This window comes from Scaptodrosophila lebanonensis, unplaced genomic scaffold (genome assembly GCF_003285725.1).
Source record: "Scaptodrosophila lebanonensis strain 11010-0011.00,11010-0021.00 unplaced genomic scaffold, SlebRS2 tig00000053-arrow-pilon, whole genome shotgun sequence".
Taxonomy (NCBI): domain Eukaryota; kingdom Metazoa; phylum Arthropoda; class Insecta; order Diptera; family Drosophilidae; genus Scaptodrosophila; species Scaptodrosophila lebanonensis.
In genome coordinates this window covers 348,328-483,988 of record NW_022060548.1, presented here as the reverse complement: position 1 = coordinate 483,988, position 135,661 = coordinate 348,328, and the positions used below count along the sequence as shown (strand labels likewise).

At 38.1% G+C, this 135,661-nt stretch overlaps 12 protein-coding genes across 17 annotated transcripts; 5 read left to right on the top strand and 7 right to left on the bottom strand.

Moving 5' to 3' along the window:
• The first annotated feature begins 31,031 nt into the window (after positions 1-31,031).
• On the top strand, positions 31,032-39,631 carry LOC115623759. Its single transcript, XM_030518294.1, has 5 exons — positions 31,032-31,547; positions 31,831-32,761; positions 34,120-34,359; positions 38,686-38,823; positions 38,894-39,631. Exons 1-5 carry the CDS (start codon positions 31,032-31,034, stop codon positions 39,172-39,174), a joined length of 2,106 nt encoding a protein of 701 aa, XP_030374154.1. The 3' UTR covers positions 39,175-39,631.
• On the bottom strand, positions 34,427-42,154 carry LOC115623372 (protein NASP homolog). Its single transcript, XM_030517663.1, has 5 exons — positions 42,014-42,154; positions 36,118-36,489; positions 35,438-36,054; positions 35,090-35,370; positions 34,427-35,026 (listed from the first exon to the last, which is right to left on the bottom strand). The coding sequence occupies exons 2-5, from the start codon at positions 36,477-36,479 to the stop codon at positions 34,724-34,726; spliced, it is 1,563 nt and encodes a 520-aa protein (XP_030373523.1). The 5' UTR covers positions 36,480-36,489; positions 42,014-42,154; the 3' UTR covers positions 34,427-34,723.
• Positions 42,155-42,337: 183 nt separating this feature from the next.
• Positions 42,338-63,449, top strand: LOC115623427 (PP2C-like domain-containing protein CG9801). Of its 4 annotated transcripts, none has more exons than XM_030517755.1 (3): positions 42,338-42,686; positions 60,052-60,488; positions 60,994-63,449. In XM_030517755.1, the coding sequence occupies exons 2-3, from the start codon at positions 60,340-60,342 to the stop codon at positions 63,182-63,184; spliced, it is 2,340 nt and encodes a 779-aa protein (XP_030373615.1). In that variant the 5' UTR covers positions 42,338-42,686; positions 60,052-60,339; the 3' UTR covers positions 63,185-63,449. The 4 variants fall into 4 exon arrangements, with proteins under 4 accessions (XP_030373615.1, XP_030373614.1, XP_030373616.1 ...); XM_030517754.1 differs by having other exon boundaries at positions 60,049-60,488; XM_030517756.1 differs by having other exon boundaries at positions 42,338-42,690.
• Positions 63,450-63,929: 480 nt separating this feature from the next.
• LOC115623700 (VPS35 endosomal protein sorting factor-like) lies at positions 63,930-67,905 on the bottom strand. Its single transcript, XM_030518176.1, has 12 exons — positions 67,881-67,905; positions 67,724-67,814; positions 67,483-67,665; positions 67,270-67,429; positions 66,567-67,216; positions 66,341-66,507; positions 66,002-66,284; positions 65,627-65,937; positions 65,216-65,568; positions 64,638-64,943; positions 64,314-64,582; positions 63,930-64,251 (listed from the first exon to the last, which is right to left on the bottom strand). The coding sequence occupies exons 1-12, from the start codon at positions 67,895-67,897 to the stop codon at positions 64,144-64,146; spliced, it is 2,898 nt and encodes a 965-aa protein (XP_030374036.1). The 5' UTR covers positions 67,898-67,905; the 3' UTR covers positions 63,930-64,143.
• A 272-nt stretch (positions 67,906-68,177) lies between these two features.
• On the top strand, positions 68,178-71,790 carry LOC115623756 (oocyte zinc finger protein XlCOF8.4-like). Its single transcript, XM_030518291.1, has 8 exons — positions 68,178-68,360; positions 68,425-69,131; positions 69,185-69,430; positions 69,695-69,842; positions 70,427-70,549; positions 70,613-71,247; positions 71,344-71,589; positions 71,652-71,790. Exons 1-8 carry the CDS (start codon positions 68,232-68,234, stop codon positions 71,773-71,775), a joined length of 2,358 nt encoding a protein of 785 aa, XP_030374151.1. The 5' UTR covers positions 68,178-68,231; the 3' UTR covers positions 71,776-71,790.
• Positions 71,791-72,493: 703 nt separating this feature from the next.
• On the bottom strand, positions 72,494-74,324 carry LOC115623943 (transcription factor Ouib-like). The gene is made up of 5 exons (XM_030518505.1): positions 73,896-74,324; positions 73,204-73,832; positions 72,926-73,107; positions 72,794-72,857; positions 72,494-72,738 (listed from the first exon to the last, which is right to left on the bottom strand). The coding sequence occupies exons 1-5, from the start codon at positions 74,013-74,015 to the stop codon at positions 72,537-72,539; spliced, it is 1,197 nt and encodes a 398-aa protein (XP_030374365.1). The 5' UTR covers positions 74,016-74,324; the 3' UTR covers positions 72,494-72,536.
• Positions 74,325-74,885: 561 nt separating this feature from the next.
• LOC115624048 (probable basic-leucine zipper transcription factor N) lies at positions 74,886-76,392 on the bottom strand. Of its 2 annotated transcripts, XM_030518628.1 has the most exons (3): positions 76,230-76,392; positions 75,041-76,169; positions 74,886-74,982 (listed from the first exon to the last, which is right to left on the bottom strand). In XM_030518628.1, exons 1-3 carry the CDS (start codon positions 76,258-76,260, stop codon positions 74,928-74,930), a joined length of 1,215 nt encoding a protein of 404 aa, XP_030374488.1. In that variant the 5' UTR covers positions 76,261-76,392; the 3' UTR covers positions 74,886-74,927. The 2 variants fall into 2 exon arrangements, with proteins under 2 accessions (XP_030374488.1, XP_030374489.1); XM_030518629.1 differs by having other exon boundaries at positions 74,886-76,169; positions 76,230-76,386.
• A 319-nt stretch (positions 76,393-76,711) lies between these two features.
• On the bottom strand, positions 76,712-79,410 carry LOC115623351 (transmembrane protein 216). Of its 2 annotated transcripts, none has more exons than XM_030517635.1 (2): positions 79,033-79,410; positions 76,712-78,906 (listed from the first exon to the last, which is right to left on the bottom strand). In XM_030517635.1, exons 1-2 carry the CDS (start codon positions 79,286-79,288, stop codon positions 78,713-78,715), a joined length of 450 nt encoding a protein of 149 aa, XP_030373495.1. In that variant the 5' UTR covers positions 79,289-79,410; the 3' UTR covers positions 76,712-78,712. The 2 variants fall into 2 exon arrangements, 1 of the variants encoding a protein (XP_030373495.1); XR_003995405.1 differs by having other exon boundaries at positions 78,820-78,906; positions 79,226-79,338.
• Positions 79,411-80,346: 936 nt separating this feature from the next.
• Positions 80,347-84,201, top strand: LOC115623354 (cyclin-dependent kinases regulatory subunit). The gene is made up of 3 exons (XM_030517637.1): positions 80,347-80,425; positions 83,294-83,575; positions 83,661-84,201. The coding sequence occupies exons 2-3, from the start codon at positions 83,517-83,519 to the stop codon at positions 83,929-83,931; spliced, it is 330 nt and encodes a 109-aa protein (XP_030373497.1). The 5' UTR covers positions 80,347-80,425; positions 83,294-83,516; the 3' UTR covers positions 83,932-84,201.
• LOC115623353 lies at positions 80,405-83,299 on the bottom strand. The gene is made up of 2 exons (XM_030517636.1): positions 82,184-83,299; positions 80,405-81,056 (listed from the first exon to the last, which is right to left on the bottom strand). Exons 1-2 carry the CDS (start codon positions 82,398-82,400, stop codon positions 80,863-80,865), a joined length of 411 nt encoding a protein of 136 aa, XP_030373496.1. The 5' UTR covers positions 82,401-83,299; the 3' UTR covers positions 80,405-80,862.
• Positions 84,202-84,246: 45 nt separating the features above from the next.
• LOC115623350 (sterol O-acyltransferase 1) lies at positions 84,247-86,527 on the bottom strand. The gene is made up of 3 exons (XM_030517634.1): positions 86,136-86,527; positions 85,451-86,071; positions 84,247-85,390 (listed from the first exon to the last, which is right to left on the bottom strand). The coding sequence occupies exons 1-3, from the start codon at positions 86,194-86,196 to the stop codon at positions 84,375-84,377; spliced, it is 1,698 nt and encodes a 565-aa protein (XP_030373494.1). The 5' UTR covers positions 86,197-86,527; the 3' UTR covers positions 84,247-84,374.
• A 20,107-nt stretch (positions 86,528-106,634) lies between these two features.
• Positions 106,635-117,395, top strand: LOC115624026 (protein hunchback). Its single transcript, XM_030518603.1, has 2 exons — positions 106,635-107,177; positions 114,229-117,395. Exon 2 carries the CDS (start codon positions 114,254-114,256, stop codon positions 116,801-116,803), a length of 2,550 nt encoding a protein of 849 aa, XP_030374463.1. The 5' UTR covers positions 106,635-107,177; positions 114,229-114,253; the 3' UTR covers positions 116,804-117,395.
• Positions 117,396-135,661: the final 18,266 nt, after the last annotated feature.

Genomic DNA, 135,661 nt, shown 5'->3' with positions numbered 1-135,661 from the left:
GAAAATAAGCGAGCAGTGTTGCCAACTTCTAAAGCACCAACAAAAGGCTAAAATATATAGCGAAAGTAAAACTGGCACAACAACTGCTGATAGTTTTAGGATCGTGATAATATTTCAGGCTCATTTACTTACTTACTATTTATTTTAATGTATTAGTTACAATCATTTTAATTCGCTTTTGTAAATTTACTTTCGTACAGCTCAGTAAAGAGTGGGAATAAGTTGAGTTGGAATATAAACAAGAAAATCAAATGAGTGAAATCCAGCAGTGCTGCCAACTTCTAAAGGACAAAAAAAGCTAAAGAACATGAGTGATGGAAAGAAATGTTACAGTAAATAGTAATGTTTTTCATCACCTTTTATGTTCAACTTGAACATTTGAGCGATTATTAGTTTTTGATTTATTATTAATATTCATCTAATTAGCGTAAAACCAGCTGTGTAAGCAACACTGTGCACGAGTGGAAGTCAACTCAGTGCCGAGACACTTTGTAGCTGCCTGCTGGCTGGCTGCCTGTTTAGTCCGTCCTCAGCTTTCGTGGAGAACAGACGCGAACGCGCTCGGCAAAGCAGTACAATTTGTCAAGCAGTTGAGTGAAATTGTGAACAGAAGCAGTAGCGGCGGCAACAACAATATATTAGCGAGCAGCAGCAGCAGATAGTTGTTGGCTTGAAATTAGCCAAGTCAAAAGCCAATGGCAACAAACACGACGATGAGGATGACGAGGACGACTCGTCGCTAGCATGCCTTTGTAGAGTGCTCGGTCGGTCTCATTGTCAGTGTTTTGGTTTTAGTTTCAGTTTCAGTTTTAGTTTCCGCCTCGACTAGCGGCGACGGTGGTGGACGGCAGTGGAAGAAAGTGAAATTGCGAAGCGAAGTGAGGTTCGTTTCAGTGTTGTGTAATCGCTTTTGCAATTGCAGTGCCGAATACAAATTCCTGATCGTGTGTGGCAGGCTTTTTCTTTGAATGTCTTTGAAGTTGAAGCTTTGAAGTGACACGCGCTTACGTACTTATATTGTCTTGCATTAGTCGCCCGCTTCTCCTGCTCTGCTCGGCGAGAGTGTATGTGTGCGTGTGTGTGTGTGTGTGTGTGTGTGACACACTTTGTTGTTATTGAGCCGTTGTTATTGTTGTTGCCGTCTGTTCGTGTGTGCGCCTTATTTAATGTCCTTGATGCCGTCGCTGTGTCTGATTGCCCGTTACCATTTCCTGAACACTCGCGTAACGCTGTCCGTTTAAAAATCGACAGCAACAACTATAACAAAAACCAAAACAACAACAACAACAAAAGCTTCAAGTTGTTGGTCAATGAGAGAACATGTAGCCTGCTTTTAGGCAACTTTCAATTACTCATTTATTTCAAATGTCGACTTTATTTGTTTCAGTGAACCTTCGAGCAAATCAAATATAAAAATATAATGAAAACAACAGCAACATCAACATAAATAATACATCAAAAAGAATTACAATTAAGCAAATTAAACTTCAACTTCAACGCCTGGGCAACTCTTTGGCAGCTTTTGCTTGCGGTTCGTAATAAAAACAGAAGAAAAAAAAAACACTGATATAAAGGAGGAGTCTGAATATAATACAACTTTTACTTTTGGGTTTACGTCATTTTTGCTTGCGCTTAGTTCCTTAGACTTCTCCACAAGCTGTGGGGGAGCCTTCCTTCTTATGCTACATACTATACATATATGAATTCATGTGTCGTCGTTGCGTGTTTCTCCATCGCCTGTGCCTGTGACTGTGCCTGAGTTCGTGTTCATGTTCGTTTTGCGTCCATGTCCATCCCATTTGTCTGACAAGCCGCGGACTTAAATGCATGCTCGAGCAGATGAGACATACATACCTGTGTATACTATATACATGTATAGTATATACTACTCATATGTTTACATTGTCCAGCTGAGTAACTTACATATATATTTTAATATTAACTAATCCAGCCGCTTGTGAAATTATACGTAAGTGTTCCGTTCAGTTGAGCTCATAAATATTTCATACCCATTACATACATATAAAAAATATAGAAATATAGCATGTACAGACACACTTACTACATATTTCTTCATCAAACACATTCCAGACACGTCAGCTTTTGTGTAAGAATTCGCTTGACTTTTACAAATGATTGCATGGAACATAGAAAGTTTGTTTACTACAAAATAATAATTTCATAAGCCAAGAGTTCGTAAAAATGCCACAACATAATAATTCTTTGCTGTTTCTTTTGAGTGAATTTCAACTTAAACATTGTACTTTAAAGTGCATATATCTTTGAGCGATTAGAAATTCAAGTCATTTATTTAACTAAATAGTGCATGTTATTCCAATTATTTTTTATTTTTTAAGCTTTTATAATAATATCTTTACTAAAAATGGATGTTTTTCAACGTTCATGTTTCTCAGTGCACTAGTCTCATTAATTAGTTTAATTAAATTGTCAATTTAAGCTTTTCTTTTAAGTAGAAAAGTCTGGCAGTAAATATATATTAGCTTTCTTTGGATCATTTAATATTCACAAAAATTAGATTTAATATAAAATTGGTAGAGAGCACAGCGTTCTTCAAATCATGTCATAAATGAACTAAATTGCACCAAACATATATTTTCTTTCTACTTTAAACATATTATAAATAAATGTATAATCAGTGGGAGAGCTAACCACTATAATCTATGCTCTTTACTTAAATGACAACTGACTAATTATTTAAAAATTTGTGTATTTGTATACAACACGGAAAGTGGCGAAAATTAAATATTATGCTTGCTGAAAAACATGTATGTTAATACTAATTCTTTTAGAGATATTTTCCATTTTCGTCTTTTTTAAATTCAGCCCGAAACTATAACTAACTATAACTGATAGTTTCCCTTCCTTCTATAACGGTTTGTGATTTCTCTTTCGTACGATTAGATCAGCCCTGTCTGTTTTTTAATAAGTTTAATTTTGATTTCATAAATTGTTTGGCTATCTGTTCAAGAAACAAACCAACATTTTTGTTAAAAGTATTCTATAAGTACATATGTATGTATATTCGTCAGCATTATAGGTAGTATAGTACCAATCACATTAGTTTCTTTCTTGATCTATCATTAAACACTTATAATTTAGCTTATAAATCTATTCTTCCACATTATCCTTATAAAGTGTGCTGTTAATTTTTGTTGAAATGTGTGTAAAACGATTATAACAAAACGAACTGTAAAGTTTTGCAAATAATCCTGATTGTTGCCTTCCAATAATTGTCATACTTGTATTTGGTGCAGCCCCTAGCAGTAAACTTGAAGGCCTTCCACTTGGACACACACTCAATCAAATTTCGGAGTGCTTCCCATTAACAACATCATAACCAATTGTCACTCTTCAGTCTCGTCCTCTGACATTAGTCCACAATTGCCGTCAACTTTATAAATAAACGAGAAGACTGAGAGGCGAAAATAAAAGAAAAGAAAAGAAATAACAACAGTCATCAGTCCAACTAAAGCATGACATTTCGTTGCTTGACAACGACATTATCATGCATGATGCACACACACACACACACACACACACACACACACCCACACGCACATGCATATACAAGAGAACACAAACACACACACAGACGTCTGAGTGTGTTTGTATGAGGGATTACGCATACGTCGTTTAATATGAAAATATAATTTTCTTTTTGTTACTGCCATGTCACTTTCTCTCACTCATTCTCTCTCTCCCCACCGCTCCATGCTATCTTTAAGTGTGTGTGTGTGGTTGTAATTGGGTGTGTGTATGAGTTTATGTATGTGGAAGTGTGTGTGTGTGGCTGAAAGATATGCAAACTAGCGACCACAATGAGCTAAGCAAGCGTGTCAACTGCATGCATTGTCCGTGTTGGTGGCTGGAAGGATATCATTCCACAGTTAAACTATGTTGACAGTTAATGTTGGCATGAATACGTGTGTATATATATATAGATATATATTTATATATGTTGTCCATGTATACATACATACATGCTTCATAATTTTTATAGCTTAGAGCATATTAGTGGGCGCCCAAAGAAATCCACACACTCAACAATTTAAATTTTGGCGCTTTGTTTGTACTTTAAATTATATGCTATGAATTTACTTTATTTATATTATTATGCAGTTTTACTAATAGTTGACAAATTCGACTTAATGTTAGGGAGTAACCTTACCATTTATTTCTTTGTGCCAGAAATTTGGAATTACGTAGGTGGTTGTGGAACCTGAAGTGGCGTCTCTGCAGGCATTTAATAGTCAAGATGGTCCGTGCAGTGACAGTAGCCAGATTTACAGAGAATAGTTTGAAAGATATAACGAATTCATTTGTATATCCTTTCGCAAAGTGCCTACAAAGGCAAAAGATAACCAAATGTGTTGAAAGAAACACAGAAAAACTTTTTGTAGGAAAAACTTTTTGCTTAAAAATAGTGAAGCTCGTTAAACAGTGTTATCGGCTAAAAGTTCAGAGCACATTTTTAGAAGAGAAACTCAACCAAAAAGCATATCAGTATCAGCAGTCCTTGTTCCCCATTGGAAAAGCCTGTCAATCAGGCAGGCGACATCAATGGGCGACACATGTGCCCCGCACACTAGAAGTGTTGTAAGAGTTTTTGCTGAATTAGAAAAAAAGCAAGAACCTAAGGTCGCATGAGTTCGTTTCTTGTATACCCTGTACACGGCTTAAATTGTTTCGTAGTGCTTCAACTTAAATAAACGAAATGAAATGCCGATTTTTTGATGAAGCATTAGATTATGAAAAAACTAAAAAACTGATGGTTCCAGTGTCAGATCTAAGATGATAAATCTTTGAAACATAATGAGACATTAAATATGAAAATATTCCGAGTTAACTATGAACAATAAAAACTTATATAATCTAGTTGGAATGTTTCTTGTATTAATAGTTACTGCTGGGAGTTGGGGCATAGCTTGCCGGACTGGTATTTAAATTTTCCCCCACCGGGTTGGAGATTTCCCTCTTTCTCTTTTCGTCTCTCTCTTTCCACCTTTCTCTTGCTGTTTCTCAATCTCTCATTCCATCTTTCTTTTTCTCTTTTCCTCTTTCTCTTTCTACATCTTACTTTTTCTAATTAGTTCTTAAATAGAATTAATTTTCCTCCTCTACTTACCTTTTGTATAGGTTTTTAGGTCTACAATGTCTCTGACCAACTGGCACATTTTATTTTTATTTTTTATTTTAATATATATAAATAATATATTAAAATATATTTTAATTATTATAATCGACCGAACTATTGTTGATGTACCAAAAAAAATATATAATAAAAAATATATGGCAGCTACTCGTATATGATAAAGTTAATTGATTTCAATCATACTTTAACTAATGCTGAGACATTATATAAAACTTTTAAATACCAAATTTTCTAAGCCAAAACCGTATCCTAATGAGAGGGGCTTAGAACTGATCGTTTCTTTGGCAGCTATATAAAATAACGAGGCTATTATAAAAACTTGTCCTGCAAATGAATAAGACAGGTCTACATACCTCTCTAAATCGATTCGACTCTTCATACTGATAATTTACGCGGTAAAACAACCATGGGGTCTGTTGCACTTCATGCTTCATCATGCTTCATGCTACATCCGGACTATTCAGTATACGCTTTTATCCTTTGAGTGAAGGGTATAAAAAAAAGTTAAAAATCGAAGCGTGTGACATGTGGCCGTCATGCCATGGAGTTCAGGTTTCTTTTGTTCATATATTCATATAAACGTATGCAAAAGTGTGTGTGTGTGTGTGTGTGTGTGTGCAACATGTTCCACCTCCAGTGTTTAGTGCAACACACACCCTCGATGTATAAATGTAAATATGTACGTGCTATACATATGTGCGGCACAGATTGCAAGTTTCGCTCCCTAGGAACGTTTTCATGGTTTTTGCAATCTTTTGTGCAGCCTACTTTAACATTTAGGCGTGCCTTTGTTGAAGTTTTGTGCACGACACGCGCTAAATTGTAGAGTATATGTATATATTCTATATATGTACTTGTATATATACATATACTATACATCTACAGTATGGCGCCACTCGCTGTCATTGTGTGACGACAAAGACGATGGCGATGGTGACGGTGATGTTTATGTAGATGGGAACAACGACTGCGCCTTTGTATGAAATGTTTTTGTTTGTTATACTTGTTATTGTTTAACTTGTTGGCCTTGTGCTTCATTTCCACACACACACATAACTACAAGTATGTGTGTAGTGAGTTGTCTAGTGGTATGCAGAATAGTTTCTTGCACGCACACATGCAAAGCTCATAAAGTAATGGCTACTTTTTTATTATTCTTCTAATTGTAAGCGTATCTTTATAGTCGGCACAACGCCTTCAATTGCCTCACATTGACATTCAACGTTCTAGGCGCGGCTCAAGAATTTCCAAAAATTTGAGGCATTGTCTGGCATTTAATTACAAAAACAAATAATAATGAAAATCAACAACACGTTCTGCAAACGCCAAAATTTATGAGCAGCGTTTAGCTCAACAGCAAACAATGCAGAGGATTTAAATAGGTACACCTAAAGCCTATTCTAGGAAAGGTTTGGATTGAAGCAAAAATGTAATTTATGATGTGAAGGCCGACAAATTATTTGTTTGTAGCCACCATCGAATTTAAGCTGTAGATTAATAATTAATTTAACAAAATAAGTGAAGTGAATAAAGATAAACATTCTGGCCATATCTTTTGATTTATTGCGCGTTGTTGGCACATCACTAAACACGGCAACAACAAGAAAAAAAAAGAATGCAAACAAAAACATGTCTAAATTGTTGTGGCAAGCCATGGCCTTGACAAAAATACAAAAACATTTGCTCCCCACCTACACATTACACAAATTATTAAAAATTGTTGCAAGAATTTGTCGGCATTGACCACCCAAGCCCCTGTCCCTGCCGCTGTCCCTGCCGCTGTCCCGGCCCCTGCACCTGCTCCCAACCAAAGTCGTGTCGCTAAGTCTAACGGCATTTCAGTTTAATTTGAAAGCATTTGGCCAAAATGTGCTGAAAAGCAGCAGCAATAACAACAAGCTGAAATGAAAACAACAGCAAAAATAACAATAACAAGCAACACGAGCTGAACTTTTCTAACTTTTCATTATGCAAAGTGTGCTCGAGTACTCGGCTCGCTTATATTTGGGGGCATTAATAATTCAGGCTCAGTCGGCGAAAACATACACACATACAGATCGCAAAAATGATGGACGAACGTAAAAGCCTCAATATGTAAAGAAACAAAAATATTTGCGACATAATAAGCCTCATTAAATGCATGTCCGCGTACTTCGCACTGGTGGGCGAGAAAGAAGAATAACTTTTGTATAAGAAGAAATTATAAAACAAATTAAAAGGCCAGAGGAGCAGACGACTGTTTTGTTAACCTGTTGCATGGTGGATTTGAAAGAAAGCAGGCTTATTAGGGACTCTGTAAGTAGCTGTGATTATGAACCCTTGAACAACAAATTTAATTGAAGAACTGAAATCGACGCAAAGAATTGTACTTAAGTAAAATATTTGTTGAGCTAAAACAGCTGATAGTATGGTAACACTATTTGATTCTGTTGAAATGTATCAAACCATATGTATCGACTCATCTGTCCATCACTAACAAAGTTAGTCTCTCTAAGAATGTAGATCGAAGCAGACGCATTCGCTGCAGCTATATTGTATCACACACAACACATCATATATTCATACATATCAATAAACATCAAACTTATTACATTAAAAACAACAACAGGTTATGGGCCCAGCAAGCTTCCACTGCACTCATATACCTTAGTGAAACCTAATAAATAAAAGTTTTGGTGATGCCGAATTCATTGTGAAATAATCAATGCAATAGACGCATAATTGTATGTAAATGTGTGTATGTGGTAGACGTACATACGTACATGTGTATGTGCAAAAATCTTGTGTGTATTGGTGACTGACGCCAACAAAGTGGTCGTTTAAATTTGAAATCCACAAATCAGTGTTAAGCACATAAAGCGTGTGAAAAATCAAAGTGTTGAAAAAGTACACGGTGAAACTATCGAATAATCGATCAACGAAAACACGAAACGTAAACAAACGCAAAAAAAAAAAAAAAAGTAAGAAGAAGTGTGTTAGAAAAACAAAAGTACAGTATTAATCGCTGAAAAAGTGCGACAATATGAGTTATGCAAATATTAAAATTGATCCCCTCGGAAGGGACAATTATGATACCTGGAAAATACAGATACAAGCGTTATTAATAAAAAACGATGTTTGGAAATATGTAAGTGGCCAGAACGTGCTGCCAACTAATAGTTCTGCTGAAAAAGTTGCAGAATGGGAATTGAATGATTCTAAAGCAAAATCCGACTTAATTTTGTCAATCTCTACGACAGAATTGAGACAAGTGAAAAACTGTGAGACATCCAAGGAATTATGGGACAAATTAAAAAGTGTATACCAATCAAAAGGTCCCGCGCGCAAAGCTCATTTGCTGAAATCGCTTATTTTGTTGAAAATGCAAAATGGTGGGGACATGCATACCCATTTGCAAAATTTCTTTGACACGGTAGACAAAATTCGCGAAATGGACATGGAAATCATGGATGATCTTGTAACAATATTACTATTGTATAGTGTGCCAGACGAATACGAACAGTTTAGAGTCGCGATCGAAACGCAAGACAAACTACCCGATCCGGAATCGTTAAAAACGAAAATGCTCGAAGAATACGAAGCGCGAAAACGCAACAATGTCGAGTCCAGTGACGCATTGTTTGCACGAAAAAGTTATATTAAAGTGAAAAGTAGCAAACCTACTGAAAAGTTTAAATTAGCTTGCTACAATTGTGGAAAAATAGGCCATAAAGCCAGAGAATGCCGATCGAGGCCGAAAAATCAATTCGAAAACAATAACAAAAACAAAGAAAAGCGTGAAAGACCTGAAAACGCAAGTAATACCGCTATTGCTTTTCAAATATGTGGTGAAAAAGGAATGTGGTGTCTAGACTCTGGAGCCACATCGCACATGTGTTCTCAAAAGGACAAATTTCAAAATATTGTCAGAAATAGTGAAAACCAAAAACTGAAGCTCGCAAATAACATGTCTGCTAAAATAGCAGGGTGCGGAGAAGTTTTATTAGAGACCTCAAAAAGAACTGCAAGTTTGGGGGAAACGTTATATGTACCAGACTTAAGATCAAATTTAATGTCTGTTTCTAAGATTACAGATAAAGGCTTCGAGGTCATCTTTCGTCGTAACGGAGCAGTAGTACTAAATCCCAAAACAGGCGAGAAAATAGTCACAGCATTGCGAAAATCAAATCTGTACTACATAAATGAGCCGCCATCGCGCAGCAACGTCGCTCAAGCAACTGAGCAAAAGAAGGATCTTCAAGAATGGCACGAAATACTCGGGCATCTCAACGAGGCCGATTTGAAAGGTATGATCAAAACTGAAAAAGTGGTAGGCATCCAGGCCGATGTCAAACAGAATTTGCAGCAGTGTGAGGTCTGCATTCAGGGGAAGCAAACACAAAATCGCTTTCCGAACTCCGAATCAAAGTCAAATGAACTCCTTGAACTAGTACATTCCGACGTCTGTGGACCAATGCGCACCCAGTCCAATGGTCACTCGAAGTATTTTGTCACATTCATTGACGACAAATCAAAGTGGTGTGAAGTATACTTTGTCAAACAAAAGAACGAAGTATTAAGTAAGTTCACACAATACAAAAGCATGGTCGAGAATAGTACAGGAAAGAAAATCAAAACGTTGCGTACTGATAATGGTAAAGAGTATGTAAACTCTGAATTTTCTCGGCTGCTGAAAGAAGCTGGTATAAAGCATGAATTAACTGTTGAATATACTCCACAGCAAAATGGAGTAGCCGAGCGGAAAAACAGAACTCTAATCGATATGGCGCGCTGCATGTTACTTCAAAGTGGACTTGCAGCAAGTTTCTGGGCTGAAGCGATCATCACGGCGAATCACATCAGAAACCGGTGTCCATCACGAAGTCTAAATGGTGAAATACCCTACACTCTATGGACCGGCAAAAAGGCAAACGTTAACTATTTGCGGAAATTTGGCACAATCGCCTACATGCTAGAAAAGAAACCTGGAAAAGGAAAATTCGAGCCAAAATCAAAACGATGTATTTTTATTGGATACGAAAACCAGTCTAAAGCGTATAGACTATGGAGTCCAGATGAGAGAAAAATCTTCAAGAGCCGAGATGTAAAATTTACAGATCATTTTGAAGGAAATTCCGAATATGACGAATTCATCGACGCAAAGCAGCTTATCACGGGAAACCATGAAATAGTGGTCGAAATCTTAAATAAACCAACCAATGCCGTGAATATGAAAAATGAAGTTGAAGATGCGAAGGATCATGGAATCATAAGTACCCCAGTCACCACCAAGCCGAAAAGGGGAAGACCACCCAAGCCAAGGCGTATAATTGAAGAAGCAGAAACACGTAACACCTCTAAACAAAAAGGCCACGTTGAAGAGACGGACCCGCAAACCGCTGAAGAAGCACTCGCTCGTCCCGAAGGTGAAGAATGGAAAGCAGCCTTACTAGAAGAATACCAGGCACTGAAGAAAAATAACACGTGGGAGTTGGTAGATCGTCCGCCCAACACCAAGGTCATCGAAACGAAATGGGTATTACGAACCAAACGAAATGCGGATGGATCAATCCAGAGACGAAAGGCAAGACTCGTCGCTAAAGGTTTTGCACAAACACCAGGTGTAAATTATACAGAAACATTTGCTCCTGTTGCACGAATGAGCTCCATACGTATGCTCATGGCATTATCCGTTGAATTGGAAATGGAAATTCAACAACTCGATTTCGTAAGCGCATATCTAAATGGTGAAATTACCGAAGACATCTATGTGGAAATACCTGAAGAACTAAAGCATATTCTCAGTGGTCACGAACAAGAGGCCTACAAGTCAGACAAAGTGTGCAAAATTCAAAAGGCACTTTACGGTCTAAAGCAATCAGGACGTCAATGGTACAAGAAGCTCGACGAGAAGCTGCAAGAGCTTGGTTTGGAACCTTGCAGCGCAGACCCTTGTGTATACACCAAGCGAAGTGAGAATATACTTACAGTTGTTCTTATATATGTTGATGACCTCATGGTAGCATCAAACAACAAAGAAGCAACCGACGACCTTAAGAAGGAACTTGCAAAAACCTTCGACATGAAAGATATGGGACCCCTAAGATACTGTTTAGGCATCGAATTCGAGCAGAACGCAGAAACAAACCAGATAAAGATTCACCAACGAAAGTACACAAATGAAGTCGTCAATCGATTCCACATGCAAGATGCGAAAGCCATATCCACCCCAATGTTACCAGGTGAAAAATTATCAAAAACAATGTCACCAAGTACACCGGCAGAAGAAGCGAATATGAAGAACGTCCCATATCAAAGTCTTATAGGCTCGCTAATGTATCTAGCAGTTTGCACTCGTCCAGACATAGCCCACGCAGTAAGCGTATTAAGTCAGTATAACTCATGCTTTGGCCGAAAGCACTGGGAAGCAGCGAAAAGAGTCCTCAGATATCTCAAAGGCACCGCAGAAGAAGGACTCATTTTCAAAAGAACAGGCAAGGACCTATTCGGCTACACCGACGCCGATTGGGGTTCAAATGTCGACGACCGAAAATCGTACACAGGTTACGCTTTCATGTATGCTAACGCAGCCGTCAGTTGGGAATCCCGTAAACAACGCACAGTTTCATTATCCACAACCGAAGCTGAGTACATGGCGATTTCCGACGCAGCAAAAGAAGCAATTCATCTGAAATTGTTCATAGAAGAAGTTTTGGGCAAGAAAGGCGCTATCGTTATCTTCAACGACAACCAGGGTGCCGGCGAACTTACTAGAAATCCTGTATTTCACAGCCGAACGAAGCACATTGATATCCGTCACCATTTTATTCGAGAGCTAGTGGAGAAAGACGAAATCATCATCGAATACATCCCCACAGAAGAGATGCGAGCCGACGCCTTAACTAAAAACCTAACGAGAAAGAAGCACATCGAATGCATGATGGGTTTGGGTATACGTTAAGTATATAAAATTTTGAATTACTAACAAAATGTTAAATGAAATTCTTGAACATATGATTTGAGGGGAAGTGTTGAAATGTATCAAACCATATGTATCGACTCATCTGTCCATCACTAACAAAGTTAGTCTCTCTAAGAATGTAGATCGAAGCAGACGCATTCGCTGCAGCTATATTGTATCACACACAACACATCATATATTCATACATATCAATAAACATCAAACTTATTACATTAAAAACAACAACAGATTCAAACCGCTAGTGTTGGGAAATTACTTACATCGCCTTTGCAGAAACTGCTGCCTAATTGTTTTTTGCAATCACAGCACAGCACTGTTTTAAATTAACAGTTACTTACCAGAATGCACAGTCAAGCACAATTTTAAGCCAAGCTTATGTCACTAGAACTTGGCAAGAATTAAAACAAATATTATTGAATTTGTACTTATTACAATGTGCAGTTTTGAGATAAAATGTTTTAAAGATGCCAGTTCCAATAAGTTTATGTTTACAATTTCTTTGTTTACTTTAAATATACAACTTACTTGTATACATATCTATTAATTTAACATTATTATATTCTTACATTTTGGCTTTTTAAGTTAATATTAGTACTAAGCAGAAGGTGTGTTTTAAGCTAGTGCTTAAAGTGCATTTCATTGCTTATTAATCAACTGTTAGTGCCTCAGGAAATAAGCCGCACTTTCAAGTTCGTTAGAACGCATGTAGTAAATTCTAATTGATTAAATAATTATGATTCACAAAAGGATTAGCCCTAGCACTATTATTGTTCAACATCTTCAGTGATCAAGTGAAGTTTCTCTATTGTGCTTTTTGCAGGTTATCCTAACTCTCTTCTCATTTGTGGTAATTGCTCAAGTACTCCAGAAATATCTAACATTTTGGTCATTTTTATACCCTAGGGCAAATATTCAGTTAAGAATCCGTAATGTAAGGGTTCCGCTTTTCAATTTAATTTGTTCATCTATTTTCTCTGTATTCATTTTATTCTATTAAGATGCTCACACGGAAACTCGCTACAAACTTTTATCTTAATACACTTGAAAACTTGATCCAATCCAATTTTAGTTTACCTTCTCATGCACTTTACACTTTTCTATAGAGTTACGTAGGAACTCAGTCAAGCATATTCCAAACAAAACTTTAAACACCACCCACACTCAAGGCTCGAAATGTTGTGAAACGTGGACTATGGCTTTGTTTTTGTTAACTAGTGCTATGTTCAAGGTCTTCTTTGGCGAAAAATATATAAACTATAGTTGTTTGTGTCTGAAAGTTGTGCACAATAAGTCAGTTGAAATGTTCATTTCAAAATTGGCAGAACAAAACTGCCTGGAAATGGGAATTCAATATAGAAGTCGTAACTAACTGGCAGTTTATGTGTCCAGTCCTGAAAGATGGAAAGCAACTCTTGAAAAATGGGCAAAAGTTGTGGTGAGGAATGAATGGGGAGAAGAAGACGGACATAGCAAAAGTATTAAGCGGCATTGGGCAGTGACTGGTCGTGATAAATGGTGCGATTTGCACTTTTGTGTAAACACGGAATACACACACACACACATACAATTCCCGACACAGACACCCACAAATACGCACGCAGCCAGATAAGTAAACAAAAGGCTGGCACTTACTCGAATGCTACAAGTGAGTTGGCAATTGATTGAAATCATTAAATCCATTGATTGGCTCAAGCTTTGTTATTCTCTTGGCAACGCATGATCGAGCAGCCCAAACGTGCTGAATTATGCATGCAACACACATGCAAAATCGCATCTATTATCAGTTGAAAATCCACATTATTCACACTGCGCATTAAAAATGTAATTAAAATAGTTTGTATACAAGGTACAAGTGAACTACAAATTGCTTCACAGAGGCAGCAATGGGTGGCGCAAAAAAGTAGGCAACACATAAATTCTGCATTTAAATGCACCATGAATATTGTTATGAATATTTACATAAATAACTATGGATGAGAAACACTATTATTTGTCACATTGTGTACCACAGCATATCAATTTCAGCATCAGTTTTTTTTAATTTGTTAAATACATAAAATTAAAACCTGCGTTTAATTAAAATGCCAACTTAATGAAATGCATGAAATGATGCAAATAATTATAGACCCCAGGCTATTTCACTCTGATTTACTTCATATTTGTTATTTAAAAGTTGGTTTTTATGTTTGAGTTTTGTATCAATTAATCGTTTTTGGTTTGAAATAAAGACCCTTTTCTTATTGAAAAAACTGTCTACTATTTTTCCTCTTCTCAATTTCAAATGTCTCGTTTCCTTAATAAGACACAAATGTCTACTCGCACGTTTACTTATGACCACAGAAAATAATATAACAATTACTTTGAGACCCTTTTGCCTAAATTTGTTGCTTTTCAAGTATTATGTGCTATGTAGTGCAAAGGCATAGGAAGCTAATTGTAGTCATAACCTGTCAGTATTATTAGTCAAGCTAAATAATCATTACTTCAAAAAAGCTATAATATGCAAGCCAGTAGAATTAGTAAATATCAAAAGATCTCGATAAACACAAATTATTAAATGTGTCTCGCATTTACTTATAAAAATTACTATTTTTACTGATGTTAACAACAAATGGAAATAAGTAATTAATTATGTTATTAAATAATAATATTTATTTTGTGGATTACTGAAAGTTAAATGTTTCTCTTTAAATTTTAATAGTATGTATCGGTATTTTTATTACAAGCCCAATTTATTTGTGAAACTATTAAGTTAAATTTGTTTATATTCTTTACAAAAGGCTGCTCAAAAGTTAATAAGCTTAAATACTTAACGTTTAATAATTGTGGAAGCTAGAGTAAAAAAAAATCAATAAAACTAATAAAAAAGCGAGACTGGTTGTAACGAGATTTTCCTCTTAAAGCAGCTAAGCAACTAATCAGATTTTCATGAAAGTACTGCATAGCATGAGCAGCAATGTTTGGGTTTGGATTATCGGGATTATGTTATTATAATTATTTTTATTGAATATAAATTGCATACACAAATATGTCAAAAATAGTCAAATATTGCAGCTGGAAACTGTAGATGGCAGGCACTTTTTCTATTTTATTTATTTGCCGTTCAATGAGACGCACACACAAATTGAATTTTTCGCTAATAAATTCTGCTTTAATTGTGCAAATTTTGATTGACACTTAAAATGCTGTTAAAAACAAGCAATAAATATTCAACGTTATTGCTGTTTGAGTTTGGCGGAATATCAATTGAGTGACATGTCGCTATTGAATAATTAAAGTTTGACGTCAATACAATGCGGCAACTGACATCCACACACACCACACTCCACACATACACGCACACATTATATCGAAAACAATAAGGGAGAAACGCATGTCATATGAAAATAAAAATAGAAAATTCCATGCAACAAAAAAAAAACAGAAAACAGACACAGAAAACAAAATGCGTCACAGGTTTGACATTTTGCACGTAGTGGGGTACGAAATGAGAGTTCTTCGTAGGGCAGCCACACCCAGCGGAGCAATTGCATTTAAATTCCAGCGAGCACACTGCATTAAATCACTGAGCCTGACCTTGCCCCATACCCTCAACAAGTGCCAAGATTATACGAAATTAATGGCTCTCTAATCGTGAGTGGGTCTCAGAGTGCCTAAGCAGCCTAAAATTGCAGCCAGCTTTAATTCATGGCTTGGTGCCATTAGCCTCGCAGGGGCCAAGAACCAAGAGCCAAAAGTTGCCATGCGTTTTATCACGATTTTGTATAATCGATGGAAATTCTCGAACTCTTGGCATTTCGGGTTGCGGGCGCTTCAAATAACAGCTTTCGATTGTAGCTTCTGGCATTTGGGTTGCTTGTTCAAGCTCCTCCACAATGGATTTGTTTGCCTATGTAGAGCAGCTGCTACTTACGTGGCGTATACGTGATATTTTCTTTGCCAGCCAACGCAAATAAGCTCATCTATGCATGTGAGTGTGTGTATGTGTGTGTGTGTGTGTGTGTGTGTGTTGAGGCAAGAAACGTGTTGACGTTGTCTAATGAGAAATGAGCGAAGCCAATGCATAGTCGAATGCTGAAACAGTTGGCCAGCAAATGCAGCTCACTAGAAGGCCAGGAGAGCAAACGAAGTCAAGTCCAAATTGCCAAATGCTGACATACTTTGCAAAATACAATTTCATTTTACTGGCTGGCAGAAAGAAATTGCTTTTACGTCAGCCAAAAGGGGGAAAACTACATTGTTTTTTTTTTATATTTTTTTCAAATCCAAGTCGCAAATATACTAGAAAATCTGAAATCAGAAATCAACATGCATACTTTGGAAAATATTATTTCACTTGTTTTTCTGGCAGAAAAGTAAAATATAATTGTACTGTCATTCAAATCAAGGGTTTCTAAATCTGGTTTCAAAATTGGCAAACAGTCAGAAATTGAATGTCACGTTTGTTGCTGGAAAAGCCAAAAAGAAGACAACTTTTTTTTTATACTTAGTTTTAATTTATTTAAAAATAGCATTAGGTAGACAGATATGGAGATGCTTTTTCATGCACCTTTTATTTGTTGAGTAATATTATTTAAATGTATGGAATATATATTACACATTTTAAATTTAAGCTTTACAATAAATACAAGTTGGATTGAATCGAAACTTCCGCACTGTGTTTAAAAATATTTAAAGAGAGAAACAAAGCTAATAGGAAACTACTTAGTATACTCCATAGAAATTGCCTTGAGTCATGGAAGCAAAAACATAAATTCGAAATTGTGCTCTTATAAATATAAAAAATATATACAAGTAATATACTGATACTTTTTAGCGAAGACATTAAATAAAAGTAATGAATACAACAACAGCTTCAACTGCGTATGAAAACTCAGAGTAAATAAGCTGAATTTGATAAATATTGCTTTAATAAGAGGCTTTAACTGACATGAGTGTAGTTGCTGATAGTATTTACGATACGTAGGGAAACAAACATCTTTAAGAACAGACGCTAAATTTGAGTGTTCTGATCCAAACAGTTTATTTAAAGTGCAAGCGCGGCATTTTCATTTTGGGCACATCATTTAAATCTAATGCTCTAATCGCTTAGCATCCGGCAACCCATAAACAAGGCATGCTAAACACACATAAATTCATTGCTAAGCATCGCAAATTGTCAAAATTGCTGTCAAATGCAGGAAACGTACTAACGAGGACATACTGGATATTTCTATTTGTATGCAGAGCTTGCCACAAAATTCTGAATAGCTGAGCGAAAAAAATGTGATTTTGCAAATCACCAAGGTATTTAAATTCAAAAAATTCAAAAACCAGCAAGTTCCCTGAAAAAAAAAAACATCAATTATAGTTGAAGTCGAAAATGGGTTTTTTTTTAAAGGAGGATAAATAAAGTTTTAGTTAAAAGCTAAATGAAAAATGTATAAGCACCGTCTGCTCGGCTTTTGTTAAGCGAGCTAGCTTATTTAATATCACTTTTATTAAATGCTTCTGTTTGTGCAGCGCTGTTTGCGCAAGCTAACGTACGATTGCTGAAGCTGTGTGTAGCCGGAAACGAAGTGGAAATGTGTCCCCCAAAGCTATTGCAAGACATTTAAAAGCATTGCAAGACATTTAAAAGCATTTAGTGCAGTGCTGTTGTTCGAAATTGTACGCAATTGTTCCACAATCTAATCCCAATTATTTGCATTGCACTTAAAATTGAATTAACTTAATCAGATTACGCTTAAAATTTGGAACTTGTTGTTATATGTTAAAACGGAATTTGTTTTTGTTGCACTCCGAGCATGCAGAGATGTGTCCTTGTAATCAGCAGGCGTTGAGGCTAAACAGACAATGGATTATGCCTGTCCTGTCCTGTAAAAACAACGCAATAGAATATGAAAGTGATTATGATTTCAAATCGCTAGCTATACTTACCTGCTAAATATCTAGCAAAGCAATGCTTGCTATTAATGTTTGCTAAATAAAAATTGAAATACCTTAATCAGATTACGCTTAAAATTTGGAACTTGTTGTTATATGTTGAAACGGAATCTGTTTTTATGGCACTCCGAGCATGCAGAGAAGTGTCCTTGTAATCAGCAGGCGTTGAGGCTAAACAGACAATGGATTATGCCTGTCCTGTCCTGTAAAAACAACGCAATAGAATATGAAAGTGATTATGATTTCAAATCGCTAGCTATACTTACCTGCTAAATATCTAGCTTACATCATTCAAACCAATGCTTGCTATTAATGTTTGCTCACTAAAAACTGTCTACACGGCAAACGATTACAAGCCATAGTATATTACGAGTGAAGCAAACTTCTGTGATGTTTTTACGCTCCAACACCCACACACCCACACACACGCACTCATTGCCATGCATTTATGCAAATCAATGTTGGCGCCTGCCGCACATCAAGGTCATGGCATAATCAAGTAAAATGCAATTAAAATCGCAGTCGCCTTTCTGTCGCATCTGATCTGAGCTGAAGGGAAAAAATGCAAATTGAAAGTGAAAAAAAGTGAATATAGCTGCGAGAAGCTGTCAAACGCACGCACAAAATTGAACCCACATACTACACGCGAGTATATATAAATATAAATGTGAATAAAATAAATATGTGTGTGCGCATATGTGGGCGTCTGCAGATTTATATTTTAGGGCATTAGATCCTAAGTCAACTGTGAAGTTGCCTGAACGCCGTAAGCCGGCTAAAATATCACCAGCAGCCGTACTCGAAGGCACTTAAAATGTCTTCCAGCTTAAATATTTATATTCACTTTGACATTTTGCGAAACGAAAGCGAACTTTAATTTAAAGCGAGCTGCGACGGGGCCAGCATCTACTACACAAATAGTTCTCTGCCGACAGCATGCTGTGTAATCCAACAAAGAGTGCGAAGTCTTGTTCAAAGAACCAGTTGGGAAAGGGGTTGTGGGAGGGGGTTGGGGTTGGAGGATAGAGACATGCGATGCAATCTAGGCAGCAAAACCACAAGCAGAGAGGCGAAACAATGCAAGACACGAATACGAATTAAACTCAAACCCAACTAACTTATGCAGTCAGACCTTAATATGAAGAACCCACAATCGGGTTAACACAAATTCCATAAATGTTCACGGCTAACAAAATAGCATTACCGTTTAAAAACACTTTCAAAAATACTATACATAGCTTTAAAGCAGCCATTAAGTTTGCTAATTCACTTTCAAGTTTTACATTTTTAATAAAGCCCTAAAAGAATTTAGAATTTGGAGCAATACTATACAAGTTTCTGAAACTGTTCTGGAAATCAGAGTATGAAATAACCCCCATATTAAAGAATTCTCTGAATTTTTCATAAGTTTTCGTGATTGCGGAATTGATTCTCACATAATGCACAATATTCTTACTATTTCTTAGTGGAAACTGTTCAATTCACAAAGCATTTCACAATGCATTTAATTTTTATTTATTGGTCTTCTTCAGCTTCAGCTTGATTAGTTTTTTCTCTGATTTCATAATTAATTTCACAATTATTATGAGGTTTATTTAAGACTTCCTCTGTTGAACTAACGGGGTCTCTCAGATATATGATTTACAGGAACAGCCTTACAATAGCAAATTGTTCAGGAAACTATTCAAATCACAAAGCATTTCGCAATGCATTTCAATCTTAGCTGCTTCTTTAACTTTATTGTATTTTCATTTATTGGTCTGCTTCAGCTTTTTGATTCGTTATTTTACTCAGCTGGTAAACAATACAATTCCCCAATCAATTTCACAGTTTTTTTTTTCTCTGCTTTTATAATTAATATCACAATTGTTATTAGGATTATTATGAGATTTTCTCTGTTGAACTAATGGGGTCTCTCAGATATTTCTTATCTTTTAAGTTGAAATTATAACGTTGTGTTATTAAATATCTTTATTTTATTTTATAATATTATATGATAATATAGCTCATAGTTTTCATATATGTATCGACAGCACTATTTGTTGATTTTTCTAAATAAATAAATAAATAAATATTTGATTTACGGGAACAGTCTCGGCAAGTAAATAATTGTAAATCATATGAACAAGTTTCCTCATTTCGACTTAAAGCATATTTCTCCGCAATTCTGTCTGCATATTTGCTTGTAAATTCGGTATCTTTTTTTTATTTATTATGCAGGTTAATAGAGACTGACAGAGTATATAGAATTAGGCATAATTTTAAAACAAGATAGCAATAAGAAAAAGGACTTGTCATTTTATATCATTAAATCAATCAATTTAAATCAATCATTAAATATTGTAAAATATTTACGCTTAGCAAGTCGTTCGTTCCGTTCAAACTCAGAGCAGAAAGGTTCACTTTAGTGTGGCTCGACTGTACTTAGCCGGCCCCTCAGTGCTGACAACGTCGCCCAGAATCTTGCGCCGTCAGCTGAGGCACCCACAGGAGAACGGCAAGAAAGACTTTTTGCTCGCACAGCATGCCTTGACGATTGCCTCATAAATTGTTGAAATTGACCCGAATAGCATAACTTTGACATCATCGTCAGCAGACGCCCGCATCGAGCATCCCATCCGCCAACCGTTTTCAGCACCTCCATTGACAAAAACTATTCTCAGTATTCAAGCCGCAAAAAAAGTTCGAACGCAAAAGTTGCCAGAAGTGTTGCTCGCAACCCGGGACATCAGGTGCAGTTTGTCAATTGTGGGTCTTCCGTACGGTTTGCCTGCAGGCTCAGCATTTGCCAATATGTAGTTGTGTATCTCCCTCCTCTCTATGTGTGTGTGTGTGTTGGAAAATGTTCCTTGAACTTTCGCAGTTGGCAACTGCCGATGCTACTTGAACTTTTTATGGTTTTCTAATGAGCTTAGCGAGCTCGTTATCTTCTATCAACAATTTGCTTCCGCCCATAAAAGTAGGCTATATCTTTTTACAACACAAGCAAAATATTTACGTTAACTCTTTAAGAATACAAAGCACGGTTGAGCTGATAGTTCGATGAATTCAATTAACAAAGGAGTCAAGTCCAAAGTCTGTATATTAACATAGCACTAGCCATTAAATCTGACACGTTTGCTTTAGTAATGTTTGGCACTATTGTAATAGCATTATGGCTGGGAAGCTTTTTGAGTTCCAAAAATTTCACTCAGAAGGCAACATTGTTTGGCTAAGTAACAACATTTTACTCAGCTCAGTTATTATTACACTTGTTTTGATAGGGCTCTAAATTTAAAGCTATTTTAATTCGTTAGTTGTCCGTATTTTCCAAAATAGAAAACAATTTTGAAAAGGGGTATGCCTCGCATACAAGTAGTAGTAGTCTTTCTAGTATTTTTGGGCACAAGGATTTTTAAAATTCCAACCCTGCTATATTTAATTCTTTTCCAAAATATTGCGAATAAGTTTTACTAAAATTTAATAAAACTCTACATTTTCTTTTCAAAAACTAATCATTAAAATTGATTGAAATATAATTACAGACGTTGCAAAAAGGTAACTTAAAAATGTTATCTGAATAAGATAGACTTTGAAGAGTTTTTATATCTATCTGAAAAATCTGAAACTAGGCAAAAGTTGCCGAAGAACTTTTATTTTGAAACCACTTTAAATAAACAGGGTGTAACAGTTTCTTTATGCATTTGATTTCCCTACATTTATGTATTCATATTATTCAATTAATTAATTTTCAGCACAAGATTATAAGCTTGAAATGGGCTTGCTTAATTAGTAATTAAGTTGATCCAGCAGCTAAATTTCATTTTCTTGACAAGGGATATCGATTAGCAGCAGCTTAGATTGGACTTTGAATTAGGTTAGCTTTTTTAATTAATTTCTGTGACGCAATCGCAGTTCGTCTTTCCACTTATGAAAATAATTCAATGAATTAATATGATATTTAGAATAAACTGAATATTTAGGTTACAGCCTCGTATGTGTCATAAAAGCTATTCCCCTTAACTAGAAAAATTCAACAGTTACCACAACACATCTCATGAATTCTTCTATAGTCTTTTAAGTCATAACCCTGTGCTCTTGTCTGATTTCGAACATTTTCCGAGTATATTTCCTTTGCAGGGAAGTCAACATCTTCGAATTTATTCAATTTCCCGCTGGCTTAAGTAAAACTTTCGCTAGCTGCCATTGCGCGTGTTAAGCAAAACTTTATGGCTTTGGCCTTGGACCGACAAACAAGCCACAGAGATGGCCAGAATGGAAATCAAATGAAAAACTAGGCGAGCGCGTGCTTCGCGCTTCACAATCCTTGGAACTTAGTCAAAATGCTCATAAAGTATATGCGCAAACAAAAAGAATTACTCTGGCAAATGTAAAAATGGCCGCTCGTCCGTTTTGGCAATTGCAAGGCGCCACAGTTATAAATAACAAAAAGTAAATGCAAAATGGCGACCTTGAATGCGCGCTTATTTTTGGCAGACGTTGCGTATACGCCTCATGTGACGCCAAAGTTGAACGACAAGCAGCATTGACCAAGTTATGTGTGTCGATGTGTTTGTGTGCGTGTGTGTGTGTGTGTGTGTGTGTGTGTGTGTGTGTGTGTGTGTGACTGTGGCAGTGAAAGTGGCGCCCCGAATGTCCACTACACACATACTGGTACGTATGAGGTCATAGGCCAAAGAACTTGGCCAAACAAAAGGCGACGATTTCACAAAGCCAGCAGCAAATACAAACATAGTGTGAAAAACGAAAAGGATATCAATATTCATGATATATTCCCGCTGTCAATACGAACTTCGCAAAACATTACTTACACACTGTTGCAAACTACTTCCAGTCTATTTGTATTTCACTTGTGAAGTTATTAACCAATCGGCCCAACTGGCAAACATTTATTCTACTTGTTGATGCTTTCATTATGAATTAAGACATCGATCTGAGAAGAACGTAAGATATTCACGCAATAAATATTTTAAAGTTAGCCTCCAAAACTGCGGCCTACCCATTGAAGTTAACTTTTATTCGCAACAATATATACTATACAGGTATATTATTTTTATGTTTAGAGTAAAATTTGAAACATAGACGACGAAACGTTTCTGCTTTTTAAAAAATTCATTTAGTAAAATCATACTCCTTTTACATTAGTTCTGTCCCTCGCAAGTTATTTCGTTTATTTTTCAATTTCAACATAACTCCTAGCTTGGCTTTAGTCTTCAAACATTACTCAATCACTTGATAGAAGCTGTACTTTCTATCTTTAAATTTAAGGACGCTTTCTTATTTTGAAATATGTCTCCCTATAGCTGTGCCACAAAATAAATTGCAATGCTAATCAATCAGTTTAATTTACCTTTTACATTGATTTTATCCAATATTGTTAGTAATATCGCTAAGAAAAGAAACGTATATAAGAATACAAAGGAAAATGTGCAAATAACAAGTTTTGTAAAGTCTTTGTCGATTGAATGAAAAAATTGCTTTATGAAATCTAAATTTAATATGAATTAAGGCTTCTTGTAATTAGTGATTCGTGCAATTTGCTTTTAAAGAATACAGTTGAAAACTGCAATCGACTGCTTTAAATGTTTTTTATGATGTTTATTTTGCCATTAAATGCTTTCTTAACGTCGAAACTATTTGCCTTCCATATACAACTGAAAATTTCGCAATGGCATTACTATTTAATTTCATTATTTTCTGCATGCTCGCAATTAGAGTGAAATTGTTTGTTTGTACTCGGCATTTATATCTGTGAATATTCGACATAGCTATATATACTTGTATCTATGTACATATGTATACGAGTAGTATGTGTGTTTGTAGTTGTGTCATGCGCTGCTGCCTTTTCACAAAACTCACTGCTGTTATCCACTTTTTGTAGCCAATGCTGCCGTTAAAGCTTGTGTTCCCATAAACTCGGTTTATATGTGCATATATGTGTGAACGTGAAACCATTAATTTAGCTGAAATGTATACATATAGTACCGTGTACTATCATTTGCGACATTTGAGCAAATGTCGCCATTACTCCATGGCATAAATATTAATACTTATATGCATGCATAAAACGTTGAATATGTGATTAAATTATAGGTTATAGTTGAGAACGACATGTTATAGCTGATGTGATGGCAATAATTTGTTGTCCACAAGCGTTAGCGAGAGTTGCTCATTTGAATATTTTTATACTAAGTTTTAACAAAATCGGGCGCTCAGTCGTCCGATGGAACCCATTAATTAACAAGAAATTGCGCATTACTTTTAATTAGCTGCCAACTTTGTTGCGCAAACTTTTGCATGGGTTGGTTGCAGCAACAACAAAAACAACAACACCAGCAACAGTAGAGCTATGTAAATAAATAAATAACTCAGCGATTTGGCAGCAGTGAAAAGTTTTTGGGGGCCCAGCTGCTGAAATTGCAGCAAACTAAACCGCCAAGCTGAACTTAACTGGCAACAAAATTAAAAGCGCAAAGCCATGAAAATAAGCACAAACTGTTCATTCTTACTTTTCTTTTGAAATTGTGTGCAATTTGCAGGCGGTGCGCTCAGAAGCAGGCAACGGATTTTTTATGGCCACACATTTTTCATTTCCATTGCGTCATTTATACAATCTACGCATACACAAACACACACTCACATACATAATTATACAAACAACAACTGTGGAAAAAAAAAACACCAGCAAGCTACTGTGGAGCTGTCTGCTCTCTGTGGCGTAGAGATGAGTGCGTGATAGCAGTCATGAGTTTGGAACAAAGCTTTAATAATTCTTCAATTAAACGAATGCAACTCACGGAGTAAATTCAAAAGACTCAGAAATATTCGGAATGCTTTTCAAAAAATAAATTAAAAATTTAAAATTAATAAAATAAATTAACATTAGGTAGCTTTAATTGTGTAAAGCGAGGAAGGCAAAGGTTTTGGCAAATTATTCTCTCACTCGAATCGGATTGCTGACAGTGTGTAGAGAGCTGCCGCGTATTTTTCTACACCTTCTACAAGGGGTATATTGATTAATTATTGTATATTGAAAACCATTCTAACGACTCTGTATAGTTATCGATTATTGTCTTAGCTTATCGGTATTCCCATAGTCAGATTGTTATTGTTATTCGCAGGGAAAATATGTATTTATTTTATGTCTACTTTGGATATACTTGTATTATTAAATTATTAATAAGTATTTCATTTCATATTAATGTATAGAATTAAAACAAGCTATATTTCTTTGAAGTGTGTTTCAAGAACTTCTCGATTGGCATAACAACATCTCGATTAAGTTCGCTATAATACAAGTATTAGTGTGTGCTGACATCATTTCAAGTGAAAATAAAATATCTTTTATTTGTATCTCATCTTTGCAAAAACCCCACATTCATGCCACCTTCTATCACGCACCCATCACTAGCCTGCACTGTTGGCGGCTCCTAATGCCTTATGACCCCTTTGGGCAAATGTTGGGCCACAGATAATTGCCAGGCAACAGACGTCGTCGCCAGGCAACAACAACAGCAACAACAACATAAAAAGTACAGCCCCAGCAGAGTAACAACAACAACAACAGCGGTGCGCAATCAACTTGCTTGTCACTTGAGAGACGCACACAGTCATCATAAGCATGAGTCTCAGGTGTGTGGGTGTGCGTGTGTGTGTGTGTGAGAGAGAGAGAAGCATGTGTGTGCGTGCAATGAAGTGCCGTTTTAATTACAGGCATAAAAAGCCGCACTGCTTGGCTTAAGCCTACTTCACAGGCTTAAATGTGTGGTCGCAATTGTTGCATGCATGCACCCACACAAACAAATGCACACACACACATGCACATGTGTGTGCTTATGGAATATAAATGTGTGTAAATGGCTGCCTGAGTGTCTTCATATACACAAGTATTTGTAGTTACGTGTAGCGCAGGTTTTTTCATTAAACCTGTACAAACAGGAGTGTAAACAGAATGCTGTATAAGGCAGGTCTGATGGCGAGAGGGTGTGTGTGTGTGTTAGAGTTGGGCACGGGCCGTGTTTTTTGTCGTGGCACTTCGTGCCACGCGTGGGCCCGCGTGTTCGTGTTGTAAATTCCGATTTCGTGCGTGGCCGTGCGTGTTCGTGTTGAGCCAAAAAGGCACGACAAAACACGCACGAGGAAACACGAAAGAACACTAAAATCGATGATAGCTTAAATAACGATTTAACACTTGAATCAGAAAACGAAGCACCCAATAGTCAACACGACTTTTCTGAATTTTTGGACACTAATAATTCAAAAACAAAAAAAAAAAATTAAATTGGACAGGTCAAGAATGGATATTGAAATAGATGACTATATAAGTAGTGTTGTTGATCCAGGAATTTGTGTGCTAACATTCTGGAAAAAAGCAACAAAATTTAAAATGCTAAGGCAATTATCAAGGCATATACTCAATATCCCTGTCAGCTCTGCAACAAGCGAACGAGTTTTTTCCACTTCTGGACATATTTTAAATGAGCGACGTACTCGGCTTCTTAGCTCAAATATTGATAAGATAATCTTTCTGAATAAAAATTTGTAATGTTTATATACATATATATATATATATATATATATATATATATATATATATATATATATATATATATATATATATATATATATATATATATATATATATCTATATATATATATATATATATATTGTTATATATACATTGTTATGTATTTGTGATTTGAATACACACACTTACTATATGAAGGAATGTAAATCTGTACTTTTTCAAACGCATTTCGAAGCAGGCCATTTGTTCCCTTTTTTATAGCCTGTACCCAAAGGGTGAAAGGCTATACTAGTTTTGTGCGCATGTATGTAACACACAGAAGGAGGCGTGGCAGACCCCACAAAGTATATATATTCTTGATCAGGATGAGAAGACGAGTCCATATAGCCATGTCCGTCTGTCCGTCTGTCCGTCTGTCTGTATGAGCGCAAGGATCTCAGTAAGTACAAGAGCTAGGATAACCAAAATTGGTATCAAGGTTCCTATAAGCCCTAGGCAGAACGAGTTTGTTTATTTTTTCTGATACACCCCCCCACTCCCCCGCAATTCGTATTTTTTCTTATAACTTCCGTAATTCTCGGAATTTAAAAATTTGGAATTTAAAATTTGGTAGGTACATCCAGTTAGTACTAATGTGTCCGTGTGCCAAATTTCATCATGATAGATCAATTCTGAAGAAAGTTATAGCCATAAGTAAAATCGCTGCTCATGCGCTGCCTGCAGCTCTGTCGGCAGCGCTGCCCGCAGCTGTTGTTGCTGCTTTGGTTTAACTTTGTGCTGCATACATACACGCATATAAACACGCATAGGTACGTGATGTAAATGTATGCTGTTTAAACTGAACATAAACATGTATTCTAATTTAATTTAATTAATTATTTTAATTAATTAATTCATTCATTTTTTTAATAATTTAATTTTTTTAAAATTTTTTTTTTTTTTAATTTTTCCTTTTTGTGGAGAGTACAGGCTATTTTACTGTCGGGCTTGCTCGACTGTAGCGTTCTCTCTTGTTTTCTTTTTTTGTTATTACTTTTTACTCTACAAGAACTTTCCATCCATCTGCACTTCTAGCCGCCTGTCTAGCTGTGTCCCATGTGATGTTGTTCTGGGATAATTCCTGAAGGCTGGTCAGCCGCCAGGTTGTCGTCTTAGGTCTACGGACCCGCTTGCCTCCTTGGGGGTTCCTCCAGTCTAGCGCCATTCTTACATCGTCATCGAAGTGTAGCCGTTTGGTTTTATTTGCCTTGTATTAGTTTCAATAATCATGTAGTGTCCAGTCGACCTGGTGATGGACCAGATGCGACTTTGTTCCTATATATAGTACATGTATGTATTATTTACACAAACAACTGTGTGAAAACTCTCCATTTATTATACACCAGCTGCTGCTAGTTTCTCATAACTATTTTTCGTTTTAAAAATTGAAAGACAATTCTCATTGTCCCCTTGGAGGCGGCACTGTCCTTGGAATCTCACACGCCCTTCCCAAATTTCATGCATGCACAAGTGGCCTGAAATTCGGCCAATTTCCAGCCCTTCCCTCCCCCTCACCTGCTCCGTTGGCCCCATTTAATATGCGTGTTAATTAATTTCAGTTCAAGCTGCGCCCAATGGCCTGCTAATGTGCGTGCCCAGGCACTATAGATACTCGTTTATATGTATATATATGAGTGTACTTATTTATCTAAAGCAGCTTGCACCCACACACATCAACACTCACGCATACCCACACATTTTCATACACGTGCGGATCGCATTAATTATGTAAATGAACAGAAACAAAGTTCTTCATTTGTTTCCGTCGTTTGCATTAAAAATTTAAAAGCAAGAGTTAAGAAATTGTTCGATGGAGGCAGTGAAGCAACTAGGGATTGGGTGATATCGCTGATTAGCCAATATGTTATGAAGTAGTTTTTGTTTTATTTCAGTCTAGTTTTAAATTGCGCATAGCTGCCATATATATGTATGTATTATATTGTACGCATAGAAAACACGGTAATTAAATAACAAACCAACATGCGCGCCAACCACGAAGTAAAACCAAACGAACCACTTTTGGGCCTAAAGCCACAAAATATGCTTTTGAAAAAGTTACAACTCGTTGACCGCTAAAAAAAAAAAAATGTAAAACTAGAAACCGCGTATATACCTTTTGGTCGACGAACAATGCACTATGGTTCAAAATGCAATATTACTTATCAAAAAGTTGACAAATAAAAGTAGACTCTAAAATGCTTTTATATTTACATAGAAGTGTGTAAAGTAAACAGTTTTAAAAATTGCGACAGTCATAGTCAGGACCAACATTTTTATGTAAATAAGTATTCATAAATTATAGAATTGCCTGTCCTTTCATAAATTATATAATTTATATACTAGGAAACTTTGTTACTATTCTGTCTACTTAGAGCTCTTTGCTACTGCTAACGTACTAGAAAAATTTCAATATTGTAAAATACAAGTCGAGAAAGTGGCATCCAAATTATTTGACTTAAAGCAAAAATAAAAAAATAGGGCGAGTTCTATTTTGTAACAAATCTCAATATTATAAGATACAAGTCGAGAAAGTGGCATCCAAATTTAAATTTAAATTTTCAGAACCTATTGTCATCATTTTGATCTAAATGTTGTATTCAAAACAGGGACTATAATCAATATAAGTGTCATTATAAAAATTACAAAATACTATTTCTTTTTTAATTTGATTAATTCTCTTACAATATACTGGAGTTTTATATTTGATAAAAAAAAAGTAAAGCTTAAAGCATAATTATTATTTTATGAGTTTTATTTTTTTGCTCAAAAATTTTGATTATGATTACATATTGCTTGAGCTATAATATATATATTGTGAGAACGAATAAAAAATAAGGGGTTTCAATCATGGTGAATATGCATAGATAATCCTAAAAGAAAGCTTTTCGTATAATCGTCGTTTTCTAAAAGCTACTATTAAGAAAAGCTAAAAAAAAACGTAATAATCATTATTTGCGGTCTCTGATTAAAAAATGTCACTTCCAGTCCCAGTATGCAGCGCCAGCTAATGTTGCTGTTGCCTAGAAATCGCACACCTGGTCACAGGTGCACGGCACGGCACGGCCTGTCTGTAATGTGGGGCCAGAGGACGTGCGCCCCGTACGAGTATGTATACAAATAGCCGGCTTCTGTAAGTAGCTGCTCTGCTGTAATGGCACACACACAGCAAATTCAATTTGCACGCTCTGTGTCCGGACGAGTTGGCTTTCGGGTTCCGCAGTCGGATTTCCGCGACAGACTTGAGCCAGTGGAGTCCTCATGTAAAATGCAACAATTGCACGGTCCTGCCAGGAGGGAAGGCTGGGGTGGGCTAGCGTTGGAATGGGATTGGCGACTCTATACAATTGAATTTCAAGCAATTCCATTTGGCACTCGAATACGAAGGGAAATGTCGGCCAAATTATATTGTGCTTAGTTCAGGGCTGCTTCTTGAAATGAAATTATCTCTGACCATGGCCTAAAATGTAATCGTTGCTTGAAAAAGTTAAACTGTCTGCATAATTTAAATTAAAAAAAAAAAAAAAACGAAAACAGTATAACGTCGATTCTGAATCGATTCTTTTTGCAGCACATTCTCTCACATACTCACATATGTATGTATTAAAGCATTGATTATTCACATCATATACTATAGTCTTTTGTCTGCAGTCATTCATTTTGTCAACTGCCTGTTTCGCAATTTATGCACGCCTTTTAGTTGTTGTTTTTTTTAATTTTAAGGTTTTGGCAATTGGTGAAGCTTGCAGTACAATTATCGATTAATAGCACTGTGCAACACTGTAATGATAATGTTTACCTCTTTGTATCCCTTTTTCTCAATAACTGTGATCTTCCAACAATTGCTGTACATTTGATTTTTCTCTAATTCTTTTCTTTCAATTATAGCTTCAAAGCTACTTAATCAAAAAAAAAAAAAAAAACCAAACAAATTGCAAACGCTAATGTAGAATCAAATACATACTATATGTATTAAACTAAACTGTAAATTGGTAACAGTAGCAACAAAAATAAGACAACAATAACAATAACAACAGCAATAACTACAACTACAGTAAAAAGCAAACCAAAACGCCGCCAAGTAGACTTTTTTATATTGGAACGGCACATAATTTTGCATAGTAGACTCTTAGGCGCTACACAATTTTAGTACGCAAACGCAAATACAACAACAACAGCAACAACACGTGCATCAATCAGCAATCAGCAATCAAATCATCAAGCGCCAATAAAAACAATAACAAAAACAACAACAACAAACACTTTCCAACAACACCAAACCTCAATCAACACCACGAATCACATGAGCCTGAACAAGATTAAGAAACGCGATACCGACTTATGACTGGTACGCACCAAGGGCGGCGGTGTTGGCGGCGTCGGCCTCGGTGTGGGCGTGGGCGTGGCCATGGCCGGCAGCGGCAGCGGCAGTCGCTACAAAGTGACCGCACGCTGTGTGCCGGAAGTAAGCATCACATCGCCCACCAGTGGGAGTGGCACTCACTATCAGCAACTACAACAGCAACAACAACAACCGCAACAACAAGCCGTTCATGAAGCACCGAACTCACAACAGAAACAACATCAGAACAATGCTCAAGCCAAACATTTCACCCTTCTGCGAAGCAGATCTCAGCCGTCTAACAGCATTTTCTCGCCAGGACTAGGGATAGGCGTAGCCTCAGTTGCCACAGTGGGCGGGGCCACATTGGTCGAAGAGGAAGATTTCAGTGTACTAACGGCGTCTGATCCCACAAACTCTACCAACCCACAAGCCAGTGGCAGCGGCAGCGGTCCGAAGAACGTCTTACAACGCCAACAGGCGACGATTATCAGCCAACAATTGGAACAATCGCAGCCGAACGAGCAGCTCGAACAGCAACAGGAACTACAGCAGGGAAGTGGCGCCATTATCGTAGCACAGGTAAGGACGATTTCCAGACTATTAAAAACAATTAGCAGCCTTCTATATCAGATTCCAGGATAGACAGATAATGTATTAGCACAAGTAAATTTTATTTCATTAAGGCATATGTAGATCACTCCATTCTTATTGATAGATAGGGTATTTAAAAGGCTGATTAATTACAACAAAATACAAAATTCAACTCTCATAACACCTTGTGGCCTATTCGCTTATTAAGATCAAATATGAAAGAGTTTGTTTAATACTTTTGAGAATAATTGATTTGGTTTCTCACGCACAGGAACCCAATGAACTGACGCCCCTGGTGAGCAGTGTCGAGGACTCGCAATTCGCTGCCGCTGCCAGCAGCAGCAACGCCAACAACAACAACAACAACAGCAACGTAATAGCCTCGCATCCTGGCTTGGTTAGCACCACCTACAGCCACAACTCAAAGACCACACGCTCCTGGCCGGTTATTTATCGCAATCCCCATCATTACGACTACGAGGCGCTTTACGTGCAACAGCCGCCAACAACAACAGCAACAAACGCCACTGCTGCTGCCGCTGTCGGTATTCCTGGAGCCAGCAGTTTTAAGCAGAACTGCTACTCTAATCAGTTCAAGCAGTCCATTGTCTACTCATCCAGCAATGAGGAGTTGGCCGAAGCCTCTGCGCAGCTTGTAGGGGAACAGCAGGCGCCATCGGGAAGGCAGACCACGTGCTATTACTTTGCGCCGAGTCGGCATAACAGCATTTATGAGCATCCCTCGACTGTGGTCGGGGGCTGTGGTTCTCTGCAATTCGACGCCTGCTCCGCGGCAGCGGCAACCACAGCGGCAGCAGCGGCGGCTGTCGAGAGTCTGAGACGCAGTAACAGTATCTTGTTGCGACAGAATAGTTGCGCTAAGGTCATCCAGAGACGCGGCAGTGCCAACGCCCTTGATACGCCCACCTCCCTAAGTTCACACATGGACGCGGGCAGCACGGTGGGTGCTGGAGCCTGCTGCTCCACCTGCTGCATGGGTCCACCCCCGGTGCTCTTTCTCTTCGTCACCCTGCTCATGACCACCAGTGCAACGGCGATGCTGTGCGCGGCCATCATGACCGATCACTGGGAGCATGTGACGTGGGATCGCAACAGCCTCGATCGTTATTCGAATCGATCAGGACTTCATCTGGAGTGGCTGCTCGACGAACAAGTGGCCATGCTGAAGCCAGACAAGCGTGGTAAGTCAAATTTGATAATATATAGCATAATGTTAGGGATTGCGCGGTGGTTTTTGCTAGTTTTAAAAACTTGCAGTATTTATTATTCTTCATTATAAGACCTTTAAACCTGATTCTCTGTACCAAAGTACATCGCAAGTAGGCGAAAATTCTTTAAATACGCAAAAGAGCTCAATTAAAATTAGTTGAATCCAAATTGATAAATATTCTTATGCCATAATATTTGATTTCAATTGGAATTTTAGATTTTTTATGAAATTCAACTGATTTCTGCAATGCGATTTCCAGAAAATTCATTAAATTTTGAAAAGAATGTTATAGTTAATTTCTTTTGAATATGTTTTAAAAATAATCGGGCTAATGAAAACAAGAGTTCTTTTATACATTTAATGGCGAAAGAGTTAAGTCCTTTCTTTCTATATTTTAAAAATTTAAAATTGATCTGAGAAGAAGATACAACTTTTTAAATTACAAGGACTATTTAAAAGTTTGCGCCGTCGGTGAATTTAAAAGTGTGACCAGCACGTGATAGCGTATTAATACTAAATATTTACATTTTCTTGCATTTCTTCTATGTGGGCACACTGAAACGCACTCACGATCCACATGAAAGAAGATTGTAAGCTGAGTTTGGATTTTAAGACCTAACCCAGCTTGCAAGGACAAGGCAACTGAATACTGTTCAAGAGCTTAGATGCGGAAGAAGTTAAATGGAGTAGGGCAAATTAATTTAAATCTCGCAGAAGTGAATTGCAGTGGCTTTACAAAGAACGACAAAATCTGATTAATGAAGGCGTGAAGTGAACTCCCAATCTTCAGAAATTGTATTAAAAATAAACAATTTAATCTACTGGCAAAAAGTGTACCCATAAGTATTTTCGAATAACTCACTATTTGAACTAATATTAGTCGTTAACAGATTTATTTGGTGTTGTATTGGTATCTGGCTGCACAAATATCTTTAATACGTAGCTTCGTTGATCGTGCATTTTAACAAGAATCTTTAGAGCAAGGAGGGGGACTATCGTGCAATGGTTAACTTTTTTTCAGAAACTTTGCAATACATCATTGATATTCCGGGAGCTTTGAAACAAATAATTCATTTATTTTAGTATTTGTTTCCGAAATCTATCTTATAAAAGTTTATGCCATTATCAGCCTTTCTTTTTACGAAAATCTGAATTGAATCTAAAAAAAACGATATTTCCAAATAAGAACATAATTATTTTGTGTATTTGGAAACAGCTACTACTTGTATGCTAGATATATAATTATTGGGGGTTTTCTCTAAAGAAAATGTGTTGGCCCAATTTCAGTCCCACAATAAGAAATACATTTATTCCATTTGATATTTTCAGCTGATCACCGGTTTCGTCGCGATTCTGTGTTCCTCGTGCCCATGTATGGTGGCATTTGGACGCTGTGCATCAATTTGCCGATGCAGCAGTTGCAAGAGCTGCGTCGCAACCCGAAATTTCCGCGAGGCGCCCCGCCCTGTGTTAACTATTTGGCCGGATCAATGGAGAACGCGCGGGGCGAGGAGCAACGCAACGATTGGCAGCACAGTGAGTCTCAGGTCACACTGCAGCCGCATCTGAGTACGTATGGTACAATCCTTCAATCCACACCCTCCATTCCACCAAGTCCTTTTGTTGCTTTGTAGCATATTTCACTTTTATTGATGAATTGATTTTTTTTGTTTTTACTTCGTTTTTTGTTTTTTTTTTTAATATAAAATATTATTATCATTACTTTTTTCTTGACGTACGCACTTAGCACTAATTGTGATTCTAACTTATAGACTTAGGAAATCTTGTAGAAAAAACAGCAAACAAGTAGCATAAATAGATTGTGAGTGTGTATGGGAACACGGAGGGTTGCAGGTGTATGTGTGGTTGTGTGTGAATTTAAGTAGTTGTTGTATGGATTGAACTGGAATGAATGTGTGTGTGTGCGTCTGCCTTAAACCGCCGCACGTTTTGCCGGCGAGCACAATGCCTCGGCCTCAGAATTGGGCTCCTCGGGCTTCTTGCGCTTTATTAAATGTGTAATATCTGTGGGCTTGGAGCTGCTGCTAATGGCTGAAGATGAGGCAGCCATACCTTTTGCCGTCGACGATAATGTTGATGACGATGAGCTGGCTGCCCCATTGCTGGAAGTTGACGACGAGGCGGCAGCATCTCCAGCGTTGGCGCCACCGCTGCTGCTGCTGCTACTCATAGGCTTGATGTAACTGTCGAGGGCAGCACGGACCTCAGCAATTGTCTACGATAAAACAAAAATTAATATTGAAGAGCACTCTCTCGGGAAATGGAGGAAACGACTCACCTGTGCCTGCATCTCTTCGATTTCCTGTATCTTTGCCATTATCTCCTGTCTGGTCTCTTCCAAATCGAGTATGTTGTTCTTTTCGCGCTCACTGGGCGTTGTCTCCTTGCCCTGGATGTGCGCAATTTCCTCCTCAATTAAGGCGCTTGAGTTGCGCAGCGCCGCTGCGCCTTCTTTGTTCAACTGCTGCATCAAATAGGTGAGTCCAATCTTGTAGTGGAGCTCGGCCAGCACACGCCGATTCTTGCTGGGCAACTCCCCATGAATTTTTAAGGCTTTCTCTGCAAAGTAAAATAGAATAATTGAATAAATATGGAATCATTGAATAGCCACCATTGAAAAACTAACCATAATCCCCGCGTGCTGCATCGAATATGCCATTCTCAAACTCAATATTGGCGAGCTCCGTTTGCACATCAGCCAGATAGGGTAATCCACTGAGTCCTTGACGAGCGAATATCTTGGCCGCCGCCTCGAGAAGCTCCCAGGCCAGCTGCAAATTGCTGCTAACCCCCTCCTCGTTCTCGTCTTCCATCTGTTCGTCATCCACAGCCACACTGGCAGGTGCCGCCCCATTGCTGGTGCTGGCCGTGGCTTCGCCATTGGATGTGCTTGGCCGCTCATCATCGTTGCTCCCGTTGCTGCTGGCTGCTGCAGCATCCGCGTTTGCATCGCTGCTGCTCACCTCGTCCGAGCCAGTGGGCTTGCTCTCTGGCTTCGGTTTCTCTGCATCACCTGTGGAATCGGCCTCGTCTGCAGCGCTCTCTTTAATGCTTGACAGTTTGCTGCCATTTGTGGTGCTCGCTGCCCCATTGGCTTCTTTTTTTGCGGCTGGTTTCTGCTGCGGCTCTTCAGCGGCTGCAGCTTCCTCCTCATCATCATCATCATCGTCAATGTCGTCCTCATCGGGCACATCAATCACTTTATTCTCATCCAAAGCCACAGCAATCAACGACTTGGCGTATCTATTTAAAAAATCCCACAGCTTAGACTCTGCGTTTAAAGCGATAAATAGGCTCACTACTTACAACAACAACGGCTGGCCGAGCTCGTCGCAAAGCTCACCATACAGTTCCTCGTAAATCTGACAAACCTGACTCAACTCGTCGGCTGCATCATCATAGTTCTTCACCAAGAAATTCCGCGATCCTTGGCTGAACAACTCCTTGGCTTGAATTATTTTCTCTCCTCGGCTTTGCTCGGGAACAACCGCAGCTTCTGCATCTGCTGCCGGCGCTGCCTTTCCATCGGCATTGGGAGTAGTATCTGCAGCAACGGCCTCAGCTGCGGCAGCAGCAACTTCTTTAACCTGAGTAGCCACCTCCTTCACAACCTCTTTAACTGGCGATGCATCTGCAGCAGCTACAATTGATTTGGCTTCAGCGGACATATTGTTGCAGCTGCAATTTAAATTGTCAAACGGATATTAATATACTATAAACAGGTTAGATCAGTCTATCCTGCATATTCCCCAATTTTAGGGATATCGAAAAAGCAACCTTATTAATGCTTCACGAAGATCACATTTCGATAGTGTAACCAAAATAGATATTCGGATTTTTTTTCAATGGATTTCTCTTTGAAAATTGTGTTTGTTTTTATGGATACTTAACCCAATTATAAAACTACAACGAAATGAACGAATCTACAACAAATGAATGGAATAGAAAAAGTTGAAAATAAAGTTCTTCATCCAATCACTTGTATTAGATATTAACTTTAAAGGATAGACTTCGAAATATAGAAAGAAGATCCCAGTAGTTTCTAAGCCTAGTCTGGCACATAGAATCGTCATTACGTTTGAATGGAATTACGTTATTTGAACTTAATTATGATTTTATTCATTTATTCAATTAACATATATATGAAAAAGTGTATGTTGCAGGTTCATTAATAACCGACCTATAAAGCGATTTCCGCCTGTAAGCCCTAATTAATATGCTTCCAGTTTGCAGCTTTCACCAAAGTTTTAATGTTTGAGAAAAAAAATGTAATTTTCCATTAGCCTGTTACATTCGATTGACCTATTTTAAGGGTATCATACAACAGTCCTTTAGGAATTGGTATTTAATGAAATCTAATACGAATCCAATAGAGTAACAGTACTTTTTACGGATTTATTGTACCTGTATTTACTTATTCTAAATAGTTATGTAGCATCTATTGGTTTAATTCGCTTTAGTTGCACCTTTTTTTATTATAATTCGATTTTCTGTTGAACTCTTTCAGCCACCCACACTCCCCACACTAACTTTAATGTATGTACTATGTAGGTTGTACCCTAGACGTCACTAGATGTATGTAGATCGACCAGCAAGCAAAACTAAAGACTTTTTCAAATTTCTAAAGCAATATCTGTACGCTTCTTCACATCACCCGCTCACTGGCACTCACTACACTCATCTGGCTTTAGAATTGTACAATTTCCGCCATCGCACACTTCACAGGTCATTACATCAAATCCCAACCAATCTCGAACAAAGCTGTTCGCTGCTAATCCCTGTGGGGCACATCAGACACAGCTAGCGACAACAACAACAAAAAAGTTGCTGTCTGAACGTCCTTGACCGAACAGACAACTGGAACTATATAGTAATTACCCCACACAGTTCACAATCGGGCAGGCATCGAAGTAGGGTTTGTGGTTTCATTTTTTCGTGTATTTTTTGTCGCTGGACAATTGTCAATATCATGACATACGAGTACTATATATATTATATATAGTATATACATGACACATGTCCGTGTGGCAGCAACAACTCCAACAACGACCCCCGCCATTTAGCAATGGGGTCATCATGCGGTTTTGTACGCCCAAACCCGGCCTGTGTCCTTTCGCTTATCGCCAAGCGTTGTAAATTGTAATTGCCACTTTGGATTTGGGAGAATTAGTTTTGTGCAGAAGGGCCCGGCTGGGATTTAATTGCCGAGCATTGGCAATCCATTGGGTAATTGGCTACACAGGTGTTTTAATAGTTGGCCATTAGAAAGTTCATTATTCAAGAAATCTTTGAAATGAAATACAGGCAATGGGAGCTGACAGGATGTACATAATAGTTTCGAAATGAACTTTTCACAAAACAAATCAGGTCTGCTCGCAATTCCGAATCCGCCTTAATTATGTGAAATCAAAACTGAATCAGTCTGAGTCTAGGAATCTATAACTGATGAGAGCATTAGAAAATAAAAACGCCCGCTCTCATTTACGCTTAGTTTAAAAACTGAAACGAAAAGCGCGTTTCCAAATTAAATCGTAATAGCTTGCGTTTTCGAATGTTTTCATTCCGAATGATAACAAATGAGTATTTAAATTAAAGAATTCAAAACAGCTCTATTTCAATTGAAATGCAAGTAACAAATATGCAAGAATAAAAATAATTTTATTCTTTCGAATTTTCAATTTTTAGTGAAATAACGGCTGAAGTGATGAAATATTCTCCCCCATAGCTTTTATTCGTACAATCCCATCACAGCGCCTTTGCTAATTCCATTTTCACGTAGCTTCAGTCTTACATACATAATGCCCGATCCTATGCATTGTATTATTGAACTCAGTCTTTATGTAAAAAGAAAAACTAATTTAAATGTTGGCACAGGAATGCAAAATCTCTCCATATCCTGCTCACTAGTCTGCCTCATTATATTGGGCAGCGCGGCTCTGGTGGGCGCCTTTGGTGTTTGTCAGCGTCAAATCAGTGCCATTCTGATCACAGGCGTTATGTATTTGTTGGCAGGTGAGTGGAAAGCTGTACCTTCCGAAATAACAGACTAATTTGACTCTCTCTCTTTCCCGATCGCTGCTAGCACTCTTTGCGCTCTTCACGCTCATGATTATACACTTTAAACGGCAACAAGGCCGCCCCATGCTCGATAGCGACTACGATGGAACCGTCGATGGCATTGTGGCACGTCCGGGGGGCGTGGCTATTATGGCTAAGCCCTTGCTGGGCGCACGCATATTCCTAACATCGTGGAGTCTGGACTTGGGCTGGGGCGGTGTCGTTTTGTGTGCCATCACATCAGTGTTGTGGATTCTTCTATCGAAGATAATGCGCTACAACCCCTTCTCGGCGCTCATGATTTAGCTAAACGCCCTGCCGCTCGGCGGCTATGGCTATGCCAGCTATGGAAGCTATGGCAGCACCACCAGCAGCAGTGGCGGTAGCTCCAGTTTCCTGCTGGCTGCAGCCACTGCAACGTCGTCGACGCGGCACATGGAGCATCGGGGCAAGGGGAAGTACATATTGTAAGAGAAGAAGCTGGAACTGCAAACTGATCAGAGCTCTCAGCACTAAGTTTAAAGCACACTCTTTTCTTGAATGGCTCTAACTCTGTACTTAAACCCCTAACTTGGCTCTATTTTCTGGGTTCGTACTTCAGTACTTTATTTTACTGAAACAAGTACATAACTTGTATTTACTGTACTGTACCAAGTGCTGTACTTTACATTCGTCTGCATGGCTCTGTACTTTACAGACCCTATCGATTCTGCGCCCCACATAATTATTTATGCCTCGAAAATGTACTAAAAACTCAAAAGCAAATGCCTTGTTCTTATATATAAATATATATACATTAATTATACATATACGTTATAAACATTTACCTAACTTATAATTATGTATGCTTAATGCAGTAATTATGTCTCAAACTTTGATTGTAAATTAAATTTACGACTTACGACTATCTTTACACAATTTTTTGTATACACACTACCTTTAATACTTGATTATATATATACACTCCTACGCACACACATACGCGCAATTTTATCTGTTGTGTAATATTAATTTCTTATTATTATATAAAATATTCTGAACTTTGGCATGCCGAAGTATGTATGCCCTTGCAAGTATGTATATTATCGGCCGATTTGATTTAATAACCCGCCATAGATTTGTTCAGGCAATAAGATAGAATCCCAAATATTCAAATTAGTTTTCATGACTCTATTATTTTGAAACTGTGTTCGCATTTCCTTCTCCGAATCTTATGATCTACTGATTTGGTTTGAGGTTTGGAGGCATATACTCGTACGTTTGTATGTATTCGTATTTCATATGTGCAGATTGTAGGTATCGTTCCAATCAAAGCTACTTACGCTAATGATCCATCTATAATACAGGATCTATACTTTATACGAGTAAATACTATATACATATATTTATAATTGCTTTGCAAGGGTGTATCGACTGCCTTATGAGCTTTTGCTTTGGATAACGTTTAAAGCGCTTAGTTAGAAATGCTTGAAACCAATTACTACAGTAAAAACCACAACAAGAACAACTTATACACAGATCAACATACTACAAGTAGCTAAACTTAAGATCGATTCAATATATCTAGGAAGAAAGTACAGTTGTACAGAAGAAGACAAAGAAGCACACATATATAGTTACAATAGGAAATATGATAAAGCAAAGTAGGTCCCAATTTCAAGTTGGTAAAACAAGTTATCAAAAATATAGTGCTTTAGATTATGGTTTGAAAAACAACAGACACATTAACAAATTATTTGTACGTACCAGAAACAAACATACATACATATGCTAAAAGTGTAAAACAAACAAAAATAAGTGTATTTTTATGCAAACGCTTTGCCTTGAACAAATGAAATGGAAGTTATTTAAATACAAAAACAAAAAACAAATGATTTTCTTCTGAAAACGTTAAAATATTTCGTCTTTTTCTTCACCTGTTCGGGTAAGTGATGGTAAATAGAACTTGCTCCACTGTGCAAATAAAATGTTTTCTACTCCATGTAATGTGCCAAAAATTAATACGAAAAATTTCGTTCAAAAATGTATTGCAAATTTGAGGTTTTGCGGCTGTGGCAACAAATTAAACAAACATGCAAATGACTTGACAAAAAAAAAACATTGCAAAGAGAGAGCGAGAGGGAGGAAGATAAAGAAAAGGGGAGAATATAAACATGTGCGACAATTTCACAATGCTTGTTATCTTATTGTAAAATGCAGGCAAAAGTTAATTTAAACATAAATGGAAAGTCTGAATTTTGTACCCCTTTCATTAATTTTTTTTTTTAAAGTTTTAAATGCAATTTTTAATGTTTATTGGAATCGATCGAAATTTCAATAAATGTAAAAAACGTCATTAGTGGGGAATGGGTGGTGCTTCGAAAAACTCGATCGCTCCCATATAAAGAGCACCTGCCTCATACATACATATATGTATGCACATTTCTGTGCTGCATACATTCGCACTAAACTAATATACACTTTTTGGCAGGGTATAAAAAAGCATTGCCAAAGACGCGCCAAAGAGCAACCAAGACCAATAATAATAACTGTATGTTGCAGCTGCAACAACAACAAAAAATTGTCGCTGCCGCAGGGCGCGCAGAATGGCGGCAACAGCCGTTCTTGCAACGGCAGCGCTAGGGGCGGCAATAAAGGAAAAACTATAGAGTAGACAGACAATGCCAGAGAGTACGCGAATACGGAAAATAACGCCATGTGTGTTTTGTTTGCGCGCGCGTTCGCTAAAAACAATTACAAAATGCGCATACACAACACGGCAACAGAAAATAAAGATTACAAAACAACGCAAAAAAGTTCATTCACCTGTGTGTGCGTTCTCTCTGTACATGCACATACATACATATGTACGTATATATATCTATGCCTGTGTGTGCATATGCCCGCCATTGTCGCCCGCGCCGAACAACCGGCAGCAACACATTGCCCATTTAATATTACAAAAAAAAAACTATAGCACATACTCACATACACATACAGTTATACATTCATATGTACGTACATAGGTATTTTGTGTTGCAAATAATATTGCGACAATTTAATAAATGTTTTAACACAGAGCCACAAATTGGCAAATTCGCATGGCTTTGCATTGGTATGGTATTGGTATGTGTGTGTGGGAATGTGGGCATTTTCCATGACTTACTATGTTTATTTTTTATTGCTTTCTAAGCAATTCTTCTCCAAGCAGTGTTTTAGCTGTTTGTTTTTATTTTAACTCGCACTTTAATGAACACTTAATTATATATGGACTCCAACAGACTTGCCAAAAATATCTACGACCGAGCCGCGCAATGCTACAGAGTGAACCAGGGCTTCGTAAATTACCGATATGCATTACCGTAACATCGAGCACTTTCAGTCTATACAATTATCGATTTCAACAATCGACTGTGGCGATACTGTTCCGTTTGCATGACGTTGGCAGCCCGGCCAGCTGAAGAAATCAAAAGCTGTGCGAGTTTTGAGGCGAACGGATGTGCGTAACGCATGCGAGCGACTTGGTTTTAACGTTAGTGATTTCATACAATTTAAATGTATTATTGTCGGTAGAATACAGGAATAGAAATACGCGCAAGAACAAGTGCACAGCCTTTTTTCAAAACCGTCGTATAGCAAAATAACGACAAATTCTAATGAAACAACCCTCCGTTAATGTCGTGTCGTCAAATATTTATACACACACCCACCGCTGTTGTTGCTTCCCTCTTCGCCTAACACCAGCGTGTGGCGCCAACATATGTAAAAGAGCGCATTAAAGAAAGAAAAGAATAACAACACACCACCTACATAGGTATACAACACCAACAAACATAATTGTAAGTAAGTTCTTTATGCTGTTGCTTTTGTGTCCTTTATTATTGATTTTTGGTGCTGGGCTCTGTTTGTTTTTGTCGCAGTTTGCTTTGCTCCACAGTTTTTGTATTTTTGTCTTGTGTGTTTCTTTTATCTGCGGCTCTACATTTTTATTGTTACTCTTATCGCTGTGTTTCTTGCTTATTTTTTTGGGATGCAATAACAACAACGAACATAACGGGTTGTAGTTGGTTTGTTTTTGGTGTTGTTCCACCTGCTGGGCAGCTGCAATCTTCATCTCCCAGCTGGCTTCGCAGCTTTAAAAGCTTACAAACAATAACAACAACAATATCCATTGTGTGTATTGGAAAGAACCGGTTTTGCGAATACTGTATATTTTTATGACGAAAGTGTGTTAATAATGCTAAATGCGTCTAAGTAATATGCAAAACAATGTGATAATTTGACTCGCAAATGAAGCAATTTCTTTGAATTTCCGCATGTCTTATCGCCCCTTCTATTTATGTACATATGTATGAATGTATGTATATTCGTTCCATTTTGCATTTTTCTTATCGTGCTCTCCATGACAGGCAATTAAACATGCATGTTTTTCTCCCCACTGGTTTTTCATTCATTTTTGGATCGACGCCATTTCCACAGTTTCAAATACAATGCAATTTCACAGTTTACCAATAAAACAAACTTTGGCACTTAAAACGCCATATGCCAGACTTCAGGCTCTAGACGTCGATTGACGCCAACTTTTTGCAGCAGTCTCAAAATTTCACTATTGTTGTTATTTTGTTTTTGTTATTGCGCATAACGGCACATTTTGCAATTTCAAATGCAGCAGCAGGCAATTCTGATAGACTCTGCCAACGCCAAGCCATGTTATGCTGATGACTATGACGAGGAAGTCGCGTGGCAAAAGCCTGCACACGCTCCAAGGATAAAAGGAGCACGTCGTCGACGACATGCAAGAAAATCGATTTAGGGTAAGACACCTCTAAAAAAATATATGGCTCGTTCAGCGCAATAGTGGGTTGACGAAAGCAGCAGTTCAGGAGGGTTCTTTGCGTTTTCCTCCACTCTGGTGCTCAGAATGCGCAAAATGTGGCAAATGTCGAGCGGAAATCAAGAGGAAATGCATTGTGAATTGAATGTGGTATGGTTTGGACAAAATGTGTTGGCTCAGAAACGCAGAAGAAGACTTTTCATGGGGTTGTCTTAAAGATTAGGGACTTCTTAAAGATTAACGCTTGGTTGGGCTTCGTTTGCCGCTCCGATCCGATGTTATATCTTGGCTCAGTTTTGATATTAATTAACTATCGAGCCAAAAAGACTTTTCTGAAATGGAAACAAATATTTACTATTGCAGAGGTAAATTGAGTCGAAAGAAGCTCTCCACTACTATTAAAATAATTTCCCGACATTAATTTGGTGTCGAAAGAATTTATTAATTAGCATGCTCCCTTGAATTTTTATTATTTTATGTTAATGGTTCTGTGTTATTTTTGTTTTGTTGTTATTTAAAAACAATTTGTTTAACATTTCTTATCAAGCTATGTTATAAACATATTTTCTAATTTAACAAAACAGACCTTAAGAACTGCTTAATGTTCTGTATAAATCCGTCATTAATAAAGAGAGAACTTTCACGACGACCATGGGGTATTAAAGTTTCAGAGAAATAGTGCAAACATTGTAAAGAAAATTAAATATAATCTCTCCAGTAAAAATTCTCTTCCTGCTCATACGTTATATTCCCTACGAATAAAGCTAGATTTTGACAATAAATTAAAAACTACTGTCTTTAAGTTCAATGCGCCATTCAATTCACGCTTAACCCTTGTCGCCCAAATCAAAGTTTCGTTTCTTTATATAACTAAATCAATTATTTTGAGGACTTTAACTTCAGTCGACATACACACACTTACCACAAAGTTTTCAATAAGCAACACTCATGCAATAACAAATTCTTTCCATACATGTTCCAACCAACTATTGAGAGAGTGGCGCCAGCTTTGCTGGAATTCAATCACTTTCGCTTGCTAGCCAAGAATTCCTGAGCACAGCAGACGCCATCGGAGTCTCTGTCGCCAGCAACTAACTTTGAACTATGCATGTACATTATGTCGAAAAAAAATTGCAAAGGAGTCTGAGGTGGTTGCCAAGTCGACAGACGAAGCTCGTCTGGTGGTTGCCCAATGGGGGATGCTGCATAAAGTTGCTCCGTCTGGCAAACAACCCGCACTTTTTGCAGCCCGCTACCTCCCCGCCACCTTGACTCCAACTCTCGGCCAACTGACTACCCTTTGTTGTCTCGCCATCGTTTTATGACTGCTCCTCCCCCTCTCGGTTTGTGGGTTCGAGTGCAGTCTCAATCCAACATTCGCTTTTGGTTTGTTTGTTTTGCCAGTCGGTAGGGACAGTTCATTCCCAACGCATTATCCTTATTTGATTTTCTGCTGGAACTTTGTGTATTTTGATGCGTTTACTTAACTTTTTATGGGCAATGCCATTTGTTGGGTATGGCCGGAAACAGTTCGTATATTACATTACTACTTATTTGATTGAGAGCACGTAGTACTTGGATTGGCATCATATTTCTGTTCATGGCTACAACGGAAAGTGAATTTCATCCGAAGTGCCACAAAATTATGGTAATAAAGATAGAGTTAGATGAAACGTTTAGAGGCGTATAGTATTGCACTGAGAAATGAAAAAGTTTAACAAGTAACTTTTATTAACATTACACATTTCTTGTATCGCTTTTCAAAGATTCTTAGAAACTGTGTCTATTTAGATTACTTGATGAAGTCATAACAAATTGGCTTGAAAAATCAATGAAAAGAGCTTCATTGCTAAATCATTTCTATATATGTATGAAGAATGAAACTATTTTTATAACAATAAAGAAGAATGGAAATCTGTTAAAGTAGTTTTTTCTACAAATCGAAAATTTGTTTCAGAATATTAAATATGAACCATTTCGATGACTAAGAAGTCCGAAAACTAATTTTTTGTCGATCATTAAGTCCAATAAGCCGAGGAGATTACAACATATTGTATTCGAAATCACTTTGCATTATTTTCTGTATCGTTTTTAAGGCTAATTAACTATACATCTGCCAGCATTTGAAAGACCTCAACCTCAAGCTCAGACACTCAGCCCCGACTTAACCACAGCTGCAAATTTTCCAGTTCATTAAAACCAATTTGTAACATTTATAGAACTCGCTTTGATCACACACATGCACACAAACAACACCAATAAGAAGACCTTCAGCCAAAATTTGCCAATTTTAGATTAATGAGAAACATCGAAGGAATTAAAAGCAAAGCGAAAATGCTTAAAAGTTCAATGAATGCGCGTGGGGGTGGTTGCCCACTACCTAGTGCCCAGTATGTATGTAGTCCCCTTTCCCCAAGATTCGGGTGTCTAAGCACGCGCACGACCGAATGATTAGTCAGCCATGTGATATGTTGGCGATTTCGATGCCGGCGCTATGACTAAGCTGGCCAAGAGCGTTGGCCACAAAACGAAATGAAATGCAAATTAAAGCACAGCGTCTAGTCTAGGCAACCAGAGACAAATCGCACGGGACAGTCAGCCACTTAACCCCAACAACTGGCCACCAAGACGCCGATGCCGACGACGATGACGACGACATTGAAACTGACATCCCACCAACAATAACAACAATTGCTGCCAGAGCAACACCTGGAAGCAGGCCGTTCGATGTTCACGTTGACCGAATTAAACGACGTCAGTGGGCAGCCATTTGACACCCAACAGACGGCAAAGAGCGGGAGGTGGGCGATAACAGAAGCACAGAAGGACAAAGTTGCACAGTGGTGTCTATTATCGAATTAGCTGAACAGAATTTTAGCTCTAGCTATTGTCAGTATAGTGTCATTTTTGTTATAAAAGCGAAACTTTATTTAATTTACAAAATAAATACTAATTGCCTTTAAATTATCTGAAGTCTTTTAGTCCGACAAAATGCCTATTATAAGAATGTTGTGTATTAGATGAAGGAAAGAACACATAGGTCATGTGTCCGTTTCCGAGTTCTACCATGTTATATGGATTTGGTAGTATTTTGAATTTTTGTATTTATTTATTTATTTATCGACAAACAGAGCTGTCGATGTGAGAATGCCCGTTTGCTTTTGAGTTTAAGGGCTGGAATCATTTGTCAAATTTGTACAGAGATAGTATTTTTTAAAGATTTCTAATCCAAAGTTTTTTTTTTGATGGGTGGCGTTGCAACCATTTATTAGATATTTCCGGTTAACAATTATATATTCATAATTTGTGATTGCTGATGAATTTCTGTTGAATGGCACTGATTAGTCATTTCTAAAGATGTTTCAGTAATATTTGTGATTAAGATAAATCACAAAATAGTACTATAAAATAATATAAGAGCTTAAGATATTATACAAAAAAAAATGATAATGAAAATATAAGGTATTGATAATTGTTGTTAAAATTATTATTCCCTTTGGGATATCGTCACGCAACAAGGGCTGGTGTCTAGTTTAAAACTGATTAGACTTGTTTCTTTCGACCACTTATACTGAGAGTTTTTAACCACTGTATGTTGTGGTCTGTTTTTTTTCCTCAATTACTGACAGTGGCGGTAGAGTTGTTGTTGTTTTTGTTTCGGCCGTTATTGTCTGGTGTCTTTGTTTGTCGCAAGTCTTTGGCCCGGGCCTTGACTTCTTTTGATTTGATATGCCAACAGTCATTGCGGTTGCTTTTGTTACACTATATAGCATGTCAACCTATAGGGGGAACGGCTTACTAAGAAGTCTGAATTGAGCAGCCAAGAGGAGGCGCGGCATGTAAACATGTTTATGATCAGCTTGATGAGACAAATGGTTGTCGACTTGTCCTTCCGTTTGTTCGTCCGTATGAACGACGACACCTTTTGAACCCTAACAGCTAGGGACAGGAGCAATATTAGTTTCCTTAAAAAGTATATAGCCTCGTTTTATATAGTCATAGGAATGCTATGCACACAAATCCCGCTTAGTAGAAAAACATTTTTACTTTGTGAAGATATCTTAAACAAATGTGGCATTCATATTTTTCATGCAGCCCATTAACATGATTTGAAGTTTGATTGAATATTATATTATTATATTATTATTATTATTATATTATAGCTACTATACTAGCGAACGGTAGAAAATTCAAACAAACTCCCAAAAACTTTTTTATTTATGACAAAACTTGGTATTTATACGTTTTACCACAATCTGAAGCTTTATTAAAATCTCTGCAATATATTTTAAAGCTGCCATAGGAACGATCAATGAATAAAAGTTTATTTTCCTAAAAAGGGGACCGATGAGCAGTTGAAGACATTTAAACAAAAATTACTTGACTTTTTGGAACTGGAACGCTGAATCAATAGTCAATTTTTTCAAGCTTACCTCTCAAAGCTCTGCCTTTCTATTAAGCTATTTCAAATTACTGTTTCTCAAATTGTTGTCAATTATGAAAGCAATTGGTATGATTTTAATTAGTTAATTTTCCATGAACTATAAATGATTAAGTACGAGTAGATGCCCTCAAATACTTTGTAATGCAAAAAGGAAAGCAAATACAAGTCCCGCATAATGAGATTAAAAAATTCAGCACTGTCTGGCGGAATGCTTTGTCTCTGCCTTTGTTAACATTAAATTAATATTTAACTTATTTTGCCATTACTGGATTTTTTAACTCTGTGTCGTTGGCGTCGCATTTCCTTTCAATCCTCCCACTCGCCTCGACGAGTGCTGTCTGCAGAAGAATTTGCATGGAGTTGCCGCCATTACCGCTGTGACCAGCGCTCATTAATATGCCTGACAAGCCTTGGGCCAAACCCACCAGGCCATGTGGAAGCCAAAGAAAATTCTACTCGTACTACACACATTCAAATTTAATGTATTCATGTAGGATTTGTTGGACATGTGCTCGTTTATATTTATCGGTGACAGCTGCCTACTGGCCGCCTGGCATGTAAAGTTTCAATTTACGAGTACAAGCTAGACGGCACCTAAACGTGTTAGTACTAGATTTGTACAGAATTTCCACATATTTAAATATTTCAAGGTCCATCAATTAAACGAGGCCTGGAATAGCCACTGAATTGGTAGAATGACTACACTTCTATTGGAGATTTCAGGTTTCTAATTCTAAAAAGAGAGGACTAGACTCTGACATGATCCTAAATGTTCGTTTTAAGAGTTCCAATCAGAGGTTTGACATTATTTATTAGACCAATTGAACGTTAATTAATATTAGCTACAGTTTTAAGGTGAAGACCCCAAGTTCTTGGGCATTGATATCTGACAGCTTTAAATCAACTAGCGTGGAATTTAGAGGTAGTTGGTAACTATTCGACTATTGTCAAAGCATCATTTAAATCTATTACTTCCAATCTAGATGTATCCCTCAGGATGCATTTGATAATGTGACGTCCGAACAGCAGCTTACAAGAATTAAACAACCAAAAAAACGTTTTCAGTATAGGCAGAAATTTAAGGACATTTCGCCCACAAATGTGACACCATAATAATAATAATTAAAGCATTAAGGACATAACATTCGGCTTAAGCGTTATTATTATTTGTTGTGCCTGCCATCCTTCCATATCGTTCACAAAGCATATGTATTCCCAAACTAATGCTTAGTCAAGTACACTTGGACCGCACCCCACAAATCTTCTCTCCCTTCTGCCCCATAAATTTATATTGTATGTTGCCATGTTGTACATAGGTTTTTATTGGTGGCCCCCAACGCGCCACGGAAACGGGGCCAAGTGGAGCGCATTGCGAGAATGACCTCAAAAACGAACTCAAGGCATAGTGAACATGCAAGCGGAAATGGGCCTGCAATTGCGAGCTGTGGTAGTTGTGGGCCCCAAGGGTGGCGTGAATACATATTTATGCGCCCTTAGATGGGGGGCCCTTAGATGGACGCCCTTCCACCCAGCAACCAGCCACCAGCCACCTAAATGTAAAAGTAAAATGAATGTGTCATTACGGAGCAATATCACAAAAGTTGCACGTCTTGGGAGCATTGCATGTGAAAGTGCACTTCTGACACAGTAAGAACAAAAATGTTTCTTTCCTTCCTTCCCCCACTCCATTGAAAGCTATTATCAGAACCTGTTTTGTTTCTACGACGCTCACATGTTTTGCTCGAATGCTCGGAAACTCTGTTCCATACATTTGCCGCACTTTCAGTTTCGGCACAAATCCGTCCAATTCCATCGTCCCACCGCCCCATCTAGTAGCTAGTGGTCAATTGTGGTGGGGGGAGTCGAGGGGCAGGAGTATCTGGCATTAATGCAAATTGGTTTTTGCGTTCAGTCCACGCAGGAAGTGCCAATGCATGTAAAATTGTTCCTGCTTTACAAGCTGTGGTGGCGGCGCAACCATGCACCACGCACCACACAGCCCCAGAGCCAGAGCCACCGCCAACACTCAAATGCCAATTAAATGGCAATTTAAACAACGCACTGGGGTCGCTGAAGCTGTTCGTTCGTTCGCTCGCTCGTTTGTTGGCGACTGCCTCCCAGCACGCAAATGCCACGCCCACTTTTGAGGTGAAAGAACTCTTTTGTCTCGCTCCCTATTGACGTTCCTGATTGGTGTGTGTGTGAGTGTGAGTGCGACTTCTATTGTGACAAATTTTAATTAGGAGATTTTAATGAAACCTCAGGCTCTTTGCGGCTTTCAAAACGCAACCGGACAAGCCAAAAAGACTAAGACGGCGACAGCCTAAGGCGTTGCATTATTAATGCAGCCAACAGATGTTTTGTCGATGGGGGGAGGGGGAGGGGGTCTAGACTCTAGAGACAACACCTGCACACATATTTTTCTTGTCATTGCTGCAATTAATTAAAAGATATAGTATGTGGGAGAGGTAATGAGTTAAGAAGAACAATTAAGGCCAGAAGCTTTAGAAGTTGTTGTGGAAATATTAAAGCTAAAAATTTGCAGTTGCATGTTATTTGATTTAAACAAGAAAGGAATGCTAAAGCAGGCTGAACTCTTAAATACCCTGTAATTATTAATTAAATCAAATATAAAATATTCCATACATGCATACATACATTTACATCAGAATCGTGTCTATGTGTGTTTGTGTACTTGTACATATGTATGTGTGCATTACATAATTATGTCAAAGCAGCAACAAATACAGCTGCGAACAGAGCTTTGGCATCGTTATATGTATGGCTATAACTTTCTTTCAACATCAACCTATCATAATAATAAACTTGGGATACGGATATATAATCACTAACTGGATGTGACTACCAAATTTTAGTTTAAAATTCCAAGAATGTGGGGGGTGCATCGGGAAAAATGAACAAACTTGCCCTTTCTCGGGCGTGAGAGAATCTGCATACCAAGTTTGGTTATTCTAGCTCTTATACTTTCTGAGATGCTTGCGTTCATACAGACGGACTGACAGTCATGGCTATATCGACGCGTCTTATCATCCTGATCAATAATATATATATACTTTTGGGGGTCTGCCACGCCTCCTTCTCCCCGTTGCATACATTCGCAAAAAACTACTTGTAGTATACCCTTTCACCTTTTGGGTACAGGCTATTAAAATGGTCATAATTCCAAAGAAGTTTGCTCAATCAGACAACTTTTTAGCATAAAATCCCTATTGCTTTTAATTCGTTTTAAAATTGTGTGAACAAATGTTTACTACGCTTTAGTGTTGTTTATATTCGAAGGTCTGCAGAGAAACTAAAGAGAATATCATTGTTTATGGCCTTCAACTTTGTCAATAAACTGAAGTTAAGCTTTGCATTTCCAAATACTCATCGCAACAGTTCAACTTTTGCATTTCACTTTCACAACAACTTTTTGTTTTAGAACAATGGAAACAGTTTTTCCGCTCTATGAGCAGCTTTTGATTTGTGTAAAACACACACACACCAATACGCCGCGAATATAGACAAACACACACACACATGTGGCAGACTGGAATTAACATGCGAGCTTGCCACATAATCTTTCAGTGACTTGTCAACGTTGTCGTTTTCAATGAGGAGAAATTTATCAAGTGCAACTAAAACATGTAAAGAAGCAGCCAACAAAACGTCGCTCCCTCCCCGCCCCTCGTTTACATTTCTTCAGCACGTTTCTTTTCATTCGACAGACATACTCGTAAAATAAACACTTCTTTAATATGCAGAAAGCAAACACATCAAGAGTTAAATAGACGAAGTCTAGCTTCCACAAATTGTGCCACACAAGGTTGTCGAGTATTCCAACTCTTTTCAAATCGTGTGTGTGCAACTAGTTGCAGATACGTTTGGTTGCAGATTCTGTGCAGAACCTTGAGTCGCGTCCTTTCTTCTTATCTGTTGACACTCGAGCCCCGGGCGGGTATTTATGCAGCCTCCACGCTGTCTGCCTCCAACAGTATCAACGGCTAATTAACTTAAACACAACAAACACCATCGTGCCTCATTAGCTGCAGAGAACTTGTTTGTTTTCCTACCGAAAACTGAGGCAGAAAGCTAAAGACGCCAGTTGGCATATAAATCTTTCAATCGAATTGGCAGATTGAAACAAATCAAAGCCAAAGACAAACATTCACCCTTCAAGTGATATTAGCTAGAGAAATTCAAAAGCTTTGTATTTCCACTACCTAAATAAAAGGAAATATGTTTATAAATTATGAATCGACTTTTGTTTATTTTCCGTTTGGCTGGAATGCCTTACAGACAACGTTTTCTGAATACACTTTCGGAAACAATATGTTGCTTAACAAATTAGCTTTTGGCTTGTGATATAACTCAATAAAAATTCTGTGGTTCCACTTTGTTTCCTTATTAAAGTTCATATCCTTTGCCTTTTCACAGCCAAACAAATAAAATATGTGGAAAAACTAGTTGGGTGGATGTTTGCGAAAGCTATATAATTTCTTATTGAACCCCATTTTCGTTCGCTAAGTTTATAGAAAATCGTTACAAAACCGAAAAATTGAGTCTAATCAATACGAAAACTAAAAAAAATCATGAAAAGACTTGATTTCTCTGTTGAAAATCTATTAAAAATTCTGTGAAATGGACTTTATTTTTATTTATTTATTTATTAAATTGCGAAATTTCTTGAGAAAGCTATCTTGTTTTCTAAGTTTTTTTTTTAGTATTTTTAAGTATTAAGATATTTGTAAAACTTATCCAAACACGTTACAAAACCTAAAAATATGTAAATTCAATTCAAAATACAATTGTGATTGTAAACGTAAACGTTTAAAATTATATGTAATCAGACAATCTTATTGTTGAAATTGTTTGATAAGAAAGAAAAACGACAACCATTCACTGCTATCCCAATGCTAAATGTAAATGAAAATCAATACACAATATTTATATTTAACACCTTTTTAATGCTATACTATAATTAATATTGTAGAGCGAGAGAGGGAAGATGAGGAAGTGAAAGTCTGAATTACAGGCAATTATATTACCACAAATTAACGACTCATCTGTAAAATATATCTTGAATTGTTCTGTCAGGTATCGCATATAATTTCCTCTTTTTTAAATCTCTATTTATGAAGCGGCTTATAAGTGAGCAGAGTGCCTGCCTGGGCTGTTCGGCTTTACGAGTATTTGTGCCATGTGGGCTATAAATATAATGATGCCACCTATATATAGAGTCGCATATCGCTCGGTTCGTGAAGGCGTCTCGTGAATTGCAATGCGGCGACTTCTGTGTAAACTCATTTGGTTTATTGGTAAACATACGCAACAAACATTCATCTAAATATAAATACCAGAACTCGCCTGCTTTCTATCACTAGTTTCCCGAGTTCTGCTGAAAAGCAACAGCGACTACAATTGTTGTTTACATTAATTTCCATTTCAACACGTTGCCATCTCCTCACATGCACATACATATACATATATAACATAAACATATACATATGTACCATACTATATATACTTATATGCATATGAGTTCACATTTTCACGCTTGATTAGGTTCGGGTGTTGAAAGTTTTCATGGGCCTCACTCATATGAACTGAAGCTGAAGTGAGGGTGACGATTGATTTTGGCGCACGCTCTGGTAATATTTTGTTTTGAGGGGAAATTGAATATTTACAGAGAAATTGAATGCCAAGAATGTGACTTTTTGGATGGGTCATAAATCTTGCTCGTAAAGTAGCTGAAGATAAAAATATTGTGATCGAACTGACTGACACAGATCTCAACAAGAGAGAACGCTACAGTCGAGCAAGCCCGACAGTGTAATACCCTGTACCCAGGTAAACTTCCGTCACTGAGTTATATGCGCCCATAGCAGCGGCAAAAAGAGGAAGAAGAAGAGCGAACTTGTTGCTGCAGTTTGTGGGGGTTGTACTGTAGAGAATTTGTTTCGCTAATAACTTTTCTCAGAATTGACCGAATTGGATAAAATTTTAAACAACTGTAGACAATTATATATTAATTATGTGTGCAAAGTTTGGTTTAGGTAGCATTTGAAATGTGGACGCTATTGACGAAATTCTGTAGCGGGGGAAGGGGGGGAAAATTTAAAAAAAAAAAAATAAACTCGTCCTTACTCGGACCTAGGAGAATCTGGATGCCAACTTTGGTTATTCTAGCTTTTATAGTTTCTGAGATCCTCGCGTTCATCCAGACGGACAGACGGACGGACAGACGGACGGACATGTCTAGATCGATTTCTCTCGTCATGCTGATTCAGAATATATATACTTTATGGGGTCGGAGATGCTTCCTTCTGTATGTTACATACTTTGCACAAACCTAATATACCCTTTTTACCCTACGGGTACAGGGTATAAAAAGCTAGCGTGGCAAGCTAATAAGAAATATTCAATTACAGTAATCAGTGATTGGAAACGATGAGTGTTTTGAACAAAAGCTAAGTTGGCTATCAAATAATATCAGTTGTAAGTGATCTCTTTAAATGAAGGATGAATTGCAAACACTATAACAATAATATAATAAAATATATTTAGTTGACGCGCTACACCTGTTTGATCATGGCAAGACTACATTATAGATAGTTGGAAGGCACCGTTGAATTAAAAATAATGTTCACATAATTTTGTTGAAGAAGTTTGTTTTAAGAGTACCGGTATTTAAAACCGATTACAATGTCGCATTCTTTCTACAGGATAGTAGAAACTATCCTACAACTTCTTCACTCAGGAAGAAACATTGGCTTGAAGGTTCTAGTCTTAAAAGTACCGGGTCTTAAGACCGAGCTTGGAACACACTTTTCCACATTTTCTTCACTCAGATATCATCATTGTTTTTCGTACATACATATACATCTCACAAGTATTTTGTAAAATTTTAAATTAATTGAAAGCTGTCAACCAACTCGAATCTATTTTCACTTTGAATTATTCGGTTTTGTTTTCCCTTAAAAAGTTCTTTTTAAATGAAATAATATAATAATTACGATGTTTGATGCTCTGAATACTTGGCACAGCACTTCGGTTAATATCAAACCTAATCAAAATTTCCAATGACAGATGAAAAAATTAACTAAATTTTTGCCTGAAAAGTTGATAAATGCGACCACTGGAGAGCGAACTCAGTAAGCTGTTACAATTCTGATACGGATCTTTGGTTTTAAGAATAGTATTGCTGACCGGCTCATTCTACATAAATGATGTCGGTCATATTTGTTTAAAGGGCTCTTGGCATCATATGGGCTTATCTTCCACAATTCTCTGATTTAAAGTGGCCGTTCAATGTTTTTGGAAGAATCATCGTTACCTAATTGAGAAATTGAAGAACTTAACTTTTAGTTATCAATTGAAAATTATTTCTTTAGCTCACCGTAGGTTATTTCTTGCTGTTCTGTTCCTCCACAAAATGATTGTCGGAGATGTTGATTCCTTTATGCTTTTAGGTCGTATCAACTTTTCTGTTCTTTACAGGCCAACAAGGAACTTTCTGCCTTTTCTACTTAATAGATGCACTAGTAATTAAGCCATGCACAATACTTTTCGAGTATTATGCTCTAATTTATACTATACTTTTACTTTTTAATCTCAAGTGATCTCTCTTTCCCCTCACTAAAGACTTCTTCTATTATATATATATATATATATATATATATATATATATATATATATATATATATATATATATATATTATAGATATAGATATATATATAGATATATATATATATATATATATATATATATATATATATATATATATATATATATATATATATATATATATATTCTTTAACGTCCACTCTTTCCACCTTCTGCACATTAAAGTGCGTATACCTGAAGTCAAGGCCAAATAGAACTTCCCTTGAACTTCACACACACTTAAGAATCGAATCAATCAATCAATTGGATGCGCCTTCACGTATCGTCTAATTGAGATCACACATTGAGGCATTTCATGGCGAATGCCTCGAAATGAACTCGCACGTAATGTCAGCGACTGGTGCCAAAACGATCGCATCATGCCCCAGCTATTCATATGTATGTACACTGATTATCAGTTCAGATGCAGTGGAGTGCCCAACCCAGTCAACGAGTTGCATGCAACTTGAAGAAGCCACTCCTACCCGAAAACAAAAAATTCCACAGGCCATACATTAAAATCAAATTAACCCAAATTGCGGCCGCGAGCAACATTTTCATTTCAAGATAGAAATCAAAGGAATTGAAAAATCAGCCCAGAGAGCGTGCCACAACACCACCTCCCCCTTGCGGCTTGCCCGCCCACTCGAGTCTGAGCAGCGTAGTGTAGGCAGTGGAGCGCAACCAACTGCATGAGCATGCCACATGCCTTATGCCGCATGCTGCAAATCGCTTGAAGACCTGAAAGCGCACAGCAATGGCAATCAATCAGCTTATGGCTCATGCTTTGATTAAAAAGCCCACTTCCAGGGCAAACAATTCAATTTGAATGCAGCAGCAACAACAGCAACCACACCAACAATGAGGCCCACAGATTGCAGCCGATTGGAATTGAGATTGTGAATGGGAATGGAAATGGGAGTGAGTAGCAATATCGAGCAGCACCCCACCCCGGTGGGCGACCACAAAAGCTCACATCAACATCAACCACAAGTATTTTGCATACAGTAGATCGAGCTGCTCCCATTTCTTCATTCAAGTGCCGTCACTACTGTTGTTATTGTTGCTGCCACCTGGTGGCGTTTGGTTATTTGTGTTGTCTCCGTTTCCGCAGTTATGCGTCCACGTCGCCGTCAATCAAAATCACTTGACATATAAAAGCATTGCCTGCTTGCCTTGGTACTTGGCTCCATTTTCTCTCGGTTTGTTTATGTGAGTGTATCTAAGTGTGTATGAAAGTATGTACGTGGGTGTATCTTTAACAAATTGTCCAGTTGTAAGTAATGTATTGTGTGTCCATTGCCATTCAACTGCTGTTAATGCTCATAATTGTTGATACTCACATTACGTATACGACACGTGCGCTACTAATTTATTATTCTAAATATACGCAATATATATACTCGTGTAATACAACCAAGACTTTAGTTGAAAGCATTGCTTTCATTTCACCTGATAATTATGAAAAAGCAGGCACTATGTTCCTGCTTATGATCTCACTCCTTTTGTCGAATTTGAGGGCACTATTTGAATGGAAAAGGGCTTAATGAAATGGATCGAAATAGAACTATATTTTTTTGCCCATATTTAAAGCCATTTCTCTATATTAGCAGACGCCGTGTCAACATTACTTTACTGATTCCACGCCGACAATTAAACCTTCTGCGGGCAATTACTTTTGGGAATGTTAGTCAACCTATTGGAAGTACTGTATTTCGTTTAAAAAAGAAACTCCTCACCACGGAATAAAGAACAATTTCCGCTGAAATGTGTTATAGCTCATTTTTATTGTTATCAGTTTGAATTTTCAAATTTTAAAGAAATTCCAAATTCAACTCTCGATCGAATCAAACCAATCTGAAATTCTTGTTAAATTGGTACAAAGTTAATGGTCATCTTTAGTTTTATTATGCACTCTGCTACACTTAGTGGGTCTACTATCCACTACCTCAACCCATTATCACTCCCTATTTTATTCGTCACGATTTGAGAAGCGCCGAGAACGGCTCACCCATGCATTTTATTGCTCATTCTTTTCAAGTGTCATTTTAATGAGCACTCAAATATTTTTATTTGTCGTTTAAAGCGCACGCTTTGCCATAAATTATATTTCAGTAGTTTGTTTTTTATTGTTGGAATGGTGAAAATATTTTGCAATGTTGTCAACAATAAAAGCAACAAAGCCGTCACTTAATTGCGCTTGTCAGCCAAAAGTTGTTGTGGTTGTTATTGTTGTTTATCATCATTAATATAAATCGTTTGTTGCTCGTTTAAGGAAAAGCGCCTTGCACTTAAATTTTGTTGCTATTGTTATTTTTGTAGCAGATTAGTTATTATTGTTGCACTCACTGTTAAATCTAATTGCTTATAGTCTTACGGATGTCGTTTTCGTAATGCCTCTGAGCTGTAATAGGGAAGGCAATAGACAAAGTATACAGATCTCTAGCATAAGACGTAATTTTATGGGGCTTTATAGATAAGAATAGAACTGTTCTCTCACGTATATAACTTTTTCTGCTTTGGTTAAGCTACGAAGCTAAATGATTAACGATTGTTATCATTTTAAAATTTGGTGTCTTTAAAACCACGATTATCATTTCCCTTCAAATCTCATTTGAATCTACACTCTTGAGAGTTCATCTCAACTCAGCTTAAGCATTCAAATTCATTCCACATGTGCTATCATTTTTTCAGCAGAAAACTTCAAGACATTTAAAATTGAGGAACTTCATGTCAAAAACAAAAAAAAAGCAAGCTACCATTAATCATAGCACAGTATTGACAAAATGAAACCCCAGAGTATTGTCTGCCAAGGCGGCATTTGAAATTAGAATGAGAGACAGAATTTGAAACGTAAAGGGGTGAGAATCACGTCAGCTTCTACGTCTGGCTGTCAGTTACCAGCCTTGGCGCTATTCATGGTCTTCTTTATAATGAGCAGGGTCATTATGTGGTTGTTGTTTATCGTCCCCATACACCCTTATCCCAGCACTTGCCTGATGGCAGCAGCTAAAAGCACATCCTGTCATTAGACCAGAATGCCAGCAAACAAATGGAAATGCAAGGCCTTTTAAATACATACATATGTACTCATATACATACATACATATCTACATAGTATAGTGGATCTTCGAAATATTTTACCTTTTCAATTACATTTAGAGTTGAAAAAGTAGAACTTATTCTATCTTAACTTTATTTGGATGTAATTTGTATTCATACTTTTTAGAAAAAGTAAATAAATAAGTCAATTTTTCGACATACAGGTACTATAAATAATCTATCTTAATAACTAAATTGCTCATGTATGTACTATGAATATTTGTAGGATCGTAGGATATAAAACCAATGAAACCTTTAGGAACAATTTAACATAATCTGATGAAGCTTGAAAAAATTTCTTTACTTTATAATTAATATACAACTTGTTTGTCGCTTTTATATTTATAAACAACGCAACAAATTTAAGAAAACTACCCCAAATATAACATTCAGAATAATGCCGGAAGTAAAAAATTAGTAGATATAAATACAATTAACAAAAATAATTAAAGAAATACATTGTACATAAATAATTTTATCCGATAAAAAGCTCTGAGAAAAATTGCCAAATTGCCAGAGAATATCCCAAGTAGTTTGAGAACCCGTTATACAGCAAAATCACGGCTTCATCAAGTCTCGCTTCGAAATTGGTGATGCCAGACTATCAGTCGAGCCTCAGCGGCAGTAAACAACCAAAGCGCCATCAAAACGAATTTTGAATGTAAACAAAAAACAGCTGTAACCAAAATGGCTTCACAATCCTAACGGTGCATTGCAAATACGTAAGCAAACTAGCTATTTTTCTACTGGTGGAACAAGTTTCAAAAGCAAAATACAAAATGGCTGCCCGATCCTAATGGTGCTTTGCAAAATGACACATTATTCATTATTAAGCATGCATAGCATTAAATGACATTTATTTATTTGTTTTTTAATTTAATGTTTTTTCTGAGTTGCTTTTATTAGTTTATTCTGTTGTTTATTTATTCGCTGCAGAACTCCACGAGTATTGTAAATATGTTGCCATGCGCTGTACTATATTGCATGCTCACTGTATTTACTCTTTTATTGTTTGCTAGATTCTTGCATTTCCAGCGCCAGTACAAGACCAGCAATTGAGTTCTAAGAGTTCACTTGAAGCCATTTAATTGTATAATTTACTGATAATTAAATAAAAGTGTAAATTCTCTCTCCCTTTATCTTCTGTGCAATCAGCAGCTGGACCAGAATACACCAAAGACCGAGCAGACAATAACAAGAAACAACAGCATCCAAAGCATCATCAAGAACAGCTGCCGGGACTCCCACAACAATTAAAGCAGATGAGTTGAATGAACGCCGACGACAAGCCGCTCTCAGTCGGCTGCAATTAGAAGCCAGCAGTAGATTACGTTCCCGAACCCCATCCCCATCACCATCCCCGACTCATACCGCTGTCAGCTCGCAGAGCAACTTTAATTGAGAAGGCAACGGGAACGGCAGCGTTTTCAGATTGCCGGTCAGAAGATGCCGTCGTTGCGTCAAAAGGTCACCACGTATTTTCGTCAATTGAGCTTTATAGCCGAACCAAGGGAGGGATCGGCCCGCTCTGGACGACATCGCGTGACTGCAGACGAAGATGATGAGGGCAATTTCATAATCAAATATCTGGAGGGGTAAGCATAAATTACCTACATACGAGTATCTCACAAAGAAAGTGTGTGCCAGAAACGATTTACTAAAATTCAAAAGGGCATCGGATTTGATAATAGGACCGATCCGTAGAAAAATCACATTTGTAACATAACTTTTGTTCTGTTTATTAAGTTCCCAACCAAATTTGATATTAAAAAGATTTATTTAGATCGTATCACAAAATTAAATCCATAATTAAATCTTTTTCGTTGATAACGTTATTACAAGCAAATTTTATATTTTTTTTTGAAATGCCTCGTCATATTTGAAGGAAAATTAAAATTACTGCACCGATATTATAAGGAACAATTGGCACAATAACCTTTATCTAAGTTTAAGAGGTTATGGGAAAGAGAAAGACAAGTTATTAAAGAGATATTTTTTATAGAATAATTTATCGGGATTTAGGACTGGTCGGCAATAAGACTCTTGTTTGCATTATACTTAAAGTTCCCTAACAATAAATTGTCCTTGCTCTCCTTACAGCCGCATGGAACGTCAGTTCGTGCCCGGACCAGAGATCTACAATGGCCAGAGTCCGACGGAGATGCCAGTGCTGAAGCTGGGACGATATGCCGGTGGAACGAGTGCCATCACTGCCGCCTGCACGGGCCCGGATGAGGGTCTGACAGGCATCAAGCGCTCCAAGCTGCATCTGAGTGCCAGCTATGCGGACGACATAGACTTCATAGACACTCAGCAGGAGAACGATTGCTATGAGGTGCGCAAAAGCACCGCCAGCACAACAAATGGGAACCAAAGCAATCAAAGATTGAGCAATAAGTTCGCCCGGACAGGCAGTTCGCGACGTCAGAGCAATGCTGACCAGGCGTCGGGCAATGCGAAGGGTGGTTCGAACGCAGGAGTTGCGGGAATGCGCTCCAGAAAGAACTCCAAGACGGGCATTGCGAATCTTGTGGGGGGTAGCAAGGAGCAGGAGGCCAATAAGGCCACCACCATTGTGGTAAGCATGGTGAGCAGCAGTCGCTCGCCAGCCCCCTTGCGAGCCTCCAATGATCAGAATAACAAAAATGTAATGAACGGAAAGACTGAGACAACGACTTCTCCCGATCCAGCTAGCAAGGATGCCACAGCACATGAGCTGCTCGAGAATGCTACGGAACGTCTGCTCCGGGAGGCCGTTAGCAATCAGAATGGCACACCCACAGCTCCAGCCCCGCCCACACTCACAGATGTCGTGGCCGGGGTGCACAATTGGAAAATGGAATGCGAGTCCGCATACGGCATTTCGGTGTCCCTCTATGAAACAAACATGCTAACCAAGGAGCCGATGGGCAATCCCATTGCCGACTGCTATGGGATGGTGGTGCGTGGTGACGCGGCCGCGATGGCAATGGCCGATGGTGTCAACTGGGGAGATGGAGCACGTTTGGCGGCCCGCTCTGCCGTACACGGCTGTCTGGATTACTTGGATCGTGCAGTATTTGGACAGGCACAAGAATGCATGGCCACGACCACACAGGAGGTATTCGTAAGTCTGCTGCGCAGCTTATGGGAAGGCCATGGATGTATACTGGAGGTGGGCGGCGCACTGTCCACCCTCACCATTGCGGTGGTGTTGCCCCTCGATGGAGATGGGGGAGACCGCAAAAAGTATGTAGTCTGCGCCTGCAATGTGGGCGACTCTCTCGGCTACGTGTACTCCAAGCAGCACGGCGTGCGTGAGTTCACGCAAGCCTCTCACGACATCAGCTCTATGCGTGATATGCGCGATGCTTTGGGCGCCCTAGGACCCGCCGATGGCAACAAGCCGGAGCTCAGCAATCTGACCTTCTCTATGACCTTCATCGAACGCGGCGACATCGTTTTTCTCACCTCCGATGGCATCAGCGATAATTTCGATCCCGTCGTGGGGAAATTCGCCGAGGCCTGGACTCCAGATGTTAAGCTGCAGACAACAACGGCTCTGAACGGAAGTAGTTTGGCGCCCAAGCGGCAGAACAAAAGCGCTTCGGCCATCTATGCCCGCCTCCATCCGTCGACGCCGCCCACACGTCCCGCACGCCATCAGCCAAAGTCGAGCAGTCCGCCGAGTAATGTGCCCAGCAGACCCAAATATATGCGCAGCCAGACTGTGATCGAGCCGCGACGTCTCTCCTCAGCTGGCGCTCAGGCCACAAAGCCCATAACTGCCGCCTCATCACCACCGCCCATACAGCGCATACCCAAGAGTGTATCTGGGTTGCCGCTGGTTACAGGTCCACAGCGACATGCACTGACACTCCACCGCCTGGAGGATTTACTCAGCTACGGCATCAATGGCACCTTCTCGCCTTGCGTCTCGGCCCGCCGTCTCTGTCATCTGCTCATCGATTTTGTGCGTATGATCACGTCGGCCCGAAGGAAGACTTTGGAGCAGCGCGAACTCTTCTACAAGTTGGCCACGGGAGCAGATGGAGTGAGGCGTGAGGTGGAGCTCAATCGGATGCAGCATCGAGCCGCACGGAAGCGAATTGTCGATAGCAGCGCCTTCAGTGCTCTGCCTGGAAAACTGGACCATGCCACAGTGCTGGCTTACACTGTGGGTAGCGGCCAGCAGGCGACTATGAATGGCAATGCTACCAGCACAGAAGAGAGAGACGGTGGTGGAGGAGGTGGCGGAGGCATTGCTGCGCCTTTGCTGCAATCGAAGGAGTTCAAGGAGACGAATTTCTAAATCGCAATTAACCGACAGGACTGTGCAACTCATACATACATACATACTTTTGGATGTATTTTTTCTCACTTATAAGCTATATACCATAATATATATACACATATATACGTACATAGGCTTACATAAAAATATGCGCATATATACATACACAAATACTATATATATTTGATAAACATGAAGCTTTTTATCCATTATTTAAGTTGTTGATTTCATTTTAAATTGTTTAACATAGCTTTGCTTTTGTCAGCCATAGTCTTTTAGTCATTTTGAAATATGGACAAAATGCCTCAAATGTTTTAAACTACCAAAAAGAATGTAAAGCATACACACTCATATATATATATATATATATATGAATATAAAAATATATATATTTTTAATTACACAAACTCTCACACAAAAATACTGGTATGTGCACAACACCAACACACACACATAACTACTAAATGGGCGTGAGCAAGTGAATAAAATTGAATAAAAGTAATGAACTGCGCTTTTAAAAAAAAATATGTGGATTAGGCATTTTATTTTTTATAAATAAGCAGTGGTTAGTTATTTATTTATCAAGTATTATATTATCTCAAAAGTATTATATACCCAGGAGGAGCTAAGTTGTCTTTGCTATAATGCCAATATAAAACAGATAGAGCTCCATAGAGAATTTTTTCATCAAATGCAACTCAAAGAACTCAACCAGCTAAAGGCTTTGATTTGATTGATTGTTACATATAAAATGCAACCCACGTATGAATTAATCATATAATCATGTATATAATTTATTTCAGCCGGTAAATTGCACAACATTTAAAAATTAATTGTCAGTTCATAGAAAAAATAATACAATATAAGTTACACACACAATATTTGATTTTCAAACTGGACAATGGCAAGTCAACCGCCAAGTCCTGTAGAGGCTAGCAAATAATTTCCGCAAGTTCCTTCAGCTCCGAATCCGTTGATCATTTGTTGCGCATGCGCAACAGCAGCTTCGCAATGCACTGAGCACGCGCTGGGGATGATTCCTTAACCCGCCTATATAAGTCTTCTACAAAGCGCAGAGTCTGAGGCTACAAGCAAAATAAATGCAATTGATTAAATTTTGTTAGCCGTCATGGATATTTTTACGTACAATAGTCTTAGCATCTAATTGGGACTCCGCTTTGTAAGCCAACAGCCAGAGATTGAGTGCCAAATGACATAATGGCTCACGTTCCAGGTCCGCATACCGTATAATGCGCAGGAATAGTTCCAAGGATAATTGCGCCTGAGTGCGTTGTTGTTGCGCTAAGCCCAATGCCTTTAGCTGCATCAGAATGCCATCCACAACCTGAGCACACAAGCTGTTTACCTCCGTGACAAACTTCTGGTCGTGTCCGTAGAGAGCGTCATTTGAGACAACTGGAAAAGCAGCTACAATTAGCATAATCCATTTAAAAAGTTGGTAATATTTTACCATCTTCGATGTGATAGGGAAATTGGTCCAGACTCTGCACATAAAGCATGTCCAGGGCATGCAAATATATAGTGGTGGGCGCAGCGCTCTCCGCTTTGAATGGATACTTTGCCACCACCTCGAGTAAAAGACGAAGAAAGTACAAAACGCCCTGCTCTGGGCTGTCCGGAACAATAACCAAAGTGGCCAGCATATTGCACAGATAGGAGACCAAATAGCTTTCCATGCTGCGCGGCTTGCCTTCAAAGTCCACAGTGGCGGGCAGTTCGTTAACCAAGGATATAGCAGCCTCGAAACAGGCATCGGCTAGAAACAAGAATTATAAACAAGTTCTGCATTAAAACTCAACCAACACAGAATCTAATAACACTTGGAATATCGGAAACAAAAGAAAGTGATCAACCGAGAACTACAGGAGTTATAACAAAGTGTCTTTAAAATTAATACAAAAAAAATTTTCCAAACAATGAATAAATTATTTGAAAATCAATAATTCGGAACTGAAACTAAATAATTTCAAAACTTCGTGGACTCTATTTTGGATCGCAATTAGCTAATATTATTGTGTTTCTACTTACCCTGACCCAGGCAGAGATTAATGAGCGCTACTTGGCCACACAATAGATACAAATCCATTTGCTGGTGCACCGCCTGAATGCTCGGAATGGTGATAAAACAGAAGGCGATGCAGGCCTTGACAAAGCCCATCGTTTTTCGATTGTGTTGCTGGACACGCTGGCGCGTTGTCATCGCCAGCTTGCAGGAGGCATACACTAAAGTGACATAAACCGCATCTAAATTGCTAAACGTGCCCCGTGCCTCCACATAAAAGCTCAGTTGCTGTTCCAAGTCGCGTCCGAAATGCACTTTATGAATGAAACCATTGATCAGTTGCCCGATCTGACGACGCTCGTCCTCCACAGTGAGGGCACTGCAAAAATTGGAAAGATTCAAAAATAGATCCTTATGGTACAACCATGCTAACTCACTTAACATAATCGTTGAGTATCTTTCCCAAATACATGAGGGCATTGATAACGACGGCGTCGCAAGTGTGCTCCTCGCTGTTTTGTTTATAGTGGCTGAGTATGTTTTTGCACACCTCGACGCGAACTGATTCCCTGTGGAAGAGATCCAAATAAGGCAGAAAGTGCTCTTGTATGAGCAGCAGCTCGATTGTGCGATAATTTTGCATTATCTTAGTTAAAATGCTCTGCAGTTGTGGGTAATGCTTCTCATATGCCTTTCCCAAGCACATGCGCGAATTTAGTTCGCCCAAAAAGCGATTAACCTCATGAATCTGTAAGAAATATGTATGTATATCTCAGAATTAAATCATTTTTAAAACGGGATTCCAAACTGACCGTAAAGTATTGAGCCACAAATGGGGCCCAAGTCTCCACACAATTGATATAGTCATTGGGATCGGTTAAGGTGTTGATTGTTTGCAGGGCAGTGTTTAAGAACTTAACCCGCTGCTCCTGCAGGGGTCCACAGCTGCTCACACAACTGCCGAGCGCCCGTAGGAGTTGACATTTGGAAATGCCGGGTGTGTTGGAATTGTTAATAAGCTCCATGAACTCCAAAGCATTTGAGGCAATAAACTCCGGCTTATATGAATTTAGAATGGACATTAGTATTGCGCCACTGAAAATATCAACATTTATATTAAGAATCAAATGACAGCGAAGGACTCAACTCACTTGTACTTCAAATCCCTGCAGTCACCGAGCAGATCCTCGGTATAGAGCTCACATTTGTGAACTAACGATTGCAACATAAAATCAAAGGCTGGGGCATACAACTGCAAATAGGTGCTGGCGGTAATAATTTCTGGATGCAGATTGAAGCGAGAGACCAAGCGAAAAATCTTCAACGCAATAATACAATTACAGAAACAATATTTCGTCAGTAGGTTAAGGTTCAAACCTGCGGATATATGATGAACAAATCCTTGAAATTTTCTCGTATGTACGCCTTGTTGTGTGTCACCGGTGTGCCCACCCGCACCAGATAGCAGCGTGCATAGCTGGACACCAAAGGATCTGCAATTCCCCGCAATTGGTAGGTCAGGCGCTGGAGCAGAGAGTCGTACTCGTCGGGGGCGAGAAACTCGTAGCACTTGAATATTGCCATTTCCAGATACACTCGCGGCAATAGCTCCCGTATGGATGCTATTTTGTAGAACCAATTTTGGCAAGTATCGTGCGCACTCTCCCGCTCCCGTTCCAGCATTAAAGCCGACGCTCCGGGAGCTCCCACAGCTTTCGTGCGCAATCGCTCATACACCAGTTTGCCGAAAGCATCAAGAATATCTGTGATGAGCACGAACTGACTGGGATAGAACTGAAGCACGGTGGTGTCTGCCAGCATTTTGGCGCATTGTATGGCTATTTTCAATGCTTTGACGCGTTGATCACTGTGCCAGGACTGGACCAGCTCCTGCTTGAGTTGTTCGAAGCGCTGAATGTATTCCTGTTGCGTTAAATCCATCATGTGACGCATGCTTCCATCATCAAAATGGTCAAGTTGCTCCAGGCGATACTTGACCTTGTCCGCGACCACTGTCTGTGCCTTAACTGAGGAGGAGGACTTTTAACTAATAAGTACATTTAATCTGGCAAGCACTCACTGCTTTCGCCGCCGCCCTCGATGCTGCTGGTGCACAGGAAACTTGTTGATAGCGACAACTTCTCATTGGTGGTGAAGCGATTTAAAATTCCCAGACGACGTGTGCTCCAATTCAAGGTGTCCTCCGGCGGTTGCTTTTCCCGTCGTTTCGACTTGAGTTCCTGCAGCGACAAACGTTAGCAAGGATAGTATTGTCTCTCAATTTTAAACTCACATATTCACTGGACAACTGAGTAAGCGGATCGTTAAATTCCAGCTCCTGGCGGGCGAACTGGGACAGGGGATCGGTGCCTTCAAATGTCTGGCTTATAGATTCGGTTAACAGGGAGAGGCTGGATGAGCGACTGCTGGCATTGCTGCCAAGACTGGGCGCACGCGTGCCTTTGCTATCCACCACCTGTGAAAAATTATAGAAATATAACAAATGCAGATACAAACGGAAGTGGAAAACTTACGGTTACAGTCTGCTGCTTCAGCGGATGCTCGTACGTCTCATAGCCTTGCAAATGGTTCTTCGTGACTTCATAGCAGCGTGGCACACAAATCCTATCAATTTGGATTGCAAAGTGGAACGCTTTTTATAACAAATTGTTTATTTTTTCTTAAACTTACCATTCAAGACTAGCCATCGCGTAGGCGTCCACTTAACAGCTGTTCGCCGGCTGACAGTGGGCAACATTAGTATTATTTGCATGAAAAATGTCTCTTAATTTTCTGCTATAAATTATTTTTTTTTTATAAAACTTGTATAATATGTAGCTAATAAATTATATTAAAAAGCTGTTATGGCAAATTTGAATTAAATTACAGAAAAGGCTGGAGGTAAGTACGCGTTTAAACAAAAAGTGGCAACGCTAGCGTTCTGTGCCATTGTGAACGACTAACAAAATAAACAGCTGGCGACTGGCGTTCGTAAAATTAATAAAATTTACTTACAAATAAAAAAAAATCTACACTATAAGCATGAATAAAATGTTTAAAAACGTTTGCCGCGTGTGCAGCAAGTACGCAAGCGGGAAGAAGGCGCTGCGAATCTATGACAAAAACAATCGCAAAATACTCACATGCATTGAGATGATTACAGGCATATGGGCAAGTTTTTTAGTATTACTCGAGATTGTCAACAATATTTGTTACAATTTCTCTTACATTTTAGCTGGAGAGCTTCTCTTGTCTGCCTGATCTTATTTGTGAGTGTTGTTACTGCGAACTAAACGATGCCATTAAGTTTCGGGAACGTTGCATTAAAGCGCAAAAAGAGCTATTGGCGGCCCTAAGTGAGGAGCAACGCCTGGAAATAACCGAAGATTATAGGATATCCGTGGCAGGCCATATAGTTCAGCGATCAGAACCAGAACAAGTGGAATCTGTGGATCCTGAAGAATATTTTGATTTTGAAGAGTTTGACTCTAAGCCAATGCTAACGGAAGAATCGCAATCGATTGATGATTTTGATAACATAATAGTTGCAGACGACGAGGATGACCTGAACTTTGACGTAGCAGAGCAAGATGAATTCGAACAAGAAGTCAAGCTCGAGATACAGCAAGAAGAAGCTAGCCAACAGAAAACGCAAGATCTGGTCATTGTGCCCGAAGCAATGGTCTCTAACATTAAGCCTGAGTTCGAATATGATTCCGAAGACGAGGAGGCTGTCTTGGACAACATACTGGACGATGAGTTCGAGCCGGATGTACCTAAAAACAAAGCGGCACGGCAAGCAGCATTAGCTGCCAAAAAACAAAAGAAACCCCGAGGTCAGGGCGTTTTTATTTGCGAACAATGTGGAAATCATATAAGCGGACGTGTCGCCTTCGAATTGCATTGCCGTCGTCATCGAGGCGAAAAAGAATTCCAATGCGAGTAAGTGCATCAATTAACATATTATACAAATATATCAATTTTGATTCCTTCAGAATCTGTACGGATCGTTTTTGCACTACCTCGGAGCTAAAACGACACATGCGAAAGCACACGGGCGAACGACCCTTCCCATGCCAATATTGTGGTCGACGCTTTACTGATTACACTACCCGCGTTAAACACGAACGTACTCACACCAATGAACGGCCCTACAAATGCACAACTTGCGGGAAAGCATTCACAACTGGTTACATACTTAAAAATCACATGCTGGTACATTCAGGACAGCGTACCCACAGGTTTATATATATTTATTATTTATTATATTGACTATAATTCAAGCAGGTTCCTGGTTCCAAATCGAAATTTCAAAATTGTATTCCACCCACAAAATGATTGAGTTATTGTGTTTCAAAATGAGCTAGCGGGTTGCTTGAAGAATACCTAAAAAACTTTTCAAGCCGAATAACTCAATAGTTTAATGGAATTTTAGCATATTTAGAAACTGCAACAGCCTCAACTTTTATTTCATATAAATAATACATATTTCGTTTTGCTTATAGGTGTGATCTTTGCGATAAATCCTTCTTGCTGAGTACGCATCTTTTAACCCATAATCGGTCCAATGCACACAAGCGTAACGTGGAGAATCAAGCCCTCGCCTCACTAGAGCAACGATTGCAAGTATATAGTCGGCAGGAGGACGAAGACTAAACAGAATTATTCATTAAAATTTAAAATCTCCTCGACATAAGAATATGAATACAAACACAACATACATATGTAGATAGCTGTAACTCAAAAATTTTCCTTAGCACGTACTGTATGTATATTAACATTATTTACACTGATTGGCACACTGAATAATACAATTATAAATTAAAATTCAGTTGTAATTGTGCATAAATATTTAGAAAACATATCAGCGAGGTAAGTAATTTAGGAATTCTATACAGGCTAAAAAAGTATATTTATTAAAAAAGTCTTTCAAATTACGATTATCCTGTTAAGATCTAACTCATTTTGATTAAATATATTACTACCATCGACCATCTCGTTCGGTGGTGCAAATAAAAACTTTAAAATAAACATAATTTACACACCCTTCAGGTGGTTTCGCCACTAAATGGACTGCTGCCCGTGATATGCAGAATAATCTTTTAAACAGCACACGCGTCGCACTGTGAATGGCGCAATGCAACAAACAGCTGTGCAGTCGCCGCTTTTTCACTGTTTATGTTTTCAGTTGAATTAATAGTAAATATTAGTACGTTTAATCAACGCCGAGCTGCTAAAGAATGCTGAAAAACGTGTGCAGAGTGTGCAGCAAATATGCGACGGCTAAAAAGTCGTTCGTTATATTCGAGAATCGCAATCGCAAACTACTTTGGCATATACAGACTCTAACAGGGCTCCTGGTAAGTCCGCAATCACAAATTTGTTCGCATATCTCCTACTAGTTAATTAACATACATTTTAAGCTGGAGGACTACGAATGTTTGCCTACTCTAATATGCCAGTGTTGCCACACCGAGCTCCTGGATGCGATCAAATTTCGAAACCGTTTTCTGACTGCACAGCTTCAACTCTTAGATATGTTGACCGAAGCCCAACGGGACGAAATTCCAGTTAGCTACAAATCGGCGGTTATCTCAAAAGCAAATGGAGATCCCACAGTCGAGGCAGACCCAAAAATAGAACCAGACACAGATTGCATGCCCAGCAGCGTTGAACTTGTGGAGGTGATGGCAAAGGACTCACACGAGTCGCTGATGGACGAGTCGGAATTCAATATGGTAGTGGAGGAGGACTTAAAATGCTATAACACGGAGCCAGAAGTTGAGGAAGAATATATTACCACGGCTGATTACGAGTATATATCCGAATATGAGGAGGCTCTGGACAATGTCTTGGACGATGAATCTGATGTTAAAATAGCAAAAGCCCAGAAACCACGACCGCAGACTAAACTTAAAAATAAGTCGAAGGATTCCGCGGGGCGAGGCAGTGGTCGGGGAGTGTTTATTTGTGAACAGTGCGGCAATCACGTAACCGGACGAATGGCTTTCGAACTGCATTGTCGTCGCCATCGAGGAGAAAAGCACTATCAATGCGAGTAGGTATCTAAATATTATGAATTCTGAACAATAAATAATTGGTTAATTGTTGTTATCCCTTGAATGACTATATACTAAGAGCATTTATTTTTCAGAATCTGTAAGGATAGCTTTTGCACCACTTCCGAGCTCAAGCGTCACATGCGTCGACACACTGGAGAGCGTCCTTTTCCGTGCCAATATTGCGGGCGTCGCTTTACGGACTACAGCACGCGCGTAAAGCACGAACGGACTCACACCAATACTCGGCCCTTCGCCTGCAACGACTGTGGAAAGGCGTTTACCACGGCTTACATACTTAAAAATCACATGCTGGTACACACAGGCGAGCGTGCTTTTCAGTAAGTCGTCTTTAGGAAAATGCTGCGTTGTTTTTAATATTTTGCTTTCCGTTCTTTTACAGCTGTGAAGCGTGCGAGAAGTCCTTTACCCGCAATACTCACCTTGTCACGCATTATCGCTCGACAGTGCATAAACGTAATGTCGAAAAGCAAGCTATTAAATCAGCTATCCAAGTCTATCAGTAGATTTTCTGTATTTATAAAACTGTTAAGTTGTAAGTTTACGAAATTATTGTTTAGATTTAATTTATCCATAAGTACACCCCCCATCCTAATCCTTATCCTTAAAATATAAACCAAATTTGCTTATAATCTATGTTTTGTAGTTAAAGCTACCATAAATGTTGGATTACTTCTACGATATTCGTTACCTGGTATTTAAAGAACATTTTAACGAGCTGCATTAATATTTGGCTCTATATTTTCTATTATTCTTACAAATTTGAGTTGCATTTCTTTGGTGGGTAAGTATTCTAAAGATTTTAGCTGGAGTTCGAAAAATATCGCTTCTTTGCCGGAATTTATACAAATCCGTATTCCAACTATTTTCTTTGGAAACAAACAGTTTCTTTGGAAAGCTTTTCATATGAATTCTGGAACATTTGACTTCAGCTGTAATTAATTCTTACAATCATTATCTGGCTTTAAAGTAAAGGATGGAATCCACCACTTACCTATTCCTTCGATAATTGCAGGGCTTCAAAACTGTTTTCATCATTGATTCGAATGTAGCAAAACCTTTAGTCTTTCAATTTTCTATTCTAAACTAACATTAATAAAGCATTTATAAACCAACTGGATTTGACGTTTAGAAAACAGTGGCACGTTCTACATGATTTCTATGAAAGCTATTCCTGCGAGAGAGAGGAACAGTCAAACGAATCAACTGCAGGATTACGTTTTATATTCATTGCATGTCGTAAGTTGCAAACGATTTATCCATTGTATTACAGATTTACACTGCAATGTAAGCTCATGTTGTAACTATTTTTAGAAGCATCCGCTAAAGGTGGGACGGTTACTGCTTCTGCTGGAGATTCCGAGAGTTGCGTATTTTCGTGCTTCTCCACGTTATGTTTATGAGTATTCGAGCGGTAATGTGTTCTTAAATGGGTTTTACGCTGAAAAGAGCGCTCGCAGAGATCACACCTGTTAATGAATATTACAAATTAACAAACTAGTCGACAAAGAACTTGAAACTTACCTAAACAACCGCTCGCCCGTATGTACCAGCATATGGTTCTTCAAAATATAGGAATTGGTAAAGGCTATTAAAAAAGAATAATCAACGGAATTAGCTTCAGGAATATGCTACATGTTTATTGCATATCCTTACCTTTGCCGCATTCCGCACAGACAAACGGCCGTTCATTAGTGTGTATGCGCTCATGCTTGAGACGCCCCATATAGCTGACGTATTTGCGGTCGCAGTAGCGACAGGGAAAGGGGCGTTCCCCAGTGTGTGTAAGATGGTGGGCACGTAACTCAGCAGCGGACAGAAAACGGGCCGTGCACAGCCTATGTAACACACACATGCATATGACAGTTAATTGAAACGATTATTCCCAATGTATTTGAATGAGGTGAGAAAGGGGAATCTCGTATTCGACTTACTCGCATGGAAATGGTCGTTCGCCCGTGTGCTTTCGTATGTGCCGCTCGAACGAGACCTTCGCTTTTACATGTAAGCCGCACAGCTCACAAATATATACTTTGGGATTTTGTGGTTTAGTAATTCTATCCTTATCTTTATGCTTGCGACCTTTGCCCCGATCAGCGGATGCCGACACTGGTTGAACATAATCTTGGTCGCTGCTTCCCTCTGCCTCTGTTTCCATTTTAGTGTCATAACTCAAGTCTAAGCGATCGTGTTCGTCGTCAGCGGCCTCGCTCAACACATCGCTCATGCTGGTCTCATCTTTCAACACAACTAAAAGAGTCTGCTCTGGCTTGGATGGCTCAGATTCTTCACTATTCATTTCTCTTATGCATACTTTTTCTTTTCGAGCCACACGCTTAGGTATTTGGCGAGTACTTTGACTTAGGCTGTCTCCCTCCGCTTCAACTTCATCGGAATCCACATCACTTTGTGATGGGAGATCTTGTTTTGTTTGAGTCTGCGTTTGAGGCGGTTGCCATTTCTTTTGCGTCTTTATACAGAGCTTGCGGAAAGCCATGGCTATGCGCAGATCGGACTGACAACAAAGGCATATAAAGCCGGGTGCATCCTGTTGGTGTTTTAACTGGAATTCATAAACGAATATAGTTTAAGACGAATATAGCTTTAAAGTTGTGTTTTATCTTACGCGTAGTCCTGTAAGCATATTTATGTGGCGTAGCAACTTCCGGTTAGTCTCTTCGAATAGATTCAGACTTCGAGTGCATATGTTGCTTCTACCACACACTCTACACATATTTATCAACATGGTGCTCACGTACTTGTTTACAACTATCTAGCTTCTTTGGGTTTAAGTTACCACGATACCTTTGAGTGATGTGGAATTATTTGACCACCCACTTATCGGTAACGTGGAAATTGCTAATCGAATTTTAAATAGTGTTTACTTGAATTTAGATTTTGTGTTTTCTGACTTTTGTTTCTTTTTGAGTGGTACGCTGTGTCGCGAAACATAGCGCAACTTGGCATAGTTAACGATTACATGTGATGTGTTATCGATAACTTTGTGGACGATATATCTGTGTTGATGACATGAAATGCCGTTAGTATGATTTCAAAGTAGGTGTTGCCCCTTTGTCGACTGTAGGAGATGGTGCCTATTAAGTTTATCTTCGTATGATTTATTAGTTTGGTAATTATTGAGCACTAATCTAAAGGAGCTAAGCATATTTAGTCATTCCTACGCAAACGATTCCCTCTCCGCTGATGTGCTTCAGTTTGCGCACGACATCCGTTTTAATGCTTTTTGGAGTCGGATTTGTTGGCTTTCTGAATTGTTGTCTTAGGCATCTTTGCAATTAAAAAGCTTGGAAACATTTGTTACATCGTAGTTGCTGCAGATGCGTGCCACCTTTCTTTCTCAAAGTTGGGAGCTCATTGGAGTCAGTCAAATCTGATACCACCTCTTCAAAAATGGTTGTGTACTTCTTTCACTCTTCCTCTTCGATAGATTTTCCAACTACTAGCTGCTTCTTTATTTAAAGCGCAATTCTGGGTTTCACACTTCTCAGGGCTGCCCAACAGCAGGCAGACAGTGGCTGTGTATCGTAACGGTTTGCAATTTACAATCTAGCTTAAATTACTGCTGCCTATCTCGAAAACTACAAATGACAAAGGGTATTGTTGTATTCGGTTTTATTGCTTTTTGCTTTTACTCTTGCTATTGTGTTGAACATGGCGAATTTTGGTTATTAACTTGAGATTTTGTTGGGTTACTGTGAAGAGTCCAGGGAGTTTAGTTGGCCTTTATTCATTGCATCGTAATTGGCTTACGCGTTAGAACAGTCGTCGAAGGATTTCATCTGATGCTCCCGGATTTGCAGATCCTTGTGAAAGAGTATCTCATTGTGCACCGCCTCCTCGCGTTCACGTGCAATTTTCAACTCCAATAAGTCCAAACGTCTCTGTTCCACTTGCACACGATATCGATGCAACTCAAGCTGACGCTGTCGGAATGTGGGAAAATTCATGTTGTTGCTGCTGCTGCCACTTTGCTTGCCACCCGCATTTCCACTCCACTTATTCCCTGTGGTCATCGTCATTGTCGTCGAGGTCGTTGTCATTTTATTTCCATTATTTGCGGTGCCCTGACGGCGTTTTTGTTGATTTGGAGGAGCTGTATTGTTCGATTTTGTCGCCGAATTTTGAGTGCTGATGAAGGAGGCGCAACTATTTGCTGGCTTGGTCACATTCCCATTGGTCAGCATTAGTTTGGCGGTCGGCGGCGATATGCGCTGGGGCTGTGTTTGCGCATTGGCGGATGCCAACATGCTGGAAACGGAGACGTTCATCACGGGACTATTCTGTGGAGCCTCCAGTTCACCGGAGCAACACGAGTCCGTGTCGTTGGGTATGCGCGCTGCAAATGTAGGCGCCACCTCACGGACCACGGCCATTTGTTGCGGCGGCAAACAACACGATTCCATTTTCAAGTCTGTGATGATCAGTCTGTGGACCTTAGCCGGCGGTGGTGCTATAGTTGTGGCTTGCAGTTGTTGCAGCTGCTGTTGTTGCAATTGCTGTTGTTGTTGTTGTTTTTGCTGCACAGCTTTCTCAGCGGACAAATCCTTGCTGCGTCTGTACTTTAGGGACTCACGCGAGGGCTTGTAGCGAAGCGCCAGGCTGGGCGAAGCACTGGGCTGGTGATTCAACTCCTCGGCTAATTTATTACTGCGTATCAGTTTGAAGATCTGATGCCAGGCATCGGCCGCATAGTTGGAGGAGCTGCAGGCTTTGCTCGTACTTGCCTGAGGCTGCTGCTCAGTTGTCACATTCGTTGACTGCAGAGTCCGTGATGGCACGCGGCGATAGTTGACGATGGAGTCGAAGGTCTCCACCTCATCGCTCAATTTCCACATAACGCGACGACTGCAACTCGATTGAGACTGCCCAAAAGCCTCTTCTGTAAGTCATGGCTCGGTTGCATCATCATGAAATATACATAAGATAATCAGATGCTTACCACTCTTGTGGGACTTATCCATGGAACTCATTGCGAATTTTGTTTATGTATTGTGTCTGAAATATGTACCAATTTTTTTGTGTACTTACTCCTACCGCTAAATTGCCACAAATATGTAGCAATTTTTGTGTTAGAGAAGTTGAGATTTTCAAGGTCTGGACAAATGTGAGACAGTACGTGTAAAAATTGTCTGGAATTTTAAAATACCAAGCCTACCACAATTTTGAGTAATAATTATAATTTGGGAGAGTTTTCATTTCCTTAGACAATATTCTCTTTGATTGCTTTTTGATACTTACAAAATCGAGATAAAGAGTTTGAGATCAATAGTCTTGTTTGAAGAAATGGGTTTTGGAATATCAGAAAGTCTAAGAGCTGGAATAATCAAACATGGTATCCATATTTTCGTAACTCCGGGAAGGGTGTGAGTCTTAATGTTGCCCTTTAAATTGTAAATAATTAAAATATGAAACACATATGTATTTATGTTTTGTAGTTCTTTAATTGGTATTTCATTCATGTGTATATAATTTGTCATAAAACCTTTTGTTTTCATTTTTCTTTTTAACTAAATTTACAGTTTGGTTTCCTCTATGGGATGCTTTGTGTTTTATCATTAAATTTTAATCATTTTCAATTCTTTAGCTAGTTCTTATTATTATTTTGGTTTCCTTTTCCAGTTGACTACGGCATTTTAAAAATTATGTTAACATTTTGCGTTTAACAAAAAACATAGAAAAAATATAGTATATACACGTATGTATTATACAAATCAATCAATTGGTCAACTTAAAGCGAGCATTAGAAATTGTATTGAAGGATATCAGGCCAGATATTTTAATTAAGTAGTATGTGGTGGGCGTCCTGACTAGCATAGCTTTACAGTTAGCAGCGCCAGTGAAGAATTGTGCTTACAGATTTGTATTTTTACTTCAACTGTGCGCCAATTTGCTATGAAACCACATAAAAGTCTTAAATTTGTTCACACTTTGGCAAGTTGTACGAAATTGCTTGGCTTGATAGTTGTTGTTCTGTGTGTGTGAGTGTGTTGACTAGCATTGGTTTTGTTAAGGTGTGGTCAGATATGTAAATTGTTTGCACCGAAACTTGTCGAATTTGTGCCAATTGGAATTGGTTACATAAACAAAGATATCTTCTTTTCGATTTGCTTTTTGAAGCTTTCCACTCAGTTCCATTTGTGTGCAAATTATTTACTGCCTGACCGTAGGACTAGGTTTTCAATAATAACTATTTTTAGTATTTCTATTTTTAAATCTATTATTAGTTTTTAGCATGGACACAGAGTCAATGAAATTGATCTTGGTTTTCTCTAAATGAAAAAAGAATGGTGCGCCAAAAGGGCAGCAGCGGAACAATTCTCTGCAGAATATGTATTGGAGGGCTTTTTGAAAGAACGACTGAACAGTAACACTATTTTTGCTTGAGTCTAAACACTATGTGTTTAATGGGTTTCCTTCGCCTATTAACGTTTAGTACTTGTATGCTGGTATGTTAGTTTAAATTTAAATGGTTGTAAGTAAAGTCGTCTTGACCGAGAGCTATATATCCTAGACTAGCTTTATCATCTATACATACTATATATATGTGTATGTATGTTATATAAAGTATTTCATTAAAGTACACACATCTTTCAGAATTGTTTGTGGGTTGTTTGTTTGCTGTATTATGGCCTCCTATTTTCTAGAGAGAGAGAGAGAGAGAGGGAGATAAAGAGTTCTAGAAGAATCCTTCCTCTGATGACTATGTATAGCATGTAATCTATTTCCTATGAGAACTAACAACTTGTTTTTGGTTTTAGCTTTTCATCATATACTCGTATTTAGTCTGTTGCTATGAGCTTAGCCTTCTTTCATGTTTTTAATACTTTAAGCACAATTTACATTTTTAAAATTAGAGCATGACTAGAATTTTGAGTGTTTGTTCGAATTTTTATGAAGGGGCATGGTTTCTTAATGGGATGAGAGATTTTGTTTTCATTTCTACGTCATACATAAAATGTTGCTCGTTTGAAGAATCTTCCTTTTTGCAGTACTTTTTAAGTTTTTTTTTGTTTGTTTTTGGCTTGTTCCATCGTAAATAGTTTTTATACAAAAAAAGTTGTCTTAAAAATGTGAAAATTATTCAAGTATTTGTTGTCTTATATTGGTTCCAATTGATGCTTAAATGTTAACATTTTTACTTTAGGTTCTGTTTTTGTGTTTTGTTTGTATATAAAACCATTTTATACATTTATGTATATGCTAAAGCCCTATTATACATATTACTAGATATACATACATATAATCACCATATATTGGCTTCTGGGCATGAGCAAGTCAGCGCTCTACATATATTTGTATATTGCTAATCGGAGCGTCTGACAAACGCCTTTTTTCCTACACTTCTTCTTCTGTATATATATAAATGTTTGACTTCTTCTAGTTGTTGTATTTGTTGTTGCTGCTAGTACTTAGCACATACTACTAATCATAAGTTACTGGACGACATAGTGAGAAAACGAATAGTATCGCATACCACAATTCGGTTATATACAAACCGATCTGCAGCGTGCAGAGACAATACTCCAAACGCAGTTTGTAGGTTTGCAACAGCAATAGATAGGAGACACCCAGAAAGCAGGGAGCGGTTAGAAAAACTGATAAAATAGCAGTCCAACCTGAAGAGAAATGAAATGGAAAACAATTGGCATTAGCTTGATAAGAAGAATAGTAGATCTAAAAATAGTCTCTTCTCTCTTCTTAAATCTGTATCTTTATCACGAGCTCGCGCGATTCGTTTCTACCTCTCTCGGCCAATGAACCCTTGCGTCCCAATATCAGGCGTATCGTCTCCAGCAATATGAAACTAATCATCACTACCGAATCCTGCGCCATTGCGTGGCCTGTGTAGCTCAGATTTATAGCCTTCAACAGGCCCATGGCCAACTCACAGCATGCGAACATGCCAAAGTAGAACGAATTCAGATAGATTAGCACCTCGTAGTTCATGCTGGGATTTGGCTTCTTCGGCACCAGCGGAGGCGGCTTTTTCGGTGGCATTTTCGAAGCCTCCTAAATCCAAACGACGCTTACAAAATAATAAAGATAACTCTCGTAGTATTTAGTAGATAGTTTCCCCCGGCACTACGAAAACAGAATAGAATAAAGCTCGCAGGCTCTGTCTCTCTGGCGGCCTTTATTTGCGTTGCTCGTGCTGGGCCCCGTATTTTTAGACTGACCATAATAATAATGTGGACCTGCTGTTGGCCATTGCCGACACAATTTTGTTGGACGTTGTGTCGCGTCTCTGTCGCCGCCGCCGCTCACTTGCATTTTGTTGTTGTTATTTATTTGAATTATGTGCTGGTCGTTGTCGCCTTTGGGTGCCGACGTCGCAGTCTCAGGCGTCGTTGTCTAGTTGTGGGCCGTGGGCTCTGGGTTTTGAAAACTATACTGATGACCTGTCTTTCAAGGATCTTACGGAAGGTGTGATAACTTTTGCACTAGCCAGGTACTACTAGGGGTGTGAGAACTTAAGAACGAAATTATCCTTCAAATTTAGTATTTGAGGATACAAATTGTATAGGACTTCAAAAGTCTTCAGATATGTCGAATATAACTAAAATTGCGACAGAATTGAATTTATGATTTCAATTTGACTAAAACATTGTTTAGTTTCTGAAACTTTAAAGCGTATACATTAATTTAATCGGCAAATTACTAAATGGTTCACTACTGCCTCCCGGACTTAGCCCAGATTTTCATATTTATTTATTTTTCTAGATCTCAATTTTTCTAATGCCCAAACCCAACGAGCCAACGACGAACTTGTGGCCAGATCGTAAACGCTGCACTTTTAGTGCCCGTTTATATTACACTTCAATTAGAAGTGTGCATTGCACCGTTGAACGCCGCAAAAACTACGAACTGCCGCCGATGCATACTATATAGTTGTATATAATTTTAGACTATCATAAGCATTTGTATATACAAAAATACCAACAAAGATCGTGTGTACGATGGTGCGACGGCGACAAAAAGAACTGCCGAACAAAGGAATGCATCGTGATTTTCAAATTAAATGCAACTTTTGATCAAAGCGGACGCGTACCGGTATCATAGTACTAGAGTGCCTTATATAATACGTTAATATGTTAGAGTGTGAAACATACCTGGCATGGAAAACAATTGCTAACGGTTCGTGAGTTTCCTTCTTGGATTTGATTTGCTTTCAATACGCCAGCGTATTATCCTCTTTTGTGTTAATATCTCGTTAAGTACTATATATGCTCCGTAAATCCTTTAAATTGCGTTTTGTTATCGTGGTCTTCCGTTGTGTTTGAATGTGTATGTGTAAATGTGTTTGTATTTATGCTGTGTGTGATTCCGTCTGTTTGTGTGTACATCCATATCTCTTAGCCCACATCGAAATCGCTCAATTTAAACGTAAACTGTTTGAAGTAATTATGCCAAAAAATGCGTCGTCGCCACCCCCTCTGTCGTCGTCCTCTCTGTGGCTGCTTGGTCGTTTGATGCAGCAGTACTACCAACAACTCGCTGCTGGTGGCATCACTAGCATCGATAGCATCCAACGTCGCCGTCCTTCGCGCCGTCGACGTTGCGAACATCAACTGCTAGGTGTATGTTACGGGTCGACACATCGTACAAATGAATATGCTGGCGTAGATTAGTTCAGCACCTTGTAGGGTGATCATTAAGGCACTCAGAATAATTTCGAGTTTGAGAACATAAGTTTGAAAACAACATAAATAGATAACAATACCAAGGCTGGGCAGTGTTAATATTACGGATGCTGTTGCTTGCCAACCTACAATAAACCAAAATATCCAATATATCAGATACTTTAAATACATTAATTAATAGTTCGTTTGTCTGCCGTTCGTCTGTCTTATTATTCAAAACATTCACAACATTTTGATGTTGTTGTTTCCATTGGCAAATACATTCCCTTAAGAAATATATTCCATTTTAGTTTAAAATATCATTATATCGTTTGAACAGGCAATACATTAAAATACATATGTATGTATCTAGGCGTTTCCAAAGCATACTGTTGATTTGAGTATGTTTTAGTTATTGATTGGGTATTTCAACTATGCTGTCAGGTAAAAAGGTACCGACTTTTTTTTACGGCACAGAAGATATTCTATTGCTGCTTCCAATTGGATTGCTATTTAGCAGTCAGAAATATAATCGTACGTCTGATAGGAATTTTTCAAAGCCTTTGGTTGGTCAGACGAATAAGAATAAGTACAGTCTTATTTTTCAATAAATTAACACAATTCACAGTTCTGTATGAAAGGTTACAAGCATTTGCTAAAGGACCCAAGTTTCAAAGCTTAATAATGCAAATAATTTGCTTATCTGGTAGTAGCTTTAGTTATGAGTATTCAAACATTTTCAATTTGTATAATCAAAAGATCCTTTCAATATATGACTGGCACTGTCTCATTGGCCTGCCAACTATTCATACTACACTCCTTATATTCCTCGTTCTAGTGCCGTTCAAATAAACTTGCACTGTATTAAAGTTAATATCTGTTGTAAATACGCACAAATATGTCCATTTAGAAGACGTCTGCAATGTGCGTGTTCATCAATGTTCATATTCCTATTAAAAATTGCGCATACGCCGATTGGGTTGGGCGAACAAAACAATGACGTTGTTTTCTGTTTTGTTTGATGTTGTTGTTTCTGTTTTAATAGCAAACAATTTAGCTATGTCATCATGGTGGACGCCCACAGACTCACATGTCAGCACCAGCTGCAGCGTTGTTGGACAAACAAAGCAACATTCTTCTACATATAGTACATACATACGTATTGTATGTACATATGTATGATTGTTTAATTTATAAAAACTTATGAAAGGGCGCTCTCTAAGGGAATGGTTGCCGCCTTTACGTCTAGATCTATTGATTTGGTTGCACTTACCACGATCGCTCAAGCTGCTTTTGCGTCCAAAGACAATGCGCAACGTCTCAATAATGCAAAGGGCAAGCAATATGCTCGCTTCCCGTGATAAAACATTTTCTCCGTAATTCAAATTGATTGCCTTCAGCACGCTGACGCCCACTTCAAAGGCGGCGTACATGCCAAAATAGAATGAGTTCAGATACATGAGTATCTCATAGATGAGACTGGCGTTCATATTGGGGCCTCCGCGTCCTCAACTACACGTCACCACCAGGATTGGCGGCGGCGGCTTCTGCTTAAAGCTGTTGTCACCGGCGCAGTTTGAAGCAGCACTGTTTGTTGGCCAGGGGTGTGAATGTGGATGATGTTGGCTTTTAAAGTCCTTTGCTTCACAGGTGTGTGCTCAGCACATTCGGCGCCAACTTAGTTCGCTGATGATGGTGATGCCCTACAAAGCAGGTCGAAGCAGCAGCAGGTGGCTAACACGCACACACACATACATGCGCACATATGCTGCCCAAATGTTTGTCTCTATTTATGTGACTGTGTTTGTGTCTGTGTGTGTGATATGGGCGGGGGACTGCTTTGGGTTGCGCTAATGGTGCTCTTGGTGTATTTTTAATTGCGGTTGCTCATATGTACATACATATATACACATGTTCATACATATGTATGTATATTTGTATTTTGTTGTAGTTCTTGTCGCTGTTGTGGGCAAATTAACTGGGCTTCCTGTGTAATGTTGCTGTCCTTGCGTTGTCATGGGAGCTTTTTATTTATTTTTTTTGTTGTTTTTTTTGCTGCTGTTTGATGTGGCGTGCGCGGTGGTAAAGGTAACTGTGTTGCTGTTGAGGTTCTTATATTATTGTAAAACATATACATATGTGCTTATATAAATATTTCTGCAGCTTGATTACAAAAACAATGCCGCGTTATTTCTGGCACTGGCACTGGCACGCACTCACACACACAACAGACAGGGGGGAGTGGGTCAATCCAGCACGTTGTTGTTGTTAGTACAATATGCACGCCCCGCCTCCGTTATGTGCTGTTGTTATTGGCTTTGCTGTAGCTTAATCCCAATTCGCACTTTTCCTTTTCACGTTAAAATTTTTCGAAATATTTTAGGCTTTTCCTAATTTCCTTTTGGTGATGAGCCTTCAAGCAATTGGGCATCACTGGTAGTTGTCTTTGGTTCCGAGTCACACAGTAGTTCCAGTGGTTCCAGCTGCGATAGCGCATCGATAACAGTGCCGCTTCGATAAGCCATTACAACCCTAGCTTGCCTTGAAAATTGCAACTTGTTCGATCAGCAAATTAAAAAATTACTTCACATAAAGAGATTAGCAAGATGCCTGCCGACCAAATACAATATTCGGAGAAGTACTTTGATGATAATTTTGAGTACAGGTAAGTTACTTTTTGTAAATTCAGTAACCACTGATGCAACTGTTGCAGTTTGTTTACGTTTCTTTGTTTTTCCTTGCACTTGTAGGCACGTAATTTTGCCGGCTGATTTGGCAAAACTTGTTCCGAAGGCTCATCTGATGACCGAAACTGAGTGGCGTAACTTAGGTGTGCAGCAGAGCCCTGGCTGGGTGCACTACATGATGCATGCGCCGGAGCCGCATGTTATTCTATTTCGGCGCAAGCGGGTTTCTCAGGAACCGGTCGCTGCGGCAAGCTCGCAGCCACAACAGACTACCGGCAGTAACAATAATACCAAAAACAACAAGAACAATAAAAATGTTAACGTATGTGCCTAGTCCAAGTTATGTTATGGTTGTGCACTAGCGACGACGCAGGCGGAGAGGCTAATGAACAACGCTTTTTATAGAGACAGTATTCCATAAGATTCCCAACGTCATCAGACAACACTGATGTAAAATAAGTTTGCGGTAGCTTTAGCAACATTTTGATACCATACTCACTACATACATATATACATAAATTACATACGTATTTACACATATGTAGACTATTAAGTAGTCTGTAAGCTATTGAGCGCGGCCATTAAAATAATATTTGTATACGGACATCTCAGGTTATTAGAATTATGTTCCTCTTTTAAAAGAATCTAATTAACTATGTTTCGCATTTATGTACATTTAACTTTAATGACCTAGAAATACATAAACATACGTACACTCACGTATGTACGCAACATGTACACGTAAAACTAACAAATCTTATTTATGTAAATTCGTTACTAGTGGTAGCAGCGCCAAGCTGCTGGAATCACGTAATCCGTCCAACCTTCGATCTTAAGTTCGCAATTCTGTCGCGCATAATACTCCATGGCGTACAGAGAAATAAGCATGCCATTGCCTGAGATGAGCGAGAACCATAGGAATATGTTGCCCAGTATTTTGGGTGCTCTGCGCATTAGAAAAACCAGCGTCACGCCCACTACGCCAAAAAGCACAAACATAACAGGAAAGAACATTCGGAGAGCGAAGCCAAGAACCTGTTCATGTACCATCGCCGAGATCATGAAGACTGTGAGCGAAGCACCCACCTTGGATCCTTTAAAGACGTGAGTGTAAACATCACGATAAACATATTCATACAACCAATCATGTACCACCACATTCCAGTTGCGGTAGTAGGCATCGTAGGTATGTGAAGTCCACCAGTCCTTGTAAAACATACGATCGCCGAAACGCAGCAGTTCGGACGTAAAGTTCAGCCAGGAGTGTAGAATGAGATAAAAGCCGCACAAAAATATGACCATGCTGGGTAGGATCATGCCAAACAGCTTCACAATAAGTTGAGGCGTATTCAACGGCTCCCGACCATAATCGGCGAAATGCTCGCTAATGTGCCGCTCGTGTATGAAGGCATATAGAAAGGCAATTGCCACAACTTCCAGTAGACGACTGATTGCGAAGGGCCACCGTATATGAGAGGTTCTTGGATAGTTGTCGCGATAGATGAGCGTGGGTGCGAACAGAAAGTACACATAACAGCCCAATGACGGCAGAAAAGGACGACCTACAGATTTACCATCCGTTTTAAGCTTGCCAACTATTACACGCTCGGCATTGTAGCGCACGAAGGCGTGCATTTTCATCAGGAGGCGCGTGCTCTCCAGCAGCAGGACACAGGCGCTGACAAAGGGCAGTCGAAATTTGAGGCACAGCGTGCAGGACACGTAGCCAAAGACCAGCTGTGAACTGATGTACATGATGAGGCAGCTATGCGACCAAAAACGCTGCAACGAGTCTGTCGAGAAAATTGGGAAAGCATTAAGGGTTGCAAAGAGGCCATCATTTTGTTTCTTACTCTGTTTTTTAAGTCTGTGACGCACTAGCGCCCATCCTCGAAAGGCATAATATAGCGCCAGGACGAAGACATGCTCCAGCAGCCACACGCCCAACACCCAATGTAGACGTTGGAGGCCCGATCGAAATGTGCCGAGTCCCAAATTGAAGTGCCCCTCCACAAAGTAGTCATGCAGCACGACGTTCAACAGAAACATGACCAGAATTATATAGAATATGTGATAGATGGTCCGCATATGGTCCACCTGGAGCAGCGCTGTTAAGTAAGACTCACGAGCAATGAACACCTTGTCGGGCAGGCGTCGTTGTGCCGGCGCTGACGTCTCGCTGACTTTTTTGGGGGTCGCCGCTTTTGGGCTGTCACTGATGTCATGTGGGGGCAGTTTTTTGGAAATCTGTTGGCGATTGTGCCAAGTGCTGTTGTTGTTGCCAAAGTTAAGGCTGCTGCTACTTCTCTTCCCATTGCTACTACTTTGTGCAAAATTACGAAACTCATGCAGGCGCAGCTCACGCTGGCGCATGTCCTGCAGCACATCCTCAATCATCGACGACAGTTGTCGCTCGAAGTCGCGCACCATGTTCACTTGAAACTTTTGCAGCTTCTCGCATACAAAATGCAGTTCTGCAAAAGTCGAGTAACTATGCATGTATAACTGTTGACCCTTTAGTAGTGGCCATTTACTTACCACTGTCTTCCAATTCATTTTTTACGGCCTGCGGCTTAGTGCGCTGAATTTCCGCTGCCATTGCTTTACTTTTTTTTAAGTTTAATTTATTATATTACTTGTATATGCACACTCGCAACGCTTCGAAACTTTAATGCCCGCTAAATCGCGCAGCAAATCTTTATTACACTTTTTCGACCTCCGTCCACTGAGACGTCAGTGGCAACAATGTTGTGGCCGGTCAGCTTAGTCGGACACTTGCTACGGTTGTTTTTGAATTGATAACGGCGCTTTTCCTAATTCTCAACAGTGGCGTTGTTTTGCGGGGGATATTCTGCTCTTTTCACTCACAACTATCGTTATGCCATTAGTATAAAATATATCATATGTACGATCACGATTATGTACAGCATTTATAAAAAGTTTAAATTATATAAATTGACTAAGTTCACAGTGTTCCGGTAACAGAATATTTAGATTTAAGCTATAAATATGGTTTATCTATAAACTATTAAAAAACTGTATATAAAAAATTCAAATAAAAAACTCCAGCATCTTTTCTCAATTCAAAATTGAAATCAACGGCCTCATATTTAAAGATATACCCAATTTTAAATAAATGCTTTAAATTTTGTTTATAATTTTAGTATTATTTTCGGTGTTTCTAGTTAAATGTCGCAAGCTATTTAATGCATCCAATCCCACATATCATCATACTCAAAGGTAATTGGATTATTTTGGTTAAATTTGTGAGTACATTGAGAAATTGAGTGTGTGGCATTCGCTTATTTTATCCCCCTAAGCATACTGCCAAGGGCGACGACACCTCTGCTTAGTCAAATTTGTATGCTTTGGCGTCCGCATTCGCGCTCTCATTATTTCGTTTCACTCTCAACCACTTCCCCGCTTTGCATCCATTCTTCTCCCACTCGTGCTCTCGTTCTCTCTACATGCTCTGTTTCAAAGCTAAACTCTTCCTGTCTCTGCTCAGTGCAGGCACCCAAAAATTACAAGTCAAGTACAATCGCTAATCAAATATTCCGCAAATTACTTTGCACCCGCCCATGTTTAGTGCGGTGATTAAATTAAAGTGTTATTTTTAATCAATTATAGGAACTACCTTATGTCGACGTTGGAGCATACATACATATGTATGTATGTAAATAGTTGAACTGTGGATCGTGAGAGCTTGCACTCACGATGTACTCACGAAGATAAGCATATCTACAGTGAACCAAAAGAGTATAAATACCGTTAATGATTTGAGGTTTGTTTGTAAGAAAATCCACCAAGTACCTAAAACTAAAAATATTTGAATACACTTTTACAAAATTTATATTGTGCTTCTGTTTGCCGAAAAGTACCCACATCTTGGACTTGCTGTAAAAGAGAGTTCGAAAGCGCAATATTACCTTAATATTACCGTTGTGTGCCTTAAGACAGCTGGAGAATACGCGAATTAATTTTGTAGTTGCCCGACAACTTGCTTACTGTTTTATTTTAAGTGTCTTGTTAAATAGTAATAAATAAATATTTTCATAAATGCAAAATAATTGATTAAATAAATAAGATTTTGTGGTGTAAAAAAAATGTTTTTAAAAGTTGTTTCAAATATATTTGTAAACATTTTTCTTCAAAACAATGATGTATGTAAACTTTAGTGATGAATGACTGTGCTTATGTTTTCAGTGTATGTATTTGTTTAGATTGCTTCTGTCGTCGTGAGTGCAAGAAGTCACGATGTACAGCTCAAGTACTTACATACATATGTATGTATGTATTGATGCGTGTGAATTGAGTAATGCACGATAAAGAGCTGAGCCTTTTGTTGTTGTTGTCGTCGTTGTACATTGCCCTCATTACAAATAAGCTGAGAATGTTTTGTGGGGAGATAAGGAGCTGGGAATGGTCAGTGAAATGCTCAACAAACAGCTGGAGAGCAGACACAGTGGAACGAATGTTCTGAGTTTTATTTATACACATATACATACATACATATGTGAGACGTAATAAAGCTGAAAAGTTTATGCAAGCGCAGAGAGTGGCTTGTTAATGTTTATAAGGTGTTGCCCAATATGTGCATGAGAAGTGAATCATCAGGTAAGCCAAACATTGTTGTCCAACAAATCATGCTTCGATGCTCGGAAGCTCTGGTAAAAAATTGTACACACTTTACTTATCGTTAAAGTGTGGAATATATAGTACGTATATATGTATGTACATATATACGTATTTAATCATAATTAAATAGTAGACAAATATGCTTCTTATTGTCCAAAGAAAGCATTTTCTGATCAAATCAATAATTTAAAATAAATTATTTAGAAGAAAAAATAAGAAAGGAAAACAAATTAAATTAGTCCCTATTATGAGAATTGAGAATTTTAACATGAATATACAAATGAAGCGCATGTTTTTCAAATAAACAAAAAATTAGGCGAAAATAAAAAATAATAACAATTGAGAAAAAAGAAACTATACAACAGTACAACATACCAAGCTTTATCAATCTGGGCTCAACCGTTAAAAAAATTCAGGTGTTCATCCATACGGAATACATACGGGTATATACTTGTACATACAAGCAGAACTGTATGGGTAAATGCTAGTCTATATGCACCGTTTCTCGCCAATTCCAAACATAAATAAAGCACATCAAAAATAGAATTTCAATATGATATAATTATGAGCCGATTCAACTTTTAATGACTCTATCTATGTACATATGTATGTATATGCTATATCTATACTAATTATATATTAAGCTAACATTTATAAAACCAAGCCTGATGTTGTAACAATTAGAGTAGTCTTAAAAATTATTGGCCCCTGAACGAACAGAGACGGTAATAGTTACCACCAAACATTTGTTTAATTATAATGATAAAGCATTAAGTTGTAATATAATCTTTGGAAATTGCATTTCACTTCTGCATTTTCAAAGCCCAAATAGTTAGGTCTAATATAATAAATTAAGTACGAACTATGTATACTTGTAGATTATTAAAATGAATCAAAAGCAATTTATTGTTTTTTGAGGCAGGGAAGATCCTATAGGGACTGTATTCCATTTTAAATTATATGCAAACCTTGACCGCTTCGGCCGCATTTGTGAAATATTGTACAAGTATTTATATGTTTAGCGCATAACAAAAACGCAAAGAGATATCAAGTTTACAAATTTGTGCACATTTTACGGGCTTAATTAAAATTTGGATAGCCACCAAAATGCATTTTGCACATAAATTTAAAAAAAAAAAATACAAATTGAGTATTTTTTATAATACGAGTACGGACACATAGAATTTATCCAAAAATGTGCGCTGCATAAAACGATGAGCCTATATGCATACATGTGTATTCACTTGTGTGAGTGTGTGTGTTTGTTGGTATTGCTGTCATATTTAATTGCAAATATTTGGGCATGTGTGTGTGTCTGTGTGTGTGCGTGCATGCGTGTAAGTAACAAAAACAAATACAACATAATGTTTTGATAACGAAAAATGAGCCAAAATTAAAGCTCAGGGCCATGAGTGGCCCTGGAATAGAAAGCAGGCGCAGGATGCACGAAGCACACAAATTGTGTGTGCATGTATGTACATATGTGTGGGTGAAATAATATTAATGCCGTGCAGACGCAATAACCAAAAATATTTATTATTTATGCGGAATAAACAGCACAAAAACATCGCGCGCACACACATACTATATACACACACATACGAAATATGAAATTAATGCAAAAATGACAAAAGCAGCGTTTGTACATAATGAGCGAAGGAAAGAATCATGCACAAATATAAATACATATGTATCTATACATATGTATGTATGTATGTATGTGTGTGCGTATAAAAATAAAATAATAAAAGCCTCTGGCCAAAATATGGATGCGCGCACTCGTAAAACATAAAAGTCAAAACCCCTCAATTGGGCGCACAAACGAGGGCAGAACAATCATATTTTCCTTCAACTATGTATACTTTTTATCAAGTTATACTTATGAGTGTGTCGAGCAATGATATTTCCATTAAAATTTTTATCTGATTTGCATACTGTTAGGCTTATCATTTTTAAAGCCAATGCCAAAATGCCAAAGAATGCTATTTCCATTAAAATATTTACCTGTTCAGTACCTGGAACACTGATACTAACATTAAAATATTTACCGCTCAGCTATATTCTAGTTTTAGGCTTGGTATTTCTAGAGCTAAGGCCAAACAAGCAAATAATTTCCATGCAAACAACGATTCTTAACATGTTTCTCTTGCTTAGCTATAGTCGGCTTTTGGGCGCAGTTTTTTGTTCTAAATGTGAGGGGATTTTCCCTAAGTATATTGTTAACCCGTCTAATAATAGTATTTATTATATATAGCTTTAAAACTTTAATATTTTCTGAGATCCAATTTATAATTATTATGCTATCCATTTCTTATGCGAAATATATTTCATTTAGAGCACAACGGTTATTTCTTCAAAAAAAAAACCGATTGTGAGAATTGTTCATCGAGAATTACAACAATTTCCTATCCATTTGAATTACAGTCGATCATTAGGTTTGAAACTCCATTTATAATACTATTATGTTATACGGTTTAAAATCGACAAGTTGTAGAAAAGCTACATATGCTGTTTTTTTCAAAAAAAAGCTTGCCTTTCATATATGTATCTAGTAAAATATTTACCTATCTCGAAGCTCTTCACATTAAAATATGACAGCAAGTATGCCAGTAAGTATATCGAGGCTTTGTTTCAAGTTTACGTTTGCCCGTCGATGTGATATTGAAATATATCTATTATAAATAAATTATATTCAATAGAAGTTATTAAGCTGCTCTCGTATTCATAAATAAAAGCAGCAGAAAGAAAGAAGAAAGTGGGCGGTTGCCTAGATGAGAATATTATGGAGATATGTGAAAGATATGAGGCACACACACACACATACTTACAAGCAAACGTACATAAAAAGACATTTTTATTTGCACAGTGGGTGAGCAGCAGCGGCAAAAAAAGGAGAAAAACACCAGCAACAACAATAAAAACAACAAAAGCATAGCAAAAGAGCGACAGAGACAGCAGACAAAAAATGGTAACAAAAATAATATGCGGCCGCATAAAAATCTATATAATTCATAAGCTCACACAAACAAATACACACACACACACATGCAGAGCAGCACGTACGTCGCAATGTGGCCGCCATATTGGGTCATAAAAGGCACACAAGCACACATACACCAAGCAGCTGCCATAAAAGCATGGCAACAAAAAACAACAACAACAACAAAAATGACAGCAACAGCAGAAAAAATTTTATGACCGCCATATAAAAAATGTTGCATATTTTTGGGGGCATCGCAGAGAACAGTACGTGGGATTTTTGTTGGTCGGTTGTTCGCTTGGTTGGGTTTAATGGCAGTTCGTTGAGTGTGTTTGTATTTGTGTGTGTGTATGTGTGACATTTTATAGGCATAGGCGCCCATATCTGCGGTCACATAGCCGACCCAGAAAGAAAAAATGGCGCATTTGTGTAATTTGGTAAAAAGGAAGGCATACTATAAAAAGCAAAAACTGTCAGCAAAATATGCGCATAAATAATAATGCCTTGCACTGATATTAATTTTTGATAACTAATGTAAGTGATGGTGGGTTTAAAACCAAACATAACTAACATGCTTTCTACTAAATTAAATAACTATTTAATAAATAAACATTCGATCGTTTGACCAAAGCTTTATGGCATTGTTGAGGCCAACTTAGAGCTAATACATATATATGTGACTCGGGTGCAACAAGAAAATGTTATTTAACACAAAAATAAGCTTCAAATATATTATATATACGCCGCTTAGCTTATGTTACAGACCTGTCTGCTTCTGGTTAAATTGGAAGTGCTTGCGATTGCTCCTTCTTCCTTATTTCTTATCGCCGTCCGCGTTGGTTGTTTGTCTCCTTGGATTATGTTACTTTGGTTATGTCAAGTCAGTGCTTAGTGTTAACAGATATTGAAAATTAGTTGGAGAATGACTTTTTTCATGCTCAGATTTTATATTTTCATTCATTGTCATCCGATTTTAAGCTACGAGTATATAAAAAATGGTAAGTCTCTAACTCATCGGGAAATTAGTTTAAAAGCAAATGAAACCAATCACCCAATCACCAAAGCGAGTTTCTGAAAACGCTACTTTCTATTGTTAAAGCGCCAACAAAAGACATGATAACTGACATGTAATTCACACGTAATTCACATTTAGTGCGTATTTTACTTTTCACAGCAATTACGCTGTGTAAAAACTTTGGAGGATATCTCATATTCCTTTAACACTTTTCTCGCTGTGCAACATTTTCCGGCCGCCTACGCGACAACTTAAAACAACAACAACAAAAACCAAAGTCCAAGCAAAAACTCTAAACGTGTCGTGATGGTCACAAAAGAGGGCCGGGGGGAGGGGGGGGGGCTTTGGAGTGGCTATGGAAGGCTGAGTGGCACTAAAAACGAAACGCAGGTCTTGCTGCTCCTCTCTTGGCCAGCTTTTCCTTTTTGGCAGGCGTTATTAGCGACTGCCAGCACATGGCCGCTTGTCAACGCGTGTGGTGGATGGAGTTGGTTAGAAGGGAGGAGGGGTAGGTGGGTGTAGTGGGAGGCGCAACGTGTGTTACACGTTTGCAAAATAAAATAAAGCTGCTGCGCCTGTCGTTGGCCAATTGCCCGATGTGTCCTCGCTGGCTTGCTGGGCGTCTGGTCGAATGAAAGCGCAGAGGGCTCATAAAAATATGCTTGAAATTGGTTTGGCATGTTTGGCGAAAAACGAAAACGAAAAAAGAACAAAAACGAAAAAGGAACAAAAACAACAAAAATGGAAGAAATAAAGAAGAAATACTCTTAGCAACAATTTAATGTCGCCAACGAGAAATGTCGCGTCAGGCCATGTGGCAGGACGACAAAAATGTCAGCGCATTTGATTGTTTTGCAAACAAAGCGAAATGTTTCGACAACCATCCGCCCACACACATACACAAACACACACATACACACACACACACATCCATTCCACACACTCACTCGCACACTCGCGCATAAAATGCTTTTTGCGTTTTTCTTTTTTGCACGTCGTCCTCCCAAACTCCCACACCTGCTGCTGCTGCTGTCCTCCTCGAGTTCTCGACTGTCGGCCGGCCAGGCAGCACAGCAACAACAACAAGAACAACAACCCACACACACACAAAAAGTGGCAAATTTTTTTTCGAGGGTGGATTTTCATTTTGTATGCTTCATGATTTGGGACTTTATTTTCGTTGCTCGCTGCTACCTCCCTTCCCCAGTCCTCATCCTCCATCACCCCTCCTCTCTTTTGTATATACTTTTTGTACATAAATGTGTGTGTGTGTGTGTGCATGTGTATGTGTGCGAGCGTTTTTTTTAACATAACATTATTTGCAAATTTATGTGGGGGTGTTTTTGTGACTCACTCGCAACTTTCCAGAGCCTCCAACTCGTTCCCACATCGATTTTGGTTTCATTGCGAGCGATTTTTTTATGTAGATTGGCCATTATGTGGAATTAGTTTTTCGTAGCTTTCCTTTTTGCTTCTTTACTGGAGTATATGCTTGTGTGTGTGTGTGTGTGTGAGTAGAAATGGCGCTTGCCATAAAATGTTATTGGCCGTGTTACTGTGCGGAGTAAAGTTTATGGCTTATGTGGCGCACGCAGAAGCATCCCATAGCTTGTGACTGCAAATTCGCAAAAATGGTTTTGACTGCTGCTTAAAATGAAGAAGGCATAAGTATCGATTTCGACTCAGACTTGATTAGAACTTCATGATTAAAAAGCGGTAATTGGGGAAGATAAGATAAATTTAATGCATCGACCAAGTTATTTTGAGTCATATTTAAACTTAGACTTGGCCACACAAACCAGACAATCAACTAAAATAGTAGAATATCTAGTACTGTAAATTGTTTAATCTTTAAGAAAAAATACGCTCTTAAGACTTGTATTAACTTACTACCAAATACTAGTGGTAATCAGCCATGTGATGTATCGTGTTAAATATTTACATCTATATATAATCTGTCTATAAACTCTTGTTTTTTTTTTAAATGTTGTCTTAATAGTGCGTCTTCCGCAAAAATTTCCACGCCGCACATCGAGGGATTGGAAGGTACATTGACCATTCGGATTGTTCAAGCCCACAAAACAAAGCAAAATTTCTATCAGCCAGCCAAGTAAACGAAATAAACCGAAAACACAAATATTTTTTATTAAATGTTTGCTTCGCAAGCACACAAATAAATTTTGGAAAAATTGATTCGACTAGCCGACCCTAAAAATGGCTGATAAGCTAAGGGGATAATAGAGACAAAGAAATGTAAGTTGAACACAGAAGGTGGGGGCACAGTTGGTTTGTTTGTTCAAGAATTAACAAACAAGAAAAAATAGCAGCGAGAAAATAACAATAGTGTATGTTGATAGTCCAGCGACTAATTTTCTGAATAACAAAAGAAAACAAGTCGAAATTTAAAAGAGAAATGGGAATGTGGGAGTTTTCAAAAGTATCTTAATGCAAATGCTTAAATTTTTAAAAATATATAATATAACCTCCTACATTTTTGAAGTCGGTTACAAATTTTTCTAACTTCATTATAACAATTAAGTATAATTGTTTACTTATGAACTCTATGAAGATGTTTCATCTTTAGTTGAATTTCCAGTAAGCTGAAGATATATTATATATATAGGTCCCAGCCGTATAATAGAACATAATCTTCATAGTCTTCGTAACCTAAGCTAAGGCTGTCCCATGATGGCTGCGCTGGTTCAAGGCTATATAGTTTCGATGTCGGCGAAGATAACTTTTTAGCTCGTTTAAATAAAGAATACATTAATTTTATGAGATACACATAAAATACACGTACAATAATAATAATAATTTAGAGTTCGTCGAATTTGCCTGCATTTTATTTATTATTTATTCATTTATTTAATGTGTTGAAAGCAAACTTCATGAATGCGATTGCTATAAAAGCAAAGGCAACTGACCGCGAATTTTACTCGTTGGGGATGTTTTTATTATTCGGTCGAATCTACAAGTATATATGCATTATGCTTATGAAGACACAAGTTCCATATATATTGTGTTAAACAGTGTTATTTTGTTCCACAACTAAGTTGTCTTTCAAGTTAAAAGTGGAACTGAGCCAAGAGAGACTTCAAGTTAATCGACAATAGACAATTATGTAAATAAACCCAATGTGCTTGTGTTTTTCTTAAGCGTGTTTAAGTGTAAAGTTGCTTTCAGTTGTACATTCTTCTATAAATGCTATGCTATATATGTATATAGACTTGGTGGGTATCGCTTAACAATTCTCTAATGTGGAATAAATTATCTGGACACATTTTCACCTTCTCGTCCCAGCGCTCTTCACGCCGGCAACAAAACTCCAACTCCTCTGATAGCTCAGAGCGCACAAACATATACTATATACGAGTATATACGAGTATGTGCTATACAGTCTTACATACATACATACATCTGAATCGTAGATAGAGGAGAAAACACAGAAATCCCATAACGAAGTATTGGAAGCAAAAAAAAATAGAAATAATACAAAGGCTCTGTTGCAAACAGCCACGGTAACAAAACAAATGCTTGGTATGTACATATGTATATACACACATAAATACATATGTACATATATACTTGGTGTGGGGGTGTCGAGTGGCTGGCGGCATAAATAGCCGGCCATTGAGGGTGGTTCTCGAGTTGGGCGATAATTTAACAACAAACGAATGCTGACTGTTTTTATTTTACTTTTTCTTTCATTTCCTTGACTTTTTTCGAAGGGCGGCAGCTTTTCTTTTTTACGCACACACAGACAGTCACCCACAAGTGTATGTGACACATGCAGAAAGCGGGGGTTGCAGTGTGTTCGTTCGGGGGCGGTGTGGAAGGGGGACTTGAGTTTGGCGCAAAAAGCAAGAAATACGCATAAAAATATACGAGTGCTCATTATGATAATACGAAAATAAATGACAGTGGTGTTTATAGTGTAACCGTAAGCTGTCAGCTCATGCATGTGTACGCGTGTACGTGTGTGTGTGGGTGTGTGTGTGCGTGTGTGTGTGCGTGTGTGTGTGGAGCAAAGATGGAGGCCATAATGTTTGGGGCCACTAAATGTACATGTCTAGCTTATTAGCAGCGCGCTCCGAAATGTGAGGCATATGGGACAGATCCAGCACAGAGAAAAATATATAGAAATACATAAAAATATATATAAATATATATTGAAATTATTTAAGGCTTTAATTTAATCATTTAACTGCATTTGTAAGCAAGAATAATTAATCATCTATATGCAGAAAGTATTTCAATTCTTTATGATTAACTTTTACATACATTTTAGATAAAACCTATTCAAGTCTATAGAATTTGGGCATTCAGTTGCGCTTTCAAGTTATTGTTTACCTTCAGATTTTAGTCTACAACGGAGCACATTTATAACACTTTAAAGAATCAAGCCGATGCATTACTATTAATAACTATTACTACTATTTTTTAATTCATCAAAAAAGAAATTATTAAAATTTATAATATCCAATAATATGGAAAAAAGTTTGCATTTACATAAGAATATTGTATTTGATTTTAAGAGAAAATTTCAACATTTATAAATTTAAAACAAAAGTGATATATAATCATAATTTACATAATAGCTTATAACTCTTGAACCGCTTAAAAAAATTCCTGCAAAGTCCAGACCATCATTTCACTTTTATTGCAGCTAACATATAAAATATATTAATATGTCTACTAATATGTATATGTATTCTATTACATATTTTATGTGCTTTATTTTTATTTGACTATAACTATATTATTATTAGGGTCCACTCCATAATTCGTAGCACATTGCCGTCCATCGCTGGCCGTCTCCAAATCGAAGGCAACTTAAATCGGCCGTTTGAGCGCATACATTAGAAAATAAAATATGCTTTAGCTGTTGTCATTGTTTTTGTTGTTTCTCCCATTGTCATTATTTTTGTTGTTGTTTCTGTTGCCTTCCTTTGCTGGCGCTCCTCTTTGCATTTGATTCCATTGTTTTTGTTCAGTCTCAGCTTAGCAGTGGGTCCAACATTTTATGCCTTTTGTTCTTGACTCGTCCAGGACCCCCAATACATCCTGCACCCACGACCCACGACCGAATTACTTATTCTACATTTGGCAATGATAAAGGCATAGGCATAGCCATATGCACAGGCTTTGCTAAAAGCATTTCCGCCCGGACTGCGCCTAATAGTCTCGCATATTTTTGCTAAGCAGTTCAATTTTTTATATTCCTTAGTTCTACGTTTTCCGGCTTACGGCAAATGGCTGCCGGCGCATGCCATTAGCGACATGTTTCTTGGCTCTGTCCTGGCAAACACTGCCATTTGCATAATCCTTTTTTCCTTGGCAGAGCGAAAGAGATAGTGAGTGCGCGGGAGTGAGGGGTGGGGGGATGAGGTAGTGGGCGTCGGCTTTTAGGTGTCTTGGCAAGTCATTTGCTGTTGCTCTTGTTCCTGAAAGACTATATTTTTACGTTGCAATTATTTTCTTATATACAAAATTTGAAACCTAACTACTTCAATGATTAAACAATTTTATAATTAGCTTTTGTCCACAACACAATGGCTTACTCATTACAACACACCACACTTTCGATTACAAGTTAAAAAAGCAGATTAACTGAGTAGGTCATAAATCCGGCTGGTGTGCCTGTCCACCTGGAGCTCTACATTGTCCAGATTTAGGAGTGCCTGGAGTTTTTTGCGGTTGGACGCTGCAATCATTCCCTAAATCTCGATACCGCCATGTTCGAACAATTTTATGAAAATACGATTTTCATACAATTTTTACAGCTACACTGCAATTAACTACGTTATATTATTGATCTACGTTCAGATTATTATTCATTATATCGTTAAAAGTAAAGTCATGTTAGTGAAAGCCAGGAAATTTCAAAATATAAGCAATTTGAAAATAGAATACATGATCGACAATATTGGGTTTAATTTCCCCAAAACAAATCTCTTCATATTTTTAGTTCTTATATAAATAAAAAATAAATAATCCTATTTAATAAATAATGATCAACACACAACCTAAACGGTTAGAGCAATTATGCTGAAATATGGACACAATTTATCCTTCGATTATGCTAAATACAATATTATGGCCATATCAGTTGAAACTGTTGAACATTTATCACGAATTCTATTGCCTTACTGTCTCGGAAAAAAGAGCCCTCACAGACTTTAGTTTATTTGCAATTATAATACTACTTTTTAAGTTAATATAGTATTGTATGTAATGTGGCTTTGTCCACTCGATTTGACTTGTTTTGGAAAAGTTTCTTAAAAAGAATCAGGTGAAGGCTCTTGACCTAAGTGAAAAGTGGGCCAACAAATTAAGTGTCCACTGACAACTACTGACCCGACTAGAGGCAAGCTGGTGTTTTAGATAGGAACGCTGTCCTGGGGCTGGCTGGATAGCCTGCTCGCTGCAGAAATGTTAGTCCTTGCAGAACTCTACTGCACAGTTTCCTTCTGTTCAGAGATCATGCCAACCCTTATCCCTTATTCTTATCCAGCACACTGAAAAACATGGAACTACTGCTCCAATATTCCCCACAAGGCCCACACCTGGTCCTCAGCTAATTGCATACATATTTTGCTGAGAAGTTTCCTCATTTCAGTGGGACACTTTAACGCCACAAGGAATATGAGAGTTCTAGAGGCAGCTGTTGGACCGAAAAATACGTTACTTTCGTGTCTGAAGCATTAAACCCATACGTGAATAGGTCAACAATTAAATGGCATTTGTGCAATGAAAACAATATGCGAACAAAGAGTGCAGTATTTCGAGACTCTGACCATTTCGGCGTTTGACCATTGCGGGATATTGACAGCGGCCATGAACAATTATTTAAATGTGCAAAAATTTAAATCAAGACGAGGAAAAAAGGTCAAGCCGAACGTAGGGTCACCCTCAATGGCCAATGGTCAATTAAAAGTGTGCGACCCGCCCGTTAGAAAATTCATAAAATGCAGTCCAAAGTAATGAAAAATGTTGCAAAAATCCTTTTTTTCCATTCAAACGAATGTAGAGCAGGAATTTTGTTTGCGCTGTAATAAATTAAAAATTGCCGCGCAACCCCTAACCCCTAACCCATGGCCCATGATCCAACCCCTATGCCCTGTGGCCTCTGCGTCTCCTTGAGGCACAAATATTCCATCTTATGTGTGACCCCGAAAATGTGTGTTTTTTGTTGTTGTTGTTGCTGTTTGTTTCATGCAATTGCTGCGTGACACATTTTCGCATTAATTTTAACCTTTTGCAGCAACGCTGACAAGGGGTCAGGGATCATCAGGAGACGGCGGCGGCGGTGACCAATCGCCGCTGCCCAACCACCGTCGCTGCCGCAGTCGCCGTCGCCGTCGCCGGTCAGCCCCGCAGGGGTCACCAACGAAAGTGTGAAAATCTGTTATGTGTTACGTGGCCAGCACGAAAGGCGATTCCCGCTCCCATTCCGATTTCGATTTTTAGCTTGATTAGTTGGGAGATAGAAGGAACAGTTGAGATCGGGGTGGTTTACATACTACGAGTATATAATATTTTGGCGCTTACTTTTCAGCCACACACGCACACATACACATTGCGTCGATTGTGCCAATTGCCTAAGCCCGGGATTTGTGAAATCCATGGTCCGGCATTTATACTCGCAGTTACTCGCATGCATTTGAATTCCATTTTGATCGTTACTCGTATTGTTGAAATGCATTTGGATTTCTAATGCGACTTAGCGACGCATTACGAATGTTAACCAATGGTCATCACATGGACTCGATGGCTCATAATTGCTGGCCAGGGTCCTTGACAGATGACACAAACGAGCAACGAACAGGGTCCTTGTGAAAGTGAAAGTAGTCTAATATGCATGAAGGCTTTCAAGGATTTTAGCTCATATTCTACGTTTTACATCAAAGCAAGCAACAAAACTGTTCACTTAATTAAAATATGAAACTTATTTTACAAGAAATCGTGAAAAGGATATGCGGTATCTGTACTCGTTGATAATTATATTCTACACTCAAAGGGCTCAGGATTCTTTACTGTACAGTCCATTCAAACCTATTCACAATTATTTTTAAAAAAGAATACTAATGTTCTTGATCCCAAGATCTCTTATGCACTGATTAATATTATGATAGCTGTCAGTAAATTCGCAGATAACTTGACATATTTATAAGCTTAAACGATAAAAGTAACGATAAAAGTAAAACAGACAGAAGGGAACTTGCCAGATCCCATGTTATAGATTCATACATATTTGTAACTTCAGAATGACGAGGCGAAACGAAAAGAATATGTCTATCCGTCCAACTACTATATCTGTCTCTATGAGCACCGAGAGCTTTCAGACCATAACAGCTAGATCGTGAAATTTTAATGTTTCTCATCCGTGTGCACAGCAAGTTTATTATAAATTAAAAATATATAGCTTCATTTGCGGATTTTATTTAATAAATCAACAAATAGTGCTGTCGATATAGATATATTACAAAAACTATGATATATATTTTCTAATAATATTATAAATTCAAATAAACATATGTAATAATATTACATTATAATTTCAACATAATAGATAAGAAAGCTTAAAAACTGTACAACAACGTCTATTAATGCCTCCATGACGGAGGGGGAATTTTATTTGCCATTTGGCCAGCTATGACCCGATTCACAAGCCATATGTGGTAAGAGGCATTATAGAACTAACAAACTAAAAAAATAGCAAGTAGAGGAAAATTAATTCTAGTTAACTGTTAGATAGAATTGTAGGATATTTGTTATGAGCATACACTAAGAAAATCCGCTAATTATAAGGTTCATTTTCTTAAGGTTCATCTAAATCGATAGACTATATTTTATAGCTGCCACAGGAACAAATTTTGTACCAAAATTAAGAATCTTTTTAGAAGTTTATTGCAAATCTGTAAACCATACGGATGATTGGTGTTCTGAATACTCTGTACGCACTATCTGTTTATTTATTCTTTCAACGAAACACCTAATTTTGTAAGCTTGCTTGTTATGTGGCGAATATATATTCGAATATCGAATACAACTGATAAATGCTTAAACTTTTTTGCACTCACACAACTGTACCAAAACCCTCACTCATTATGTCTTCAAAAAAAAAATGCATTTCGCCTATAAACTCAACTTCAACTCATCTTAACCCTTTTCCTTTTACACTAATGACCAAATGCAGTTCTAGGAATTCTTCCAAACTCAAATCATAAACTAAAAATTGCACTTAACCCCTTCTTCAAGCCGACCCACAACTTTCACCAAAGGGTTAAGGAAGTGCCGCCATCTAAACGCAAAACAATGAGCCCCTCATAAAAAACACAATCGAGACACCATAAAGAAAATAAAGCACGAACCATTAGTTGGAAACAAAACAAAAAACGTGCAGAGAGGTTTCCTTCGAAATTTGCATGCGGTTCAAGGACATAGACTGTGAGCACAAGAGAGATGGAGGGAGAGGAAAAGAGCCTGAGGTATTTTGTTAATGGTGCGAAAGGGTTAAAGGGTTCGGAGACAAAAAACAGCAGCCGAGACCAGGAAGGAATTGTGCGTTCGAGCGATCGGTACCTGCTGAGTCGGCCATAAAAAACTAAATGTTTTATGGTTGGCTAAAAAATGCACTGCGCTTTACGCGGAAGTGGGATTTTGTGCCACCAGATGAGTCCTTGTGCAGTTTATGGACTAAATAGGGAGCGGGACTGACGGAAGGGAGGGAGAGGAGGAATCGTATGTAGAGCGAGCTTCTTTCTAATGAGTTCAACATTTTCGAAACCTCTGGTAGCTAAGACTTTCTGGCTGTTATTTAGTTTACAAAACGCGTGATTTTCCACTGATTTTCATTGTCAAGCCATAGCCAAACCAGACTCTGTGTGTCTGTCCATTACCTGCAACGTGGCATGCAAACTATGTGGCAATAAAAGTCGAAGCAACCAGCCAGCCAGCCAGCAAGCCAGCCAACAACCCATCGACCAAATTTTTGGCCAAACATAGCGGCAATTGTCGCAGGACGTTATGCGAGTTGTCCTTCACGCTTTTGTCGCTCTCAGCTACTTTTACTGCGTAACCATTAAAGGAGACAATGAAAATTAGAGCAACTATGGCCACTCGCCCAAAATCCATATCCTTGCACTGTTCCTGCTGTGTTTGTTATTCCGTTGTTCAGTTGTCGCCGTCGCTGCTTTTACGATTGTCTCTGCTCTAGTTTCCTTTTTTAATCCTTCGGTTTTTCGTGCTAAAAAAGGATTTACGCTCGTTTCAGCCGAAATTCTTGCCTTGTGGGCGTAACGTCGCGAGTTTTCTTTGGCTTTTGATTTACGGGTATTGTCGCATTCGCCGGCCTATGATGCTATTTGCATTTCTGCTCTGTGTGTTTGTGTATGTATGTTTGAATAATATGTATGTATTTTGCTTATAAATATGTATGTATGTATCTATTGCAAGCAGGATTCGAGTTAAAAGAGTTGCACTACTCATGAATAATTCCTGATGCAAAAGTTTTCTGTGGGGCTCCACTCTAGATTCTATGTATAAACAAAGTTTAAACAGTCTCGCCAAAAACTGTTGAACAAGGATTATTTTGATTGCTTACTCAAAAAAAGCTTTTGAGCTAGAAAAATAAAACCTATCCAAGCTAAAATAATATCCAACTGTATGCAACTCGTAAAACGAAAAGAAACAATGTCAAGCAACATACACGTATCTGCATTCTGGTAGGGAGAGATTTCAATACTGGCTGTTGAATCTAAACGTCTTTGGTACTGACTTTTGTCGGGCAGCTTAATGGCTAAGATGCTTCGAGATCATTTGGACATGTCGATCAGCAAAAAGTTGTATGGTTTCATAGGTCGTTGCTATGCCAAAGTCCTTGTGTATAAACGCGTATCGAAGTAGGATGCGTTCGTAATCAGCCTCGGCTTTACAAATACCTCGTACAGCAGCAATTTATTTGCCAGCATATTGTTTTAGATTGAATAAAATTGACAAAATTACTGAATTTAAACATGAACGGAACCAAACATTTCTTTAATTTTATGTTGATAATGTTTAAATTATTCAGATCATTCCGAGCCTTGTTCCAGTAAGGATATCTAGCTCTTAAATAAACTTCATCCACATAAGCATTAGCGGATTATGACAAATTTGTGTCCCTATCTCGTATACTCTTCTAGATCAAGGGTCCACCGCGATACAGACAGACGAACACAAACTACTGTCAATATAGAGTATGTATTATATTTGTTATAACTTATCTGTGTGTTCTGTCAAAATAGATAATATAGTATAATAGGCCTTATAAGCTGAAACAGCAAAAATAACACCAATGCAGGAAATCAAAATAATATAAAATATTATCTGCCATAACACATTATTATAAATATATATATATATATAAATTATAAAAAATTTATAGATCTATTTGAGATCTAGCTCAGAACTTCTTTGTAGCTCCTTGGACAGCCCCGTCCTTATATTATTTAAAAAGTAAACCTTATCCAGAATGCGCTCTGGAGTCTGAAACTTCTCCTACTCTATTCGTATTGTCTTAAAAATAATGATGGAACACTTCTAAGTAATTCCCTTTGCATGTTAACTCTAATCTTAGTCCTGAAGACAGATTGCCCAAAACAGAATTATTATTATATTCTTTTTTGTCTGAAATCCTTATTCGTACAAAAAGCATTACTCAATTAGCACTACAGTAGCGTTGAAAAAAACTATCCAAAATCAATTTGCACTTAAGATCAAAGAGCAAAAGAAGTGCGGGGAAGCAAAGAAAAATAGAAAAAGCAAATCATCCTCAGCGTGAAATCAGCTTAGAAACTCAAGGTGATATCTCAACTGATTGTGAGGCCGTCGGTCTCGGAGTGCGCCAAATGAAAACAAAACTAATGAGCAAGCAACTGGCGAGGGTCCAAAAGGCAAGCTCGGTCAACCACATAAGTCTGCCACAAGGACTCAAAGCCGCCCCTATGCGCCTCGTTGCACATTTGCATATGCAGTCCAACAACAACAAAAGCAACAACAACAACAGCAAGAACAACCATCATAGCAGCAACAAAAGAAGACAAACTCAAGACAAGATCTTCAGGACGATTCTGTGAGTCAACAGCAGGCAATAGGTTGAGGTTAAGTAGCACGGCACGGCCGAAGGATTTGCATATCACTCACCCTCCATATATACGAGTATATTCTGTATGTATAGGGCATGTGTCTGGCAATTAGCCAAAAATGGATGATCATGATGATGTTTGTGTAGATCAATCGCCATCACTCAATTAAAAGGTCAAGCGTGACGCGTGATCCTCGATCTTGATCCCTCGGACATGTGCCAACATGTCTCGGCATTGATTCGGCTTAAGACATTTGTTTTGTCACAACTTTACATAATGGCCGAGGACTGATACTCCCACTCTTTGAGTTGAGACGCACACCCGCCCGCTTAAGCAGCGCTAATCGGGCGATCAACGTGCGCTAATCATGGCCAGCTCTAGGGGATCAGCAGCGCGAGGATCAACTGATCCTGGCATTCGCGTAATATTGGATTATATATTTCGGCTTGGGCTTGGACTTTTAAATCACTTTTAAATCTATGCAAAACGCTGCTCTAGTTTCCCTTTCCATTCCACCTCGCGTCTCTGTTTCCACGGATGCGCGGGATTAATGAACGCAGGACACGGGGCGCGGCACAGGTAGCTGCCCGCCTTTAATCCTTTTAGCGGTTGTTAAGTCCGCACTGCGCGCTTAAGTCCGGTTGCAGTTTTCTAATCCGGTTGACGACGACAGCGACTTCAATGATGCGCCTGCCCAAGTCCAGCTACCTGCTGAGACTTACATAGTAAGTATATTCCCAGTATGCCGGCCAGGCCCAGACCACTGCAGGCTGCTGGCCCGCTCCCTCGCCTCCTGTGTGTGAATAACTCGTGTTATTTGCTTTTAACTGCATATTGTTTGCATATTTTTGCAATAGTTTGTTTTGCAAATATTACTTTTCTGTGCACAATATTTTCTCTTTTTTCTAAATCATTCTAAATTTTGTTCTGATTCTGTACATTGACTGCCAGCCTTTTATCCAATGAGACAGAGAGAGAACAAAAAAATGTATATAAAAATTGCCAGTTATTCAGTTATTAAAAGATTGTTATTTTGTTTGAAATATTAGACTTTTTAACTGATTAAGGGAAGATTTTTCATCTAATCTATTAAATTCGCATAGTTTTTATATTCTTCAAAAATAAAAAAATGAAAATATGTGGTATTCCTATAGTAGATGAATTTAAGGAATGCTTTTAAAAATGAAAGCCCCCAATAATCCCATAAAACGCACATTAGAAAAGTAAAACACTAATTATATTGTCCACAAAATATTTGCCAATTACCATGTACATATGTATTTACATGTCTTTATCTAAAACTACGTACAAGTATGTATTCATGTATTGTGAGCAGGAAAACAACAAGTCTATTGCTGTCCGCTCACACAATGTGGCCCAAAAGCTCATTTATGCCGCTTCACACTCAGCCTAAACAGTAAGTGTTTAAAAATTTGACCAACTCAGCGTGAGGCGCACAAAAGTTGCATTCTCAGCCACCAACGGTCAGCAACAACGCACAACGAGCCAAAAATCAATAATCAATATTAAACCGAATTTGCCAAAAAAGCGTTGCAACATTTTGCAGTGAGAAGAGTGGACGTGGCAACCGTCAAATGCAGGACGACAGGACGCAGGCACTAGGCAGCTGCAAATGCAACAACGTGCAACATCCAAACTGATGTGCACGAAAAGCGTGAGAGCAGAAGGGGAAACTCCTAGACCTCGCCACTAACTAAAACACATGCATATTTACATATATACAGCATCATCCAAATACATACATATGCACATGTGTATGTATGTATGTATGTATGTATTGTACATTCATTGCTTTACCTGCACTTAAAGATACACGCTTGATATGTGACAAAGCTCAAATTTTCGGGCGCCAAATTGTGTGTATATTGGCGCTGCATGAGTTTTTTTCTTTTTTTTTGCCGGCAAATTTAGTATGCACTTTTTGTTGAACATTACAATTTCACTTTGAGCACATCTGCGCGCACATTTGAGCTCAAAACTGAGCGTGCTACGTCCACCCTCGTTGAGTACTGTAATTGAGCGAAGAGGCATCTTTGTTGCTTTGCTCTGAAATGCTCAGCAATTCTCTGCAACTCTGCTGATGCTGTGCGTGAGTTTTGACATTTCCTTCTTTTGCTCCATTTTGAGTGGTTTTGATATTTGTTTCCTTTGCTACATTTTGAGTGCTTTTTTGTACAGATTTTTAGCTATGACTAGAGCTGTTGAGCATGAATTTGATGTCAGTCGTGCTCAGTGCGTTGAAAACGTCGAACGTCGGTCATAATTGGCGCAGTCGAGCAAACAGCAAAAAAGGACGTGCGTTTTAGAGTCGGCAACACGAGAGCAACCCACACAAAAAAAAAATTCAAAAATAATTCCTTAAAAAACAAACGCTTCAAAAACAAATCGTATATATCGTCTGATGTTTGTGTAAAAAAACAACAAATATTAAAATAAAAAGTACACACTTGTCGAAATACACTTTTTTTCATCCCGCACATGCGCGAAGTTTGCGCCCAACAAAATAAACTAAAAAGCAAACGCAAAAAAATAGACAAAAACGAAAACGACGACGACAAAAAAGGAGCAGCAACAACACACGCACACAAAGCTTTGCCCGGTTGCCCGCCGCCGTCGAGTAGTCTGTGCGTGCGTGTGCTTGTTTGTGTGTGTGTGGGAGGAGTGAGCGCGCTTTTTGCCTCGCACGCACTTTTTTGTAATCTAACGGTAACGCAGCCGAGTATAAAGCAGCACAGCTAAATCGAAAGCAGTGCTAACCGCAACAGCACATAGGAAAAGATCTCCTTTTTGTTTAAAAGGTATGTAAATAATATTTTCCATTTAATAATAAGTAACTGCAAATTAGTTGTAAACAAGAATTATTGTTTTGGGCCATTCTGGTTTTTGGCTTTCGACCGCTACGTGTACAAACATACATACTTATATACATACGTATATATGTAAGTATGTATGAATGTACGTATGTATTTAACCTTCAAATATTTTTGTGTCTAAGGCAAATAAATTAAAAAAGCAACCGCAGGTAGCACAACACACAACTGCACTGCACTTTTGCATAAACAAATAAACAAAGATATAAAGTGCATAATTATATGTACATACACACGTATACTACACATACTTAGAACCGCACAAATGTATGTACATACATATGTGTATATATTGCTTTATGTAAAGCGCAAATGGCAAATTGTTGAGGCATCGGTGTGTTAAACTGATTATATAGTACGTTAATGAATTGTTTTTGGGTGCTAGGATTATTCTTAATCTTTTTGTAATTCCATTAAATCATTTTGCTTGATAAATAATTACTATCTTATCTGTATATGGAGAGAATATTCGTTACTATTTCATTTAGTTTTGAGAGCTAAAAGAATCCTCAATCTGCATAGATTCTTCTTTGGACCTTAATTTTATGAATTTGGTTTCTTAAATATACTTGTAAAAAGAATTAGCCAATCCTATTCTAAAGCAATTGCATAAATTATGAAATTGATATAACTCGATTATTCCTCTCAAATTTTATAAGATCCCATAATTGATATCAGGAAGGAAATATGTAAAATATTTTACGTTTAAAAAATCTTTCGCTTATCTAGTTATGTTAGGTTGATCGAAGGAAGCCATCACCAACTCTTTTCAGATATAATTTTATAATAAAGTCACAGAATGAATGCTAAAGTGTAATATTCATTTTTTCTAACACAAATTCAATCATTTAAGACTACATTTCAAAAGTAAACTTTTCAATTTCTGACAGTTTTCGTCATTGCCTGTACATTTAAAATATAGTTTTGTTTTGGAAAGATTTGTGAAACCATTTTTTACCTAAATCAGCTAAATATTGTACCCATTCAAGATTTCCTTTTAAAGGGCTTGCTATTTTCGTCATTATATCTCATTCTTTAGAATATAAGTTAATGTTGATGTTTTATGGTACAATTTACAGAAACAAGTGTCCTAAAAGCGCATCTTACATCACTTTTTACACCATAGATATTTATTCGCATACTTCTTTCAGAAACAAACTTCTAAAGGGCATGCTACTTTCGTCATTATCGGCTTCTTTTTTTTGCCTCTGTTTATTTAGTTGCTGAGTGCTGCTTTTTCTAGCTAACCTTACACACACTCCAACACATTCACACACACACCAACACATTCACACACAGGCACACACATTTGCTAAAAATGCAACAGAAAGAAATTCTAAAACAATATTTCAGAAATCTTTCTGGCTTTTAGCCGATCTTGGTGATCTTGTTTTTTGCCGCACACCATAATCATCGTAATCATCATTATGAACATAATGATCTTCAACATCATTATAAGCTTTGGGTGTCCGGGCTGTGGGGGGGGCTGTGGAAACTGCAAGACAGCCTGCCAGCTAATTTTATTTGTTTACATGTCGACTCACATGTTGTTGTTGCTGTTACACGTCTTTGGCTTTTTAGCAGCCTTTCTTCATTCGCATCATGATGTTGTTTTGTTTTTTGTTTTATTGTAATAATTTAAATTTAGACATGCAACTATAATTCAAAGTCAACGTTGCAATTTTTTAATGGCAAGTGCGACGGCAAAGTCGGCGAAGCTGCCAAATGCATTAAATATTATATTTTTGTACATTGTGCATTTATTTTTAAAATGATTTCTTTATATTTTTTTAAACATGTATTTTTTGGCAGCCATTTCATTGCTGTTGTTTTTGTTTTTGTTCTTGTTGTTTGTTATTGCTGCCGTGTGTCATCGTTGCATAAAAATGTAAAATGATTGTCAGTTTCGTTGATTTGTCATTTGTCGCCGTTGCAGCCAGCTAGAAGGTATACTATAGAGACAGATAGATAGATAGATAGATAGGATAGGATAGATAGAGAGTTGGCTGTAGCCGTGTAACTGTTTGGGGATTATTGCAAACGACAGTTCTAAATATGCCTCTTGACAAAAGATCAGCGCAAGAATGCGATAGGCGATGCCAAAACGTAATGGGGCTTTCTTGTCAAGTTGCATTCTACAGATGAACTACCCCAATATTTCTTCTAATGCATATTGTAACACCTAGAAATGTAATCTCAAACAAATCTGAGCTTGGTATTATTGTTTCTTAAGCCCCATCACTATACATTTTAATTTCAATCCCAATCAACTTTTTGAGATTTTTTCTGTGACTTTTGTAATTATAACATTGAGTATCATATCTGTAATCAAAGTGATTTCTTTTTCCATATGAGTGCTTGATATTGTTGTGTGGTTATTAATACTTTTTATCTAAATCAAATGAAGAGTCTGTTTTATTATAACTATGCATGTTACGTAATAGAGTTACAAAAGATTGAACAACTAGAAAATAGAGAATCTAGAGAACGTTCTAACGTTCCATTTTAGTGGAAATTGGTTTATAAAAATTGTATCTTTTCTAGTCTTCTTAACATGTAATATGCTCATAATTCGAGCTAATATTTAAAAACAAGCAAATCTATTTTTAAGGGCATTCTTTATGGCGTGCTCTTTCTTTAATGTTTCAGGAGTCTTTAAAGAGTTAAAAAAAAGGTTTTTGCTTTATAAAGTATTACTTTTATAAAAAAGACAAATTTGTAGCATTAGACGGAATTTTCGGATTTAAATTAAATCAGAAACTGATGGTCTTCAGATCAATAAAAAATTGATTGATATAATAGTTTATTTATATTATATTAAATTTATAGCTAATTAAACTAAATTAAAATATATATTATTTCACAGATTTTTAGTCAGAGCTTGGAGGTGTTGTACATTTTACAAAACTTATAAACTTTCACCGATCTTTCATCCAGATTAGACATATTTTTGATACAATTTGTGGCACCTTCCAAGAGTTACATTTTAATAAATTTTCCGCAATTTTCGAATTGCCAAAAAGTTGTTGCGCATTTAGTGGCAATTTATTTGTTATTTTTTTCTTCTTGTTACGAATTTTATTGTTGTTGTTGTTCTTTCTTTTGCTGAAAAATTGCACGTCCAAAGGCGTGAGGCACAAAAATTTGTGGCCAATTGTGTTTGAGCTTTTAAGTAAATATTATTAAAAACGCAAAACGTCAGTAGCTGGCATCTAAAATATCTGCACTACTTATGCATAATTGATGGTACAGGAACCGTTTTCGTTGCGCACGACAAATGCATTTCTCTATATTACATAGATGCTGTAAATACATATGTACATATACATGTAAGTATTAGATACATTTGTGTGTGTGTCTGTAAATTTAGCATATTTATTTAATTTAGCTAGCGGTATTTTTAAAGCCAAATTAATTGGCTTGTTATATGGCGGTGTCAGATAAAACAAAGCTGCGCACTTACAAATATATTTCTACTATATATGTATTCCCAGTAGGACTCTTAAGTTTGCAACAATACAATATTAGAGCATGTAAAGACTAGGGAAGGTGTTTTTGGAAATTACAGACAGTTATTATCATGGTTTTGAATTTATTTAGATTCAATATTCAAAGTCCAATCAAAGTTATTTTAAATACGATTAATGAAATATAGGCTCTACGTTTTATTTTAAATTTGTATATTATTTATAAATTCTTATATGATATGATTTATTTGTATGAACTGTAATGGAAACCATGTATAATTAATATTAACTAGCTACCTCGGAAAGAAAATTTAAGCATTCTCTGTCACATTGTTATGTTTTCATAATTTTCTTATTGTTACATTTCACAAAAAGGTTAAGTTTTTACAAAAAATCATTGGTTTTTTGTAAGTTTTGATATATTAATTATATTTTCTAGAATTTATTATGATATTTGAATATATTTCATACATCAACATCTTTGTTACTTTGCTTTTTTAATTTAACAAATCGAGCAAGGTTTTCTTATTAATGCCGTCCCTTAAATTCCTACTGGGTATAAAAAACCGCACACACACGCATACGCATAGACCCATCTCTGTGCGATGAATGTGCAATGAAATGGAAGTAAAGGCAACTTTTTGCTTGGCAAGTTTTTTGTCTGCATCATGATTGCTTCTTTTTTCCTTCCTATTTTTTGTTGTTTTTGACACGCCACACATAGCAACAACAACAGCTACAGCCAGTCAGCAACAAAATATGGCCAAAACTAAAGGCCAAGTGTAAAATTAATATTACGCCGGCTGTGCTGTTGCCTGTTCTGCCTGTAAAGGAGAGGGGCAGAGCGAGGGGGCGCAGCCAAAACTGAAAAGTAAACTAAACATGTGCTAGTCGTTTGCCCGTCAGCCCGCCTCACGCACCCGTCCCCCCACGTGCCACCCCCAGCTACGCCTGCACGTAAAAATACTTATGCATGCATTCGCAAGTGAAAATGTGAAAATGCGAAAATGGAAAAATGGAAAATTCTGTGCTGTGGCAAAATGCGCAGAACAGAAGAGAAAGAACAGCAAGGAAAAAAATGTTTTTGTTGAAAAATCGGTGAAATATAAAAAGGCAAAATTGCAGGCAACGCCAAATCGTGCTTTGTGCATTATAAAAAATTATTTATATTTGCAGTTTTAGTTTCGTTGCAATGCTCTTTTTCACCCCTTCTACTCGTGCATACATATTTACATGCCTATATAGTAAAATATATACACACTATACATATGTATATATACACGTATATATTGGTGTTGGCTGCAAAGCTACTTGTTGTTTATTTTAATGGCCAGTTGCTATTTAATGTTTATAAAACATTGCAGCAATGCCATGAAAGACAAAGCAAGGGGCATTACAATTTAATTGCAATCAAAGCTAAAGGCACACAACTACGACTAGAAGTGCAGACAAAAAAAACATTAAAGAATTACTATTTTCAATTCAAATATTTCAAAATTTATGTAGATATTATAAATAGAGAAAGAGATTAGGCATTAAGTTCGAAGGTTGATGAAAAGTTATCGTAAGCCTGTAGCAAACAAAAATGTGTTTGATTGATTTAGAAATAGCTGTTAATAAATCAAGGATGGAATTGAATTACAAATTCCAACTGACTACAAAAAGGTTAAGCAACAGGCGACAACTATTTAAAGAATTTCGTTAGCTTTATTTCGGTTAGTCTTTAAAGACAGATTTACCAATTTTTTGCTCAATGCTAAAACAGAGTCCGAAATATAAAAAAATAAACAACTTACCAACTGGATAGAAAAGTAAGAGAGTAACAAACAATAACAAAAATACATGCATAATGAAGAGTAGCTGCGTTTTAAAAAATTAATACACCAAAACCATTTTTGTTTTAAAAAACATTCGCTTGAGAAACAATCACATTTCTATAAGTCGCACAACACTTTTATTTTTTGCGAGAGATTCAAGACCAGCGCTTAATCTTCCAAGTACTGGGCAGGATCAGGAAAATAACCAGCAAAATAGACGCTATTTAGCAAACAGCTGTATTGCCTTCGCTTACCTAAGTAGAGCAGCAACCTTTCGATGATTGTTGTAATTCACTTAAATCCTTTTTCTTTTTTATTATTAAACTCGCAAAACTCTCTACACGGCAAGGCACGGCACGGCTGGGCTGGGCTGCTATTTCGCCTTAAACTTTAATCCACAAAAACTGCCGGAAAATTTGTTCGCTAATCAAGGCAGTTTTTGTGCTCTAATCTCAGGAGCTTAAGCTCGCAAATCTGCCCGAGCAGGACGACAACAAGGACCCAGACACAGACGCGAACGCGAACACGGATCAATGCACATGCAAATCCAACGCGTAATTTCTCGTTGTTTGTTTTAATCCAGTTTGAATGGATCAGTAGGAGAGTGTACCTGACTTCCACCCATACCTCGTGAGCAATCCGTTTAAGCGCGTGCGCAATCCGCTACCTGCGAAATATATAAGCGGCTGATCCTTGCAACTTGCAACTCAGTCACGCATTTGCTTCTTTAGCAGCAACACGCACAGTGCGCGTACGAATCGTATTAACAAACAAAAAAGCTAAGCGGCAAACAAATAGCGAGTGACACACAATTTCAACAATTTGGATTTCGAACCACAGCAGCAACAACAACAATAAACGGTAGGTGGCTCAGCATATAGCCAGTGGATTTATATATGCAACAGCCATTTTTTTAACCACAACAAAAAACTGAAAAGTGCTCAATTTTTTGTGTTCATGTTGAGTGAAAAAGCGATAAGTGAACCACCACGCCACCCTCCTTCTAATCCATCGTTTCATACAAACCCAACCACCCCGGCAAGGCAATTTTTTTCGTATTGTTTTGGTAACCACCCCCTGCCAAAGGCACTCGGTCGCTTTAGGGGTGGCAATGCAAAATAAAAACGTGCCACAAATAAACAAAAAAAGGCAGCCAGCACGAAAAAATAAAATGAAAGCGCACAAAAAGAAATTAAATTCGACGCAGGCGCACGGCCGAGCTCTGAAAATCAGCGAGGGAAAGTCAATTCCTGCTTCTCAAATGCTAATTCAATAACAGGAGCTTCTTTAATTCCTGAATATAATGATTTCGAAGCAGTTTTATAATTTAAAAGAATGTTTTTGAGAGCTTTGAGTGGACACAAAAAAGGAATTGTTTGTAGGAGTTTCACTCACAAAAAATTTTCCAAAATATTTGCTACAAATTTTCAAACAAAACACAGAAATGGCTTGCGCCATTTTTAAATGAAAAATTTAAAATACCTAGGAACATTTTTTTAGAATTGGATACTTCTAGGGTACTTAACAAACATTATATTTTTATAAAGAAGTGCAGTTTCTCTGCAATTCTTCTTAGCAAACATTAATTCATATCTAGAATATTTAAGCAACATTTACACGTTCTCCTCCTTTCTTCTTTACATACAACCCATGACATATTTACTAATTTTATAATATTTTTTATTATCTTTGCAGCAGCAACAGTTGAGTTGCCAGCGATATGCAAAGTTGGGAGGCCATGCAGACGGCAGTTAATTACGAGCAGCACAACGCTTGGTACAACAGCATGTTTGCTGCGAACATCAAGCAGGAGCCGGGTCTGGTTGCTGGCAATGGGGACAGCAGCAGCCCCAATTCGCCACTGCCCTCGCCCATACCGGGTGCTACACAATTGGAGCAGTATCTGAAGCAGCAGCAGCAACAGCAACAACAACAGCAGCCAATGGATACATTGAATGCCGCCGCAGCACTGACTCCCTCGCCCAGCAACAATGACAACAATAGTCTGCAACATTTTTATGAGGCCAGCAACAATGTGGCCAGCAGCACGCTGCAGCAACAGTTTCTGCAACAGCAGCAGTATCAGCAACATTTTCAGCATGCGCAGCAAACTGCTGTTCAACAGCAGCAACAACAACATCATCATCATTTGGCGCTTGGCTTTAACCCATTGACGCCCCCCGGCTTGCCAAATGCCGTGCTGCCTGGCAGCAATTTGTCGATGCAACATTTCTATGCAAATATGCGACCGGGACAGCAACAGACGCCTAGTCCGCAGCCCTCGACAACAGCTGCCGCGACAGCAACAACAGCGGGCAGTGTGGCCATGGATGTGGCCGAGAAGCTGCAATCCGCATTAACCCCACGCAGCACCCCACCCATGGATGTGACGCCGCCCAAATCGCCAAAGTCAATAAATGGCGGAGCCGCTGCCTCAGTGGCCAGCAATGAGCCAGAGAAGGAGCACGATTTGATTTCAAATTCGAGTGAGGACATGAAGTATATGGCCGAATCGGAGGACGATGACAACACCATCCGCATGCCCATCTATAATTCGCACGGCAAGATGAAGAACTACAAATGCAAGACCTGCGGTGTGGTGGCCATCACAAAAGTCGCATTTTGGGATCACACACGCACTCACATGAAACCCGACAAGATCCTGCAGTGCTCCAAATGTCCTTTTGTCACAGAATTCAAGCACCATCTGGAGTACCACATACGCAAGCACAAGAACCAGAAACCATTCCAGTGCGACAAATGCAGTTATACGTGTGTGAACAAATCTATGCTGAACTCGCATCGCAAATCCCACTCATCGGTGTATCAGTACCGGTGCTCCGATTGTGATTATGCCACCAAGTACTGTCATTCATTCAAGTTGCATTTGCGCAAATACAATCACAAGCCCGGCATGGTGCTCGATGAGGATGGCACTCCAAATCCTTCGCTAGTTATTGATGTCTATGGCACGCGTCGAGGGCCCAAAAACAAGTCCGTCTCGGGCCCAAGCGGTTCGAGCAGCAAGCGCGGAAATGCCCATCAGCACCATCATCATCATCAGCAACAGCAACAGCAGCAGCAGCAACAACATGCGGAATTAAAACCTGCCATTTCACAGTTGTCGGCAGCACTCCAAGGATTTCCCACAACAGCAGCAGCAACGAGCACGGCCAACAATGTGCTGCCAGCTTCACCAGCGAAGAGCGCCGCCAGCGTCGAACTGCCCAGTCTTCTACAGAAGCAGCAGCAACAGCAACAAAAGCAACAACAACAACAACAACAACTGCAGCAACACCAGCAGCAACAGCAACAGCAGGCGGCTGCCAATTTGCTGCCGCCCCTGGCCTCGATATTGCAGCAGAATCACAACATGGCCTTCTTCCCGTACTGGAATCTCAATTTGCAAATGTTGGCTGCCCAGCAGCAAGCGGCCGTGCTCGCCCAATTGTCGCCACGCATGCGCGAACAGCTGCAACAGCAGCAGCAGCAACATGCGTCTGGCAGCGATGAGGAGGAGCATGAGGATGATGATGAGCTGGAGCGTAAGTCTGTGGACTCGGCCATGGACTTGTCACAGGGCACGCCCACCAAAGAGGAAGATCAGCAAACGCCCACCGTTGCCACACATGTGGCCATGAATTTGAAGCTGAAGGACGATGATACGCCACTGATCAGCAGCAGCAGCGCCTCAAGGCGCAAAGGACGCGTCCTCCAGCTGGACACACTGTTGCAATTGAAGTCCGCCTCGTTGTCGCCGGAGCATCTGAAGGCGCCCGCAACTGTAATGCCCACTGCCTCGTCCCCCATTGCGGGCAGCAGCAACAAACAGCTGGCCGATGAGCATTGCTCGGGCGCCTCCTCCGCCGATGAGTCCATGGAAACAGGCAATGCGTTGCCCACCAATGGCGCCACTCAGCAGGCAAATATCAGCGCCAGCTCGACCGCATCCTCCTCGGGCAACAGCTCCAATGCCAGCACATCCAGCAGCACCTCGTCCAGCAATCAAGCTGCCACAACAACAACGCCCGCCTCCAACTCCGGGGGCAGCAACAATAGCAACAACAGCAACAACAGTGGAACGCCTGCGGCTGCCGGCGCCATCTACGAGTGCAAGTATTGTGATATCTTCTTCAAGGACGCGGTCCTCTACACCATCCACATGGGCTACCACAGCTGCGATGACGTCTTTAAGTGCAACATGTGTGGCGAGAAGTGTGACGGACCCGTTGGACTCTTCGTCCACATGGCGCGCAATGCTCACTCGTAAAAATCGGTCGAGACTCTTTCATTTTTTGTTAATTTTTTATCATTTTCTCGTTGTCTTGAATTGTACATAATCATCAATTATTTGTTGTCCAGAATTGTAAATAAGCCAAAAAACCTAACTACTAATTTTAGTTGTAAGTCCTCTAACCCCCCAACCACCCTTCTTCTTTCCCCTTCATTCTCCTTTACTCGCCATGCATCTCGCAAGTTTCCTTTATGATTGCTCATTAGTTTCTAAGCCTGTCGATGAACCTCAAAACGAACGAAAGAAACCAAATCAAAACAAAACAAACAACATTTTCGAACAAGAACCCTGAAAAAGGTTTAAAAAAATTGTAATACATAAAAATGTATTGTCAGCGCATCATTTGCACAACTTCTACCTAATAATAATTATAATTATTATTTACATTATACATTTAAGTGAAGCCAAAAACTCAAGCCAAGTCAGGAACAATCCAAAGTCAAATTAATTGTGTAGTGCTATCGATATGGAATTAAAGAATTTAGTTTTTATTTTAGTTGTACGTTATTCGCTCGCTAATTCGACATTTAGTTCTATTCTTATTTAATATGACAATTATTTAAAACCAACACACAATTGAATAAATAAATGCAATTTATCAAAATACAACTTTCATTTGTTTTTCCTTTTGATTTTCTCACTAAAAAAAACAATCTTTGGCAAATGGACAATAGTTTTAATACAAAAAGAAGTACAAATTCAACGATTTTTAAAAGGCACACATTATAAATGAAAAAAAAAACACAAAACACTTTCTGTTTATAAACAATTATTTGTAGCGTAAAATGTTGTACTATACAAGTAAGATGGCTACCAAAAATTTACAATCTGAGCAAATGGATCAAAATTAGAATTTAAAACTAAGTAGTACTTTGTAAGCGAAGGCGCAATAAATTGAAAAGCATTTTATGAGAGCCCAGTGTAAACTAAATGAAAATTTTATGTATTTCTAAGAGGTCTTGCAGATAAGTTGTCATGTTTTTAATTAATAAATAAAATCCAAATTATAAAACTATTCAATTGTGAGTTTTATTTTCACAAACCTAAAGTCTACAAGCTATATATTTAGAAAAGCTGAATGAAAATTTGCTGAAGTAAACAAAATTTAAATAGCTTCCCATAAAAAAATAAAAACAGTCTCTCTTTTAAAAAAGTACAATGTTTAATAAATGGGTTGTCATCAAAAAGTTTCCACGATTTAACTTGAACTCAGCTAAAAACTTAATTTCTCATGTTTGCATGTTTGCTTTTCAAAAAATAAATTCAAAAACTTTCATTCATGCAGAAATGCATATAGTATGTATGGAGTATTTATGTATTGTGCATTTTCTGTTCTACCTGGGTCTTAAAAAAAAGATGAAAATAGTTATGAATTTATAAGTACCTAAGGATTTTTGATGATGAAATTTACATTTACATTTAGTGAAGGACTCCAAAGATTGGTTGGCCGAGTTTTCCAGCAGCAAGGAGCAGAACTTTTATGAGAGAAGCATTATGAATCTATTTATGGAATGCCAAGAAGTCATTAAAAAAGACATACATATATATACATATATACACTGCGCGTCATCAGGTTAGCGCCTCCCTTTATATTCTCACTAAATTCAATTTTTATTTTTTTAATTTGCGAGCTACAAAAGTGTGTTGTAATGTTTTTATTTTATACTTTAAATATTTTTAAGCAAAATTAATAGTCTGCAGTTCCGGCTTTGTTACCAATTACTTCATAGATTCGATTGGGTATTGTATCATACAGTTTTCCAATTTAATTTAAGAACCCAGCGCGTTTATTCCTTCAATTATATATACGTGTATGTACAGGGTGCGCCATCTTTTATGTCGGTATGTAAATATTGAATAACTTTGTCATTAGTGAACCGATTGACTTGAGTAGACCAGTGTTGAAAACCTCAATTCAAGAAATTGTACAGAACAAAATTAAATAAAAATATCTCATACTTGAAAATCGGTTGTTTATTTTCAAAGATATTCAATGTTTACATACCGACATAAAAGATGGCGCACCCTGTATGTATATATACGGCACATATAAAATGAAAACATGTACTGATAGTACATAAACAGAATTGGAATTCCGCCCATTTATAAATTGATCATTTTACTTGATCTAATTATGACTTGATAATAATTTTTAAATTGATCTTTTCTAAGTACTAAAATTTTTTGTAAAATATTTAATTTTTTTTAAACAAGTTTCTTGTGATTTACTCAAAAATATTGTTTGCAAAAATTTCCTTACAATTTTAAGTATAAGCTAATTTTGTTTACTACATTGTGTGCAGCATGGTTGTTGCCTTTTTAAAAGATTAATAATACTTGTATTAAGAACAAATACACGCTTCAACTTATTACTACCAAACGCATCGTTGAAAAATGAAACTAAATGTTGGCAGCATATGTTCCTTTTGGTTGTCATCGAAATATCCTTAAGAGCAAACAGTCCAAACACGGTTCATGTATGTACCAAGAGTTCTATGGGCTCCCTGACCAATGGCAACTGTCAACAGTGCTTATAGAGGGAATGATTTATCGAAATTACCGAAAAACCGCACAATGTAATGCAATGGGAAATGTGAAAAGTTTTTCCGGCACAAAACTGCTGGATCATGCGCTAATCAGCTGCGCTCAATAGGGAGCGTGCGGGTGAGCCAACAGCAAATTGAGGCAGGACCACAAAGGACCCAACAATTTTGATGGATTATTGACACACACATCACACGCACACACACACACATTCTCTCACATACTATACTATATATTCATATTCAGTTAAACGAGGAGCGAAATTATAAAATGATGAAACACTCATAAGCAAGCAGGCTACGCCTCGAGAAGCGCCGAGGATGATGACGCAGCAGCTAAGGAAGCGAGCCTCAGAAGGTTGCAAGATCTGGGGTCTGGGGTCAGGGGTCGTGGCTCGAGGGTCGTAAAATGAAGATTATGCGCATGCGCTGAGCGCGCGCGTTTCTCAAACAAATGGCGCGTGTTTGTCGAGTGGCAGAGAAAATTTGAAAATTTGTTTCCTTCGGAGTTTTCTTGCTGCTGCCACATGTGTGGCGAGGCAGTCTCAGTTTAAAAATAGTTGCATTTCTAGTTGCCTGCTTGTGATTGGAGGAGAAATAGGAGGGCGATCGCGAGGGCGACGCATTGTTTTTCGTTTAAAAATTCAATTTCCAATTCCAAAATTTAAATGCCGTTTTTCCTCATTAAATTCAAACATAATTGATATTTATGACTTGCATTTCGATCGAAGGCACTTCCAGGGGCGCAGTTAAAATTTAATTTGAATGGCAATTATTTATATACTCGTACACATACAAGAAGTATAGTATATATGCCCATATATACCCACATATGGAAATAAACTTCCAGAAGCCATCAGATTTAATCATAAACGAAATCCTTTTAGGCAGTCAAATCCTTTTGCCCTTTTGAGCGCATTTAAGCAAATGCAATATATATACGAGTATAGACATATGTATTCGTATATCTGCTGATGCTTATCACAGGCACTGGGTTCCGAAATACTAGACATACGAGTTTTATGCTACCCTCATTGTATTTATTTGCCACTAAAGATTCTTGCTTTTTTGGTTTGTTTGCAGCGCTTATCTCGGCTTGTGGCATTGTTGCATCTTTCCGCATTTTGCTGCCTTTGTGTGGCTCACAAAAAAAGAAGAGAAACCCTTAGGAAACTGGCCAATTTTTGTCTTCTTTTTTCTGCCCCTGCTGCCACTCAATAGTTCAATTGCCTGAGCACTCTGTCTGACTGACCATTTGAAAGGTGTAATTTTGGTTTCTGATGCTGCGCATGCGCACTTTTTTCCTCCTTCTCCTTATTTGGTTTGGCCGGACTGCCTGCGGCTCGAAATGCCAGCTGGCATTCTAACTATTGTCCACTTTTTCTGTCTAGTTTCTAGAGTTTCCTGCCCAGCATTTTGCACCTTTTCGCTGGAACTTGTACGAGTAGTTCCTCATATTGGCTATTGATTTGGTCAACTAATTTGAAGTTTCTGATTGAATGGCTGGGGCAGTGCATTTATTTGTTTGGGACACGCGCCCAGCACGCGTCCTCTTCGCTTATCTTAGGGTTGAGTATTTGGGCTTTTAGTGAACAATTGCTGCATTAAATAAATATAACATTTTTATAGGGGTTTAAGGAATAGTCTTGATTTCATTGGAACCTGCTCAGACTTTCACAGAAGAGCGTCAGAGATGTTCCTTAAAATTATGAGCAGACTGGCAATTAGTTTGCACAAAAATGTATACAATCCTTATCCTTAAGTTCTTGATCAATTTTGTTTTGTAACAACTTGGTTGTTGTATAGAAAATGATTGCTTTTGATTAAAGTTACATTCCAGAAATAATTTGTGTGGGGTGGGGTTCAAATCCTTCACTCGACTTATAAAGAAGAGCAGACCATGTCTCGACTTATAAAGAAGAGCAGGCCTTGTCTTCAGAACTGCCTTAACTGCAACTCCAAGCCTAATCCATAATGTAAAAATGTCTTATGGGTGCTAAGTATAGCTGAAGAGGCAAATATAGTGTTTAAGTTGTTATAGTTTTTATAGAGTTTTAATGAGTTGAATCAATGTAGCTTTTAGAGATGGGTCCTGCGAAGCACAAACAATTCCTTTCTACAACTATCCACTTGGTCTCTCTATTTTAGATCTTAGATCTTAGATTTTGTCGTCAGCTTTTAAAGGCAAACTTTTTTAAAGAGTTAAAATAATTGTAAAAAGCTAGCATAGTCATTTCTTGCTTTCTTTTACCTAAGTTGTAAAAAACTTTGATATTAAAAAAGTTATAAATCAAAACATTGAATACGGAAAATAAAATTGTATTCACACGGGAAGAGGATTGCTTCGTGTTATTTTATATTTAAATTATATATTGCTTTCTAATCATATTCTCAGTAATTAGTTGAATAGTTGTCAAAACAAAAATCTGTATTTAAAAACTAAAAAAGTTGTAAATAACAAAATACTATAATCATTTTTTGTGGAGATATTTTATAAAACTTTGTTACTAAAACTGTTTCCCAAAATGTTTTTAATTGTTTTCATTTTTTACAATAAAAAATTTTTTTCCATATTTGTTTCTCTTGTTGCTTACATTCCTAAGTCTTTAAGTCTCCATCAACGAATCTGATTCGTTATTATATAGAAATTATTGTATTCTAATTTTGATAGCATTTTTTATGTTGTATATAATTTTTACTGATGTTTTTCTTGACATTGTCTCTTGCCTTTGTGTCGAAAGAAATATATTCATATTTCAGTTTACAATGTTGCTTTAGATGAGGTGTTTTTTATTTTAGTTAGCCACTCTGTTAATTAAAAATGTCCCTTCTACACAACCAGTTTAATTATCTTCTCTCTTAAGAGTCTAACATTATTTGGTTTCATTGGAATTCGGGATACACCTAGCATCGGCCCCAACACGTTTTTCTTCATCAATTTGGTCTAAACTGCTGCTTGTTAGCAGCACCTACTTAAAAATTCGTTACACCTACCGAAAGGATCCAAAGGTTCGTTCTGGACATCCACATCCATTGGTCAGCTGTTGGAAGAACGTTTCCACAGAAATTCTATTTACAGATATAAATTATCGTCTATTGTGCACACAGAGCCCGGCATTAATGGGCAAAATTTTCACAACAAATCCCTCCGAAAGAAGTTGAGAGAAGGTGCAGACATCAGCACATGACGTCACGGCACGTTAGATCGAAACAAAAGGCGCACGAGTCGCTCAAAGGGATCGCCAAAGACCATAATTGGCCACAGATGCTGGTCCGAGACTCGCCGTTGGCCGATCCTTAGCTCTGCGTAGCAATTTCAATTAAAGTGCGTGAATTTGTAGGAGAAGAGGAAAAAAGTGAAAATATTCGAGTACGAGTAGGTTTTTTGATGATGTGGGCGCCGGCGCAATCAACAGCTTGTCTCTGCGTACGCGGCAGGCTGTTTGATAAGGGCTGGCCATAGGTCTCGTGGCAGACGTTGTGGTCAAGCAGAAATTATGTTTATATGCATAAATATATATTCAGTAAGGCCTCGATAATGCGCACAATAAGTGAGAAATACCAACGAGCAAAGCGTTGAAGTCTTAACCTGAATCGTGCACCCACCCTCTTCACGCAACAGCCTTTTAACTAAAATAAGCATTGTTGTACCAATCATTTCTATGCCAGCTTTATTATATAGTGTGCCGATTCTGATGAAACTTTGCAATATCATGCAGCACTGTACAAAATTCTCAAATATCAGATTTGCTTAAGATATTTAAATAAACAAAAATGTTATCTTACTAAGAGTGGTTTTTACATCGATCGCTCCTATGAAGGTTATATAAAATAATGGAGACATCTATGGTTTATAATAAACTTATTCTGCATATATGTATATACATGTTTGATGTCCCAAACTGTAATGCTATAAAAGCTCTCGGTGGTCATACAGACGAACATATTTTTGTCGATTTACCTCATATGATGGGCAAATTATTTCATATAGTAGTTATCATTTAGACTTTCTAGTATATTCTTTCATCTTTCATAACCAAGACATAGAAAACAAATTTTAAAAACATTTTGAAGACAAATAGAAGTTCTAATTTGCACCTTAACACGTTTTTATAAGCTTGAATATAATGGAATCTTTAAAATTAGTTTTCAGCTCCTCCGCGACGTCTGAATAATTTGAAATTTTGCATATAGGTTTACTGGTATATAAAAACCCATAACTTCATAGCTTCGACCTATTGTCGAAATAAAGATCAGCTTACAGGTTAGACATATGTATTCCCGGCAATGGATTGAAATAAATATTTGTATCCTTTATCTCAAAAAATGTTGTACCTAGATAGTGTTTCAAAAGAAATAAGAATAATAGGTTTTAAAATGTTCTTTTGCATAAAAGACAAATAAGTAGCAGCAGCATCTTAGTTCTGTAAATATTTTGGGGAGCATATCCAGGAACTATCTATTACGGAACACCGTTAAAATCTTATTTGATTGAAAAAACCTGATATTGCAAATAAATAGCAAAATGATTTCATTTGTTTAGGGAAACAAATTGGTTAAATTCAAATTCTTCTGATTTGCTCATTAAAGAGAATTTTCGGCTCTTCTTCTTCAGATTGTTGTTGTTCCATTCTGTTTCATTCCACAAAATTCATAAGGAAGCGTTCCTCTGACGACTTAATGTACTCGCCTGTCTAGACTAGTCTGTCCTGAGGTTTATAAGCATTTAAAGTTTCAGAGTGCGATATTCGCGATGGTCCGGATATAAGTACGAATGGAATTCGGAGGGGAAAAATAATAAAAATGATTTTCGTAGGATTAAAGAAGAATGAAATGAATGTCCAGGTTAGTAAGTTCGCACTGTGGGAGCATATTTGTAAGTATATGGAGAGTATGGATGTGTGGAACGCACCCTCACCCACACACCACATCGAAGCGATCCCTCAACGGCTCGTGGCTTAGTGGAAAACCTTGTAACACTTTTGGCAGAACGGCCGGCCACCCACCCCTTCACAGTTTTGGATGCTGTTTGGCTTATTTTTAGACGCCGTGCTCGTCTGGCTCGTCTAAAAATGGCTGGCAGCCCGTCGAGGCTTATCGTGGTCGTCATATCTACAATTTACACGAGTCCAATCCCAATCCCAAAACCGACTCAATTTATTCAATATGGCGTGCGCATTGTTGTTGTTTTTTGTACTCACAGCTCTTGTTATTCTTGTTGTTGTTCGATTGCATGGCATCGACGGCAGCGGTGGCGATGGCGGTGGTGTGGTGGTGGTGTGGTGGTGGTGGCTACCATAAATACCCATTTTATGTTCTGCCCTGTGGGATACTTTTTTCGTTCTTATGGTATTTTTAATACTTTTATGCACTAGACTTTTGTGGTGGGAGGAGTTTTCCGAGCGTCGTTTGTGAAAGGATAAGCGGGGAACTATGAATGAGCCATGAGGGGTCTACTAAGCAGTCGATTTAAAGTCAATGCTGGCTGTGTTTATTAAGACTAGGGCCTGAGTTGGTTTGGAGTTCAGCAATGAGAATAATTTATTTTTAAATTATACCTGACATTGACAAAAATACGCTCAGCAGCAAACCTAAAACAAAAGTCTTCTTTTAGGTATGCTTCTTCAATCTCGAAAAGTCTTAATTATAGACTCTGTCCCGTATGCTTCATTCAAGATCAATATTTTGTTTTAAAATATACTTTATTTTATATTATAGCTTAGCAATATTCCAAACTTAATTAAAGCACACCCAGGTGGAGATTACAAGTACGATTCTATCGCCATTTTTCTATCTTTGTGGATAGACTGGATAATGGATACCAAGTAACTACCAATTAATGATGGATTTAATTCCTTATATCCATACGTAGACCCACCATGCGTCTAAAAGGGCGTAGCTTTTAACTCTAAGGAAATAAAACTTAGTCGAAAGTTAGCTACTAAATCAACATCAAATACATCTAGAATCTTTTTTTACAATTTATTTATTTACAATCTGTCTTTAGACAATAAGTAAATTTTGGTTGCTTTATTTAAATTTAACAGGAATTGAGGGTTTCCAGTGTAACCAACCATATTTTAGTTATTTTCTATGTCAGGCTGATGTTTTTTTTTTCTATCCGGCAGATCGAGAATGTGTATTCTTTTAAATATTCTTACAGTTAGACTATTATCTATTATATTTAAGGCTAGGTTATTTTCGAGATTGTTTAGTTATTTCTTCATTCACATAAGGAATTCTTAGATCTTTGTGTAAGCGTGGATTTGAAACATATAGAGGGGCATTGGCTATGGTTCTGAATGATTTTGTACCGGAATTAAAATCCTAAAATCGGAATTGACATTGGGAAAAAGATATTGAAATAAAAACTCTTAACTCATTAATTCAATACAAACAAGAAAAATTTAAGATATTAATATCTTTATCAATTAGAATTTAGATATCGAATAAAGGATATATAAAGGAATTAGAAGAAGAAGAACGGAATTGTAAAAGAGAACTAGAGGCGTGTATGTCGTGGAAAAAAGCGAAAGAAACATAAATGTTAAGTAAGTTAATTAGAATGTGTATAAAAACAAAGCAAAGGACAACCAAACAGAATACCCATGATGTGAGATTAAAAGCAGAAGAGTGCTAAAAAAAATATGTTCAGCATCGATTTGATCAGCTCTACTTTAAGTTAAATTAATTTTAGAAAATACTATTTATCTTACACATAAAGCTTACATGAACACAGGGGCAAGGCAATATAAAAGTGTTTCAAGGATCAGGTCAGAGCGGCGCCGCAACTTCTGTAAACCTTATTACCCATGCACACTTGGAACCCTATATCCCAGGCATCTAGAGTTACTGTTGACAAACGGCGACAAGACCATCTGTGGCTTAAACAAACTCAAAACCAAAAAATTTGGACACAGAACCCGCGACAACGACAGCGACAGCGACAGCAACAACAATAGCAACAATAAACATGAGAAAAGGCTGCAAAAAATATCGTATTGAATCGAGAGTTTAACTCGCACAAACACAAACAAACTCACAGATAGTATTTTTATTGTTTGGCGTGCCTGTGTGTGTGTGTGTGAGTGTGTGTGTGTGTGGAAAATGTAACAAACTGACCAAACTGGCCGCCTGTCCAGAGCAAATAGACGTGAACGGAACGGGAACGGAGCAGAGGACGAGTCCGACTAAGAGGACAGGCACACTATGGAATGGGCATCAGAATGAGGACGAGTGCAACCCCCACACACTCACATACACTCACACACACACACACACACACACACAGAGACGCTGATTTCGACTTCCTTTTTTCGCTCTCTAACGGATGCTGGACATTATCGATGGCAGTGGTACGAGATTTTTGTCCTTCTGCTGCTCGCAGAGAGGACGCGTGCACCATTGTGTTATTTTTCGTTAACTAAAGTGCCACCAGGGGCAGATGTTTTTTCTATCTATCCACACACACACACATATACATAGGCACTCCTTGTGTGCGGCTGTTACTGATTTTTTTTCCGTACATTTTTATATTTACATGAGAGAGTGGACATAGGCGGCGGTCTGGACACATTTGTTTTGGAAAACTGTAAAAACTATTGGATGATGGGCAGATTTTTCTTATTGTTTTCTTTTTTTTATTTTTTTTTTGGTGCTAACCACCACCAGCTACTCGTATTATATAGAACCAAAGTTGGAGTCCAAGCGGGGCACAATTATATACAGTTTTGCATATTAACTGCTTTGTCTCAGTTTTGTTTGCACATTAGTTTTGGTTTTGTGGAATGAATTGCAGATAAATTATGATTTGTTGCCAGCCGGAAGGCTATATACTATACTGTATAGTATGTATATAGTAAGAGAGACATACATTTTTAAAAACAAGCACACACAACTGTTATTTTGGCATAATTAGTTTATTTTCTTTAACACCCTTTAAGTGCTGTTCTTTCATGAGAAAATATAATACAAAAAATCCCTAGAAACAAAACAACATTCTCTTTTAAACTTTCTTTTTCCGTTTTGGACCATCTAGGTGCTTCTATTCGACACTTTGAGGCTTTATTTAGGATCGCATAAAAAACATTTATGTACATAGTTTCATCGGCAATCACAATATTTTATAAGAAGTTTTGCTTTTTTTTAATCCTTAATAATGTTCTTCGAATGCTGAATTCGGTGCAATTTTTTTGTCAGACTATCTCGTTGATTGTGATGAACATTTGACGAGATTTCCAAAAAAAAGATGTATCTAAAAAATGATATTTTATTTATATATTTAAAATACATATTGTGGTGTGAAGTTAAACAATTATAGATTACCAGATGATGGAACCTCCACTTGGAGCTAAGAAGGACTGCCTAAAATGTTTACGATTAACTTAAATGTTGCTTAACACCATGACTGAAAGTCCATGTAGTGGCGAAATCAACAGCAATTGCTTTAAGCGTGCTACATTAATATAAAGCGGTTGGAAAGCATTTTTTTAAACCGGACAGGAACCTGCAGTTATCTGGTAAAGCCTTCATTGCGTCTAACTATTGAGGCTTAAAGATTATTAATAAAGCACAGTGAGTTACACATAGATTTAGAATTCTAAAGACAAATTGTAAAAGAGGTTTAGCTCTACCCAATAAGTTGTTTGCAGTTGCTCATTAAAATAGCTATAGCAACAAGTTATTCAGATATAATTCCCACCATTTATGTGCAAACAACTCCTCTCTTTGACAACCTCCCCTATAAGCCCAAACCATATAAAAAACACCAATCACAATGATTTGCCACGCAATCGAAAAGTCAACAACGCCTATACCTATTGCACACTTCGAAACAAACAGAAAAAATCCCCCAATTTTATGCGTCTCTCCTAAAAAATGAGATTACGACCAATAAAAATTGGACAAAGCAATCGGGAATGTGCAAAAAAGAGCTCAAAAAACGAGCCGGAAAAATGTGAAACTACCTAGACCCCAGGGCGAAGGCAAAATTAATGGACTGAGGGGTGGGTATGGGAAGCAACCCTGCCGGGGAGGGTTGCAAAAAAGGAAGAAAAAAAACACACACAACGCACAAACACACATGTAAAAAGAAATTTTTGCAAACCGTTGAATGAATCGATATGTTCGCTCTTTTTTGTGTTTTTTTTTTCTTTCTTCTCATTGTATTGGGTTTTCTGTGTGAGTGTGTGTGGAAAAACATAAAAAACAGGTAGTTTGTCGGTTGTAAGAGATACTTTTTTAGCAACATGTGTGGCTGTGTTGAAGTATTCATTGAAGATCAGAAACAGGGGGACTTTGAATAGATGTGTGGAATGTGTTTGTGTGTGTGTGAGAGAGAGTCTGAAATCGACTTATTGGTCTTTGTGGGCCTCTAAGTGCAAATGTCAGCTGTATCGAATTTTTCTTAGAGATTTGCAATTAGAGATGTTGCTGAGGGTATTACTGATACCCATACAGGTGTTAAATGATACCAAAAGCACTGGACAACTTGTCAGTTAGTGCTGATGGGCGGATATGGGTTTTGAATTTCCGTTAACAGTCAGCTGCGAGTGGCACGTCCTTGTGGGGCGTTCAGGTTAGACTCAAGCCATGCCCGAGTCGGCTTTATGTCAAATCATGACCTCAGACAGCTGTCAATTGCATGACATTGCCCACAATATGAAAATATGGAACCCACTACCCTATAAATAGATTCCATTTCCACACTGAGCCAAAAAAAAGAGTTTGCCAAAATCAAAAATGTTCTCTTCCTGTTCATTTTCTGCTTCCTACATTGAAAGGACTCGGCTATTGCCAGGCATTAGTTTATGTACCTTTGGAATTGTGGACAGTGTTGAATTCTGAAAAATAAAATAAACTCGTGTTGTCTGACGATAAGGCGAATCTACATAGCAAGTTTGCTCTATATGGGCTCAGCCATCTCCGAAATCCAGGCGTTAATTCAGACGGGCAAGGCTATATTGAGCTGTCGTTTGTACGCTTCGGGTATGGGTATAAAAATTAAAGTTTGGTTTGGCCAATAAACATATTAAATTTGAACAATAATGTAACAGGATTTAACCAAGTATCAAGCTTAGTTTAAGCTTAAAACTTACCTTTGTTTGACTATGTAAACGGATTTATAAAACTAAGGAGTTGTCAGATCTGCAGAGAACCATAAATAAGCGCAGAAGCTCGTTTGATTTCAGCAGAAACGTGCTTGACTTTATCAGAATATTTACTCAAGACAACTGTAAATTTATGGTCGATCAGACAAAGAAATTTGTCCAATTTTTCAAGTATGTTACTTTAATTGAAATCTTTTACAATTCTGCATTCTATTCTATTATAAAAGTTCAAAGGGAGCGACTTCGTCTACATCCTTGTACATGAAATACATAATTCATTTTATTCAAATGCTTGGGATACAAAGCTATAGAGTACACTAATAGTGCTGATTGAGCAGCTAGAGAGATCTTAGAAAACATTAAAAAAAAAAATGTTTTTTTTAAATGTAATTTTTTTTAATCTTTATTCTTTATTTAAGATATTTATTAAATTTTATGATAAATATGAAAGTCTTTTATAGATTCCTGACTCGTCATACCTACGTGTGACTAAGTCATCAGACTAATTATTAGTATTGGAAACAGGTGAAGGGTGTAAATAGAAATAAAAAATTTTTCGCAAAAGAAACATCTACATTCAATAATTGTGCGCTTACAGCCACCAAGTATTATTCTAATTTCTGAATAAAAGTTCCCCTGCAAATTATTTTCATACCTAACCATAGTTTAGAATCAGCAACTATTTACTTAGTTGAAGCGAGAATTTAACCAAATAGTGGCTTGGCTTGCATACTTTTTATTTTTCTCTCTGTATAAATGTATATGGAAATGATGGAAAACAGCAGGAGCCAGCTGGCGGCAAGCCTTGCTCTTCGCCCTTCGATGGCAGGTGTGCCAATCCCGCAACCTCTTCTCTACGTACGAGTATATAGTATTTGTAGGTTCAAAAAAATATACATACTTGCCAAATGTGAAGTGCAGTCATTATTTCGTTTATTTGGCCGCAATTGTTAAGGGTTAGACACATTTTCCAGCTGTTGTTCGCATTGTCATCATTCATCAAATCAATTCAATTCAATGGAATTGAATTGTCGACTTTGCCGCAGGCTGCTATTTCCGATTCTGCCGCATCAGCAAAGTGGAACCAAGTTTCCATTTTCATTTTCATTTTGATTTTTCGGCCAAAATGTGAACATTTTGCGCAGTTTTTCACAAAAGGGGCAACTGGTTAAAGGTGTCGTTTTTACATTTTTAACCCCTTTTCTCGGAGCTGCTTTGAAAAAATTGCCATTGGTGGTGGCTTTCACTTTTCACGGCAGCAGCTGCTGTGCTGATAGAGCAGAGAAATTGATTAAAACTATTCAGTTTGGTTGGCATTACAGGATAAATGTTGCATATGAGTCAAGCTCCCTTTAATTGCATACTTTCTATTCTTCCGGATTAGTTAATAAGCGAGTATACATAGAATGTTGTTTAAAAAAATGAGGAAACTTTTCAGAATAAAGCCTTACCATTGATTACTGATTGTGATTGGTATCTTTACCCAAATTTTGAAACTGTTGAGCTTGTAATATACTTGTAATAGCCAGCATCGAGCTCGCCAAAATAAACTGTCTTAACTACTTATATCCCGATAGAAGTGAAGACACTCCGTCGATTTGATGCGACTGTCGTCTTGTACCTTGAAAGACACATATCAGGAAATCAGTCTCTAATACTCACATTTGTCCACATATCTTTGATCTGTACTTACAATTATTACATAGGTTTTAAATGTGATAGTAATTCTTGTATAGTCTGTCAATAACTGTGTTATGGCCAATTATGCAGACCGACTCTCAGCTTAATTAATTGATAAAAAAAAAAGCTTTAGCTTATCTCAATAACTATTGTAACTATTCTTTACCGAACTGGCAATCGCATTATTGCATATTTTGCTTCTAAATAAATATAATTAGCTAATAATTAGAATTATGTTTTCTCCTCTTCTGTGAATCAGAGCATTGCTGGCCAAATTGCAAATACATTCCATCAACGTGTCAGAGGCCTTTAAAAAAATTATTGTACATTTATTTTTAAGTTGAAATAATTATTTGTAATCTAGTATATCTACATCAAGATCTAAAGGCAAATCGAATATGAAGAGAACAAGGAAGTGATATAAAATATAACCAAAACAGATTGCATTCTCAAAAATAAAGTGTCGTTACCAAATACGTAGAATACAGCAAAAATAGTTAGTCACATATAATTCTTTTACTGAGGTATATGTTAATAAAAATATATTAATGAAATAAAATAAAACATACAGTATATTTGATATTATTTCTGTTGAAATACGAACAGAGGCATGGCGAGGGTTTCAATTAAAATCTTTTAAATGTCTTATAATTATTGTAAGCACCTTATACAGTGAAAACTCTTTTGGCCGGACACCCACGGTCGGCCAATTTTGGTCCGCCCAAGGGGAGTGTCCGCTTAAGGGGATACTAAAATACTTTAAACACCGATCGAATGTTTTTAGATACAGTGTCCGCCAAAGAGAGTGTCCGGATGAAAGAGGTGTCCATTAAGGGAGTTTTCACTGTATATTATTTGTTAAATCTAAGGATATACAATCCTCCCTGCCATCATCGCTCACAGTACAAGAGAACAAAGTCAATTGTCATCCCTAAAAGCCCAAACCACTCAGCGTTTTCCTACAAAAAAGTCCGCCCCAATAACCGCAACTCAAAAAACAAAAATGGAAACAAAATTATTCGACACACATACTCGTACGAGCACACTTAACAACGCACTCGAAAGGTTAATCACATAATAATGCGATGTTAAACATGATACACCAATTACCATGTCATTCCCACTTTTTTTTTACACTCACCCCACCCCATAAAAAACACACCCCTCGCCGCATGCCTAAAAAGTGGTCGTTTAAGTGGCGCTAAAAATCGTATTAAGGGTGTTTACATGACTTCGATTACAGCATAATTTAAAAAATAGGGAAGCGCGCGGAATCAACAGGCGTAGAACAAAGGACCGGGGGTAGGAGAACAATACAAAAAAACGGAAGTTGTTTTTTTTATATACATACATATACATATATGCGGTATATGAAGTGCTGCCTTTTTATTGGCGGCTAATGTGAGTGTTCAGTCAAATGGTGATGAGGGTAAGAACCGGGCCGGGTCTGAGGCGATGATGCAACAAGTAAGGGACGGTGTCTACTGATATGCCAGGCGGCGATAAAAAGACGACGAGAAGGGTTCAGACACGGACTATTTATAAAGACGTGCCGGGGATTGTTGAAAGTGTTGAATGCGTTGAAAGGGTGAAGAGCCTCGTGCGACAACTCGCTTCCCTCGGCTCTTTTCAAGTTCAATGCCGGGGATCTTGTGGTGCCACGCGCCCGAAGACGCCGCATAATCCCCTGCCAAGACCCATTGATTGGCTCTCTGGTGTAATAATAAGAGGCGAGGGGACTCTGACTGACTGGTTCTCCAAAAATAAAAACAAATACTTTAAACTCTTTTTGGGCAATCGCGCCTCATTTTGTTTTTATTGTGTGCCGTAAATTGGAGTTTTTGTTTGGTTTTCGTTGATGGTGTGGAGTGCGGGGAGTGCGGGGAACGAGGAGTTGGGATTGCGTGAGGGGCGTGAGTTTGTGGCACTTTTAAAAATAACAGCACAACTGCAGAGTGGAAGAAAAAATGGTGCCGTGTCTGGCAAGGGGTGAGCAGCGGCCCGGCAGCTGAATAAATTGTCGAACACAAAATGGCGACATGGATATTATGTCGCTATACATATACCCGTTGCTATTACTTATATGGAGAATGGAGTTTATGGCAAGTTCAAGGGAATATAAATACAAAACGAAATAGCTGATGGGAGCATAAAAAAGTAATAAGCAAAACGTTATGGGGAAATACATATGAAAACTAGCTAGAACAGTGCCAATCGATAAGCCATCATTCTCAGTTGTTATCGGTATTATCGGCATTAAGTTCATTTCTCAGATAACTGACCAGCTACTTCGTGTTCAACCCAACAGCGTTTTGTTTCTGTGCTTACATGCATACGAGCGATATCCTGTTGAACACCTTATGTAAGCCTCCTTACTTGCCTCAAGAAAATGAAAGGCCGTAGTTTTTCAATACAATAGTATTCCTGCCATTGATTCCTGATGAATTCAACTGAAATTCAAGAGTAACTATCCATTAACCATCCACCAAAATTGCTTTTACAAAAAAAGAGCTTTCTTTCGCAGAACTATTCCATAGCATTGGGAATATATACATATATATACATAATATATTCTTTATACCTAAGTAAAATATAAATTCGAACTGATTCGTTTATTTATTAAGTACTTTTTCGTACTAAGAGAGTTTCACAAAATTAAGCAATTTGTTGATAAATGGAAACGAACATTAAGCCCATAAATTGTGTTTTGAAGTTTTTCCATTTGACGTAGAATTGTTAATACCCTTTATTAAAATCTTATTACCAACTACTTGTTTTTTTTTTAACATTTTAAGCGCAAAAAGTTTAAGGTTATGTGCTGATTTCTGCATTGAGAAAAATATAATTTAGAAAATCTCCCCTTAAATATAACTAAAGGCAGCTGGACCTATATTTTAGAAAGTTTCAAAATACAAATGTTCTCGTGGAAACATTTCTGTGAAGAAGATACGCATACTTTCTTGTAACAGAGGCTTAATAAGAATCCCATCTTTTTTTGTGATGTAATTAAACGATTTACAAAAGACCAAACGTATTTGTTATTTATTATTTGAAATATTATATTTCTGCTATTTGTCTTTTATTTCAAAACCTATAAGTTTGAGTATGAAAGCTTAATATTATTTATTTTACTTAGGCAGTTTTTGATTACAGCCAAGATTAAAAATTAAATAAAAAAGTGTAAACCAATTTAACAATTGACGCTTATTCTCCTTCTTTTTATTGAGTAATCCATAGATTTTGAAATTATGAATAATTCTATTGCGATAATCTTTTCCTTTTCAGTATTTCAGCTTTAATATATAATTTTATAAGGTCCTTGATATGCTTGCTGAAGAAGAATGTTGAAGAAAATGCATATTTTGCTTATTTCTCTCAACTCGATTGGATTTAGCAAACAATCGGCCGGCTGCAGATTATTCTTGAAGGTCCTTAGGATTTGCTTGCGTGTAATGAACCCATCACATCGAAATTGAATGCGAATTTCGGATCTCGGCTCGAACTCGACAATTGCCTCACAACAAATTGCCGCCCATGCACCCAACCTAGAGTTGCAAAACAAAGAAATGCAAAAGCACACAAAAAAGAAGGGAAAAAATTCAAATGTCATTCAGCACAGGACAATGCCGGTGCCAAATGGCCGAGCACAAGGCCCGTGCTGAGGGCCGAGCCTTGCCCGCAACGCCTGCATCTCATTTCGGGATAAATGTGCGGTGCGTTGTCATGAAAATACGATTTCTATGGGCCAGCGCGCCAATATCCTGGCACAGGATATGCATGCATGTGTATGTTGTACATATATTATTATTATTTTCATGTTTCATCCGGTTTCGTGTGGCCGTCGCCGCTCAGCCGTTCAGCTGACAGACAGCGGGCGTCAGCTACAAAAACAGCGACAGCCTGGCCAGCAAGGACGAGCCAGCGAGTGGTGTCGACTTCCTTTTGAGTCAAACCACAAGCACAGAGACCATTGAACCAATCGACCAACTGTCCCAAGACCGGTCCGCTGATAAGCGTGACATTTTCATATTGTTGGCGATCTCCGAATTTCCATTCTCGATTCTCATTCATGGCGCACCACTGGCGATTAAAATCTCCAGATCGAGAGCACGCCAATCACACGCTGACGGGATTAGTCGCCGATTTCTTTTTTATATACATACACATATATAGATTGTTGATGGCACAAAGAAGGACTTGTGTTAATTGGGCCGATCGTGCACAGTCATTGTCTGTTTTTCCTTTTTCTGCAACCAACCTAAGCAGACAGGCATGAAAGCGGCTCCTTACGGGCCACTTCTGACGGTTTTTACGCACGGAATTGGCGTTAAATGTGAACTGACATTGAGCCAAGTAAGTAGTTGGCAGTTGCGAGTAAGTTGTCAGTTCTGGAACACCTTAGCCCTAGAATATAAATGTCGAAATGTCCAAAAGTTGGCCATCATTTGAGATTTTAAAATTTCTCCCCAATGCTAATATAAACTTATATTTAAATTGTAATA

Coding starts and splice junctions, on each gene's coding strand:
- LOC115623350 (XM_030517634.1), bottom strand. CDS start 86,196: ATGGCAGCGGAAATTCAGCGCACTAAGCCGCAGGCCGTAAAAAATGAA. Junction 86,072..86,135: donor AAATGAATTGGAAGACAGTG/GTAAGTAAATGG, acceptor CGACTTTTGCAG/AACTGCATTTTGTATGCGAG. Junction 85,391..85,450: donor TCACAGACTTAAAAAACAGA/GTAAGAAACAAA, acceptor TTTTCTCGACAG/ACTCGTTGCAGCGTTTTTGG.
- LOC115623353 (XM_030517636.1), bottom strand. CDS start 82,400: ATGAACGCCAGTCTCATCTATGAGATACTCATGTATCTGAACTCATTC. Junction 81,057..82,183: donor AAGCAGCTTGAGCGATCGTG/GTAAGTGCAACC, acceptor GGTTTATTGTAG/GTTGGCAAGCAACAGCATCC.
- LOC115623756 (XM_030518291.1), top strand. CDS start 68,232: ATGAATAAAATGTTTAAAAACGTTTGCCGCGTGTGCAGCAAGTACGCA. Junction 70,550..70,612: donor AGACTCTAACAGGGCTCCTG/GTAAGTCCGCAA, acceptor ATACATTTTAAG/CTGGAGGACTACGAATGTTT. Junction 71,248..71,343: donor GAAAAGCACTATCAATGCGA/GTAGGTATCTAA, acceptor TTTATTTTTCAG/AATCTGTAAGGATAGCTTTT.
- LOC115623427 (XM_030517755.1), top strand. CDS start 60,340: ATGCCGTCGTTGCGTCAAAAGGTCACCACGTATTTTCGTCAATTGAGC. Junction 60,489..60,993: donor ATAATCAAATATCTGGAGGG/GTAAGCATAAAT, acceptor CTCTCCTTACAG/CCGCATGGAACGTCAGTTCG.
- LOC115623759 (XM_030518294.1), top strand. CDS start 31,032: ATGGCCGGCAGCGGCAGCGGCAGTCGCTACAAAGTGACCGCACGCTGT. Junction 32,762..34,119: donor GCTGAAGCCAGACAAGCGTG/GTAAGTCAAATT, acceptor TGATATTTTCAG/CTGATCACCGGTTTCGTCGC. Junction 34,360..38,685: donor CACACTGCAGCCGCATCTGA/GTACGTATGGTA, acceptor ATGTTGGCACAG/GAATGCAAAATCTCTCCATA.
- LOC115623354 (XM_030517637.1), top strand. CDS start 83,517: ATGCCTGCCGACCAAATACAATATTCGGAGAAGTACTTTGATGATAAT. Junction 83,576..83,660: donor GATGATAATTTTGAGTACAG/GTAAGTTACTTT, acceptor TTGCACTTGTAG/GCACGTAATTTTGCCGGCTG.
- LOC115623700 (XM_030518176.1), bottom strand. Junction 67,430..67,482: donor CTCAGTTGTCCAGTGAATAT/GTGAGTTTAAAA, acceptor TTGTCGCTGCAG/GAACTCAAGTCGAAACGACG. Junction 65,569..65,626: donor ATACTCAACGATTATGTTAA/GTGAGTTAGCAT, acceptor CAATTTTTGCAG/TGCCCTCACTGTGGAGGACG.
- LOC115623372 (XM_030517663.1), bottom strand. CDS start 36,479: ATGTCCGCTGAAGCCAAATCAATTGTAGCTGCTGCAGATGCATCGCCA. Junction 35,371..35,437: donor TGCAGCACGCGGGGATTATG/GTTAGTTTTTCA, acceptor TTTACTTTGCAG/AGAAAGCCTTAAAAATTCAT. Junction 35,027..35,089: donor TCGAAGAGATGCAGGCACAG/GTGAGTCGTTTC, acceptor GTTTTATCGTAG/ACAATTGCTGAGGTCCGTGC.
- LOC115624048 (XM_030518628.1), bottom strand. CDS start 76,260: ATGAGTTCCATGGATAAGTCCCACAAGAGTG. Junction 76,170..76,229: donor GGATAAGTCCCACAAGAGTG/GTAAGCATCTGA, acceptor CATGACTTACAG/AAGAGGCTTTTGGGCAGTCT. Junction 74,983..75,040: donor TTCGACGACTGTTCTAACGC/GTAAGCCAATTA, acceptor GACTCTTCACAG/TAACCCAACAAAATCTCAAG.
- LOC115624026 (XM_030518603.1), top strand. CDS start 114,254: ATGCAAAGTTGGGAGGCCATGCAGACGGCAGTTAATTACGAGCAGCAC.
- LOC115623351 (XM_030517635.1), bottom strand. CDS start 79,288: ATGCCACCGAAAAAGCCGCCTCCGCTGGTGCCGAAGAAGCCAAATCCC. Junction 78,907..79,032: donor GGGTTCATTGGCCGAGAGAG/GTAGAAACGAAT, acceptor ATTTCTCTTCAG/GTTGGACTGCTATTTTATCA.
- LOC115623943 (XM_030518505.1), bottom strand. CDS start 74,015: ATGTTGATAAATATGTGTAGAGTGTGTGGTAGAAGCAACATATGCACT. Junction 73,108..73,203: donor GAACGACCATTTCCATGCGA/GTAAGTCGAATA, acceptor TGTGTTACATAG/GCTGTGCACGGCCCGTTTTC. Junction 72,858..72,925: donor CTGTGCGGAATGCGGCAAAG/GTAAGGATATGC, acceptor CTTTTTTAATAG/CCTTTACCAATTCCTATATT.